General features: G+C 54.0%; 4 protein-coding genes across 15 annotated transcripts; 1 reads left to right on the forward strand and 3 right to left on the reverse strand.

The window, feature by feature from the left end:
• Nucleotides 1–5,059: 5,059 nt before the first annotated feature.
• Nucleotides 5,060–22,117, forward strand: CTCFL (CCCTC-binding factor like). 2 transcript variants are annotated; one of them, XM_036245226.1, is made up of 10 exons: nt 5,060–5,608; nt 5,919–6,141; nt 8,152–8,322; nt 8,852–8,985; nt 12,405–12,525; nt 13,321–13,470; nt 13,841–13,995; nt 17,656–17,838; nt 20,008–20,131; nt 21,483–22,117. In XM_036245226.1, exons 1-10 carry the CDS (start codon nt 5,060–5,062, stop codon nt 21,629–21,631), a joined length of 1,959 nt encoding a protein of 652 aa, XP_036101119.1. In that variant the 3' UTR covers nt 21,632–22,117. The 2 variants fall into 2 exon arrangements, with proteins under 2 accessions (XP_036101119.1, XP_036101120.1); XM_036245227.1 differs by having other exon boundaries at nt 5,934–6,141.
• Nucleotides 22,118–30,989: 8,872 nt separating this feature from the next.
• RBM38 (RNA binding motif protein 38) lies at nt 30,990–83,094 on the reverse strand. 6 transcript variants are annotated; one of them, XM_036244899.1, is made up of 5 exons: nt 82,858–83,094; nt 82,013–82,136; nt 81,524–81,578; nt 38,064–38,176; nt 30,990–31,077 (listed from the first exon to the last, which is right to left on the reverse strand). In XM_036244899.1, exons 1-5 carry the CDS (start codon nt 83,092–83,094, stop codon nt 31,022–31,024), a joined length of 585 nt encoding a protein of 194 aa, XP_036100792.1. In that variant the 3' UTR covers nt 30,990–31,021. The 6 variants fall into 6 exon arrangements, with proteins under 6 accessions (XP_036100792.1, XP_036100795.1, XP_036100793.1 ...); XM_036244902.1 differs by lacking the exon at nt 30,990–31,077 and adding an exon at nt 35,944–36,434 and having other exon boundaries at nt 38,091–38,176; XM_036244900.1 differs by lacking the exon at nt 30,990–31,077 and adding an exon at nt 35,944–36,313.
• An 11,493-nt stretch (nt 83,095–94,587) lies between these two features.
• On the reverse strand, nt 94,588–107,724 carry RAE1 (ribonucleic acid export 1). 5 transcript variants are annotated; one of them, XM_036245276.1, is made up of 12 exons: nt 107,562–107,722; nt 104,719–104,815; nt 104,110–104,214; nt 103,022–103,114; nt 101,010–101,096; nt 100,041–100,127; nt 99,859–99,930; nt 98,834–98,941; nt 96,556–96,662; nt 96,399–96,474; nt 95,669–95,863; nt 94,600–95,011 (listed from the first exon to the last, which is right to left on the reverse strand). In XM_036245276.1, exons 2-12 carry the CDS (start codon nt 104,806–104,808, stop codon nt 94,925–94,927), a joined length of 1,107 nt encoding a protein of 368 aa, XP_036101169.1. In that variant the 5' UTR covers nt 104,809–104,815; nt 107,562–107,722; the 3' UTR covers nt 94,600–94,924. The 5 variants fall into 5 exon arrangements, with proteins under 5 accessions (XP_036101173.1, XP_036101171.1, XP_036101172.1 ...); XM_036245277.1 differs by lacking the exon at nt 107,562–107,722 and adding an exon at nt 105,527–105,655; XM_036245278.1 differs by lacking the exon at nt 100,041–100,127 and having other exon boundaries at nt 94,594–95,011; nt 107,562–107,724.
• Nucleotides 107,725–113,984: 6,260 nt separating this feature from the next.
• Nucleotides 113,985–128,870, reverse strand: SPO11 (SPO11 initiator of meiotic double stranded breaks). 2 transcript variants are annotated; one of them, XM_036245692.1, is made up of 13 exons: nt 128,743–128,870; nt 125,949–126,062; nt 124,393–124,481; nt 123,932–123,998; nt 123,590–123,698; nt 122,983–123,066; nt 121,763–121,799; nt 121,325–121,434; nt 118,607–118,706; nt 118,260–118,297; nt 117,332–117,408; nt 114,567–114,678; nt 113,985–114,104 (listed from the first exon to the last, which is right to left on the reverse strand). In XM_036245692.1, exons 1-13 carry the CDS (start codon nt 128,868–128,870, stop codon nt 113,985–113,987), a joined length of 1,185 nt encoding a protein of 394 aa, XP_036101585.1. The 2 variants fall into 2 exon arrangements, with proteins under 2 accessions (XP_036101585.1, XP_036101586.1); XM_036245693.1 differs by lacking the exon at nt 125,949–126,062.
• Nucleotides 128,871–139,484: the final 10,614 nt, after the last annotated feature.

Consider the following 139,484-nt stretch of genomic DNA (forward strand, 5'->3'; position numbering starts at 1 on the left):
GGGTTCAGGGAGGGGTGCTCCGAGACACAGTCCCCCCCCCCACTGGAGCGAGTCTACTGGCCTGCTTCTTCCACAGCGATGATAATGCTGCCCCCCGCCCCACTTCTGCCCCCTCGTCCACCCCTGAAAGACCGTCTCCTCAGCAGCTCCCAAGTGACATGCCCTTCGACGGGAGGCTCCCCAGTGTGTCCAAGGTGCCCCCCAGTGACTCCCAGGAATGTCTGATTAGAGCAAAGAAAACAAATGTAATCTTCGATACAGCTTCCCGCCGGAGGAGCAAAGTTCAGTAAACTGCTGACTTGTCCTCCCTGCCGCTCCCTCCAGTCCTTCCATCCGGTCACCTTCTCTCCCCTGGGGGCCCTTCCCTCCCTCCCTCCCCTCCTCGCTGAGCCCCGCGGCTCCCCTCCGAGTCCACCCGTGCCCTCCTTCCACAGGCCTCGCGCCCCCTTTAAAAAGTGTGTTTAACTGGCAGCTGAAATTTCCGAACACGAATTCATTATCTAAACACCGGCCAAACCGTCTAGCTGCCCGCGTGTTAGAGCGACAAGGCACGGAGCACGCGGTGATTGCTCGCGCGGAGAAACTCATCTAAATGACTGGAAAGAAGTCATCCCAACGCACTCAGTCCCCGTGACCTCCCGACATCTGTCTCCTCCACAGAGTACACATACATAGCAGAAGCCCAGGCAGGGTCAAAGCAGCGAGCCGGGCCGCTGACTGACGGACACCTGACTGCTGGGACATGCCTTGCTTTGGAAAATGAATTTGGTTCCATCCGTCATGCTACCGAAAACGCAACAATATATTTCAGTCTGCACTGTGCACAGAAGTGGGAAATGAATTCGAACAGCCACCAGAAGGAGCTGTGGAGCGTGACTGGCAGACACAGAAACCCTTTCGGGGATTTGGAGAGTTCTTTCTCTATGGACCGGAGGAAATTCTTCGCTGATATGGTCCAATAGAGGCAGGCAAAGTGAAAGCCATCTCTCATGGGCTGTCCAAGACCCACCCAAAGCCTTCTTAAGACTCTGCCTCCTCCTCGCCCCAGCAGCCAACTATATTAAGAAAATGCCATTCAAGATCTCTTCAAATTATGAAAAAAATATGTTTTGTTTTCTGTTTTTGTGGTACATGCCCCTAGCAGGAACCGAACCTGGGACTCTGTGGTCCGCAGGCCGATGCGCACCGCTGAGCCAAACTGGCCAGGGCTGAAAAAATTTTTCAATGAAAACAAAATAGAATAGTTTCCTGGAATGTGGTAAAACTGTGCCTTAACAGTACACCAGAGCAACTATGCTGGACCCCTGAAACTAGTATAAAATAATATTGAATAGCACTGTCCTTGAAAACATTTAAAATGATTAAAAATACACCAGTGCACTGCAAATGCTCTGAATCCCTGGCTGGCTGAAACGCGCGTGTGGTTTGCAGCTGGTTGGAGAGAAGAATCGAGCGTCTTCTGGAGGCATCAGAATGATTCCTCTCCATTCACGAGAACGCACTGAGCCCTGGCCAGTTCGGCCGGGTTAGAGCGTCGCCCGCGGACCTAAGGGTCAGGGCTCCATTTCCCATCAAGGGCAGGTACCTGGGTTGCAGGTTCCATCCAGGCCCCAGCCCGGACCGTGCGGGAGGCAACCAATGGATGTGTCTCTCTCACGTCGATGTTTCTCTCTCCCTCCCTCCCTGTCTCCCTCCCTTCCACTCTCTCTAAAAAGTCGATAGGAAAATATCCCCGCTGAGGATTAACACCCAAAAGAGTGCTTTGCGGTGAAATTCACAGGGCAGGAGGCAACCCCAGGATGCGAACAGTCCCTCGGGGTTTGCAGATTCCTCCGTGGCACCAGCCTCTTCCCGGCTCCTCCTCCACCTTCCCTGCCCTCCCACCCGCCTTGGAGGAGACACTTTGGAAAGAATTTTATAAAAGTCTAAAGATCCGTGAAAGGCTTCAAACAGCATGGGCCTTGGGCCCCTCCGGACATCTGCACCCCCCCAATACATCTCCCCCAACCCTTTTCTGCCCTTTTTGGCCAGACAGCCCCACCGTCTTCCTCCCTGCTCCCCGGTCTCTCCTCCACAGCGCACTTTCTACCCCCAGCGTCTTTTATTCCACTGACTTCCATCCCCACACCCCGATGTCTTGGGCTCCCTCCTGTCTCCTCCCCCCACTCTCTGCCCACCTATCTCCTGCTCAGGTCTCTGGAGCCTCCTTCAAGTTCCCTCCTCCCCACCTGTTCGTTCCTCCATTGTCCACCCACCGCACCCGTCCATCCATCCAGCTGCCCTGTCCATCCACCTGCCCTGTCCGTCCATCTGCCCTGTCCGTCCACCTGCCCTGTCCGTCCATCTGCCCTGTCCATCCATCCATCTGCCCTGTCCATCCACCTGCCCTGTCCGTCCATCTGCCCTGTCCATCCATCCACCTGCCCTGTCCATCCACCTGCCCTGTCCGTCCATCTGCCCTGTCCATCCATCCACCTGCCCTGTCCATCCATCCATCTGCCCTGTCCATCCACCTGCCCTGTCCATCCATCTGCCCTGTCCATCCATCCACCTGCCCTGTCCATCCACCTGCCCTGTCCATCCATCTGCCCTGTCCATCCATCCACCTGCCCTGTCCATCCACCTGCCCTGTCCATCCACCTGCCCTATCCGCCCACCTGCCCTGTCCATCCACCTGCCCTGTCCATCCACCTGCTGCATATTTCCAAACTCCTCATTCCCCCACCAAGTCACTGGGGGCGCCCTACAGACTCCCCTCCACTTCCATCTTCATCCATCCCCCCCCAGGTCTCTCAGCGCCCCCTGCAGGCCCCCTCCACTTCCATCCTCACCCATCCCCCACCCAGGTCTCTCAGCGCCCCCTGCAGGCCCCCTCCACTTCCATCTTCATCCATCCCCCCCCAGGTCTCTCAGTGACCCCTGCAGGCCCCCTCCACTTCCATCTTCACCCATCCCCCACCCAGGTCTCTCAGCGCCCCCTGCAGGCCCCCTCCACTTCCATCCTCACCCATCCCCCACCCAGGTCTCTCAGCGCCCCCTGCAGGCCCCCTCCACTTCCATCCTCACCCATCCCCCACCCAGGTCTTTCAGCGCCCCCTACAGACTCCCCTCCACTTCCATCTTCATCCATCCCCCCCAGGTCTCTCAGCGCCCCCTGCAGGCCCCCTCCGCTTCCATCCTCACCCATCCCCCACCCAGGTCTCTCAGTGCCTCCTGCAGGCCCCGTCCACTTCCATCCTCACCCATCCCCCACCCAGGTCTCTCAGCGCCCCCTACAGACTCCCCTCCACTTCCATCTTCATCCATCCCCCCCCAGGTCTCTCAGCGCCCCCTACAGACTCCCCTCCACTTCCATCTTCATCCATCCCCCCCCAGGTCTCTCAGCGCCCCCTGCAGGCCCCCTTCACTTCCATCCTCACCCATCCCCCACCCAGGTCTCTCAGCGCCCCCTGCAGGCCCCGTCCCCTTCCATCCTCACCCATCCCCCACCCAGGTCTCTCAGTGTCCCCTGCAGGCCCCGTCCACTTCCATCCTCACCCATCCCCCACCCAGGTCTCTCAGCGCCCCCTACAGACTCCCCTCCACTTCCATCTTCATCCATCCCCCCCCCAGGTCTCTCAGTGCCCCCTGCAGGCCCCCTCCACTTCCATCCTCACCCATCCCCCACCCAGGTCTCTCAGCGCCCCCTGCAGGCCCCGTCCACTTCCATCCTCACCCATCCCCCACCCAGGTCTCTCAGCGCCCCCTGCAGGCCCCCTCCGCTTCCATCCTCACCCATCCCCCACCCAGGTCTCTCAGCGCCCCCTACAGACTCCCCTCCACTTCCATCTTCATCCATCCCCCCCCAGGTCTCTCAGCGCCCCCTACAGACTCCCCTCCACTTCCATCTTCATCCATCCCCCCCCCAGGTCTCTCAGTGCCCCCTGCAGGCCCCCTCCACTTCCATCCTCACCCATCCACCCCCAGGTCTCTCAGCGCCCCCTGCAGGCCCCGTCCCCTTCCATCCTCACCCATCCCCCACCCAGGTCTCTCAGCGCCCCCTACAGACTCCCCTCCAGTTCCATCTTCATCCATCCCCCACCCAGGTCTCTCAGCGCCCCCTGCAGGCCCCGTCCACTTCCATCCTCATCCATCCCCCCCAGATCTGTCAGCACCTCTGCAGGTCCCCCTCTATTTCTCCTCCTCATCCATCCCCCATCCATCCCCCAACAGATCCCTGGTCCCTTCCTCCACCACCCTCATCAGTGGTGGCCCCTCCCCCTGGCTCCAGCCCTTGCACGCCACCTTTCCCCCAACCCCCACCCCACCCTCGCCTTTCCCGCTCCGCACATGCGCACAGCAGCCCTCGAGCTTTTCCATCTTTTACCCTCGAGCGCCAGGCAGCCGCAGGCGGGCAGTGGCCTGCAGCGCCCAGGAGTTGGAGCCTGCCGGTACAGGGCGGGCGGCGCCAAGGCCACGCCTCCCGGGTGTGCCACCCACCCCGGGCCAGACTCCGGCCCCTGCAGAGCATGTGCTGCTCCGCCCGCGGGCAGGCGGTGAGAAGGCGGGAAAGGCTTTCCAGACGGTGGGGGCAGGGTGGGGCCGGGCCAGGGAGGGGCCGGGCCAGGGTGGGGCTGGGAGTGGGGGTGCGGTCGCCCCAAGCGTGGACGGTGCACGTGCCGGCCTGAGGCCTGCTCCGCCAAGTGTGTGTGGGCTGAGACTCTAGGCCCAAAGCCCACGTGGCCCAGCCCGTCCTCAGTCTGGAGTTGAGCAATGGTGGATAGCTTGCTGAGGCTCCACCTTGCTGGTCCTACAGCGTGCATTTGCTGAAAGCCTGCTCAAACCCAGATCTGCTGGTTCTAGAATGTTCCGAACAAATGCCTGCCTCGGCCTACATCTTGTTGAGGCTCAGCCCCTCCTAAGCCTAGGCCGAGTCCCCTTAGCCCAGGCTCCTACGAAGTCTAAAGCCTTGTGAGGCCAGAACCTCGTCCGGCCTTGGTCAGTTCTGAAGCCTGCTAGAGCCGAGCCCTCTGTGCCCGACCCAGACCGCTTGCTTTTCTCTCAAACAGGCCAAGTCGAAATGGCAAGGACCGAGGCCTCTGACCCTTCCGAGCAATTCACCAAAATCAAAGAGCTAGAGTTGGTGCCAGAAAAAGCCCAGGAGGAGGAGGCGGTTGGAGGGTGCAGAGTGAAGGAGCCCACAAACCCTGGGAAGGCGGAGGCCCAGTGCACCTACGGGGCCCTTTTGGCCAAGGTCTCCGAGGAAGAACTGGTGCCTGTCACCACGGAGGACAGTGGGAGGCACATCCTGACCTTACAGGTGGTGTGCCCCACCTTCGAAGATGGGGAGCTGCAGGAGGTCCACTGTGTGATGCCACAGCAACAAGAGGGGGTGCAGGTGATGGTGCAGCAGACCGGTAGTGGGGTGCCGTCGCTGCTGTGGGTTGGAGAGGGGCCCCAGCAGAGCCCGCACCCGTGCATGGCCGTTGGCATCCAGGATCAGGTGTACTCACTGCAGGAAACACAGCCGATGCAGCTTCACGTTCTGCAGGATTGTCTGGCCGTGGCCGTGGCCACTGAAGACAGTCAGTGCACAGAGCCCCTGCCCGAAAGCGCTGGATTGATTAAGGTACGGCGGGTTTTAAGACGCGGACCCTTTACATGGAATTAAAAACAAACTATTTTTAGGTTGCCCTCTGTGCAGCATGATGTACAGACACGCGGTTTAAAATTAAACAGTCTAAATAGTGTCGTTTTACTACCCAAACCCCTTGATGCTTAATAATGACACTGAAGCCTTTTGGTTGCCGTGGACAATCTTACGTGCTACTTTAATTTTTTTTCTTTCCGTTATGTATTCCTTGATGTCCTCAAGGCAAAGAGCTGAGTCGGATCATAATTTACAGTATATTTGTTTGAATACTCGTGTTATTTCTTAGCTTGAGCCCAGCCAGGAGGGCAACCAGCTGCCAGCCAAAGGAGTCCTCAGGAGCACACAAGGCCAGTTCTTCTTCGTGGAAGCGAGGCCTGGAGATGAGGGAAGAAACGAAATCGTTCTGACAATTTCAAACTTACACGTGGACGAGACAGAAGCTCAACCTGTGTCTGTTCAACCGCATGTTGAAAGAACCCACTCTCCGAACGCTCACCAGGAGACCAAGGGTAGGCAGGTTCAGTTGTCGGGAGAGACCCTGCCGAAAACAGGCTGCCGTTCTGGAGGGCACGGAGGCGGTCTTTGAAGTGTTAAGTGGTTGACTTTTGGTCGCATCCAGAACATCAGGAAATGGGAGAAATTTTAAACTAATGTTCTGTGGTGTGCGTCGAATCCAAGCGTTTTGCATTTTGCACACACATGTTTTAGAAGTGTAGAAAATGCTCCTGGAAAGCACTGCATCCAGGTTTAGAATGTTGGGCTCTGATCTGCTCCCCAGTTTGCACACCGTGGCAAGGAGGGGAGGGCAAGAGAAGGGGCTTCCGGTCCAGGAGGAGTGATGTGCAGAAGGCAGCAGAGGCACCTTCCGGGGAGAAGTCTGAGTGAGGCCAGGAAAGAGGACTGGGAACCACGCAGCAGGGGCATCACTGGCCCAGGCAGCAGGAAGTGGCCTGTGGGTGTGGCTTCTTAATGAGTCTGGGTGGTCCTCAGAGAGGGAGATCAATCCAGATTAGGAAGGGCCTTGAAGTTCTCTTAAAACTGAAACTGAGCCCTGGCCGGTTTGGCTCAGCGGTTAGAGCGTCGGCCTGCGGTCTGGAGAGACCCGGGTTCAGTTCCCGCTAAGGGCACGTACTTCGGTTGCAGTTTGTCCCCGGCCCTGGTTGGTCGTGCAGGTGGCAGCCACTCGATGTGTCCCTTCATGTCCATGTTTCTCTCACTCTCTCTCTCTTCCTCTCTCTCCCTCCCACTCTATCTGTACAAAAAATGGAAAAATATCCTCGGTGAAACTGAAAAAACTGAAACTGAAACTGAAACTGAATCTGAATCTGAAACTGAATCTTGGTGGTCCACAGGATGGAATTATTTGTTTGACTTCTTTTTTTTTTTTTCTTAATCCTCACCCGAGGACATTTTTGCATTTATTTTCAGACAGACTGGGAGGGAAAGAGAGAGGAAGAGAGAGAGAGAAACATCGATGTGAGAGAAACACATTGAATGATCGCCACCCACATGAACCTAACCGGGGCCAGGAATGAACCACAACCCAGGTACATGCCCTTAGCAGGAACCAAACCTGGGATTCTCTGGTCCGAGGACCGATGCTCCAACCACTGAGCCGAACCGGCCATGGCTGTTTGGCTTCTTTAAAAAAAAAAAAAAAGTAGCCCTGGCTGATTTCGCTCAGCAGTTAGAGCGTTGGCCCGCGGACCAGAGAGTCCCGGTTTAGTTCCCACTACGGGCACGTACCTGGGTTGCAGTTGGTCCCAGGCCCCAGTCGGGGTCATGTAGGTGGCAACTACTCAAAGTGTCTCTCTCACATCGATGTTTCTCTCTCTCTCTTCCTCCCTCTTCCCCTCCTGCTCTATCTGAAGATAAATGCAAAAAAATGTCCTCGGGTGAGGATTAAAAAAAAAAAAGTAGTTTCTTAATTTCTGGCTCATTTTTAAAAAGTCATATATGGCAACATTTGGCTCTGTTTCCTCCTTCTTGCAGCAGGTGGCCGGGGCTGGGAAGTGACTTGGTTTAGAAGTCACACTGCCACCATTGCCCGTGGTCAGAGTCATTCACTGAGGGTTGTTGCCTCTGGTTACAGTCGGTGGTTGAATTTGCAACCCTGGATATAATTTCTCATAGATTTAAAACGAGAGATTGAGCTCCTCAAAGTCCCAGTTCATTTTCAGGTGTTTAATTTAGTCACACGTTGGTGCAGCATGTTCATCACCCCCCAAATGGAATCAGAACATCTAAAGAGAGATGTTGCCCAGCCCGTGTGGCTCACTGGTTGAGCATCGACCCTGCACCAAGAGGTCGCCAGTTCGATTCCCGGTCAGGGCACATGCCAGGCAGCAGGCTAAAGCCCCAGCAGGGGGCGTGCAGGAGGCGGCCGATCTGTTCTCTCTCATCGACGTTTCCATCTCTCTCTCCTCCCTTCCTCTCTCAAAACAAAGAAAAAAAATTTTTTTAATAAATAAACAAAGAGAGATGTTCACAAAGACATGAACTCTGTCTCCTTCCTGCAGGAGGAACACACACCTTCCAGTGTGACCTGTGCTCATTCACCGCGCCCAGAATTTCCAGGTTGAATCGTCACATGAAGACTCACACCAACGAGAAGCCTCACGTGTGTCACATGTGCATGAAAGCTTTCCGCACGGTCACCCTGCTGCGGAATCATGTGAACACCCACACAGGTAAAGCCGCCGAGGACCGCGCCCTGGCGTGACGCGTGCCAGAGCTGTTTCTACGTAACCCCGGATTGCCTTAGACTTGCGTCAGTGGGAATGGAATGTTACAAAGACGTCTCTGGCCTCTCGCTGGTGTCGTTATGGTTTAAAGAGCGAGCCTCGCCCTGGTTGGTTTTGCTCAGTGGTTAGAGCGTCGGCCTGTGGACCAGAGAGACCTGGGTTCGGTTCCCGCTAAGGGCACGTACCTCGGTTGCAGTTTGTCCCCGGCCCTGGTTGGGTCGTGTGGGTGGCAGCCACTCGATGTGTCTCTCTCACATCGATGTTTCTCTCTCTCTCTCCCTCCCTCTCTCCCTCCCGCTCCTTCTGAAGATAAATGCAAAATGTCCTTGGGTGAGGATAAAAAAAGAAGAAAAAAAGAGCGAGCCTCTTCTTCGTTGTTAAAGCACATTGAGACGGAGTGTGACCGAGGAGTTAGAAAGTCCTAGGGAAGACTGTGGTCACATCTTGTTGAGAAGGATAACCTGTGATTTTGCAGGAACCAGACCCCACAAGTGCGGGGATTGTGACATGGCGTTTGTCACCAGCGGAGAACTGGCCCGGCACAGACGGTACAAGCACACTCACGAGAAGCCGTTTAAATGCCCCATGTGCACGTACGCCAGCGTAGAAGTAAGTGCACGCGCGCTGCAGGCTCTGCGGCGTCTCACCGAGAGGTCGCTGTAAGTCACGTTACGTTACGGTGACAGCAGAATCCCTTACGGAAGAGGTTTGTTAGACAGACGACTCGTATAGAGTCTACGCGGGAACGAAGAGTCATTCAGTTCTCTAGACTGGAAATCGAAAACGGGATTTCTTTTGGCTTTGATTGCCCGTTAGCGAAAGCAATAGATAAAAGTGTGCTCGTGACCAATAAAACTGCGTGGAGTGCTTGGGAAATCTGCCTCCCATCACACTCCAAGTTCTACATCGTGTTTCAGGTGGGACTCAGTTCACAGACTCCGAGCGTGTTAGCTCGGAGACCCAGCCGGGGTTTGCTGAGATCCTCGGTGGCTCTCAGTCAGATACAAGGCGACTTCCTGGGAGATTTAAACACCCCGTTTCCCCTGGTTTACGGAGAAACCAGGTTTCTCGAGCTTCAGTGATGTGTCCCGGCCATGACAGCTAGATCCTTTTATTTCAACCTCCTAGCAGGTGCAGCAGCTCCCTGAGTGAAGGGACCGAGCACGACAATTGCTTTCACTGTGGCTTCCTATAATTAATGTTTTAAGGGCGCCACTGCCTGTCAGCCGCTTGCTGGCTTGCTGCTGAGCCAGCGCCGGGCGAGGACATGCACGCGGGCAGGGGACTGAGTGAAAGGGCACGAGGGACGAGGGACGTGAAAATAGGGGAGTGATGCAACCGCGGAATGTCACAGACCGGGTCAGGCTTTGACTCCCAAGAACTTTTATCTGCTATTACTATTTTTAAAAGTTCTTGCTCATTCGAGTTAAAGGTTGTAACTTTAGTTTGAAAACACAAAAATGGAAGGTTCGCCCTGGCCGGTTTGGCTCAGCGGTTAGAGCGTCGGCCTGGGGACCAATGAGTCTTGGGTTCGATTCTGGCCAAGGGCATGTACCTCGGTTGCGGTTCGCCCCCCGGTCCTGGTCAGGGTCGTGCGGGAGGCAACCAGGCAATATGTCCCTCTCATTCGATGTTTCTCTCTCCCATTCTCTCTCTCTCTCCCCCCCACACACTCTATCTGAAGATAAATAGAAAAATTAGTAAATAAATAAATAATGGAAGTTTCAAGGAGCAAAGCCGTCAGAGACGCCCGAGCCTGGAGTGGGCTTCCACCTGGTGTCCTGATGGCTCTGAGCACAAGCATCCAGGTCCCCTGAGACCTTCTTCTAGGGTCAGTGGTCTGCACACAGCCTGTGGACTGGTTGGCCTAGGCCTACGGGACCCAGTTCTGTGCAGTTTCCAAGTCCAGCCATGCTGGTCTGCGTCCCGCACCCCCATTTCTTTATGCAGACACCTGCAGAATGAATCACCCCATGGTGCCCAGAACGCAGCCTGGAGAGCCCTGTGCTCCCCTCCATCCTCCCCTCCCTGTGCTGTGCTCCCTCCACCCTCCCCTCCCTGTGCTGAGCTCCCTCCACCCTCCCTTCCCTGTGCTGAGCTCCCCTCCACCCTCCCCTCCCTGTGCTGAGCTCCCCTCCACGCTCCCCTCCCTGTGCTGAACTCCCCTCCACCCTCCCCTCCCTGTGTTGAGCTCCCCTCCACCCTCCCCTCCCTGTGCTGAGCTCCCTCCACCCTCCCCTCCCTGTGCTGTGCTCCCTCCACCCTCCCCTCCCTGTGCTGAGCTCCCCTCCACCCTCCCCTCCCTGTGCTGTGCTCCCTCCACCCTCCCCTCCCTGTGCTGAGCTCCCCTCCACCCTCCCCTCCCTGTGTTGAGCTCCCCTCCACCCTCCCCTCCCTGTGCTGAACTCCCCTCCACCCTCCCCTCCCTGTGTTGAGCTCCCCTCCACGCTCCCCTCCCTGTGCTGAGCTCCCTCCACCCTCCCCTCCCTGTGCTGTGCTCCCCTCCACCCTCCCCTCCCTGTGCTGTGCTCCCCTCCACCCTCCCCTCCCTGTGCTGAACTCCCCTCCACCCTCCCCTCCCTGTGCTGAGCTCCCTCCACCCTCCCCTCCCTGTGCTGAGCTCCCCTCCACCCTCCCCTCCCTGTGCTGTGCTCCCCTCCACCCTCCCCTCCCTGTGCTGAGCTCCCCTCCACCCTCCCCTCCCTGTGCTGAACTCCCCTCCACCCTCCCCTCCCTGTGCTGAGCTCCCTCCACCCTCCCTTCCCTGTGCTGAGCTCCCCTCCGCCCTCCCCTCCCTGGCAAAGCCATCCAGAGACAGTGGACATGCGGCCACCTTTGACCATTCGCAGCACTCATCCAATCTTTCGTGCTGTCATTTTAAAAATTCCTTTGTTTCGCGTTCCGATATACTTGAAGACATCCACTTTTCATCTGAAAAGGTCTCTATTTTTCTATTGGGATCTGAGTCTTCTTTTGTTCTTGAATGTTCTCCGGGCTTGTCACTTCCTGGGGAATCAGACCCAGAGGTCGCAGGCAGGGTGATGCGGGCTGTCTGGCACCTGCCGCCCTACCCTCTGTTCTGCCGAAGGCCGTCAAGGCCTGCAGGGACGGAATACAGATGAGGACGGTTCCGGAAGGAAACTGAACAGTCAGGCAAACATGACCAAATGGGAGGTTCTGTGTTGTTTGCCTTTAACTAGTCTCCTGGGATGTGTAATTAACCAGATTAGAATGTATGTCCTAGTGCTTCAAAGTTACTTATTATACACCCTGGCTGGTGTGGCTCAGCAGTTAGAGCCACAGCCCACAGACCAAAGAGTCTCCGGTTCAATTCCGGTCAAGGGCATGTACTTCGGTTGCAGTTCCTTCCCCAGCCCTGGTCAGGGCCGTGCGGGAGGCAGCCAGTCGATGAGTCTCTCTCACATTCCTCTCTCTCTCTCTCTCTCTCTCTCTCTCTTTCTCTCCCCCTCCCTCCCTCTTTCCCTCCCACTATATCTGAAGATAAATGAAAAGGTATCCTTGGGTGAGAATTTTTTTAAAAAGTTATTATAAGGAACTCTGGACACACGGAACCCATCTTTGATAACCACTTAGGTCCCAAGGGACCTGGACCGGAGAGGTGCCCCCAGACGGGTGTCTGCCCATCCAAGAGCTAAGGTTTCAAGATCCTTGTTTTATTTATGCAAACAAGGCCTCTGGCGTCGGCATTTCTGCGGCGTGGTCTCAACTCTGCAGCGCTGAGCCGGTGGCCGCAGGAGTGAAATAAAACCCCTGTGGGACGTGAAGTTGAACCTGAGCGTCTCTGGAAACTGCTCCTGATTATCCCTAACGGATCTTTAACACACGTCTAATGGGGGGAGGGGGAAATCGTTCACGACAGAGAATAAAAAATAACGCTTTTTCGTACTTCTCACCGTGCAAAGTATGTCCTGAGGTTAAAATGTCAGTCTCTCTCTATAGTGCCGATTGACTGGAGCTAAAATTCTCAGGTTTCTCTCGCAAACAGACACCTTCCACTTGTTTACTAGGGGAGCAAGCTGAAGCGCCACATCCGGTCGCACACAGGGGAGCGTCCCTACCAGTGCCATCTCTGCAGCTACGCCAGCAAGGACACCCACAAGCTGAAACGGCACATGAGGACCCACTCAGGTAACAGTGTCTCACGCTGGAGGCCCCGTCCATGGCCACGTCCTCGGGCCACGTCTGTAAAGCGCCATCTCGTTTGCAGAAGTGAGCTTGTAAAGATGACTCTTCGGTGGTCGGAGTGTCAGAGCGAAGGTCTCCGTGCTTTTTCGGCGTGGGGACGTCTCTGTACCTTTGCATTTGTTTATTTGGCGTGCAGGGAGCCCACGTAAGCGCCGTGCTGTCACGCCGCTGTGACCAGGAAGACCCCATCAAGTATTCGCTCCCATAGGTTGTTCAGGGTTTTTTTTTGTTGTTTGTTTTTGTTTTTTATCCTCACCCGAGGACATTTTTCCATTTTTTGTTCAGGTAGAGTGGGGGGGGGAGAGAGGAACAGAGAGAGAGAGAGAAACATCGACGTGAAAGGGACACATCGAGTGGCTGCCACCCGCACAACCCCAACCAGGGCCGGGGACAAACTGCAACCGAGGTACATGCCCTTAGCGGGAACCGAACCCGGGTCTCTCCAGGCCGCAGGCCGATGCTCTAACCGCTGAGTCAAACCGGCCAGGGCGGTTGTTCAGGGTTTAAACGTCCGCTCCTCAGTGCGTCCTTCAACCTGAACACAATGGGAACGAGAGCGCGGTCTGGGCTCGATTTAGGAAGTTTGTACTAATTGGGCGGAAACGTAGGAGAAAGGGGTTGAAGAAGGAGCCCAGGGAACAAAAGACACGCTTTCAGCTCCGGGTGTCCTTTGGGGAGGATGGGGGCCTGCGGGGTGAAGCCCCTCCGCAGAGGGTCATCTTCGTCACCGTCCCCCAGGTGAGAAGCCCTATGAATGCCACTTCTGCCACGCGCGCTTCACGCAGAGCGGCACCATGAAACTACACATTGTGCAGAAGCACAGCGACAATGTCCCCAAGTACCAGTGTCCGCACTGCGCCGCTGTCATTGCGAGGAAGAGCGACCTACGTGAGTGTTTGAGTTAATGCCCTTTTTTCTCCAGGCAGCCAGACTTCAGGAACTAGTGTGGGAAGCCTTCGGGTTTTGTTGTTGTTGTTTCTTTATTTCCAGAGGTCCTGTGGTGCCATCTGGTGGCTAGTTTTCTTAAGTGCAGTTTCATAGCGTTTTGGTTGTCACAGTGAGAAGGCGAGGATGCTAGTGGCACCCAGTGGGCAGAGGCCAGGGATGCTGCTAAACGTCCCGCACAGGACGGCCCACCCAGGAAAGCACCCGCCGGCACTCGTGCTCATTGTGCTGAGAGTGAGAAGCCCTGACTCAGGGGCAGATGAACCTCACGGAAGAGGCCCCTCCTGCACCTAATGCTCTGTGCCCGTTCTAGGCGTCCATCTGCGTAACCTGCACACTTACCAAGCCATGGAGTGCCGCTACTGCTCGGCTGTCTTCCACGACCGCTACGGCCTCCTTCAGCACCAGAAGACCCATAAGAACGAGAAGAGGTTCAAGTGTGAATACTGCAGCTATGCCTGCAAGCAGGTACCGTCTCTGCCCGTTTGGGGGAGGCGGGGGAGGCCTGGAATCTGGGAGAACGGGGGCCTGGGTGGGGTTTTCTGTCACCTTGAAAGTACTGCAAAAAGTCCTGCTTTAAAAAAAGAAAAAGGCTATTGCCTGGTCAGTGTGGCTCAGTGGTTGAGCATCGACCCTGCACCAAGAGGTCACCAGTTCGATTCCTGGTCAAGGCACATGCCCAGGTTGTGGGCCAAATCCCCAGGTGGGGGGCGTGCAGGAGGCAGCCAATTGATGTTCTCTCTCCTCAATGTTTCTCTCTCTCCCTCTCCCTTCCTCTCTCTCTAAAATCAATAAAGAAGAAAATTCTTTTTAAAAGGCTGTTAAGAATAACCAGAAGGCAGCCATGAGCCAATAAATTAAAGCAACCGTTCTTCAAGTGTGTCCATAGACCCCCTAGAGGTCCTTGAAACCAGTCAGGGCTGTAAGATGAAAATTATTGCCGTTAATTAAGGAATTAATACCAACACGTTATTTGCCCTTTGCTACATTGGCGTTGGCCCTGATGGTGCAAAAGCCGCGGAGGTGTCTTAGTACAAAGCAGAGCAGTGTGCTCTTCACCTTCGTGCACTGGCGGCAAAAATAATGGGCCGTTTTACCTAGTAACGTCCTGGGGGAAGCAGTAAACATTACTTGCTTATTCAGTCTTGACCCTGGATACTCGTTTCCATGTTCTGTGTGATGAGCTGGGAGGTTGGTAGGCAGCACCGCTCTGTGCGGAGGCAGGACGGTGTCTGGACTTCGCCTGCAGGGCTGCTGGAGTTACCAGCTCAACGGGCCACTTTTTCACGAACTGTTATTTTTACTTGAAAGGGCAGGTGGCAAACTCCACTCACTCAGTTCCTGGGTACTTGGCAAAACCCAATGCCTTCTACTCGAAGGCAAAGTAAATGAGCACGTCACTGCAGACAAGATATGTGTGGCCGAGGATACAACATCAGCTTTTAAGAGGAAATTAGAACCCTGGACGGTTTGGCTCAGCCGTTAGAGTGTTGGCCAGCGGACTGGAGAGTCCCCGGTTCGGTTCCCGCTAAGGGCATGTACCTCGGTTACAGTTGTCCCCGGCCCCGGTTGGGGTCGTGTGGCTGGCAGCCACTCGGTGTGTCTCTCTCACATCGATGTTTCTCTCTCTCTTCTTCTGTCTCTCCCTCCCGCTCTATCTGAAGATAAACACCAAGAAAATGCCCTCGGGTGAGGATTAAAAAAAAAAAAAACAGAGGAAATTAGAATACAAATTTTGGAAAACTTATATCCAAAGATGGGAGTGACTTTAAGAAAACGATTTTTGTAGATGGTATAGTGAAACCGCGTCCACATTCAGAAGCTCTCTGTAACGCAAACTGAACAACCGATCCACGGGTTTACAAAATCAGGAGTGGGGTAAAGGATCCACTCAAAGTGCAAGCCAGGCCAGTGGACTTTAACGTAACAGAGTGCAAAGGCTCATTGGTGTGGTCTCAGGTTCCCCATTTTAGCCAGTTTTTAAGAAACGACCACTTACTGCGTATTGATGCAATACCAGAAAAGAATATTTACCATTATTTGAAAAAGCGATTAAGACTCTGCTCCCGTTTCCAACTGCGTATCGGCGAGAGTGTATTTCCTTCGCGTCTCCCACAAGCACGCCTCAGCCAAGTGAAGGCGGCCGCGGCGGTGAGGACGGGGCTGCCTTCCCTGTGAGGCCGCCGGACGCAGACATAAAAGTACGCGATGGCCAGTTAAATCTGAGTATCAGATAAACAACAGATACTCTCGTATATAAGCATGTCCCGAGTCATGCGGCCTATATTTTAACTGGCAGCCTTATCTGTTAAGCCAGACATTAATTTTTTTTTTTTAATCCTCACCCGAGGACATTTTTCGATATTTTGTTCAGATAGAGTGGGAGGGAGAGAGAGAAACATTGACGTGAAAGGGACACATGGAGTGGCTGCCACCCACACAACCCAACCAGAGCCGGGGACAAACTGCAACCGAGGTACGTGCCCTTAGCGGAACCAAACCCGGGTCTCTCAGGACCGCAGGCCGACGCTCTAACCGCTGAGCCAAACTGGCCAGGGCCAGACATTAATTTTTTTTGTTTTGAAAAAGAGATACGTGTGTCTAGAAATATGTTAACACGTAGTTGGTTTATTGTTAGTTTTAATTTTTTTTTTTTTTTATCCTCACCCGAGGATATTTTTCCATTTTTTGTACAGATAGAGTGGGAGGGAGAGAGAGGAAGGGAGAGGGAGAGAGAGAAACATCGACGTGAAAGGGACACATCGAGTGGCTGCCACCCGCATGACCAACCAGGGCCGGGGACAAACTGCAACCGAAGTACGTGCCCTTAGCGGGAACCGAACCCGGGTCTCTGCGGACTGCAGGCCGACGCTCTAACCGCTGAGCCAAACTGGCCAGGGCGGTTTATTGTTATTTTTAAAAGAATTGCAGCTATCTTCCATACTTCAATGTCTCAGTTTTGATTTCTAGTACAGTCAGTATTACAAGAGATCACCCCGTGAGCAAGCTCCCTGGAGTGTTCATGACTGTTAAGAGCCCGGGCCAGTGTGTACGCGGATGTTTCTCCCGTCACCAAAGGTGGAAGTCAGCTGACTGTGTTTCAGAGTCTGGGCTCTAAATGGCAAATGCTTTGAGTAAAGAAGAGTTTGTCTAGTAGACGGAGCATTGGAATATTCTGAGCCCAGGCTCAGATTTGCTGAAATGAAGTAGGAGAATTTCCTGGAAGACTGCTGAGACGTGGGGGGGTGGGGAGACCCCGGAAAGGGTAAAGCTCCGGGTGTTCGGGGAGCAGAGAGGGGACCTGAGGCCGGGACACCGCTGGGCCCTCTAAGTGCTTTGGTCCAGGAGACCCCGGCTCCCGGGTTGGACCTTGACTCCCAGCAGGCAGACCAGGGAGCTGCCGTCCTGGAGGGAATGGGGCAGAGGGCGGTCAGGACAACTGGACAAAGACTCTCAGTTCCGTTATTAACAGGCATGCAAAGTGCCCGTGCACTTCATCGGAATAATCACAGCCTTTTAAACAAAACGTGTGCTTTGGCTTGACTATTTACATATATTTTTGTCCTGATTCCCCAAATTATCTACTCATATACATCTTGGGTAAGTTCCTAATTAATATTTTGCTGAGAACATCCTTTTCACCGTGATGCTTGTCCCTCGGTACCAAGCTTTGTTTTCACTCTGGGGAAGTAGAAGGGACACATGCACCTGTGTCCTTCCAGCCCCCAGCGTCTGTGCAGTTGAAACGCCGCGTTAGATTCTTGAGCTGGTAGGTTCTGCCTGCCCTTTGGAAGCGCAGGTGGTGGCGATAATTATAGAAGTGGGGTCGTCATACACAAGCTCTTTTGGAATGACAGCGATGATCATGTATATGATCACTCTCCCAGGTACATGCTCATGCGTCCCCGGGGCCTGCAGGACCCGCTGAGAACTAGCCGGGCGAACTCCGCAGCCTGGGCGCGGGGACCGGGTGCGGCCAGACCGTGCCACCAGCAAGGCTGCGTTGAGAATGGCCCCGCTGTGGCTTTTCCTAATACTGCACTGATCCTGGGGGAGGGGGTGGAGTGTGCAGTAGGTGACGTGGAGTGTGCCAAAGCCTCGTGGAGAGCTGAGCTGTGGTCCCCCCAGGAGCGCCACCTGACCGCGCACGTCCGCACCCACACCGGGGAGAGGCCGTTCGCCTGCGCCTCCTGCAGCCAGCGCTTCCGGCAGAAGGAGCTCCTGACCGTGCACTTCAGGAAATGCCACGATGCCCACTTCACCCCCACGGTGCACCAGTGCCCCACGTGCGGCAAAGGCTTTTCCCGCTGGGTAAGCTCCCCGCGCGCTGGGCAGGTGGAAAGATCCTCCGCCCACCGGCACAGGTCCCACTCGGGACTCTAAAGGCGACTAGAGAGACGTCCCAGGGCCTGAGACAGTATCTGCGGCGCCTCGGGACGCGGTTGTCACAAAACTCCTGGAGACCATGTAAAAGTGTGGTCCCCCCTCCTGTGGGAAAAGACAGTCCTGCAAAGGAAACCTGGCAAACAGTTCTAGGGAGTTCGCAGATCTCTGCCTCCAAATCCATGGAGAAGCCCTGGATTTGGGGTGACACCTAAAACTTGTTCCTGTGAATTCTGTGGAGGCTGCTTCCTCGAGAGAAGGCAGTTTTCGGTGTTTGCTGGGTGTTCTTAGTGCCGCTGGTGCTGGGCTGAGGTCTGGCTCAGGGAACTCCATGTGGCTGCCTCAGGGTGTTGGCCGGGGCTGTGCTGTCTGAAGGCTGGATGGGGGCTGGGGTCTCCCCCACCCCCAGGTGGCACACACAGTGGAGGTGGGCTACATGGGGGCGGGGGTATATGAGAATTCTCTATCTCCCTCACATCATCGTCTGCCTCCCACAAACACACTGACTGGGGACCGAACCCACAACCTGGGTATGTACCCTGACCGGGAATCCGACCTGCCACCCTTCTGGGTGCAGGACAGTGCTTCAGCCAACTGAGTCACACCAACCAGGGCAACAGACGTCCGATCTTTAACACACAGTGCTGCCCGGCCGGTGTGGCTCAGTGGATGGAGCGCCGTCCCGTGGACCGAGAGGTCCCGGCTCGATTCCCAGTCAGGGTACACGCCTGGGTTGCAGGCTCGATCCCCAGTGGGAGGCATGCAGGAGGCAGCCAATCGATGTTTATTTCTTACATCACTGTTTCTATCTCTGTCTCCCTCCTCTGTCTCTAAAAAAATCAATATATTAAACACACACACACACACGTGCACAGTGCTCACAGTGTACCTCCATACCAGGATGTCGCAGGCCAGCCCCCTTCCTCCCAGGAAGGACCCTGCTCTGGACTCGGAACGTTGGGTCCTCCTCTGCTCAGCAGCACTTTTCTGACACAGACGTTTGTCACATCCCTTGGCCCTCTGAGTCCTAAAGAGCCTCGGTTGGCCTCGGCTCACTCCACCTGTTCTTCAAAGGCTGGGTGTGTTTAGTTTGGTTGGTTTGTTGGTTCAAAGCTGACGTCAGACATTCTTAACCACACACTTGACGAAGTAGCGGGGAGAGGCTGAGGGTGTGAAACTATTCACACTTTCCTGGGGCAGGAACAGTGGCTTTTTACACCCGCACTGGAATCCTGGACCCCAAGAGGGTTTGATTGTCCATAAGCGTCGCACAAACCAGGGGTTGGCGACTTTCTCTGTAACGGGCCAGGCAGTGAATAGCAGCAGCTTCTCAGACCAGACCGACCGTGTCTGCCCCAACTGCTGGCGTCTGAGGTTGTAGGACAGACGCGGCCGTAGGTGGACAGCTCGCAATGGGGGGACGTGGCTAGTCCCAGAACACCTGCTTCACAAAGGCCGTAGGAAGGCCAGACCTGACCCTCGGCCACAGCTTTCCAGGCCCTGAGCCTGGGCACCAAGTGGCGTGTCAGTACCTGTAACCTCCCCCTTTACTTACGCACAGCTTCTCCCTCCTTCCCCACAAGCCTGCCAAGCCCCGGACCGAAGCCGAAGTGGAAGCCGGTGACATGTTTCATATAATCAGCACATGAGTGACGGACCACCAGGGACTTATGTTCCCGTACGGACGTTTCAGGTGGTGGACATCTCTGACGTATGTCCAGGCCTCCTCCGTCTTCTCCTTTCACGACGTGTCGCTGACAGGTGTGACCAGCACCCTGCGGCCTCCCGGTTCGCGTGGGATGCTGTTCCCCGTCCACTGTCTCTGATGTAACCGCAGGCCTCGCCTTGCAGAGTAGATGCACTGTAGGAAAGTAGATTTTGTCTTCTGGTTGACTTCTATTCTCAGGAAATATCTCCAATAGCTAGCTTCCAGCTGGACCGAAACACCACAGAAAGGGTCACCTTCCCAACGTCGTCTGTCTTGTACAAGGTTATAGGGGGTGTGCGTCACCCACGTGTCTCAGACTGTGGGCTTTTAAATGACTTCCCTTCGGTGATGTCGACGCTCGTCCTGTGTTCTTGTCGTTCCCCCGACAGACGAACATGCGCCGACACTCCGAGAAGTGTGAGGCCGGACAGGGGGAAGCGGCCACCTCAGGAACAGGAAGGAGAATGAGGACGAGGAGGGCGGCTGTCCCCAAAGAGGCGGCGAAGGAAGACGGTACCTCCTTTAACTTACTGCGTTTGAACTTGACCGCGACTTTCTCCTTGTGCATTTCCCTGGGTGCTGAGCGTTCTGTGCAGGGAGCGCACCCCGAAAGCCGGGGTGCCAGCCCCCGAAGGGTACCCTGTCCTGGGCCCGGCTCTGCGCGGTGTCCCGCCCCTCTGGCCGGATCGTGGACTTCACGTGCCTCGTGTGGTTGCGGGGGGAGCGGGCCTGGTTGCTCACCCCCTCTCAGGACTGCGGTGAGATCAGAGTAGGAAAGTGACTGGGGAGCCCACGCCCCCCACCACATGGGTTCCTGGGGACATTTTAGGGAGGCGCAATGGCAAACACGTGTCCACTGCTGTCCTGTCCCTGCAGCTCCCTCAGCCGACCCGGTGCATTGCCGGGCGCCGTGTTCGTGTCCTGGAGACGCTGCAGCCAGCGACGGGGGGGCTCAGAGCGGGGGAGTTTGTTCCCTCATGGTCAGAGGCCAGACATCCTGCATCAAGCCATGGGGGGCTCCCTCTGGACGCCCCAGAGGAGGGCCTTTCTGCCTCTCCCAACTTCAGGTGGCCCAGGGGGTCCTTAGCTGGTGGCCACAGCACCCCAATCTCTGTCTCGATCACCACATGGCCTCTCCTCTGTATCTGTCTTCACCTTTCCTGGCTCTTATAAAGACACTTGTCACGGTATTTAGGTCTAAATTTAGGTATTTAGGTATTTAGTGTCTAAAGACACTTGTCACCAGTCAGGGCTTTTGGCTTTTATTTTAAAGTTGCCAACCCTTCCCTGGCCGGTGTGGCTCAGCGGTTAGAACGTCGACCTACGGCCCTCGCCGGTTTGGCTCAGCGGTTAGAGTGTCGGCCTGCGGTCCGGAGAGACCCGGGTTCGGTTCCCGCTAAGGGCACGTACTTCGGTTGCAGTTTGTCCCCGGCCCTGGTTGGTTGTGCGGGTGGCAGCCACTCGATGTGTCCCTTTCACATCGATGTTTCTCTCTCTCTCTCCCTTCCTCTCTCTCCCTCCCACTCTATCTGTACAAAAAATGGAAAAATATCCTCGGGTGAGGATAAAAAAATAAAAAAATAAAAAATAAATAATAATAAAAAAAAAGAACGTCGGCCTGCAGACCAATGAGTCTCGGGTTCGATTCCGGCCAAGGGCATGTACCTCGGTTGTGGTTCGTCCCCGGTCCTGGTCGGGGGTGAGGGAGGCAACTGGTCGATGTGTCCCTCTTATGTCAACGTGTCTCTCTCGCTCTCCCTCCACCCCACTCCACCAGAAGATAAAATGGAAAAATATCCTCCTTGGGTGAGGATTTAAAAAAATAATAAATAAAGTTGCCAACCCTGTGTCTTTTCCCCCCAAGAAGCCGCTGCCAAGGAGACCTCCGTGGTGACAGCGGAGCAGTACCCAGGAGAGGCGGCCCCTGCCAACCACGCGAGAGCCACAGCTGGAAGCAAGGATCTGGCTGGGGACCTGACCTGTGACATGCTCCTGGACATGCTGAGCGAGTGAGGGGTGCGGGGCTCCCTCTCTCCCACAGCAAGTTAGAAACCTTTAGCGCCTTCTTGGAGGCAGTGAAGTTGGTGACACTGGATTGTCACCGTTTTTCTAGAGCAGGAGGGAGCGCCTAGCATAGTTTGCCTGTTTCTGACTTGATATTTAAAAAAAACAGAAAACATGGCAGGTATTTTATAAAAGGCCCACATCTAGAAGTGGGGAATCAAACCTCAAACCCATGAATTTATTCACTAGATATTAGCAGAAGTGGCCCACAATGAATGAGCCGCGAGTTTTGGATAAAACTCCTTTCCGTTTAGCATAGACTCCACCAAGGGCTTGGGCGGCAAAGCTGGGAGATTTGACACTGAATTGTACCTGCCTGTGACCTTTCTCATATTGTGGTTTTTAAACATAAACTATTAACTTTATATCCTTTTTTATACAAATGAATTTTCCATAAACTTTAAAGCCATCATAATACTTTTAATGAGTTCTAAATTCAACACACAAAAGAGCTTAATATTATACCAAAAAAAAAAAAAAAAAACTGCATAGAAAATGAAAAACTAAATTGAACTAGAAAACGTCGCTTAACCTGGTTCACGTTGGTATATGAGCGGAGTCTACAATTAGATGTTTGTATTCTTCCGAAAGTATATCCTAGAGCAGCTAGAAAATCCCCCCTGGTTACACCCCGTCGTTGCTTATCAGTATATGTTCAAGGTCCTCTTGTTTTGCTCCAACTACTGTATGTTTTCAAAATAATTGGCCGAGAAAAAACAAGAATGCGCTAACGGAAAACGTGTGCTTGAAAAGAATGTGTGCTTTTTTCTAACGTCCTCTCTTACCGGCTGAAGAGATTTCCCACCTCCGAGTCGCACGTATGAACTGTCTCCAGTACTTGAAATTAACCGGCACTGCTCTTTCTAACGAGTCATAGTTTTCTTCTTAGCTCAGTACTTGCTCTTCCTGTGAATTTTTCTCCCCTTATGTTAAAATCAATGATAGGTCCTACATTCAAATTCTTTTTTTTCCAGCTTAATTGAGGCGTAAGTGACAAACTCGTAAGCTATTAACGTGTACATCGTGCCCGTGTGAGGTACATCATCACACATTATGAAAGAGTTTCTCCCACCTAGTTAACTCAATTCAAATCCCTAAAATGCTGACCTGCTGTTAGAAATGTCCAACTCCGGCAGCCCTGGGTGAGGTGAGCGTGCCGAATCGATGTCCCGGCAGGAAGGGCATCTTACTCTTTTCATAACAGCCAATACTTGCATTCACAGAGTGCGACTTAATTCTATAGTCTGTTCTGTACTGTCATTGTGACCATTTGGACTGTTGTAATAGTTTCTTATTCTCTGACTGTGGTTTAAAGACGTTCTTTATAACTCAATAAAGTGACTTAAAGTTACCTTTGTTATATGGGAATGGTGGTTCTTAAAAATACCTCTTTTTTTCCTGGTGAGGGTGTGGAGAAATTGGAACCCTTGAGCACTGTTGGTGGGAATGTAAAGGGTGCAGCCACTGTGGGAAACGCTAGGGCAGTTCTTCAAGAAATGGAAAATAGAGCCACCCTGTGACCCAGGGTCTTGAAGAGAGATTTGCACGCCCGTGTTCACAGCAGTACTGTTCACAGCAGCCAAGAGGTGAAAACAACCCAAGTGTGCACGGATGAGTGGTGGATAAATACAGGTAGTCTGTCTGCACAATGGAATACATTATTCTGCCTTAAAAAGGAAGGACATTCTGACATCTGCTACCACACGGATGAACCTTGAGGACATCATGTTAAGTGAAATAAGCCAGACACCAAAAGACAAATACTGTACGATTCCACTCACATGAGGGACCGAGAGTAGTCAAATTCATAGAGACAGAAAGTACATGGCGCGGGCCAGGGTTCGAGGGATGGGATGGGAGTTCGTGTTTAATGGGTGCGGCGTTTCCGCTTGGAAAATGAGCGCTGTGGAGGTGGGCGGCAGGGATGGTTCCAGAGCAGCGTGAATATGCGTGACGCTGCCAAACTGCGCTGAAAACTGTCAGGTGGCAAAGGTCATAGCATGTATTCTACTACAATCAGACGTTTTCAGATTTAAGGAGAACAGATAACCCGGTTTAAACCGACAAGCCCGACTTCCGGTCAAGATGGCGGCGTAGGGAAACGCAGTATCGCGTCCTCCCACAACCACATCCAAGTTACAACAAAACTACAGAACAACCATCATCCAAAACCGCCTGAAATCAAGCTGAATGGAAGTCCTACAACTACGGAATTAAAAAAAAAAAGCAGCTACATCCAGACCGGTAGGAGGGGCGGAGGGGCGGAGGGGCGGAGCGGCAGCGGCGCAGCGGCGCGGCGCGACGGGCTGGTCCCACACCCAAGTGTGGCGGATAAAAATCAGGAGGCTCCCGCGGCTGGGAAGGTCCTTCCTGAGGACTGAGGGGTCCCCGTCCCACACCAGGTGCCCCGCTCAGGGTCCCAGTGCCAGGAAGAGAAGTCCCCATAACTTCTGGCTGGAAAAACCAGCGGAAACTGAGGCTCAGGGAAGCTGACCTGGCTGGAGCCCCAGGCAGCTCCTTAAAGGGCCCGCGCACGGACTGGTCGGACTCTCTCCCTCTAAGCTCGGAGGGGAGGCAGCTCGAGGGGCACCAGAGAAATACAGGGAAGAACTGAGCTGTTTGGCACTGGAGCGAGGGCTGGAGAGGGGGCTTTCTCGGGGACAAACGTGCTGTAAGAGGCCTTTGTTCCTTTGGTGAGCCCTTCCCTGGGGTGGCAGACAGCCGCCATATCTGGGACTCCAGCAACCTGGCTCACACTGGTAGCCCCGCCCTGCTGACTCCCTGAGGCCCCGCCCCGCCCCGCCCCACACAGCTTTCAAGCCCACCCAAGCTGTTGCTACTTACTTAACCATAGGATTGGCCTGTCTTGGATCCTGCTTCAGGTTTTTCCTAAATTCTTTCAAACGAGCAGCATCGGGTCTCAGCGAGCCCCATACCTCTCATTAAGTAATACACAGAAACAAACACAGGGAGGCAGCCAAAATGAGGATACAAAGAAACAGGTCCCAAATGAAAGAACAGAACAAAACCCCAAGAAAAGAACTAAGCGAAATGGAGATAAGCAACCTAACAGATGCTGAGTTCAAAATACTGCTTATAAGGATGCTCAATGAACTCAGTGAGGCCTCAAGAGCATAAAAAAGTACCAGTCAGAAATGATCGCTGCACAGTTAGAAACGAAGGAGGCTTTAACTGAAATAAAGAATAATTTACATAGCTTCAATAATAGAGTACGTAAATCCAAGGAGCAAACCATCGATTTGGAATATAAGGAAGCAAAAAACGCCCAACCAGAACAGCAAAAAGAAAAAAGAATCTAAAAAAATGAGGATAGTGTAAGGAGCCTCTGGGACAACTTCAAGCGCGCCAACATTCGCATCTTGGGGGTGCCGGAAGGAGAAGAGAGAGAACAAGAAATCGAAAACCTGTTTGAAACAATAATGGCAGAAAACTTTCCTAACTTGGTGAAGGAAACAGACATACAAGTCCAGGAAGCACAGAGAGTCCCAAACAAGATGAACCCCAAGAGGCCCACACCAAGACACATCATCATCAAAATGCAAAAGGTTCAAGACAAAGAGAGAATCCTAAAAGCAGCAAGAGAAAGGCAGCTAGTTACCTACAAGGGAGTTCCCATTAGGCTGTCAGCTGATTTCTCAAAAGAAACTTTGCAGGCCAGAAGGGAATGGCAAGAAATATTCAGAGTGATGAAAACCAAGAACCTACAACCAAAATTACTCTATCCTGCAAAGCTGTCATTTAGAATCGATGGACATATAAAAACTTTCCCAGACAAGAAAAAGTTAAAGGAGTTCATCACTACCAAACCGTTATTATATGAAATGATGAAGGGTCTTTTTAAAGAAAAAGATAAAATATATGAACAAACAAAATGGCAATGAATACATATCTATCAACAATGGAATCTACAAACAAAATGAACAGGAAGAACAGGAACATTCTCATAGATACAGAGAACATTTGGTTGGTTGCCAGTTGGGAAAGGGGTTGGGGGAATGGATGAAAAAGGTGAAGGGATTAAGAAGCACAAATTCATTGCTAGACTGACAAACCTCAAAGGGAAAGGGGTTGGGGGGGTGGGAAGAAATAAACCAAAGAACTTATATGCATAACCAATGGACACGGACAATAGTTTGGGAAAAGGTGGGAGGGGGGCGGGAGTGGGGAGGAGGGGGTCAATGGGGGAAAAATGTGGAACATCTGTAATACATTTTACATCCAACAATAAAGATGTGGAAAAAGAAAAATAAATAAATAAATAAATAAATAAATAAATAAACCGACAAGCCCCACTGATATCTAAACACCATCAATACCTCCTCATAAACAGCATTTTATAAATAATTTGCAGTGTTCGCCCTTGCCAGTGTGGTTCAGAGGTTAGAGTGTCAGCCCAAAGCGTCTCAGGTTTGATTCCCAGTCAAGGGCACGTACCTGGGTTGCAGGTTCGATCCCCGGCCCTGGTCAGAGTCGTGAGGGAGGCAACCAATCAGTGTGTCTCTCTCACATCGATGTTTCTGTCTTCCTCCCTCCCTTTCAATCTATCTGAAAATCAATGGCAAAATATCTGGTGAGGATTAACAAAATAATAATAATAATAATTGCAGAGTTTTTCATGTATAACACCTGGGTGAGATATGATGTAGAATGAAATTCAGATGATCAGCTGTGATTCAGTTATGTGTCCAGACTCCCACCAAACACCTGCCCAGAAAGAGAACCTCATTTGCCCCTCAAGTGCCTTCCATGTCTGTGACCTAAGCAATGACAGCAGTCCCCACAAGAGGGCAGTTGTTCCCCCCCCCTTCCCCAGCCGTGGAGACAAACCTCCAGCTATTGGAGGCTGCGATAAGAGTGCCAAGCTCTAACAAACTCTTGGCCGCTGGTTTGAGCGTACCACGCCGAAGGATGAATAAAAAGCGGTTCGTCGTTAATAGTAACAGGAGGATTTGTTGCACCTGGCGTTGCTATGTAAAGACGGGGGCCTTCACCAAACCTGGAGGCGAGGGCCGTTTCGTGGCTGGGAGTTTGAGATGCTTGGGGAGTGAGCTACCTTCTGGAGGCTTAAGCTTAAAATAGTTTGGAGACCCAGCAGGAAACCGTTCTGGAATGCCACCTCCCTCTTGCACAATTTAACGGCTCTGTTTCGGGGGCAGGGTGTTTAAATTACAACATTGTTTGACAACAGTTTTACTATGTCAAGGAAGCTCTTTAAACAAAGCGGAGACCTGGCTGCAGCCTGCGCGGTTGGTCGGCCACTGGCTGGGCAGCTACCAGCAGAGGGTCAGTCCCGCCGACCTGCACGGAGGCCGTGGGCGCGGCCAAGTCCGACAGCCTCCGGCCGCCACGGCAGGAGTTTCCAGGTGCCGTTTCCCGCGTGAATGGGGTGTCCTAGGCTGACGGATGGACGCTGGCGGGCACGTCCTTCATCCTTAGACACGCTCAGTGGAAGCCCCAGGACATTTGTCTTCACCAGTGCACTGCACCTGCACGTTCCCAGTCCTGCCATCGCAGTCAGAGTGCCTCCGACAAACCCGTCTCCGCGGCAGCCGCGTCTGTCCTGCCACCTCTCCAGACCGTGGCGGGCTGTGGCCTCGTGGCCTTCACAGTGTGCACACGTGAGGATCTCGGAAGACACAGGGGCTTGTGTCTTCTCCGCTGCTGGTAGCACACGGTACGGGCCGCTCTCGGGCCACGCAGGCACAGGGCAGCACGGAGACCTCGCTGAGCCCCGAGGGCTGGAAGCCGGCCTCAGGGGACGCGTGCGGAGCTCAGGGTGACAGGTTTCTCTGAGGAGCAACCGAATGAGCCGAACGGCGGGCTGCTGTCGGTTCCTGCTCGTGGAGCATGATAGTGTGCGTATCAAGCCACAGGTCGCAGATAAGACTCAGCCTGATTATCATGTAATCACAGTCCAAGGTCCAAACCCTCAGAATTGGGGTAGCGGTGACAGAGAACAGCATGCCTGACAATGAGTCCCTTCACTTTCCATCAGTCACCATCGGTCCTGCTGTCTACAGGGGACACCAATCCTCTGGGGTGACAGCAGCATCACCTGTCACTTGGTGTGCACTTGTCCCTGCGCTGGCCACTCCAGCCGGGCCAGCGGGTTCCTCCCCTGAAGCGGGGCTCTGTATACCTCCCACCACTGAACACGCTGGGCCCTGTCTGATCCGTCACCTTGGGGGCCATCTCGGCCCCATCAGGCCCTCCTCCCCAGGGTTCAGAATTCTCTCAGGGTGTCGGGACAACCTCAGGAGCTTGTGAAAAACAGCCTCATGGACCGCCCCCCCCCCAGGTCCCCAGGGCTGTGGAATTAAAATCTTGGAGGTGGCACCAGAGAATGGGCATTTTCCAGTTTCGTAGCAAAGCCACCTCGGGGGCCACCTGCTCTCCAGGCCACACCTCTTCCCTGCTTTCACCCCCAACCCCGAAAAACGGGGAGATGCGGTCAGCAGCCAGCCCTGAGCATCTCCTTCCGGGGCTTCTCCCCAGAACACTGGCTCAGCCCCTCTCCGGTGCCTGTCCACTGGTCGTCGCGCCAGCAGGAATGAAAGAAGGCAGAGCCTCCGGAAGCGACACGTGACCCGCACTGTGGAATGTGCCAGGCCTCCTCCAGGCTTGGCACCGAGAGGGCACATTCAGGGAACGGGAGCAAGTGCGACAGCTGTTTTCGTGTCAGAGCATAGCCCGTGACACGGAGGGGACAGCGAGAAGGTTCAGGATCCGCTGACTGTGAGGAGGTGCTGTTCCAGGCTGAGGGCAGACAGGTCACAGAGAGCAACAACCGTTCCAAAAGGCCTGTTGACTAGGCAAACCTGACCTGTTCAGGGTAACACTCCACTCTGGGTATGACAGACCCACTTCAGCACAGAACAGCTGGTCCTTCTTGGAAATGATTCTTACCATTTATTGTGACAGTTCAGATAATCTCAGCAGAGATGGATGGATGGATGGATGGATGGATGGATGGATGGATGGATGGATGGATGGATGGATGATGGATGGATGGATGGATGGATGGATGATGGATGGATGGATGGATGATGGATGGATGGATGGATGGATGGATGGATGGATGATGGATGGATGATGGATGGATGATGGATGGATGGATGGATGATGGATGGATGGATGGATGGATGATGGATGGATGGATTGATGGATGGATGGATGGATGGATGGATGGATGGATGATGGATGGATGGATGGATGGATGGATGATGGATGGATGATGGATGGATGGATGGATGATGGATGGATGGATGGATGGATGGATGATGGATGGATGGATGGATGGATGGATGATGGATGGATGATGGATGGATGGATGGATGATGGATGGATGGATGGATGGATGGGTGATGGATGGATGAATATAGGTAGATGCTTGCTCATACTTTTTAAATTTTGTTTTTCAAAAATTCCATGAAGAACCAGAAATTAGTCATGGGAAGGTGAGGCCTTCAAATGTTGGGCAAAGGTTGGAAATTAGTTTACTAGTCACAACTTTTTCATCTAAATGGAATGGCTAGATTCAATTCTTCTTAGTGCTTTTTCCAGCATTGCCTCTTCTCTTTCTTAAACATTTCTTAATTTTTTGAGGTGCAACTTACCTACAGTAAAATCCCCACTTTCAAACGTGTAATTCTCTGATTCCTGACAAACGGTCATGTACCCACAACCCCAGCCCTCCTCCCAGCCCCTAACAACCACCAGCATCTTTCCACCCCTTGGTTGTCATTTCCAGAGCATCATCTCGGTGGAATCGTTCCACAGCGTGAGTGTGAGATTCAGTCCTGCTGTTTCGCGGACCCCTCGTTCCGGTGACGGCAGAGTAATATTCCTCTGCACGGACAGTCTACAGCTTGTTCATCAGTGCACTGCTCAAGGGCATTTCAGCGGTTCCCGCTTGGGGAGCTGAATAAAGCCGTCATGAACACGTGTGTGCAGGTTTTGTGCAGACATATATTTTCACTCCTCTTGACATGAGATTTCTGGGTCACAAGGGGGAGGTATGTTTAACTTTATAAAATACTGTCAGAACTGTTTCCAAACTGCATGTACCCTTCTGTGTTCCCGCCAGCCCGATCTAAGTTCCAGCTGCCCCACATACCCACGTACCACTTGGCATTGCCAGGGCTTGTTTTGTTTTGTTTTTAGCCATCGTATTGGGTTTGTAATGATAACTCATTGCCGTTTAATTTCCATGTTACTAATAACAAGTAACTGAAAACCTTTCCATGGGCTTATCTGCCACCTGCATGTCTTCTTTGGTGAAATGTCTGCTCAAATCTTTTCACAGTTTAAAAAACGGGGTTGCTTGCAAGTTATTTATAGATTCTGGACACAAGTTCTTTAGGAGACATATGTTTTGCAAATATTTTTCTCCCAGTTCGTGTCTACTCTTTTCATTCTTTTAACAGTGTTTTCCAAAGAATGGATTTTTAAAACAATTTTAGTGGACTCTAATGTATCCTTTCTCCTTTGATGAATCATTTTTTAGTGTCATATTTAAGAAATCTTTGCATCACTCAAGGTCACCAAGATTTTTTTTCCCCCTACATTTACTATTAGAAGTTTTATAATTGTATGTTTTATGTTTAAGTCTGTGATCCATTTTGAATCCAATTTTGTTTGTGATGCAAGGTGTGGATCGAGGTTCATCTTTTTCACATGTGGGTGACCAACTGTTCCAGTGCCATTGATTGAAGAAACTCCTTTGTCCATCAAACTCACTCTGCAGCTGTGGACGTAAATTGGCCCCACATGCGGGGATCTATTTCTGGGCTCCTTTCTGTTGCACTGATCCAGCCCCTCATCAGTACCACACTGTCTTGATTACTGTAGCTCCATAGTCGGCATCAACATCAGAAAATATGAGTCTCCAATATTGTTTTGGTTATTCTAGATTTTGTTTTTGCCTTCCTATGTAAACTTTCAAATACACTTGTTGACTTGTACAAGAAAATGTTGCTGGTAGTTGGCAGGGGAGATGAATGTATAGATCAGTTTGAGGAAATTTAACATTTTGATGATATTACCTCTTCCAATCTGTGAATACAGTATATCTCTCCATTTATTTAGGTCTTCCTTGACATCTTTCGTCCTTACTTCTTTGCTTTATAGTTTTTAGCATTCAGGTCTTGCATAGATGTTGGATTTATATGGATGTTTTTCATGTTTTTTTGGGGGGGTTACTATTGTTAATGTTACTCTTTAAATTTTTTATTTCCTATTGTTCATTGAGTGTATAGAGTAAGACAGTTGAGTTTTGTATGATGACCCTGTGTCCTGTGACTTCGCTAACCTCTCTTATCAGTTCTGGTAGTTTGTAGACTCCTTGGTGTTTTCTGTAGAGACAATCATGACATCTGCAAATAGAGACAACATTTTTATTTTTCCCTTTGCAATCTGTCTGTGTTTTTATTTTCTTGCCATATGGCACTAGCTACGACCTCCAGTATGATGTTGAATAAGAGTGGTAAGAATAGACATCCTTTGCCTTGTTCCCAATTTAGGGGAAGAGTATTAACATTTTTGCCATGAAGTATGATTTTAGCTGTAGGTTTTTTTGTACATACCATTTACCAGATTGAGGACATTATCATAAATGAATGTTAAATTTTGTCAAATGCTTAAGATGATTATGTGCTTTTTCTCTATCTGTTGATATGATGAATTACAGCTTTTGGGCGGGGGTCCCTAACTGTAGTAGTTGCCAATCCCCCTGTTGTAAATACTCGCACCATGGCAGTTTCAAGCTACCACTGTGATTCACTGTGTGGAGATTTCCACTGTACAGAGACAATATAGGTAAATAACCCCAAGGGCATGGATAATAGTAGAGTGTAGTAAAAGAACTAGGGAGTGATAAGTTCCGAGCATTTTATTTTCTTTCTTTTTTTAAAGTATGCTTTTATTGATTTTTCTTTTTTCTTTCTTTTTTTTTTAGAGAGAGAGGAAGGGAAAGAGAGATAGAAACATCCATGTGTGAGAGAAACATCCTTTGACTGCCTCCTGCATGCCCTCCACTGGGGATCGAGCCCCCAACCTAGGCATGTGCCCTGACTGGGAATCGAACCAGGACTTCTCAGTCCCTGGGATGGCGCTCAATCCACTGAGCCACACCGGCCGTGCTATTACTTTTATTTTCAACATCATTCATTTAATTGTAAGTTTCTAGTTTAATTTTAATATTGGCTATGCTTAACAACCTATATGCAAAATTCCTGATAATTCAGCCATCGGCTTGTGTGCTGCCCCCTTTGTCTGCAAGGACCTAATCTCACTCAGACAAGCCTCAGAGGCACTGGGCCAACAGGGAATGAACTGGTTGGTGTGAAAGGTTTCACAGTGGCTCTCCAGCAGAGGGTCACGGGCTCTCCAGTTCCAACAATGTCTGCAGTTCATCTCCCTGCCGCTGGCCAGGCCCGGCCCTGAAGAATGGGCTGCAGTGTTCTGATTGGGCACCCCTAGCCACGCCCCTCCCTGGAGCTGGGGGTGGAGTCGGCCCTGTTGGCCAAAGCAGAAAGCAGTGGCAGTGTTCTGATTGGCCAGCCCTGGCTGTGCCCCTCCCTGGAGCTGGGGGTGGGACTGCAACCTGTGGACAGAGCAGGAAGTAGTGGCAGTGTTCTGATTGGCCCTGGCTGTGCCCCTCCCTGGAGCTGGGGGTGGGACCAGCAACCTGTGGACAGAGCAGGAAGTAGTGGCAGTGTTCTGATTGGCCCTGGCTGTGCCCCTCCCTGGAGCTGGGGGTGGGACCAGCAACCTGTGGACAGAGCAGGAAGTAGTGGCAGTGTTCTGATTGGCCCTGGCTGTGCCCCTCCCTGGATCTGGGGTGGAGCCAGGACCGATGGAGCAGAGTGGGGAGCCACAGCGTCCTCGGAGCTCTGAGTTGCTTTAGGGAAGAAAGAAATGGCAGGTGTCTGAGTGTCAGAAACAGTGAGAGGCCAGCACACAGCCTCAGAAACCGGTGACCTGCGGAATCCCCTCGGTGCATGTGGTTTGAGGCTTTTCAGTCTCGGGATATAACCTTTTTGATGTTCAAAGTTTTCAAATTTAAGAAGTCATGCGCACTTGTTTTAAACAGTGAATATAAAGCTTTGCAGAAAGGCAGAGTTCCTCATCTCCCCGGCCTCCAGCCCCAGCCCGGGACCGGCCCTGTTCCCGCATTCCCGTTGTTGGCAGCCCGTGAGGCCCCTCCCACGCCGCTCTCCTGGCGACGGGGTCCTGCTGCACGTGGAGGGGGTGCTTTCGCAGAAGTAGCCCCAGACCACACACGTGATTCTTGCTGTGCGACACATCTTGGGCTTCCCTACCGGTCAGTAGGCAGAGCCCTGCAAACATTAGGGTTGGCTCTGGCTGGACAGGATTGCTCATTCTTTGCTCCTACTGGGGGCCTGAAGTACAGAGACTCCTGAGGTTTCTAAACGTGGTCAGAGTGTAGGAGGCGGTGCAGAGTGCGTGGTAAAAATACCTGCCCAGGTCTGTGGTGGAAGCTGCACCCCCAGAGCAGGCAAGGTGGGCAAGCCCGTAGCAGCACATCCGGGCCCTTCACAAAGCCTGGGACAGCTGACCTCTGACCCTCAGCACTAACGCCCATGCCCAAGCCACACTGGTGGCTGCGGTGCCTGTCCCCAGGTGACCAGGGTATGATGATAGAAGCTGTCCCAAACGGAGTTACCTTCCCACTCAGTACCACATTTGGACCACATCTGAGAACAACCGCACAGATACTGGCTTACTGTCAACTCACTTTAAAAAGTCAGATATGTTTCTTTTTAAAGAAAACTTCTCAATATTATTAAGTGGAAAACCAATGTCGCATCATAAATAGCAATGATCTCGGTAAGTAGATAGTATATATCGTAACACATAATATTGTTGTTATCGCCCTGGCCGGTTTGGCTCAGCGGTTAGGCGTTGGCCTGTGGTCCAGAGAGACCCGGGTTCGGTTCCCGCTAAGGGCATGTACCTCGGTTGCAGTTTGTCCCCGGCCCTGGTTGGGTTGTGTGGGTGGCAGCCACTCGATGTGTCCCTTTCACGTTGATGTCTCTCTCTCTCTCTCTCTCTCTCTCTCTCTCTCTCTCTCCCTCCCTCCCTCCCTCCCACTCTATCTGAACAAAAAATGGAAAAATGTCCTCAGGTGAGGATAAAAAAAAAAAAAAAAAAAAAAAAAATATTGTTGTTGTCAACATTTTCGAGCATGCCCCCTGTGCCAGGCACAGACCTAACACCCTGCGACATCCTTGCCACAGCCCCAAAGGGAGGTGCAGCCTTGCCCCTTCCTACGGGTGTCTCCATTCTGCGGACGAGGGAAGAGGCTCCAAGCACCTGAAAATAGACAGACACACTAAAACCAAAGACAGGGACCAACTCAATTGTCCTGGTGCCCGTGGAGGGGGAGGGAGGGCTCAGCTCTGCTAGACTTGGAATCTGAGCTTGCTTTCTGCATTTGCTTCATTCATTCACTCATTCATTTATTCAAGAAGTCTTCGCTTAGCATCACGGTGTGCCTGGCGCTGGGGAGGGGGCCGAGGGGGATTCTGCCCTCCTTGGAAAAGCCTGGCAGTGGGGGAGGGTGCACTGAGGACAGGCATGTGGGAGGTGTTCCAGAGCTATGATGGTGAGGACAGGGGAGGGCATTCACCAGCCTGAGAGGTGGGTGGCAGGGTGGGGATGATGCCGGACCAAGTTTTAAACTTTGAAGGATAGATAGGAACTAGGTGACATAAGGGAAGAGGGGAGGGGAGGGCAATGCAGACACATTGAAAAGGTGGATTAAAGTAAGTTTCAAGGCCCAGCCAGTGTGGCTCAGTGGTTGACCGTCCACCCACGCACCAAGAGGTCGCCGGTTCAGTTCCCAGTCAGGGCATATGCCCAGGTTGTGGACCCGATCCCCAGTGGGGGGCATTCAGGAGGCAACCAATCCAAGTTCGCTCTCATCGATGTTTCTCTCTCTCTCCCCCTCTCTTCCTCTCTCTCTAAAAAACAATAAAGGAAAAAATTTTTTAAATAAATAAAGTTAAGTTTCATGTCTTCATTGGACACCCCTATTGTTAACACGCTAAAAGGAGGATTTAATCTCGGTGTCCTCAGTCTGCAAGATGGGAATCATGGTACCAGCTTCACAGAGAAACATCCCTGAAGATGAGTGTATCGCAGTCTGTCAAGCCTCCCAACAGTGCCCGCCACGGAGTAAATGCTCAAACCGTCACTAACGACAACGGTGATAATTACTACTGTTTGGGGCAAGTGACAGTGTTTTCCTGCCATAGCGGGGGTTTGTTTTTTAAAGCGAGTTTAAAAGTGGCATGCCCGGCAAGTTTAACTTCAACATGTATTATCATGTTTGTCCTCATTTGCTTCTGTCCTGGAATGTCACAAGCACAAAGAAATTAACCTGTAACTTCCACATGTCCCTTTGGGCCTCCTGAGGCCCTTCCTTAAAAAGAAGCCAGAAATCCAAGACCCTTCTTTCCAACTAATAGCAATTCATTGACTTGATGAGGGATTTAAATTCCTTACCAAATGGCACAAGCAACCTAATAAGGGGCAATATTTCTAAGTAGCACAACTCACAGCCTGGGGCTTTCTAAATCTGATTTAGACGCAAAACATCCATCCTTCGTGGCTGAAATTCCTCTCTGCTAAACAGCGCGGCTGTGCAGGGACACCTCTCTGTAACCAGCCCCTACTGGGAGGAGTTTTGTTTTTCCTCGCCTCTCCCCCTCCAAATGTGCTCAGCACAGTGGCAATGAGGAAGGTGGTATTGGGGGGGGGTGTTAAAATCTGGAAACTATTGTTTAATCCAATGACAGCAGAAACAACATAGACTCTGAGGATGACCAGCCTGGCCTCGGATTGCACCTACCGCCTCCTCGTCGTCAGGGATGTTAAACTAGTTACTGCCTCTGAGTTTCACTTTTTCATACAAGAGATGGGTTCCTGAACCTCCGAGTGCCTCAGTTTCCCTGTCTACAACACAGGCCACCTCTTGGACTGTTGAGATCGTGAAATGAGATAATGCAGGGAGACCGTTTGGCACGGACCCCGGGACTTAGGAAGGGCTAAGCAGATTGCTTCTATTATTATCGTTAGTGCTGTCTACAGACGGGATAATCCGGCCACGGCTGCAGGTGGTTTAGGTGACGCAGGATAACGCGGGACAGAGCTGTGCACAGCGTCCTGGGTGCCGAGGGGGTGAGGAATCCGAGGCAAAGCCATGTCAGGTGCACTGTAAAAGGGTCAATGTTGCTGCTTTTTAGAACTTTTGTCCACAGGAAGTGCAACCTGGGAGAAACCAGTGATCCCTTCCCCATCCCCACAACTGGTCTCACACACACACACACAGCCCAAGTGGAGCCCACCGTGTATGCAGAACACCACTGAGCCCACAGCTGCAGCCACGTTAATGACTTAAACCAACACACATCTGTCTTCTTCCGGTTCTGGCGGTCAGACGGCTAAAGTGGGTCCCAGTGACCTAAGCGCAAGGTGTCAGCCGAGCTGTGGTCCTTCGGGCGCCCTCGGGGGAAATCCACTTTCTTGCCTTTTCTGGAGTCTAGAGGCACCTGCATTCTTTGGATGGTGGCCTCCTCTCCAATCCTCAAAGTCAAGAAAAGCCGGTTTCATCTTCCTGCTCTGACATGGCCTCTGGGCTTCCCTCTTCCACATGTAAAGGGCCCCTATGGCCAGGCCAGTGTGGCTCAGTGGTTGAGCATCAACCCTGCACCGAGAGGTCGCTGGTTCAATTCCTGGTCAGGGCACAGGCCCAGGTTGTGGGCTTGATCCCCAGTGGGGGGCGTGCAGGAGGCGGCCAATCGATGTTCTCTCATCAGTGTTTCCATCTCTTTCTCCCTCTCCCTTCCTCTCTCTAAAATCAATAAAGAAAAAATAAAAGGAGCATTTCTTTAACAAAAACAGGGGCGGGGCCTTATGATGACATTGGGCTCACCTGGATGACAGAGGGTGCTCTCCCTACATGAAAATCAGCTGATCAGCAACCTTAATCACATCTGCCACCTTAATTTCCCTTGCCATGTGACAACACCCAGGTTACAGGGATTAGGATAGAAACACCTTTGGGGGGCCATTATTCTGCCTAGCACAGCAAACTGGAGTAAACCACCTCACTTCTCTGAGTCTGTGTCTTCATCTCTAAATAGAGTGAGAATGTCTAACTTCCACGAATACTGCAGTGAGGAAAAAAGATAATGGACATGAAGCCAGGACCTCAAACTGGCCACCTGCAAGCCACATCTAACCAATGGGCACAGTTGGTTCTCCCCACCCCCACCTTCTTTAATCGGCATTAGTGGCTGATGTTTTTAAACCAGATAATTTCATATTAAAATTCGGAGTTCCTGTTTCTCTGGATTTACAGATGACCTTGTGCACAGCTTCCTAGGATGGTGTTGATCAATGCCCTGAGCTGTTCGCCACAGTCCTCACCACTCCCTATTGCCTCTCACTCTGTCTGCTTCTTTTAGTCACACGGCCTGCCTGGCCCTGGAGGGAGCTCAGCCTGTGACAGTTGCTAAAAAACATCCAGGATGCAGAAGATACTTAATAAAGAATAGTTAATATTCCGATTCACAAAGATTCATGAGCGCAGGGATACTCAAGTTTGCATTAGAATTCCGTGGGGAACTGGAAACATTCCGAGGGTCCATGCTGCCCCTAGACCACTGCGGCAGGACCTCTGGGGTGGGGATGGCTCAGGGTTGCACTCTTTACTGAAGCATCACTCTGAGGGTGGAGGAAAGACTTCCCTGGCCCCATCTGCACCGGCAGGCCCTGTTGCCCCGACTCATTTGTTAAGGAAAATAGAGAGTGAGGTCAGCCCACAAATGGGAGTCCCTGTCACGGGCTCTGCAACACCTGCAAAGGCTCCAGGGTCAGAAGAGCTAAGTGGCACCCACTCCAAACCCCTACTGGGCACCTGGCCAACTGTGAGTGCCCTGGAGAGGAGGGGGATGGGTGAGACCAGAGGGGAGAGGCAGGGAGGGGAGGATTGAGGGAAATGGAGAGAAATGAGAAAGATGGGGAGAAAGGAAGGAGGGAGGGAAAGTCAGCAGAGTCTCTCCACCACCCTAGGGGATGCAAGCTCCTCCCGCTGCCCTTGATGGGGGGTCCCTACTGCAGCCCCTCCAGGGCCCCAGTGGCTGCAGCTGCCCCTTCCAGAGCAGGTGGCAGCAGCGGTGGGGGGGGGGGGGGGCCCCATGTGGCCCGGGGAGGCTGAGCTGCTCCTTTGCATATGCAAAGAAGCTCCTGGCCCAGAAGGGAGGCCAGGCTAGGGTCTGGGGTGGGGGTGGGGTTCAGGATCATCAGTCCCCACCTCTCACCCAGAGATTACCTCCCCCACTGAGCTGTTTGTCCTCACACTCAGCCTGGCCCTGAACAAGCTGCTTGACCTTGAAGCCAGACCTGCCAAAAACAGCCATGCAACGTTGTTTCCAAGAAGCGAACCTAAGGAGACAAGGGGAGAAGGGAAGGGAGGAGAGAAACGAGAGGAAGGCTGTGAGTACAGGTCTGCACTGCTCTTTGGGTGCAAAAGAATATTCAACAACCTAAACAGTGAGCAGCCGGGGTGCCCAGCTACGGGGGGACCTGGAGGGCGGGCTCATTTAACCCAGCTGTGCACTGAACCCTCCATGGGCATCTTCTGCCATCTAGGTAACGACCTGTGAGCGAGGGCACCACCCCCACTTTACCGCGGGAACTCTGAGGCGCATTAGCAGGATGTGTGTATCAGTCCCCCCACACGCCTGGTCTCCTGAGCTGAGGACCCTGGGGAACTGCTGCCGCCACGGTGGCCATCTCGGGACAGTGACAGCCGCCCGCCGGCATCTGCGTCGACAAGACCGAGTTCCTCCGGGTCCTCCCAGGCCACTCGGCGGCTGCTGTTGGACTTCGGGGAGCAGGAAGGGGATGTGCACAATGAAACACAGCTGGGCCCCTGTGGTGGGGTCACAGGCCGCCTCACCTTTGTAAGAATGTCCATAAATCTGCTGCGAACATTTTGTTAACAGAGAGACTCAGTTCATTGGAAGGGGGATCGAAACACAAGAGAACTTTTCAGCTGGGATGGGCAGGATTTTTAAAGGGACCTCAGCTGTAAACTCATTTCACACGCGACAGATTTCTGCTGAGACCCTTCCCCGTCACAGACTCTGCCTTGAGGGAATCGCGTCATCCCAGGGCCAAAGCTCAGAGGCCTTGGGGGCCTGGCAGGCAACCAAACGGGCGAGTCGAGAAAGGCAGGGACTGCGTTTTCCTGAGAACATTCCGCGTTGTTCTTACACGTTGGCCGCTCATTTCTGATTTGTAGGAATAGTCCCATTTGCTGGCAATGCCAGTCCTGCAGCGGGATTGGCTGCGGGCCTCCGCCCCCTCCGGGTGCCGCCCTGGGTTTCCTCTCGGTCCCCCTCGGAACGGAGTGTCTCCCTGAGGGTTTCCATGGCCCGGAATAGCTAGAAGAGGCTATTTTTGCAGGACTGATAGCAAAGGCCGCAGGAGCCCGGCCAGGTCAGCGCTGGGTCGGCGCCCTTATCATCCAGCCCCGAGCTGTGGGACGGGCGGGGAAGACATTCAAGAAGCCCAGGAATGTTCCTGGTGGGGACTGTCTGGGAGAGTCGGGACAGCCCTGGGGCCAGTAGTAATAGGACAAGGGGCAGGTGGGAGCCAGGAGGAAGGCAGGTCCCGCCTCTCCTGGGCCCATTTCCCTGTCATTTGCTTGGCAGCTGCCTGGGTCCTCATTCAAAACGCACGCAAATCCCAGATCTGTGCCCCCAAGTCAGTCCCTGATGGACCTTGTCCCAGGAGAGCCCTGGACCCAGGGCAGGGAGGGAGCTGGTGCCCTTTTACGCCCCAAGTGCGAACTAAGCACCTGCTCTGTGCAGGCTGGGTTCCCAGAGTGAACTGAAGTCCGGGTCAGCCAGCACGTCTAAGCCGGCTAGTGCCCGTGTCGCCCGGGGGTCTCGGTGAAGTCTGCTGCGGCAGGTCTGCGGTGGGTCCGCTGTTCAGAGTGCGTGTGCCCTGCCCCTGGCGGCCACCCGCCCCGCCTGTGCCCTTGCGGTGCTTATGGTGCGAAGCAGAGACGAAAGGGACAGGCAGGCTTTTATTGTGCTCCATTCCCTTCCCTCGTCTGCGTGCTGGAAAGTCGACATAATAAAATTGTGCAGGGGCAGGAAGCAGCGCCCCCGTGAAGCCTTCAGATGGGAACATTCAGATCCGTAAACTCAAACCGCCAGGCCGCCCGCCACCTGTTTGGGTCAATCACGTTCGTGGGCACCAGGACTGTGGGGCCCTCAGTTTCCCCCTGCGAAATGGAGCCAGGGATGCTCACACCACCATCTGGCAGGCAGTGTGGGAATTAGGGAACATATTATACGCAGAAGCTTTGGGAGGGCTGGAAAATGTTAGTTATTGCCAACTAGGCAGCAAAGCCAAGTTCAAATTCATGGCAAAGAAGATCCAGGGAAACCTGCAAGGGGCCGAGCTGGGTCATCACGGGTGACTCTCGAAATGGTCTAGTGGCCTCTAGAAGAATAAGGAGGGGCTGAGAGAATCTGGGAAGACGTGTGGGTGCAGGAACCCCCCAGGGGACAAGGCTTGGAGGAGGACTTCTCCGGGCAGGCGGGACCCCCCGGCCACGTGCGGGGCCACCGGAGAGCGCAGCAGCCCAGCTGGAGAGCTCGGTGTCTGCACCTGGGCAGCAGAGGTCGTTCTCGCCTGTCCGGGCAGGAGGGGAAGCCCCAGCCTGATGTGCACAGCAAGGGACAGCGGCAATCTCCAGACCCGGAGCGAGAAGGGAAGGAAATCCCGACTGGGGTGACCTGGACACAGGAAACCACGTTGAAAACATAAAGCAGAATATTGAGCAATGGGTGTTGGAGAAAGGAGCCAGTGATGACCAACCTCAGAAAGTTTAGCCTCTGAGGCGCTGAGTTTCCAGAACCACAGGGACGCGGCCGCTGGTGGGCAGCGGGATGGAGGTATCACCCCAAGTCTGGGTGATACCCCCATACCTCCCCAAAGGTGCTCCCAGGAAGCATCTCCTACCACTTAACAAGTATTCAGGGTTGATGATCTTAGATGCCATCCCTTGTGTCCAGAGCCGAGGTTGTACAAGGTCAGCATTATCTCCTTGACCGGCGCTGGCAACACTGTTATTACTGTTTTGCGCAAAGGCTGGGGACAGCCATCGAACTTGGTCAACAGCTAGTGTGTGGAGGAGGGGGACTCTGTCCTGTTCAAGAGTAAGTGGCTTCTTCCCCACTGGCCTGTCCCCTGAGAACTCACTTTTAGCCAAATGCCCCTCAAAAGATGCTAAATATTCTCCTACACCCTCTGGTGTCTCCTGCTGTCTTTAGCAAAGTCCCCAGGATGGAGGGTGTCTTGCAATCGGAAAAATTAGCTTCCTCCAGGACCACACATCTGAGCCTTCTGCTGTCCATCCGCTGAACCTGCTGTCTTTCCAAAGAGCCTGTGGGGGAGGTGCAGCCTCCGGGAAGTCAGGCTGCTGGGGTTCGATGTTATGAGGAGGTCTGATTTCAGCAAGGAAATTGGCCAAGTCAGATTGCAGGGTGACAGAGAAGGTGTCTCAAAAACCATGTAGCAAGGGAGGGGGGAGAGGCTGGGCCACCCTCCAGGGAGTGGCCCCGGAGTCAGGGAGAGGACGACCATAAAGTGTTGGCCTTCCGTCGCAGCTGGGGGCTGTTCGCACAACCCGGACGTGCTGCCCTCGCTTGGAGATGGGATGCGGATCCTACTGAACCACAAGGTGGAACTTATTATAATCGCCATCGATGGTCTTAGCGTCCCGTGTCTGCTGGAACGAAACAGCATGAACTCGGTGGTTTAAACAGCGGGAATTCACCTCGCACAGTTTGGGAGGCCAGAAGTCCCAAGTCAAGTTGTCGCAGGGCTCAGCTAGTTGTCTAAAGGCGCTAGGGACACAAGTTCCTGCCTCTTGCAGCTTCTGGTGGCCCCGGGCCACCTGAGTGCGTGGCTGAGGCTCCCCAGTCTCTGCCTCGATCTTCACATGACCTTCTTCTGTGTGTCCCCTCCCCTTCCCCTCTGGCCTGACACTGGTCATTGGATTTGGGGCCCACCCTAACCCAGGTGATTCACTGGGGACCCTTCATTACGTCTGCAAAGACCCTTTTCCCAATTAAGAGCTTCAGGTGGACGGTGAATGGGGTTCCATCATTCAGCCCACCGCTGCCAGGGCTGGGTGAGCAAGGGAGGGCTTTGGGGGCACAGCCTTGTGCTGTTGTGGAGATGGCAACGTGTTTCCCACGGGCCAGGGACAATGGCCGGCTGCGAAGCCACACCAGCGTTGGCCCATGTTCCCTGGGATGTCATCCATCACCAGCGAGAAGGAGCTGAGGAGGGAGAGGTGAGCATTTTCTGCGGAAGGAAAGGGGTCACACACTAACACACCTCCTGCCGGGCCATGCCCACGTGGCCCTCAGTGTCCGCTTTGTTTCCGGGAGGCTCTGGGCTGTGCTGGGTCGGACAGAGAAGTGTGGGAATGAGGTTTTAACCACTTGAATGGCGGCCACACTGTGTGGTCTGCCGGACACGGCCCCATGTGTTTCAAGGGGCCCCTCACCCTCCTGTCCACAGAGATCCGGGATGAGCCTGTCCCCAGACTGCAGCCAGGGACACGGGCAGCTGTCCTTGAACTTCTCCCACTCCAGCCCACAGGACAATGGCCTTCAGTTAGCACTGTGAGCCGACTTATCTCCCCATAGAAACCCTGGGAGGCATGGGGTCATGAACCCACACGCCGGGGCCTCCTCTGTGTCCTCCCCTGCCACCAGCGTGCGGCTAGGCAGTGTCCGTGACGAGGGGGAAGCGAGCAGCTTATGAAAATGATAATATTCCAGGTAGGGTCCCACGCCCTGTCGACCACTCCCACGCCTCGGAGATCTCCGGTGCAGAGACCCGAGGGGCTCGGAGAGGCCGCCCGCACACCTCCGGCTTGGGGTCCACGGGTGGAAATCCCACAGGATGTGCATGTAGCAGCAGCATTCCTCCAGGATGGCCTCGAAGTAAACACAGAGCCAGGTGCGGATCATGTAGCCCCTGACAGACGTGACACGAAGGTCACGTCACCTCTGCGGGCTTTTATCAAGACCCCAGAACCCTGAGAAAAACATCAGGCAGGCCCAGAGGCCCGGATGTGGGCAGCAAACACGCGCTGGCCGGGGTCCGCAGCGGCCGAGGACAGCCCGGGAGCGGAGATCCCCCGTGAAGTCCAGGGCGCAGTAACAATGTTCCAATTCTGGCTCCTTCGTTTGGCCAAGTGCTCCCTGGTCAGGAGGCTCGGATGACATTACATTCCTACTGAGCGGATCTTCGGGAACTCTCTGTACTGCCTTGGCAACTTTTTATCAGAGGTCAAGGGCACCCCGGGTGGTGCAGAGGAGCCCCCGGGAGCTGACCTGCACAGAAGTGAGCGAAGCAAAACCTGAAATTCCTTCCGCATGTTCTGCTCCGAACCCACACCCTAGCCGCTGACACGTAACATGTGGGGTTTGTCGTTTGGTGTTTGACAAGCATCTTCCCAGCCAGGTTATCCCTCCCCGTGGAGAAGTCCTAGGTTGGGGGAGGGGAGCACCCTTGGGTCATCTTTTAAATAACACAAAATCCACCTGGCGCCCTGGCCGGTGTGGCTCAGTTGGTTGGAGCGCCGTCCTGTCCACTGAAAGGTTGTGGGTTCGATTTCTAGTCAGGGCACATACCTGGGTTGTGGGTTTGATCCCCAATCAGATGTTTCTCTCTCACATCAATGTTCCTGTCTCTCTCTTCCCCTTCCCTTCCTTTCTCTCTACAAGCAATAAAAACATATCCTCGAGTGAGGCTGGAAGAAATAATAATAAAATAAAATTTGATGAATTAAAAACTTAGGGCAAAAAAGACAAACCCCCACATGGCCGGAGCTGCCCCTGGCCACCAGCGCCCCTGCTGCCCCACTGTGCTCCATGCAGCAGGAACGGCCACGGGCCCCCTGGACAGACCCTGAGTCACAGCGGGCCTGGGCCCCAGTGGCAAAGCGGTGCCAGTCACCACCACACGCCAACACCTGCTGGGGCTTCTGCACTAGGGTATATGCCCTCCTCTGTCTGTCTGTCTCTCTCGTGCCCCCACTTTCCTTTCTCCGGGACCAGCAGCAGCAGAGCCGTCGGGGAGCTGACTAGAAGTGCCTGGGCCCCCGGGCTGGCAGGGGGAACAGCTCCTGTGAGGAGCTCCGGGCACCGGTGGGCACGCAGCCTGAGAAGTCTGCTTAGGGCGTCTCCCCTGTAAGGGACTGCAGTGAGGGGTCCCCGGGCCTGGGACAGAAACGCAAGGAAACCCCGTGGGTGGCTGAGTTCAAGGACATTTGGGTCTCATGCTTCAGCCAGGCACTTAGTTGGCATCTTCCTCTTTGTAAGCCGGGAAATGGCTTTAGAAAGCTCCCTGGGAACCCGGGCACGGCCAGTCCCTCACGTCCCCGAGGAGGCCTCTCTGCCGCCCAGGTGAGCACGGAGGGGATGTATGCAGAGGCCCAGGTGCCCCCAACGAGGTGTCCTCTGGGTCACTGACCCCCTGAGGTCCTAGAAGGAACTCAGCTCACACGGGGGACGTCTGTCTGCTCTGTTTCAGGCGCAGGCGTCACAGCAGGAGTGCAGGGCCAGCCACAGACCCCAAGCGCTTCGGAGACTAAGGGCGCTGTCTCCAGTGCAGAACGGGCGCTGGGGAAGGGGGACTGCAACGGGGAGGGCACAGGACAGCTCTTCTGTCCTCCGGGCTCTGCCCTTTCGGGTCAGGGTCCGGACTCCACAGCCTGGATTCAGCCACCCGCAGCCCGGGGCCTTGGCAAGCTGCCGCCCCTGTCTCCCGGCCTCGACGTGCCCATCTGTAAAGTGGAGCTCACCATCAGTTCCATCCCCACAGGGGGTTGTGAGGACTGAGATGCTACAGTGAGAGGGGTCGGCCTCTCTCTGGCTCAGACTCGATGAGTGTTCGCTGGAGAAAGGTCGAACACCGCGGGGAAAGCTGGAGGATCAAAAGGGGGCGTGGCGGGGCCCCGAGTTTGCTGGCAGCTCTGAAGGGACCTGAACCAGAATGAATGACTTGCCCCAACAGGGCCACGTGAAGGAGCCAGTCAGGAGGGACGGACATTCCCAGAGGTCTGTGGAAAACAAGTGTCCTTCCCCTGACAGGGACAACCTCAGGCCAGGACCATCTCCTTATCCAAGAGCAGGGCCGAGTGAGAAATGAAAATTCGGGGCCCTTGTTCAAAAAGTATTGAGAATTTCAAGACGGTGACAGCAGACTCTGAGACCAAGCCTGAGGTCCTTCAGCGTCCACGGTCGTGTGACTGCGGAGTGACGCAGCCAGGACGCGAGCCCTGCTTTCAGAGAGTGAAATCAGAGGCCACTGTCAACAGACACCCTCGCCCAAGCAGCCTGGCCCTCCGCCCGCCCTCAGGGCTCCCTGCTGGTCAGAGTGCCAATGGATCTAGAGGTCAGAGTGGCCCACACCACTATCAAGAGGGGCAGAGGGAGGAGGGGAGGGGCTCTGGGAAAGTCGAGCTGTTACCATGCAGGAGATAAGCCGGCCCTTGGCCGCCAGCCGCCAGCCTGTGCCATGGTGGCTGGAATGGCACTGCCCTGGCTCCTGTGGTCCTGGAAGGAGCTCCGCTCAAACGGGCGACGTCTGTCCGCTCTGTCCCAGGCAGAGGGTGGGCATGCTGAGCCTTCTCCACTCCCCGACAGCGGACTGCAGGATCGAACTTGGCACTGGGGAGAACACCGTGTAGCATGGGGGCACCTTCCCAGGAGGCCTTGGGATGCCTGTGGCCAAGGGCACTCGGGAAAACCGGCTCTGCGCCTGCAGCCTCGGGGATACACGCTGGAGAACGTTCCTGCTGATGCTGGAGGCCTTCAGATGGGACGCGCAGGGGACGGAAGGAGGCGGGTCCTTCAGAACCAAGTGAAGGAACCCAAGCATGGGCCACACCACAGAGGCAGCCAGGGCCCTGTGGGCGGGGCGGACAAGGGGCAGGAGGCCTTAGGAGTGCGGGGCCAGGATTAACCCCTCACCTCACACAGGTGGCTGCAGGCAGAGACCACGTCCTGTTCTCAGGGTGCCCGTCCCAGCCTTTACAGAGGAACAACACCCCCACCAGGCACACCCACACCACCCGCAAGTTGTCCTAACAGGCATGGTGACCAGCCCCAGAGCCCAGCCACGTGCCCACCCCCGAGGCCGCCCCTCGTGGGCTCGACTGGCCTGGCAACAGTTCTGAGACAGGCCACTACCCACATCTCCGCTCTGGAGAGGAGGAGCCCGAGGGTCAGAGCGGAACAGCCTCCCTGTGGTCACACGGCTGATCAATGGCGAAAGCAGCATTTAATCCAGATTTGAGTCACGTCCAGGCTCTTCCGTCTCTGAAACGAGGTTCGCAGGCCTTCCCGCCGTAGCGTGGTGTACCCTCCACGTGCTCGCGGGGTGATGGCCCAGCCCCCCTCTGGACCCGGAACTCCATGGCGGGGGCCGGGGCCTGTCTGGCTACGCTGTGCACCTGGGTCCAGACCCGGCGCGGGGGAGGCCTCTGCGGACATGGGCTGAACAAATGAACGAGTGAGTGAATGAAGGAGTGAACAAGCCAGTGATGAAGAACCACCCAACTGCAATGGCTCATGAGTGCTGCCTAGTTGCAGCTCTTGTGGGGAGTAGATAAGAAGGTGGTTTTCAAGTTCCGGTTCCTCTTGAGCAGCTGAAATACTCCCGTGACCTCTGTGGCCGGGCTGCGCCGTCCCCTCTCATGGCGCCGCGAGAGGGCTCGGCCGGCCTTCTGCACCAAGCCCAGGGGTGCAGGCCTGTGGCTCAGCGCCAGCCCGGCACCGTCCCCACAGGCTGTGCGGCCCTGGGCTTGTCAACGGGCCTCTCCATGCCTCGGTCGACCACATGACTGACATGGCTCCGAGGCCGAGGATTAAACGAACTCACACGTGCCCAGGCTGGGAGGGTCGCAGCACGTGCTCAGCAAGCATGAGCTGTGATTATCATGAAACAACTCACAGCGCTGTGAAGGGCAGGCTCCGCTCAGCCCCCCGCCCCGTGCTGGGAGCATGGCCAAGCCCACGCAGGGGACGTCACAGCCGTTCCCGTGATGACATCCCAAGGCATGGGCCGAGGGGCTGTGTTAGCTCGTTTGCCATGTGGATGCTTCATCTTTGGGGGAGGTTGCCTGGGAGGCGCCATGGTCCCCCCCCTTTCCTCCCCTAAGCAGGCTCTGAGTCTCCCCACCCCCACTGCCAGCTTCACCAAGGAGGAAACAGAAAGAGACCGAGTGCCCAGGTCCCCAGACAAGGGTGAAGCCACATACCCTTTGGGGAAGGCAGAGGGATTAGAGCCAATAGGAGCGGGCCCCAGCAGCTGGCCCTGGAGAAACAGTCATCCGCCAAGCCCGCCTCTGGGCTCACGTCCCGGCAGGGCCGCCCCTCCAGGGTGAGGCATGGCCAAGGGGCCACAACCTCACACAGGGACAGAGAGAGGGGCCGCGGGCACGTCCACAAATGGTGAAATGTGTGAGCTGCAATCTTGCTGGCTTCCACCAGGCTCCCCGTGCCCCCTCCTCCTTCCTTCCTCCCTCGAGCTCGGTCCCAAAGTACAGGGCAGAGGGGAAGCGTCCTGGAAGCGATGTCACCAGCACGTTGCCCCAGACAGCCCGTGTGGCCTCTCTCTCGCCGGCTGCCAGGCCAGCACAGATGCATCTCATCACCTACCCAGACCTCGGACAATGCACTCGGGGCCCCTCGAGGGAAAATGCTCATGTAACACGCCAGCAAAGTGACTGCAGCCAAGTGCAACTTAGGACCCGGCAACCCTCAAGTGATTCCCAAGCGAGGGGCGCGAGGCCCCTCCCCTCCAGGGAGCCAGCGGTCCCTGCCCAGCCCCTGAGCCCTCCCTGCCTCTCTCGCCAGCCAGTGTGTCACTCAGGAGAGACCATTGCCACCCTCGATGGAGCAGCCCTGAGGGACAAGAGCAGCTCCCGCGCCGACAGCCAGATGTGGGCTGGTTATAAATCAGCCCTGAGGCCACGGGGGCAGCTGCCGGATGCCGGGGATGCTGGCCGGCGTGTCGGCCACAGGAAACCTGCCGCGGCCGCACAGAGTGGAGAAACGGGGCCTGGGAGGTCACCGGCAGTGCAGGGCCGTACTTACGAAAACTCAGCCCCGTGCGCTCCCTCCCTCGGGGTTGGGCAACTCTCTCGGACCCTGCCAGACGGAAGCTAGCACCTTAGCTCACCCTGGGGGTCACCTGGGGAGCCTTAAATGCGGACGCCTAGGCCCACTCCAGAGATGCTAAGGCAACTTGTCTGGGGCGTGGCCAGGCATCCGGATTTTAAAAGTCCTTTGGAGCCCTGGCCGGTTTGGCTCAGCGGTTAGAGCGTCGGTCCTCGGACCGAGGAGTCGCGGGTTCGATTCCGGTCAAGGGCACTTGTCCCTGTTGCGGTTCGGTCCCTGGCCCTGGTCGGGGAGGTTGCAGGAGACACAGTCGGTGTGTCTCTCTCACAGATGTTTCTCTCTCTCTCTGTCCCTCCCTTCTACTCTGTCTGAAGATAAATGGAGAAGAATATCCTCAGGTGAGGATTAAAAAGAAATTTTTTTTTTTTTAATGTAAGTCCTTTAGATGACTCCAAGGTCAGCGAAGGTCGAGAACACAGGCTCCAGGTTCAGGATCCAAGTCTTGGCCCATGGGCAGGAAGGCTGGGCCCCACTCAAGGAATATGATGCAAGGAATTCGATGCAAGTGGAGCCCGGGGGGGAGGGGTGCAGCCCACAACCTGTGCAGCTGGACACAGCGGGGACAGGGCGAAAACGGGGCATCCAGTCCCTTTAGTTGATAAATAGCGACTCAGAGGTGCAGGTTCAGATCCTGGTCCGCTGTTCATTCAGGAACTTATGCTCAGTCCCTGCAACCCCTAGTTGTGGAGCTGATCGTATTGGGAAGGAAACAGACAGAAAACAAAGACTCTCACAAGTGAAAGCGTGATGACAGATTTGATAAGTGCGTGTGATGGGAAATACCCTCAGAACCTGCAAAGATGTCGGGTCCTGTGGCAGAGCGGAGTCAAGGTTCCTAAACAGCTGACTTTAAAAAGACTTATTTTCTTTTACTTTTTAAAAAAAAAATTATTTATTTTATTTTTGAGGGAGAGAGAGATAGAAACATGGATGAGAGGAAACATCGATAGGCTGCTTCCGGAAGGTCCCCCGCTGGGGATCGGGCCCACAACCTGGGCATGTGCCCTGACAGGGGATCGAACCAGTGACCTCTTGCTGCAGGGTCGACGCTCAACCACTGAGCCACACCGGCCGGGCGACATATTTTTTTTCTTAATTTAAACATCGGGTACTGTTGGTGTGTGACAATTCCGTGTGTGCAGATTGGAAGGTAGCCACGGAGGCAGGAAACAGAATAAAGAAATTCCCGAAAAATTATAAACTCAGGGAAAACGTCTAGGCAAATTAGAATGAGCCACTTTGAAGGGAACGCGTTCAAGAATTTTTTGTTTTAATATCTGTCCCTTATTTTACTTTACATTTCAGTTTACATTGAGAAAAATCTTCATTTTTATCATTGCGGTGTCACATGTCTAACATTGTATGAGTTTCCGGTGTTCACCATCACGATGTGACATTTGCACGCACTTGGGAATGATCAGCGCGATGTCTAGGGGACTTCCGTCACCGTGCATCGTTACAAAAGGGTTTCTTCCGTTCTTTTCTCTTTTCTTGTGGTAGGAACTTGACGATGTAATCTCTAGACTTTTCAAATATGAGACACGCTGTTATTAACTGTAACCCCCAGGCGGTACCCGACGTCCCCAGGACTTACCAGCCTAAACAGCTGCCCTGGTCCTCCAAGGGCGTCCGTTGTCATCACAGCGGTAACGGGTATACAATGTTCCGTGTCAGTTGTCCCAGAACAAAGGTGCAAGAGAATTGCGGGAGCTGAGAACAGCACGGGCAGGATGAGAAGGTCGTGGTCTGGTTTTCTGGCTTGAAGGGGGCGGAGGGGCCACGGGCCGAGGCGCTGGATTCTGCCAACAACCCAAGTGCGCAGGAGACAGGCTCCCGGAGCCTCCGGCAAGGAGGGCCGCCGGCCAGCACCCCGAGCTCGGCTTGGTGAGACCTGAGCGGCCCGCACTCCAGACCCACGGACCCTGCGAGCTCCTAACTGGCTGTTTGAGGTCACTTCGTTGGTGGTGAGTTGCAGCAGCGAACAGAAAACCTATGTAGTGAATATCCCAGAGGAGAGGGGAGTCTAGTTCGGGGGACAGAGGAGGCTTCTGGAAGGAGTAGCATTTGAGGTGAGACCCACGGGATGAAGGGCCGTTGACCCGCAACCTGGGGGAGGAAGGACAGGTGGGGGAACAGAAGGTGCAAGGGCCCTGAGGCAGAGGAAGGAGGGCCGGGTGACTGGAGGGCAGACCCCCGGGGACGGCACTGAGTCTGTTTCCTCGCCTGCGGGTGGGATGATGACGGGGCTCCCTCGTGGTGAGGATGAGGTGGGCTGGGCAGCCGTGCAGCAAGGAGAGTGGGCTCTGCAGTCGGACAAGACCGGGGTTCGAGCCCCTGGTCTTCTGGTTACTGCCTGTGACCGTGTCAGGCTGCTTTTCCTCCCTGGGCCTGTCTCCTGTGAGTCTTCGGTAAGACATTGGCTGTCGTCCTCGTTGTTGGAGGCTGAGGCCCAGAGACGGAAAGGCACGCGCTCAGGGTCACACAGAGACCCTCGTGGGGAGGGGTCTCCTGGCCCTTGGCCCCCGCAGTCTCAGGCTGCAGGGCCACGCCGACCGAGAGCGCAACTCAGGCCAGGAGAGCCGTGTGTGCGCGTACGCGGGCCCAGGGTGGGTGCGCAGCACGGGCGTGTAAAGGCACACGTGCGGGGGTGGGAGTGGCATATCGGTGGCCCCATGGGGCAGGGACTGCATCATCCTTTGTCCACACTTCCTATGGCACTTGGTGTCATAGGTGCTTGGTGTCGGTGAATGAGAAAGCACCTGGATGGCCTGCAGGACAGACGGACAGCAGTCAGTGAGTCCTTCTGCCTTATCGGCTTCAGCTCTGCTGACCCTTTTGGGTTTCACCCCTGAAGCAATGAGGCGGAAGAAACAGGTTCCGGAAGAAAGGCTCCCGCTCCGCTGGGTCTCGGCAGCTGCAGGTTTTCACTTGAGCTGGTGCTTCTCCGCGAGCAGCCACCCTGGGGTGTTTCACGGAGATGGCGGAGGCGCTGGACGCGGTCCCTCCCCTCCAGGGACAGCCGGCTCCGGCCGCGAGCACGTGCTCCGGACAGGCACTCTGCCGGCGACTTCACAGACATCGCCTGTTTCGTTGTCACAACGCCCCTGCTATTCACATTACGAACGTGGAAACTGAGGCTCAGTCAAAACACAAGAAGAGAAGACCCCATTCCCTATCCCTCCCTGCATTCAAAGCCCTTTGCAAAGTGACTTTGCAGCTGCAGCCCTCCAAGGGCCGTGTGCATCTCCCCAGCTCCCGCGTGCGGGTCGGCTAGCTTCGGCCACAGCCTTGCTGGGAGGGGGGTCCTGTCCATTGCAGCCCAGGCCTCAAACAGCCTTGCATGCTTCTGCTCTCTCTCGGACCCCCACTTCCATCAGGAGACCAAGCCTGCCAGAGAGGGAGAGACACGTCACCCTTTGTGCCCATCACCCTGGATGATAGTCACTCCCCAGAAACTGGGCCTCTAGCTGACCCAGCGGCTGATCACAAATGCAGGGGGTACCCCAGCTCACACCAGAAGAACCAGCCAGCGGATGGACCAGGCTGTATTGTTGACTCACTGAACCATGTTGTTTTAAGCAACTAAATTTGGGGATGATTTGTTACACAGCAGTAGCTAATTGATACACCCACAACCATGCAACAGCTAAAGGCAGATTCAGGGCTGAAAAGCAGGTTTGCTTGGCTGCATAATCCATGTTCTCAACCCCTATATATTCTGCCATCTCCCAGGAGGAAATGAGTCTAACAGAGCCCGGAGCTGCTACAATTCTTACTCCTCCCTCCAGTCTTGATCGTCCATCTTCCGGGGAACATGCCTAAAGCCTCCCAACCTGGGAGCTCCTGCTGGCTCCGGCTCGGTCGCCCCTCTCTTCCCAGAGCCCAGGTGGGAACAGGGCACTGGCCGCAGCCTCGGTCCTCCCCGGGCCTCCACTTTGATCAGAACCGCCCCTGCTCAGTCGCTACGTTCCTTCCGAGTGTCGGCAGAACGAACCCACAGTTTCCACATGTACATAGCAGCAGCCATGATCAAAACCAGCTGGAAGGTTTAAAAATAGCCTCCCTGGGCTGCCAGAGGTGCCAGGTCCCTGGCTGGGGAGAGAATCCAGCCCCAAGGTGGGGGCACCAGCTCCAGGGGAGAACAGCCGTCACACACTCAGGAGACTCCTGGGCCGGGCCCAAAGGCTTGCCTGGGAGCAGATGAAGCCCGAGTCCGGGAGCAGAAGCCCCTGGAGAGGCACCGATGGAGAGGAGGAGGATGTGGGCTTCAGAAAGTCCCCCAGAGGGGCTTTTCTCCTCCCCCGGTCAGTCTCTTTCTCCTCTCCCCCTCTCCCTGTCTCTCTCCTCTCTTGTCCCCTCTATAATGAAAACAGTGGGCAGTAGCGGGCTCTACCCAGGTTCCACGCTCATGAGCTGTGTGATCGTAAGCCAGTGGCTTCACCCTGTGAGCCTCAGTTTCCTCATCTGTCAAATGGGGCCCCTGCCTCGCTGGGTGGTCCTCAGAGTCCACGAGACGGTGTAAGTAGAAAGCTGAGCAGAGTGACCGGCCACCCAGGGAGTACCTGACATCGGTCGTTTCTTCTTCAGAGAAGATGACGATGGTGACGACCCATCCTTCCTTCCTCTCCCTGGCCCTTCTTCCTCCTCTGGCCCCATCCTCTCTCTGCTCCTTTCGGGCCCCTGCCTGGTCCCCCACAGGCTGAGGACCGAAGAGGCCATCCCGGAGCTCAGGCCTGTCGCTGATCCGCCCACAGCTGGCCGCACAGGGAGGCTGCGCCAGGCACCCATCATCAAGGCCCACACAGCCTGCCGGGCCTGCCTGGTCCTAGCAGCATCCTGGAGCCTAGAGCGGCGGCGGCACATAGTAGGTGCGCAGTAAACACGTGTTCAGGAGCTGGAGGGATGAGCTGCACACGTCCTGCTCTTGTTTACGGTTGAGAGGCTCCGGGAGGCTGCCCGGCAGGCAGCAGAGCGCACCCCTTGGAATTCCCACCCAAGGTCCCAGAGTGGGATTTTAAAAAAAAATCTTGATTTTTTTCAGTATGTTTTTAAAATTGATTTTTTTTTTTTTTTTAGGGAGAGGGAGACAGAGCAACAGAAATATCAATGAGAGAGCAAAACACCAGTCGGCTGCCTCCCGCACGCCCCTGACTGGGGATTGAGCCCACAACCCGGGCATGTGCCCTAACAAGGAATCAAACTGGCGACCCTTTGGTGCAGGGTCGACACACGACCAACCGAGCCACACTGGCCAGGGCCCAGCAGCGGGATTCAAACCCAGTTGCACTGGCACCGAAGTGTGTCTTATGTGCACTCTGTGGCCTTGGGTACCTCGCACAGCCTCTCCGAGTCCCCCTTCTGCCCCCTGAAACAGAACACCAACCCTGCAGCACTCGGGCAGCGCCGGCCACGGGCTCTGGCTGGCAGGCAGTCCCGGGCCAACTAAACCTCTGCCGACTAATTCACGGAAAGGACAGTTTACCTCAGAAACTGCAGTCCACCCAGACGCTCCCTGGTTCGTTGCCTCTGGGAACACTTCTCTCTCCACGTTAAATAAGGAGAAGCTGCAAACGGCAGAACATGCACGGGACATGTGGTTTATACAAGAAAGAGGAGGGGGACCCCGGTCAGCAGGTCCCCAGAGCCCTGGAGACAGGACCTTTCCCCCACATCGTGACACAGGCGACTGGAGGTGCATGGCCAGGCTTCCCACTCGAATGGAATGTCCAGGGACTGGACCAGCCCCAGCGGGGACCCTGGCGGAACCAGCTCCTGTTCCAAGCATGGTGGCTGGGATGGGCCCAGCTTTGCTCCGCCTCCACAGGGAGCTGGACCGTCGTCCCTCTGTGCCGGCGCTGTGCCAGGTTCTGGGCGACCCCATGAACGAGCCAGGTCCTGTCCCCACCCTGAGGGAGCTCAGAGCTGTGGTTCTGAGTGGAGTCCCCAAGGTTGGAGTCTCCAAGGATCCAATGGAGACATTCAAGTGCCTGGGGGCGGGGGCGGAGATCAGACTACTCTCCGGAGAGGAGGGGAAACTCGCTTTTCCAGCAGAGTGGACCCTTCAGGCCAGTGTCAAAGGTGGCAGCCCCCAGGGGACAGCCTCCGCTTGTATCAGGACATCCCCCCCACCCACCCTGCACACCAGGACTCACTAGGGCTGCCCAGGCCACTGGTCCAGCCAGCAGAGCCATCTCGGCCACCCAGCGGCTGTCCCACCCACGGACAGCCTCTCCCACAGGGTCCCACCGACCTGGCCGAACACAAGAGCTACAGGAACTCGCTGGCCTCTGGTTCGTGGGAACAAACTCACCCTGGGCTTAAACGGAGAAGCTGGAAAAGCGCTTGTATAGGGTCTGCCTGTCCTGGCGTGCGGCTCCGGGCTGCTTCCCAGCTCGGGGTGGGGGTCACTTTGCAGACGCTCCAGACCCTTCCTGCTGGTCCTACCACCACTGCTGGGCTGGGGGGTCCAGTGGTCCTGGCCCAGGCGACACACCCCAGCTGCCAGGGAGAGGAAGGGCACAGCCCCCCAGGCCCCGAAGGTCCTCCCCTGTGGTTTAATGCTCTGCTGCTGCCATTTTAAGTCTTGACACATTTTGAACAAGGGGTGCCCTGTTTTCATTTTGCATGGGGCCCCTAATTCTGTAGCCAATCCTGGGAGGGGCTCAGGGCCCAGCAGGTGGGCCCAGCAGGAAGTCTCCAGCCCTGATTTCCCAGATTTCATGAAAAGGCTTTGTAACTGGGCAGCAGCAGAAACCACAAGTTCCCTCGCCCCACCCCCACCCCACCCCCACCCCCGCATGCTCAGGCCACAGCAGGGCCCAGACACCCATACTCCTGCACGTGTTCACACTCGCACAGCTGGGTTCAGGGGCTCACACATTCACGCGTGCTCATGCGTGTTCACAGGTGCAGTAGCTAGTCGTCCCCAGACACACGCTGCCCGCTCTGGGAGTGGCTCAGTAGACCCCAAATGCCACCCGCCACTCCTAGACTGATGAGAAAGCAGGGAGGGTATTGCAAAGCCAGGGAGGAGGAGTTGGGGACAGGGGTCTCCCAGGAAACGAGAGAGGCCCTCCGTCCCCCAGGGTCTCACTTAATCCCCCGACAGCTCCCCACACAACCCTCCACAATTTTATCCCACTGAAGTCCCAGAGGGAGGGTTTGTATTATACCCATTTTAAGGATGGCAAAACCGGGCCTCTGAGAAGCAAAGTTGCTTGCTGCAACCCCGCCAGGCAGACTCGGGAGCCCATGCCCCACGGCAGCTCCTCCACCACCCTCTCCGCCCCACAGGGCTTCCCCTCTGTCTTCCGGGCCCTGCCTGCAGGGTGCTCGCTCCCAGGCGCTGCTCCACCCTCCTCACCTCGGGTGCAGTGGGGGGGCGGTCACTGTCCAGGGGACCTCAGTTCTCTCTAGAGCCCCTGGTGCCTACCTAGCCACTTGGCCAGCCTTCCCTTTGACCCCACAGGCCAAGCCCCAGGAAGGGACAGACTGGTGTGACTGGTGACCCACAGCAATGCCGAGCAGCGGGACACCTAGGGCCTGGGAGCGGGTGTGAGGTGCGCACTGTGGGGAGGGTGGCTCATCCCTTCGGCCTAGTTGGGGCTCCCGGTGCTGGAGACCCCGGAACCCCTCTCCACACAGCCTCCTCCCAGGTTCCAAGTGGAGGCCTCTTCCCCGGGGACTCAACAGTCCTCTGGGGCTCCTCGGGGTGGACTGTCCTCAGAGCCTCGGGGACACACTGCGGGCCAGCTGGCGGGGGTGCAGGACGGCGCAGGAGCAGTTGGTGACAGGCCGGCTTGCTACCGCGCAACCTGCCCGTGATGTCTGAGCCAGCGCAGGCCCGGCTGCCCAGGCCTTATTTGGTAAGAGCCTGAGATGGCCCCGCGCTCGGGCTGCGAGCTGATGGGACACCAGCAGGCCCAGCGCAGCCGAGCACCCGCGCCTGGCAGCCTGCTCCCGCCCACCTGGCCTTCTCACCTAACCCCTGGGCCGCCGCGCTGCAGCTGGAGGGGGGAGATCCTGGGGTCAGGCCGGGGCTGCGGCGGCTCCTTTGGAGCCCAGCCCAGGGACAGGCGAGGGATTCCCCAGCTTTTGCCTATATATGGCCGAGGAGAGGCGGCAGCGCTCGGATGGGACAGAGGTATTGTTTTAAGAGGGTGTTTGGCATCGGGCAGTGATTCTTGGATTCTTGTAAAACCCTGGCAGGGACATTGTTTGACAACCCTGGCAACGTGCTGGAGTCTGCAGGGGAGCCTGCCCGCTCCTGGGGGCCGCGGGCATGTGATGCATCAGCTGCCTGCCGGCCTCTCCGGCCAGAGCACCCGGCAACCTCGCCCGGGAGCCAGCAGGGGCTCCGGGCAGCTGCGTTGGGGGACCGCGCAGGGCGGCCCTCTGGGCCCGTTTCCTGATGGGAACGCAGGGTGTGCAGGGGTATCCATCGTGCCCCTACGTGCTCTGCCCTGGCACATGTCTGTAGTCCGCCAGGGCTGCATGTTTGCTCTCATCTGAGTCCCCAGCATCCCTGTGCGGGAGGTGGGCCCTGGTCCCCATTCTAGATGAGGAAGCTGAGGCGCTGAGCGCTGAAATGACTTGCTTGAATCGTCGCTCCGGGGCCAAGCCGGGATTCTCGCTCAGGGCTGCCTGATGCCCAAGGCAGGCGGGGTACAGAGCCCACGGGCAGCAGGGCCGCGGGAGCAGCTCCGTGCCCTTGGGGGGCTGACCCTGCCCCCTTTCACCGGCTAGCCCACCGACGGCCACCCACACGGCCTCTCGCAGGGCAGGTGCCCAGTGTGCCCTGGTGTGCCCGGAACATTCCGGGTTTTAGTACTGAAAGTCCTGCTCCCAGGAAACCCCTCCGTCCCAGGCAGACCAGGACAGCTGGTCACTGGAGCTGCAGGTGGCCAGCCAGGGGCTCCAGGCACCACCGGGAGCCGAGAGAGAGGGGAGTGGACAGCCAGGCGCCCTTCCGTGCCAAGTCCTCCCGACCTGTACGTCTGGCCCCATGCCCACCTCCACCCAGGCCAGGAAGGAGCCATGGAGAGGAGGTAAATAACGACCTGTGCACGGCCACCTCGGCCTCCCCCAGGAGGGCGACGCCACCTGCCCCGACAGCACATCAAAGAGAGGCAGGGCCGCCCGCCAGGCAAGCAGCCCGGGAGCTGGCCCGTGAACGGCCTGCGGGGAGGGCTGGGCCCCCAGGCGGAGACTCAGAGCAAACAGGCCCGCCTTGGAGTCCGGGGCTCTGCGACCCGGAGCATCTCTAGGCCTCGGGCCTCATTTATAAAACAGGAGAGGACAATAGCCAGCAATAGCCAAGGGTTTGCTGCATGCCAGGCTCTGTGCTCTTAGAGACGGGGAGCGGGGACCCCAAGAACAGCAGCCACTGTTCCCTGAGAGCTGGTAGCACATTCCCACTGTGCCAGCCTCTGACGTGCCGCTGAGGTGTGTCCTGTCCCGTCCGCTCTCAGAGGGTCGCCAAACTCTGCCCCAGGCCACGAGCATCTCCAAAATGTCACGGCCTCCTCGAAGCTGCAGGTACCAGGTGCTGTCCTCTGTCCTGCAGCCACGAGGCCACCGGCCCTGCTGCCCGGCGGGAGACAGGGCTTGGGGCATCGGTTCGGCTGCACGGCGGCGTGAAGGGTGTTGGCTCTGTCCCTTGGGCATGTCTCCACAGACGGTGGCCCCCAGAGACGGTGGCCCCCACATTCCAGAACCAAAGGCCAGTTCATGTTTGCTGGACAGCGGGCTTGTATTTACCCCAGGAAGAAGCAGAAAGAAGCCCTTTTCGCCTTCAGGTGGCGTCCCAGTGACAGAATACCCCCACACGGCTGCGCGCCACCTCCTCTGCCGCCGTGCGGGGCGGTAGCGTGGACGGGGAGCCCCTAAGTGTCAGATGGGCGGCCTGGGGTCGAACCTCAGTCCTGCCGCTCACCACCTGAGGGAGGGCCGGGCTCTGCCAGCCTCCTGGTCTCCATCGGCGAGGCCGGGGCTCGTAAACCCAGTCGCAGAGTGTCCGTGAGCACTGGAGAGCTGAGGCCCGCGCAGCACCTCCAATCCCGAGCGCACTGCACAGGAGCCAGCACTGCGCCTCTGGCCTGGGTGTTTCGTTATCCATCTCCCATTTTCAAGCAGCGCCGCCGCGATGGGTGTTTCTGTCCCCGAGGGCTAGGACAGAAGGCGGGTCCGAGGGTGACTGCTGTTCACAGCTCTTGCTTCATTCAAACGGGTCGACCTTCCAAATCTAACCTGAGTTGCGGCTTCCCCCACCCTCCGGCCGGCCCTGGGCTTGGCCATTTTATGACTGTTTTTCTGTCGCGAGCGGCACGTCACAGGGCTTTTTGCGGCATCTCTTCTTGCCGACAAGGCTGGGCGTTCTTCCACGCAACCGTTAATGTCTCTAATTTCCTCGGGAACCCATGGCTTGGTCACCTCCAAATATTTCTCCAGTGGCATCTGTCACAGTCCCGCGGCTGGTCCCTGTTGGAAGCTTCTTCGGAGCAGGAGGGGAGATGGGAGAGGTCACAGCTTGGGAAGGCGACGCGAGCACCCCCGCCCCCACCTGCCTCGCACTCACCCGAGTGTCTTCGGAGCTTCCCCGCGGAGGAATCCCTTCCTGGGACCAGGCCCCGAGGCTGGGGGAGGGAGGAAAGAGGAGCCAGGGGAAGTGACCGAATTTTTGGAGCAGCGAGCGAGCAGGGAGGCCCCCATAGCCCGGCCCTGATGTCTCACTGTGGGCCCTCCGCACCCCAGTGCCAGTGGGGGGCTGCCTCCCGCCGGCTTGGCCCCCCCTCCACCGCTCTCCGTCCTTCCTGATTTCCGGTCCTCCTCGCCTGTTCTTAAATTTTTTTTTTTTATCCTCACCTGCGGACACTTTTCCATTTTTTGTTCAGACAGAGCAGGCAGGAGAGAGAGGAAGAGAGAGAGAGAGAAACATCGACGTGAAGGGACACATCGAGTGGCTGCCACATGCACAACCCAACCAGGGCCGGGGACAAACTGCAACCGAGGTACGTGCCCTTAGTGGGAACCGAACCCGGGTCTCTCTGGACCGCAGGCCGACGCTCTAACCGTTGAGCCAAACCGGCCGGGGCTCCTTGCCTGTTCTTAAATGACCCTGTTCCTGTTATTGTTTACTGATGTGTTTATTTCCTTCTCAGCTCCGTGGATCAGGGGTCTTATCGGTCCCGTCCACCCTGGCCCCCCAGAATCCAGACCAGGGCCTGGCGCACAGAAGACACTCGGGACCCCGAGTTCCACGAATGAACAAATGAGACGGTGGGCTTCTCGAGGGTCCTAAGGAGTGGATCTCGTCCACCCCCATGGCGGCAGAGGGGAGGGAGGGGCCTGCCAGGGAAGTCAGAGGAGGCCCCTTCTGTGGGCGTTGGGCCCTGGGCACCCCACACCCATGGCCCGCAGGCGCTCTGGGCCTTTGGGAAACAGTGTGGAAACCCCTCCCCAGGGCCGGAAGCAGCCAGACCCAGCTTGGAGGGAGGCCAGGGTCTAATTATAGAAGGCAGGGTGTGAGCGCAACCAGCCCTCCGGTGGGAGGAAGTGGCACTCTGGTGGGAGGGGGTGGCACTCTGGTGGGAGGGGGTGGCACCCTGGTGGGAGGGGGCGGTGCTCCTCCGAGCTCTGATCAGCACCCAGGACTTGTCCGCTCCACCTTACCACAGTCCCCACCGGGAGAGGACAGGTGGTGAATGGATCTGGCTCCAGGGGAGGTGGCCCTGACAAGACAGGGGACCCTGGTTCCAGCTGTGGGGATGGCCTGGCACCTGGCTGTGCGTCACACGCCTCGTCTGCTTTGGCCAGCCTCTGTGCCTTGGTCATAAAACACGGGGCGGCTAGTCCAGGTTCAGAGTGGGTGTCGCGGTCGTTTCGGGCAAGTCGGGAGCTCTCTGGGCCTCAGTTTCCCTCCTGACATGGGTGGAGGAGAACCGTGTGCCTCCCAGTCTTTGGGAGGGTTCGCCGAGGCCTAGGACAGCCTGGCACAGGGCGCGGGCGAGGGAGGGGTTCCGTGTCGTCAGGGGCTGTGCGAGGGGGGCGGGGAGCGGGCTGTCAAAATGAAAACGTGGGGCCCCTTGTTCAAGGGTTACTGAGAATTTCAACACACAGGCAGCCGAGCACAAACCTGGCATGGGGCCCTTCTGAGCCCCGTGTGACTGCCAGGCCGTGTGCCCATGAATGACGTGGGTGGATGCCCGGGGTGGGCATCTGAATGGGAAACACACCATCAGAGCACCACTCGCCTGGGAGGCCATCCACACACAGGCTGTGTCACCGGGGACACGCTGCAGGGAAAATCAGGGCAGGGCGGCGGCTCCCACTCTCTCTCCCACTGAGCCAGCTCCGGCGGCAAGTGCCGCAGAAGGTCGATGCGTCTGTGGCATTTTGTTTCTTAAAGGAAGAAAAAGATTCGTGACGAATGTTCATGTTTCATTCTGGGTAATGCTCCGGTCTGGGTAGTGGTGGCAGGGGTCACTGTTCCCCTGAAGTTTTCCGCAAGTATTCTTTTCTCAAGAAGTACGTCTCAGTGCCTGTAAACGCTTGAAAGCATTGCCTAAGGAAAGCGCTGTTCTCTCCTAAGCTCCTGAGAGCCAGGGGCCCTGGAAACGCAGTGTGAACTGAGCGCCTGCTCTGTGCCTGGCACAGGGCTGGGTCCCAGGGAGTTAAAAACAAGCATTTTCCCCACCAGGTGCCCAACAAGAGGGACAGTAAACAGGCCTGCACGTCCTGTGTGCTGGGACCCACACACAGGAGCCCCAACTCTGGCCTGGGCCTGCTGTTGGGCCATTTTCATGAAAAAGCAGGATCTTGGGGATCTGTTCCCTCTTGCAGAAGGACAGCTGGAGCCTTGCAGAAGTCTGCTGGCCGGACGCTGTGGGCAGGGAAACGCCTCAACTGGAGCGCTCGCCTTGCCTGCCGGGGCAACAGCAGCCTCTTTGGCAGTAATGGGAGGATGACATCAGACAGTGCTGTTCTCTCGTCATTTGTCTCCCTTGTTTCTTTAACTTTTTATTTTGAAATAATTTTAGATATACAGAAAATGTGCAAAGACGGTCTGAGTTTCCATGCCCCCTCCCCCCAGCTTCCTCTACTGTCAATATCTTACATAATACTACAGTGAGCAAAACTAAGAGACTGGTTTTGGTGCAACACCATTAACTAAACCACAGACTTTACTTGGATTTCCTCCCTGATATCGTTTTTCATGGCATTTGGTCCTCTTGTCCCCTTAGTCCCCGGCAGCCTGGGGAGGTTCCCACTCTCTCTTGGTCTTTCACGGTCTTGCCGTACGCGCTGAGTATCAGCCAGGGATTCTGTAGACTGTACGCCAATTTGGGTTTTAACATGCACATGTTTAAAGTGTACAATTCCGGGGCTTTGAGTGTAGCCGTCACCGTTCCAGACATCCCCATCACCCCAGGAGGAAGCCCTGTGCCTGTCTCCCATCGGGTTCACCCCCACGACCCTCCCCCGCGTTCCCTCCGTCTCCACCCCCACCTCTATCTGTCTGTGGCTCCGTTTCCGTTTCTCTTTCCCTTTCTCTTTGTGTCTCTGCTTCGCTCCCACACATTCTCTTTCTATTCCTGTGTCTCTGTCTCTCCCTCTCTCTCCGTCTGACTCCCCTTCTGCTGCATCTCGGTTCTGAAGGGGGCACAGGCACATCCCCAGAAAACAAACAAAAAGCAATGGCCAGGCATGCTCAGCGCTCAGACAGACGGGGTGAGGACAGAACACCTGAGGGCTCTGTGGCCAGGTGGCTCAGGGGGTCTGTTCGCCAAAAGGTGGTGGGTTCGATTCCCAGGCAGGGCACATGCCCAGGGGACGCGTATGAGGCAACCAATCAATGTTTCTTTCTCACATCAATATTTCTCTCTCCCTCTCTCTAAAATCAATACAAACATATCCTTGGATGAGGATTTAAAAAAAAACAGCACCTGAGGGCTCTGGTGATGGGGGGCGGGCAGCGTGGGACTTCACTCGTCCCCTCTAAGGAAGGGATGAGGGTGCCAAACCTCCAGGAGGGAAAGCAGCCCGCCCTAGAAGAGCCACTGGGAGATGTCCAAGCGAGAGGGCAGCAAGAGCAAAGGCCCTGGGGCAGGAAGGAATTCCCAGAAGCCGAGCCAGGGAGCCATGGGAAGCTAGACAGAGGTCTCTCTACATGCCAGACTCGCTCAGTGGGAACCCCAAATGCCTCCCCCTCCCCCGCTGGGCTCCCAGCCTCTGAGGCAGAAGCCCCAGCCAGCTCAGGACAGGGTGAGTTATGTCTGAACCTCCAGGCATTGCCAGCACCCCCACTGGGGGCCAGGCCACACGCTCAGCACGGGGACTCTGAGCTGCACCCGACCGGCCTCTGCCTGGGAAGGTCCAACAGCAGAAAGGCACAACCCAGGCTCAAAACAAAAAAAAGTGTGTGTGTTGATTTATTCAGTCAATTACTCCAGAAACGCTGAAGGAGTTGCCTGCTGCGTGCCCGAGCCTCAGACTGGCATGGGCAGTGCCCTCCCGGGCTCCGGGCCTAGCCGGAAGCAGCCCCACCCACCCCTCCCGCCCTGCAGGGGAGAAAGGCTTGCACTCAGACGGCCACTGCGCATCGGGCACGAAGCTCTTGGGCCCACTGCATGGTGGACGAATCCCCAAGGGGATGACCCGTGTTCGCAGCACGGTTTCTAGAGCACAACGACATGGGTCCAAGTCCCAGCTCAGCGGGTGTTTGCTGAGCCTCCTTAGGCACGTCCCTCCCCCTCGCCGGGCCTCAGTTTCCTCCCCTGCACCGTGGGGTGCTATGAGAGCCAAAGGAAAGAATGCTAGTGCCCAACACTCACCCACCCCCGCCCGCCAGTCCGGGAGCCCTCCTCGACCTGCGCTGAGTTTATTGGCCACGCGACTGTTCTTCCAGCCCAGGCCGGAGGGGAGGGCTGGCCAGGTCAGGAGGGTCCCAAGCAAGCTGGGGACCTACCAGGCATCCACCCCCAGGGGTGCAGCTTAGGCAGCTGGGGGAGGGACAGCTTTTGCAACAGCTGAATACTGGCTTGTGTCCTAAAGTCACCACAGGCAGCACAAGGCTGGCTCGCATGGTCCAAGGGCCTGGCTGCTGGAGCCTCATTTGTGATGCAAATGGCTGGCAGAGGGTTGCAGTCCTCACCCAGGGCCCTGAACTTTTATTCTGAGACAGCAGAACCTGGGGAGGGAAGGAGAGGGAATCCTCCAGCCGGTGCCTCTGCAACGGAGCTTCTGCCAGTTCCAGGTACAGCGTGACCCGAAGGGGAGCTCAGCGTGCAGCGGTGGGCATCCAGGTATCTGCAGGGCTGTGGTCCTCGCTGGAGGCTCTGGGGGAGAACCTGCTTCCAGACTCATTCAGATGGCCAGTGGATTCAGTTCCTTGTGATTGTAGGACTGTGGTCTCCAGTCCCTGATGCCTGACAGCAGGGGGAAGGTCTTTGCTCCTGGAAGCTGCCCACATTCCTTCTTGTCGCGGGGCCCTTCAGCAACAGCGGGTCCGGCACCCCTCACTCTCCGGAGCTCCTCACTTTCCCCTCCTGCTGCCTGTCTGCCTCCAGCTGGAAGTTCTGCTGTGTCTCCCGAACCCACCTGGGGAATCCAGCCCCCTCTCCCTGTGCCGGGTCCCAGCCCCTCTGCCCTGTGACCCGACATGCTCGCACGTTCCAGGGACCCCAGCGCGGACTTGGGTTCTGTCGCTTGCAAAGGAAAGACTTGTTTGTCCTCCTGGAAAATAGTTAGCTGGACACGGTGGCTCAGGCAGCCGAAAATCGCCGGCTTCACGGAGAATGTGTGTTGTTTTACTTTCGGGAAGTGAAGCCCTGTGCAGGGGGCCCGGGAATGTGCCTCCAGCACACCGCCCAGCCCAGCCCTCTAGGACTGTCCCCTGCTCCAGGGCCTCGTTTCCAGGCTTGTACACCCACAAACAGGGGCGCATGCTTTGCTGGGACACAGAGTAAATAAACTGGTGTTTATACCAGAGCCCCACAGGGTGGCCACTTGGCTCCGAGACAGATATGGTCAAAATTGAATTCCACGGCCCCTGGAGGAGGGCCAGGCTGCCAAGAGGAGCCCGGCGGGAGGCACCCTGCCCCACACTCCCAGGGGCGACTCTGGCGACCCCAGAAGGCTCCAGGTGGGGAGGGGGGTCACCTAGCCGCCCACTTCTGCTTGTCCCCCCCGTGTCCATTCTAGGCGGCCTCTCCTCTCTCTGGCCTCCTGTGGGCCGTCCCCAGGCCTGGGACCAGGGTGCCCATGTCCCTCCCGTGCATTCTCCCATGAAGACACCCCACGGCCTCAGACCCCTTCTCTTCAGCTTGGAAGGTCTTTTTATGTAAATTCCTTAGCACTCCTGTGATCGACAAGTATTTTTTTTTTTATCCTCACCCGAGGATATTTTTCCATTTTTTGTACAGATAGAGTGGGAGGGAGAGAGAGGAAGAGAGAGAGAGAGAAACATCAACGTGAAGGGACACATTGAGTGGCTGCCACCCGCACGACCAACCAGGGCCGGGGACAAACTGCAACCGAGGTACATGCCCTTAGCGGGAACCGAACCCGGGTCTCTCCGGACCGCAGGCCGACGCTCTAACCGCTGAGCCAAACCGGCCAGGGCTGATCGACAAGTATTATAAGTCCCCCTACATGCCCAGCACTGGGCACCGTGGCTGGGCACCATTAAGGATCAGGACGGCGAGGACACTGCTGCATGCTCCCAGCTCCTGGTCCAGGACGGGGACAGGAAAATGCACTGAGAAGTACAACACCTAGGAGGCGGGTGAGGGGAGCAGAGTGAGGGACGGCAGCAGGGGGTGGCAGAGATGGGGACACGGCACGAATATCTGCACTCCCGGCAGAGGGCGCTACGCATGTGCCTTGGGCAAGCGTGGCTCCTGGGAAGGGCACCAGAGAGGTGGCAAGGCCAGCGCACCGCAGCCGCGGAGGCCGCCGCAAGGACCTGGACTTTATTCCAGGGCAATGGGGAGCCACAGAGGCCTCTATGCTGGGCGCAGCATTCTGAGTTCCCTTTTAGAGGATGCAGTGGGTTACCGTCAACAAGAGGCAAGGCAGCAAGAATGGCCCCCGGCCCCACCCAGCTCTGGCTCATTAGACACCCAGGAGACCAACACAAACGAGGCCGGGACGAAGAAAACACCCCACCCGGCTGGTATTTGGACTGTGTCCACACAACTGATATCGAACACGCACCAAGCGTCGTCTTTCAGTTCTTGTTGCTTGGCTGTAAACAACCCAGAACTGTGTTAAGAGAAACAGTAAAACTGCTGCCACTCTCTGGGCTAGCTCCTTCCCAATGGTTTCCATACACACACAGAGATTATTTCATACAGTTCCTCTGTTTTGAAAAAATTTCCCCAAGAGTGTTAATTTTATAATTTAGAAAAATAATGCCTTTATATTTAATTTCTCTAAAAACGCCCTCGGGACCAGGGACGGGGAGCCAGCTGGAGCCCCCCCCTGGCTGAGTTGTCTCTGCTACATCCAACTCGGCTGTCTGGTGAGCCGGTCTTGGGGGGTTCGCCCCCTCGATCTCTAAGTCGTTATACACCCCAATGTGTACACAGGTTTGGGGTAGAGCAGGCGGGGGGTGGGGCTGATAAGCAGAGCCAGGCACTTATCAGCCCCTGCAGGAGGCCCAGGAGGTATCTGCAGGGCCAGGTGCCCACCTCACAGCATGCCCTGTGCAGACACCCAGCCCCAGGGCATGCTGGGCAGCTGCCTTGCTATTTTCACTGTATCCGCATGGTCCCCAACCCCAGGGGGTTCCTGGTTTGGCGTTTACGTCTCTGGGGGACAAACACAAGCGTGACTCAGCAGCTGTGGCAAGCTGGCTTTGGGGTGAGGGAGGTGGTAGAGACCTGAGTGGGGGTGGGGAGGCCTGAGCCCAGTCTCCCGCAGGGCAGCATGTGGCCTCCAGATTCAGGATGCTCTCTGCCACACACCAGCTCTCTGGACTTGGGAGGGGGCTGAATCTCCCCAGCCTTGGTTTTCCCATCTGTGAACTGGGCCCAGTAAACCTCCCACAAGTTGCTGGGAGTATTCAGGAAAAGAACAGACACAAGCCTGGCCAGTGTGGCTCAGTGCTTGAGCATCGACCCTGCACCAAGAGGTCACCGGTTCGATTCCCGGTCAGGACACATGCCCAGGTTGTGGGCCTGATCCCCAGTGGGGGGCGTGCAGGAGGCAGCCAATCGATGTTCTCTCTCATCGATGTTTCCATCTCTCTCTCCCTCTCTCTCAAAAAAAAATCAATAATAAAAAAAAAAGAATAGACACAAAGCCACAGAAAGTATTCAATAAATGTCAGTTTTCATGACTTCTGGGACTCTAAGGACAGCTTTGGCTCTGGGGTGAGCGACCACAGCAAGTGTGGGGGTGATCATCTCGTTTGACGGGAAACACGAGGTCCATCCACAGGCAAGCCCGGGGGTGGTTTCACAGGGTCAGGGGGGTTTTCTCACATCCACCCTCAGGAGCTTGGTGGGGTTCCTCTGGGCCCGCACGCCACCTCCCGCCGCCTCTGGGGCCCAGGAACGGAGGCTCCACCCCTTGGGGTCTCAGTTCCTCCATCTGTGCAATGGGACACTGTTCACCCTGTGGGTAACCAAGACCACCCCCGAGAGGTGCTGGCACAGCGCCGGCCTGGGTCGGTGCCACAGACGTTGCCCGTGTGGTCACTGTGGTGACTAGTGGCTGCCCCCGCGTGCACAGGCCAGGGTGACCTTGGAAGCTCCTGGGTTCGCCACCATCCAGAGCCCTCAATCCCGGGCCCCGGGAAGATGTGTTTTGAGGCCTCAAGGCATGTCCCAGAGGCTGCCACTGGCAGATAGCAACAGGAAGTGGGTTGGCTGAGAGTGGCCCCCCAGATAACCCTGGCAGCACCCCACAACCCCCTCCCCGCCCCCACACCCTTATCAGCTGCGGCAAATGTGTGCTCTGAGCCTGGAGCCCCAAGAGGACCTCCCTGACCCTTGCCAGGGTTTGCAAACTAAGACCCAGCCAGCGGGAGGGGCAGGCGAGGAGGGACAGGAGAGGGTCCCTGGACAGGAGAGGGAACCCCGTCTGGCAGGATCTCACCTGACTTGACCCCAGGAGCCCGGACCCTTCCCTGGGCAGAGGCCGGGGGCCCTGGACCACTGAAAGGGGGCTTTACAAACCTTAAAGTGCAAGCAACCGGAAAAGGCCCAAGAAGGCCCCTTGGAGACCCCTGGAATGATGCAGGGAGGTTCCCAGGTCCATCTGAGCCCCCTCTCCGCATCGGGGTGACCGCATCTCACTTCGAAGCCGAGGGCTGACCACGTGCAGTTGTCATGGAGTCGTCCGTCAGTGGGTCCCACCCAGTCGCCCAGCTCTGCGTGGCTGCTCCGCACTCCGGGAGTCGCTCCGCCTGTTCCATGTGGACACTGACGCTGGTCCCTGCCCCCCTTTTCATTCTAGGGCCCCAGCCTCTCCCAGCTCAGATCTGCCCAGCACACTCCAACCTGATGGATGGTCCCCAAACTCCCACTTGTGTCCTTTGCTAGAAATCTCTGATGCCCACTCGCCATCGGCGGCTGAATCAAGTTCACAATGTTTGCAGGCCTCAGTTTCCCTGCTGTGCCCAGCACAGCACTGGATGCGGGGGAACAAGGTAGAAACTCTGGGCCCTTCTCATGGAGGTGTTCCGGTGAGGTGGGACAGGGCTGGAGGAAGCTTCTGGGACAAAGAAACTTTTGAGCTGAGAGCTGAAGCAGTTCAATTGTACAAGCTACAGGCTTCACAGCAAGTGCAAAGGTCCTGGGGTGAGCTGTGCCAGGTGTGGGTGGGAGACAACAAGGCCAGGGCCTCGTCGGCCACAGTGATAGCTTTGACTTTTCCAATGAAGATGATGGGGAGCCACAGAGGGCTCTGAGCTGGGGAGACATGAGGGTGCGGAAGAGTTCAGAGCACCTTGAGTCTCTGGCTTGGCCACTGTGTGGAAGGTGAGGGAGGGAGATGGGGTCCGGCTCTGATCTGCAGGGTCAGAGGACGACAATCCTGGTGCCTGGAGAATGACTGGCCCCAAGCAGGTCATACCCAGGACCTCTGGGCCTTTGCTCAGACCGACCTTCTCAGCAGGAATGCCTACTCAATGCCTGCAGATGACCGGGAGCCCCTTGTCCTGCACATCCCAGCTGCCCTCGATGCCCCTCCCACCTGTGGCATCGGCCCTCCCACCCCCAGGTTCAGAGGACTTCCCGCTGACGGAATCGATTGCTGCAGAGCTTGCCAGGGGCATCTGCGTACCGCAGTCCCTCCCAGACCGGCTCACTGCACATTGTTCTGGGCCTAGGATGTCTCTCCAGCTCCAATCGTCACCTCCCTAAAGCGCATCTCCGACCTCCTCCCCTCAGTGCTCCTTCTCCAGCTACCCTGGCCTCCTTGGTCCATGCACCCTACCCCAGGACCTTTGCACTCGCTGTTCCTCTGCCTAGAGCCCAGCCATTCTCCAGCATCCTGCAATACTTCCTTCAGCATGATCAGTATTTGAAACTACTCCATTTGCAAGTCTGGTGTCTCTCCCCCCAGACGGTGTTTATGACTATCTCTGGTGCTCTGCATGGGACGCAGCACACGTCAGTGATAAAAATGATTGAGTTGACAGCCTCTCCAGCTAACGCCTCCTCCGAGGCCCCAGTGATTTCCCTGGTGCTGAGTGATGGCTCCAGCTGAGTTCTGGGAGAAGCTGGCTCTGTCCATGCCCAGGTTGGGGCCCCCAGACCAGGACCTCCTTTCCTAGCTGACCTCGCGCCCACGGCTGCCAGCAGCCCTGACTCAGCACCTGCCTTTCTCTCGGGGAGCGGCCCCCACCTCATGGGGCCCTGCTGGAGCTGTCAGCCACAGTACTGGTCCCCACCCCCACCACGACCCCCAGGGCCTGCTCTGAGCACAGCAGCCACACTGAGCCAGGGGGGTCTCCCCTGGGGTTCGGGCAGACTGCCGGGGTGAGGAAGCACCTGGGGGTGCGGCCAGGGGTGGTGACGGGCCGTGTCTGGCCCAGCACCCTGGATGCCTGCGGGCCGGGCCGGCACAGGGAGGCGCTCGGTGGACTGTGGTCAATTAAAACCCTGGGCAGAAGGGTCCCTCGTGAGTGACACCGTGTGGCCCTGACCTGCTCATGGTCACTGGGGGGAGGGGGGGAGATTGAAGGTGCCCATGTCGAGTGATTAATTACAAACCAACTTTTTCTTTACAGAAAACAAGTTTTATTTTTATCATCAGAACATTCTAATAAAAATATTATTATAACATTAGCTACCTGTATCTCCTGGGCCGTGCCGCGACGTCAGGCGTGTCGCCAAGCGTGTGCCTGCGTCAGTCCGCCCCAAGGCCTCCCGCTTCCCTGAGGTAGGTCTGAAGGAACACCCCCAGCGCCCCCCAACCTTCTGCCCACTCTCCAAGTCCCTCAGCCAGGCTGCCCCACCTCACCCTCCCGCTCCCCCGAAGCAGAGCGGGGCCTCTCCAGGAGCCCGTCTCTGTGCTGGGACCCCCTCCACGGGGCCCCCAGGCAGGCGGGACAGGTCAGGCGGCCTCGGCCCAGGCTGGTGCGCAGCAGGGGACACCGAGAGGGTGGGGACGCTGTGGCCCGGCCCCACCGCCAGCATCACCTAGGGCCCCCTCCCTCTGCCCTCTCGGTGGTGACGGGCGGGGACAAGCTTCTGAGACAACTTACTGCCGCTGAGAGAGACCCACTGTCTGGAGACACCCACCTTCCGAGGGGCTCCCAGCGCTCGAGCGACACTTTTCAAACAGAAACACTGTCCTGTCTCCTTGGGCAGAGCCACGGACAACAGTGAGAGCCTCAACGTCGAAAACAGGCCTGGATTCTGGTGGCAGGAGCCCCCACTGAAAAAATAAACTGAAGTTCTCGGTCATCTTAGTAGCAAAACGACGACAGTAAGAAAAAAGGCTGCAGCGCTCGGAGGGCGAGGGCGCGGCAGCGGCTGGTGGCCCTGCTGCACCGGGACCTCGGGGCCTCACAGAAGGCCCCCGCGCCCTGGCCAGGAGGGGGACTCCCGAGGGCGCCCCGCACCCGGCCGCGTTCACAGCTTGTGCGGACGGCGCCGCGGGCAGTCCATCTGGTCGCTCCGTGGGTTTCCCTGGGTAAGGCATCTCTGAGCAGGAGTTTCTAGAGCCAAAGGGCCGCTGGCTCTGCGGGGGGCCTGGCCGGAGCTGGGGCAGGGCGGGTGGAGGGAGAAGGCAGGCGGTGTGCTGGGAGGTCCGGTTATTCGTCTAGAGCATCATCCTTCTTTTCTCAAAGTCCTCCCTTGAGATATGGGGGGTCCTGGGTTTAAAGGGAAGTGGTCTCCGGGCCATCCGGGGTGCAGGCAGGGGTTCTGTGGGGTCCCCCAAGGCACGGATGCCAGTGTGCACCCCGAGCTCGGCCGGCCACTTGCCTGGTGGGTGTGTGGGTGACGGGTCGAGCCCCGGGCAGCGGCCTCATTGCATCCTGTCGGGCTGCAGCTGCGGAGCCTGGTACTGCACAAAGGTGGTGCCCGCGGGGGCTGCGGCCGAGAGGCCCGGGGGCACTGCCGCTGGGTAGCCGTAGCCCACGAAGCTGGTGACCGAGGCGGGCGAGGCGGCATACGGGTACTGGTCGTAGGTGGCCGGCGGGTACTGGGTGTAGGCCGGGCTGGCCGGCGTGTACTCAATGAAGGGTGAGGACAGTGACGGGACAGGGGCAGCCGGGATGACCACGCTGGGCTGGACGATGGCTTGCGGGTAGATGTAGTGGGGGGTCAGCCTGTGGGGTCAAAGAGAGGGGGTTGAGGGTCAGGCGACAGGCTGGCTCCGGGTGGGGCCCAGAGTGCTGGGTGCTGCTATGTCCCCGTTGTGGCCGGAACACGTCAACTGTGCAGGTAGGTCTGTGCCTCGGCTGTGCCTGCCACCCTCCCCTCCCCAGTGGGCCCTTCCCAGACCACCGACACGATCAGGGGGCCACGTCTGGAAACGAATCAGAATCTCGAGTGACGGCAGGCACCAAAGCCAGCGGCCTTCCGAGCTCGAGTCCCCATGCGACCGCCCAGGCCGCCGCCTGGCCCCATGCCGACCGCCCTGCTCATCACCCAGCACCTGCCTTCACCCAGGACACCCTGCACAGCCTGCTGGTTCAGCACATCTGCCTCCGCCCAAAGCGCCGGCTCCCCAAGGACATGCGCACCTTTCCTGGCAGCGGTCCTGGCCCCCAGAGCTCAGTGCGCACTGAGGAGGCGCACACGCACGCAATGGGACGGACACGTACGCGAGGGGATGCACACACACGCGATGGAAGGGACAAGTACGCGAGGGGATGCACACGCACGCGATGGGACGGACACGTACGCAAGGGAATGCACGCACACGCGATGGAACGGACACGTACGCGAGGAGATGCACGCACACGCGATGGAACGGACACGTACGCGAGGGGATGCACGCACATGTGATGGAACGGACACGTACACGAGGGGATGCACGCAATGGAAGGCACACGTACGCGAGGGGATGCACATGCACGCGATGGAACGCACACGCACATGCACGCGATGGAATGGACATGCATGCAATGGAAGGGACACGTAGGGAGGGGATGCCCACGCACACGATGGAAGGGACACGTACGCGAGGGGATGACATGCACCCGATGGAAGGGACACGTACGTGAGGGGATGACATGCACCCGATGGAAACACATGCAACATGACTGGGGAGGCCATCGGGCCAGGGGGAGGGTTCAGGAGGGAGCCACCAGCAGTGAGTGCTGCTGAGAACAGGGCCGGTGACTAGATCTCGCCCTCAGGCCGGCCTGCCCATCACCCCTCACATGACCCCCTTGCTTTACAACAGAGAAATGAGCTCAGTAGCTGCCCGAGGCCCGAGGGCAATGGAAAGAGGGGCTGAGACCTCTTAACCCCCAGGCTGGTCCCACCTGCAGGCTAATGTGCAAACTGTCACCAGGGCCCAGCCAATGCTCACCTGGCCCCCCAGGTACAGACCGACTCCTGTGTGCTACAGACGGGAAAGTGTCAGCATGTGCCCACTCTGCCAAACAGCCGCTGGGCTGCCCCGGGTAGGTGGCTGAGCCTCTCGGAGCCTCTCGGAGCCTCGTGGCCCACTGGGCGGAGGGAACCCATGGGGTTGACATGGTTGTAGGCATCTCCTCCTCCTACCAGCACGAGGTACAAAAAATGGGGCCACCAGGGCAGTGAGACCCCAATTTCCTTCTGCACCTGGGAGATGGGCTCAGGATCCCTGCCCTGCCCCCGCTCCAGAGAGAAGAGGGAAATGTCCCCAGGGTGCTCCATTCCCCTGCAGGGGCGGGAACAGGGCAGCAAGCAGGCCCCCGACTCGGCACCCAGGAGAAGCCCTCGCTCCAGAGTAAAGACAGAGGCGCTTAGATATCAGCAGCACCCACGGAATCGGTGGAGACCCCACGAAACCCGCGGCGAGGCTGAAGCGGGAGGCTTCCGTTCCCACGGGTGCGGGCTCACGCACTCCAGGGTGTTTACCACGTCCCACGCACAGGCGAGGGGCTCGCGAGTCCCGGGGCTTGACCGCCCTCGGCAGAACGGACCCGCGTGCGCCGTTAGGAGTAAAGAGCACGGGTCACAACAGCCCCGACACTGCCCAGGGGCCCGCCCGCTGATGCGTGGGCAGAGGATACACAGGTGGTGGGAATCCAGGCCACATCAGCCACGCAGAAGGAACACGTCCTGACACGGCTACCGTGCTGGATGGACCCTGCGGACCTTATGCTCAGAGACGTCAGCTCAACAGAAAAGGCCATACACTGTGTGACTATCGCTGTGACCGTCCACAACAGGCGAGCCCAGAGGGACACAGTGGTCAGATGGCAGGGACTCCGGGAAGGGGGAGGGGAGGGCCTGGGGTCTCCTCTGAGGGCAAGTGCTGAGTCACACAGTGGCGATGGCCACACGCCTCCAAAGGACAGACCCAGAGCCAGAAGAAGGTCACCGCAATAAGAGCACATATGCGAGGGCACCCTGAGCAGGAACGAACCACTAGTGGAAGTGGGTGCTGGCTGGACCTGGCGTGGGCAGAGCTGAGGTGGACAACGCCCCTGGGACCCTACGGCCCAAGCAGCCAACTCCCGAGAGGTGAGTCTGGGGCACACCTGGCTCCATGCCTGAGGTGCCCCCAGCTCCTCTGACCGCTGGGCCCCCTAGGCAGAGCACCCCAGCGGGTGCCATGGCAACACACCCACAGCAGATGCAGCAGCTCCTTCCTGCACCCACATGGCTGATCTCTGCAGTTTGTCAGGAGGCCCTGGCTGGGGGCCACGATGCCTGCTTCCCCCGATCCCTTTAGAAATGTCTTCTGTCCCCCCTCCCTCGTGGGAACAAGAGCCTTGAATGGAGCCGGGCCTAGGTTCAAATCCCACCCAGTCCTCCGAGCTGGGAGCCAGCCTGCACCCGTCGAGGGTACACCCTAGACCAGGACGGGGCAACGAGCAGGCTGTGCGACCCCAGCCTCCTGGGGCTTGGATTCCAGGAGGGACAGAGGTCACACACACACACGTCCACCCGGGAACCCGTCCTGGGACTCCCGGGGTGCTCAGGGGGGCTTCTCGGAGGGGGTGACTGCACAGAGCTGGAGCTGCACGGCCTGTCTCCCCACCCCTGGATCTCACGTGAGCCACTGGAGGGTGGGCTCTGCCCCGACACCCAGCAGCACAGCCCTCAGGCACACCCCTCCGAACAGAGGTGGCCTGGGGAAGGGGCAGAAACTGGACGCTGCATGCCACGGGGCAGTGCCCGCCATGCCGCCGCCGGGGCCATCGTTTGGCTTCCGGAACCTCGGAACATTCCTTAGCTTGAGGTCGTGGAAGCTTTGAGCCCAGAACAGCTCCAATCACGGGCAGGGGTGGCCCTACCTCAGACGCCCCCCCACATTTGCTAAAAGTGTGGGCCCCCATAGACACATTGGATGGAGCCGGGACCCTGCAGCTGACAGCCCCCCGAGATTCCACACACACTCAGGCTCGGGAATTGCAGCCCAGACCAAGGCCTCCCCTGTCCACGCAGCAGACGCACCTGGGCTTCCAAACGCCAGGCTCCTGGACGCTGTCAGGACGGGCTGTGCCCTGGCCCCCCAGGGCTGCCCTGCTGGGGGAGTCACACATGAGAAGGGGGAACGATGCTTAAGCTGGGGAGGAAGGGGACCCTGCTTCCTGCCTCTCGGGGACACTGTCCACACCTATGTGCCTGTTTTCCTCAGGTGCTCTACCCGCCACTCAGAATGTGAAACCCCAAGATTACAAAGCTTTTCACAGCCATGAAAAAGTGCTGCTGTTACCCCACTTCCGAGAGGTGGAAGCTGAGGCTCAGGGAGGCCCGAGTGACGTGTGCAGTACCACAGCCGGGCCACGGTAAAGCAGAGCTGCCCCCGTCCGCCCCCACCCAGCACCTGTGCCCACAAGGACTGGTTCGGGCTGGCACCTGTGAACCCGGATCCACCTCGGGGTCCACCCGGATGGAGAGCGGCCAGGTACCGAGGGCCCGTCCAAGACCTGGCACTGCCGGTGCCTCCGCCCAGAGCTGGGTCCAGAGACTGGACCCAGACAGGTGCGCGCACCTGGCCTCCGACCCCAGTGACAGGGAGGGAGGCAGGTCCTGCGGCAGAGGCCCAGCACGGCCAGCTGCGGGCGAGAGGAAGCCGCAGCGACCAGGCCGGCCTCGCCCACACTGCCCCTCCGCCGTGCCCGGGGACAGTCCCAGAGCATCCCCTGGCTGGGCACCGGAAGAGGACCTCGGGGCGCGCCGTCAGAACTGAGACCCTCCGCGAGGACAGCGGGTCTCAGCCAGGGTGACTCTGCCCCCGGGGGCGTGGCCACCTCCGGGACACGACTGGCTGTCACAATGGGTGCCGCTGGCGTCCAGTGGGTGGGGCCCGGGAAGCTGCCGGCCCTGCAGCGAATTCCCAGGTCCAGGCCGGCGGAGACCCTGCCCGCGCTACAGAGAACAGACTTCTCGCCACGCTCACAACCACAGATGCCCATGCTGGGGCTGGGGAGGCGGCCAGGTGGGGACCGGGGTGCGCATGGGCACACATGGGTGCACGCCCCCAAGCCCTCCGGTGAGAAAGGAAACGCAGCCAAACCGCAGCCCGCCCTGTCTGAGGGCAGCCCCGACGCCCCCACACGCAGCAGGCAGAAGTCCCAGTCCCCTGGCACCAAGGACACGGGCACTTGTGCCCAGTGGGTTCCTTGACGCTCCGCCTACGCCCTGGAAAGGTCAGGGTGCCGCCGGGCTCCACATGCCTGATCTTTAGGCCTCTGAAAAGGGCCGAGCCTGGAGACACTCTGGCTGCTCCCCAGGGTCTCCTCGCCCTCTCCCGCCCCTCCACCGGGTGCTCCGTGCTCCCCCACCCCCACCCCACCTCTCGGAGCAGGGCCTCCACCCGCCCACACCCCACATGGCTCCACCCGGCGCCGGAGGGTCAGCCACGGGCGGAAGCAGCTGCTGGGCTGGAAAGGCTGAACCGCCCCAGAGAACCCGCCTCGGGCTGCTCTGGGGTCCAGGGCAGTGTAGCCAGCTGTCCAGCACCCCTGCTGGAGGGGGACAGGCCGAGTCCCTGTCCAGACCCCACACACTCAGTTAGTAGCTCACGGCCATGAGCACCCCAGCGACAGCCCCCGGAGACCAAGAACTCCACGTTTGGATCCGGCTGTGCCTGTCCGGTTCCTTGGCCCTGTGGCCCGTTGCCCCTCTGTAAACCGAGGGTGCCAGGGAGCCCGACAGAGCCCGTGGGTCCCCGAGGTCCCTCAGGGCTGAGCGGCGCGGCTGCAGGCTCCTGGGCAGGCAGGCGACGGGGTGGGCGACAGCCAGGGGTGGCCAGCACCCAGGAGACAGACGACCACAGTCTCCGCGCCCTCAGGAGTAAAAATAAAAAGGCAAATGGGTTGGTTTCACTTTCCTGCTCTCTGGAGGGCTGTGCCCACCGCCCTGGAGACACATGGCCGCTGGAGGCCTGACTTCAGGCTCCCAGGCTCCCCAGGGCACCCCACAACAGGCCGAGTGGGAGGGCGGCCGGACGCAAAGCTGGGGAGAGGTCCTCCCTGGGACCGTGCCAGGCCCCGGCACAGCGCCTCCACCAGAACCTCTTCTTCCCCAAAGAGTGGGCCCCACCCAGCCTCCCCTCACCGCCAAGACCAACCCAACCTGCCATTTGCTTAGGCCCAAAGCTCTGGAATCTTCTGAGATTCCTCTTTCTCGGACACATTCCTGAAAACGTCTTCAAATCCTACCCTTCTCACCCCAGCAGATCGGAGCAGCCACCGCGGCCTTGAGCCTGGATCTGCGCTCGGTCCCCTAGTGGGGCCCCCACTCTGGCCTGACAGCGCAGCCCACCCGGCAGCCAGAGGGCACGTCGCTTATTATTATTTTTTCCTTTACTGATTTTAGAGAGAGAGGAAGGGTGAGGGAGAGATGAAAACATTGATGACAGAGAACACTGATTGGCCGCCTCCTGCACGCTCCCCACTGGGGATCGGGCCCACAACCTGGGCATGTGCCCTGACCGGGAATCGAACCGGCGACCTCTTGGTGCAGGGTTGACGCTCCACCACTGAGCCACACTGGCTGGGCAGAGGGGTACTCTAAAGTGACCCGGCCCGCCTTCCCTCAGGGCCCACCTTGGCCCCAGTCACTCAGTAAAATCCAAACCCTGGGTCCCCAGGGCCCTAGTGAGCCGAGGCCGCCCTGCCGGGCCCTGCAGGCCCACCTCCCACTTCCTCCCCGCCCGGCCGCTCCTTTCGCCACCAGGACATGCTCATTCCCTCTCGTCTGCCCCTCCCACAGCCACTCAGCCGCGGGACACTCTGAATCACGGGGGGACTGGAGGGGACAGGGAGGGCCTGGGGAGGTCGGGCCTCCAGCCCTGCACCAGCAGGCACACACCTGCTGAATGAACTGCCTGAGTGCACAGCTTCCTCCTGCACCCGTGGGAGGGGCTGGGACAATGACCGGGTGCCCCCCGCCTGGACAGCACCTGTCACGTCCACCTGGCAGACGGGGAAACTGAGGCTCAACTAGGTAAGTCACAAAAATAAGGGGGGAACACACATGCTGAAAGGGGGCCTCCAGACTAGACTCTTCACCCAGCTGGGCATGAAGGGCTGGCCCACCTAGGGGCCCACTTGCCCTGCCCTCCTCCTTGGGGACACCCCCGTGAGGGGTGAGGTGCCCGCAGCAGCCTCTGCCTGTGGTCTGGCCTCCCCGGGCCGGAGGCTCCCAGACGAGGCTCTCCAGCCAGAGAAGGGCCTCCTGGGGCCAGGAGAGGACTCATCCTTGGACAGGGACCCAAGAACCACCCGAGGCTGGCACAGGCTGGTTTCTGTTACGGCAGACGGGGACAAACAGCAGGTGTGCGCCGGCCGCCGCCTCCCCCGCCTCACTCCAGTGAGTGACAAACAGGAAGTACCAGTCACCCCAGACACCTTGAAAGTAAAAACAAGCCACGTGATGCCCCACGGGGGAGAGGGCAGGCCTCCTCCCAGCGCCCACAGCATCTGGCTCTGATCTCACTTCCTGCCGTGCCCCCAAGACACTGCCCCTCCCCTCCCCCAGCTTCACTTCACCTTATGCAACAGTGATAAGACTGCCAAGGGGTGACGGCAGCACAGAGAGGTCCCCCAGTGATGACGTCCTACAACCCAGCGTGTTCCAAAGCCAGGACCGACGACAGGCATGTGACCACAACGCACCAGGCTCCAGGCCCGGCTGGATTTCATCCGTTTTGCCGTGTCCTGGTGTGTCCGCCGTCACACACAGCTCGCCCATCCCTGCGACCATCCCAGTGCAGGCTGCCCCACCCCCACCAGGAACGCCCTGCTCAGCTGCACCCACCACCCCTCCGGCCCCGATGGCTTGGCAACAGTCCGGCTACCCGCTGGAAGGGAGCACCTGGACGGGCACTTTCTTATCCAGTGTCCCGGGCACAGGGCCTGGCATGCAGCCGGCGCTCAATGGGCAGGCAACGAATGGACGACTGTGGAAACAGCCTTGTGTGTGCTGCCCAGGTCCATGTGCACCACATCCTCCTGTCCTGCCCTGGCCCCTCTCCTGTCCTGGCGACCGGGGGCTCCACTCGGGCCCCTGGACATGCACACTCTCGGTCTGGGGACAGCGTGGGCAGCGGGGACCTTCACCCACACGGTAGGTCCCCCACTCTGCAGGCCACATGGTCTGTGCAGTGCCCGGAGAAGGGCCCCTGGTGTCGCCAGTCCCAGGGGGTCGGGGTTTGACCCAGAGCGGGCCAGAGGGAGGTGCTGGAGCCCAAACTCAGGCCCCCGCACCGGCGCGGAGAGCTCAGGCCAAGTTTCTCCTCACTGGCGACAGACAGACCCCGTCATAGGGCTGCCATGCGACTTGTCACTGACATATCCCAGGTCTTCCTGAGGCCAGGCCCCGACCGACCGGCTCCGCACACAGCTCGCCCAGCCTCGGGTCGGCCCTGGGAGGCACCCCCAGCACCCAGGTGGGGAGAAGGGGCTGGACTGGCTCACACCCAGGCAGACCCCCGGGCCCCTGCTCCAGCACTCGGTGCACCTGACACCCGGCAGCCCCAACACTCCGTCTCGTCTTCGGGGCCCGGGCCCTCGCCTGGCACAGAGCAGGGATCAGTCAACGGGTGTGCAGCCACACCACGGCCCCCTTAAGAAGGGGGTGGGTAGGCTGTGCCCAGAGAAGCAGCTGGCCCTTCAAAAATAACCCGAGCAGGGGCTCCAAGTGCAGCCAGGCCCAGGCCCAACCTCAGATCCTGGCAGGCCCAGGCCCAGGCCCGAACCAACAGCCCTGACACCAGAAAGCCCCTCCCAGGCCAGACTGCCTGGACACGGGCCCCCCCAAACTGCTGACCTTCCCTCCTGCCTGCTGCCTGCCCCCCAGCCAGCAAGGGGACGCTCTCCTCCCTCGACTGAGCCGCTTGTCACCTGCCAAGGAGTCTCCTCCACACCCAGGCCTTGGCCCGTGTGTGGTCACACGATGGAAACGCACCATCAGCCCAGTCAGGTCCTGAAAGATCGCGTCAACTTCACAAAAAGGAGAAACACTGGGGGCAGGGGGCCCAAGCGCAAAGCACCGGGTGCAAGGTTCTCCGGCAAACTCTCCAGGCCGACATTACGACCCAGCCAGGCGAGGACGCCGCGGGGACCTTGCCGAAAGTGGGGCTGTGGGGTCCTTAGAGCAAGTCTGGGGAAGACCGGCCAGGCAGCAGAGGGGTTAACCGGCTCACCGGCTCAGCTGCCCGGCTCTGGCACCCACAGTGCCCCAGCCAACGACAGGCCTGCCGTGCTGCCAGCCAGGAGCTGACAAAACTGACCGGTCAGGCCCGGCCGTGCTCCCAACCCCGATTGTTTGCAAAGACAAAAGGGACGCTGACGGCTCAACTCTCCGGCCGGCAGGCGGGCACTGGGAGGCGACAGCTGACCAGGCAGCGCACCCCAGGGCCTCACCCGAGCCTGGGCCTCAGCAAGGCCTGGCGAGAGGCAGCACAATTCCGACTGTCCCTCTAATCCGTCGTCCCCGTTTGGACCTCTACCCCCTGGCAACCAACAAGAAGCTGGAGGCCGCTTCCCCGTCACAGGTATTCAATGGCCAGCCCGTAGGTTGTTACAAAACACCGTGGCCTGCTGTGGGGACGCATGGCGGTCATCTGTGACCGACCCTCGCCTACCTTCACGTGGGCCCCATGGGGTGGAGGTCAGAGGTCCCTCCACCCACCTGGAGAGCAGCGGCTGGGAGTGTGGGTTCTGGAGCCGGCCGCCCTAGAGGGGTTGTGAACCTTCTCTTTGCCTCAATTTCCCCGTCTATGAAGTGAGGACATGTCAATCTTAACCTTGGAGGACAGACACGCAGGAGCAGGGGCACCCAGCCCCCATGCCAACAGTGTATCAGATGAGGGACCCAAAGGCTCAGGGGAGGACGTCACCGCCAAGAAGGACCCAGCCGGCGATGGCAGCATCAGGGTTGGAGCCCGGGCCTGCAGGCTCCAGAGGCCGGGCACTGACAGTCACTCGAGTCCCAGGGGCAGCGGTGACAGCTCAGAACAGAGCCCAGACTGGGGCGGGGAAGGTACTGTTACATCTGAAGCAAGAAAGGGCTGTGTGTGCTCGGGGCGCCTGCCCTGGTCTCTGTGCCCCTCAGGAACACAGCCAGGGCCACGAGAACGAGGAGCGCCCTCCTCTTGGGGCGATGGCGGGAAGACTGGGGTGCCCCCAAACTCCTTCCAAGACAGCTACAGACATTTATGAAGCAGAACCCTGATGAGAAGAACACGCAGAACCACCTGCTGCTGGCCACCCTCCAGGCTCCCCTCCCCCCCTCCAGGGCAGACGAGCTGAGCTCCCACACATGCGCAGCCCTGGCCGAAGCCCCTGTGCAGGCACCCCGGAACCGTGGCCACGGAGCAATTCCTCGGTCATCTGGCTGACCCGCCCCGTCCACCGGAGCCTGGCTTTACCCCTGCTCTGATCCTTGGTCCACACGGCCCCAGGGATCCTCTCTGCATGGCAGGGGCAGACACGACCACCCACATGCACACACGTGTTCTAAAGAGACTGCCCACTTCACAGACGCCCTCTTCACCTCCTCCAAGGAACAGCTTCCCAACCCCAACAATAAACTCCCCGCACTGGGGTGCACGGCCGACGTCACACCGGAGCACGGCAGGCTCCTTTGTGCCCTGAAGTGTGCTCGTCCCTCCCCAAGCAGCTGCCAGGCCTCATTAGATGTTCTTAAAAAAAAAGCTAGGGGAGGGGGCCTTTTTTGGACGGAGGAGGGTGGGACCACCGCTCCAAAGCATGCCAGACAAAGGCCCGCAGGCCAGCGCGTCAGCCCAGGGACATCTGGCCCACCCTGGCTCACCTGCTGCAGTTTTCATGAACGTCAGACCCCGGCAGGCAGTGACCCGCTGCCACCATCTGTCAGGCGCTGGAGCAGGTCAGAGGGGTTTCCTCAGAAGAGCCCAGCTCGCCAGTCCCTCAGAATGTGGGCAATACTTCCAGAGTGCTCACCCACCCAAGCCGCGCCCATCCCAAGGCCTGCACTGGCACAAATCAGAGGTGCTGTGCCTGTCCCCACTTCGCAGGCGAGGAGACAGAGTAAAGGTGCCTGTGGCAATGCTGGAAGTCACAGCTGGTAAGGGGGAAGCTGGGATTTGAACCCAGGCCACAGGCTCCAGGGCCCAAGCTCCCCACCTCTCTGGGGTGTGGCCTCTGCTGGGGGTGGAGAAAGGCAATCTGCCTTCTCCCAGATCTCCCAGCTTGACCCCACCCCCTCCCTTCCCCCAGACGCAATCCTGTTTCTGGAAAGTTGGAGAAAGTGACCGACGGTTCTCCGGACACAGAAAGGTGGCTGCTAATGGCACAGCCAAGGCAGTGCGGTTGGCAGTCCTGGGTGAAATGGGCACCCACCTTGGGGGCCCCAGGAAGCCCCTTACCACGCCCCCAGCCAGCCACTCCACTCACCCGTACGTTCGCTGGATGAAGGTGGGGTGCAGCTGCTGTACGCCGATGGCAAAGCCTACAATGAGAGACCAGTTAGGGGCTGGGCCTCTGCACAGCCACACAAGTCTGACCAAAAGGGGCAATCCACTTCCCCTCCCCTCTCAGGCCACCGCAACATGGACCCCAAAGCTCCCAGTTGAGCAGGCCAAGGGACCTGGGGGACAGCAGCCTCTAGGCTTTCGTCCTTCTGACCTTAGGTCCCAGAGACCAACTTCCTCCCTCCCGTGAGGACAGCTGACAACTGGGTAACGCACCCTCCTCACCCTGTCCCACCAGCCCGAAGAAGGGGTCCAGCTCCCAACCTAGGGGATGACTGCCCTGCCCTGGCTCTGCAAGCACATGACAGCCGACTGCCACTCCTGGGGCGGGTGGGGGTGGGGTTCCCCTAGACAGACACCAGTGCTGAATATAGCAGCTAAGAAGAGCCAGGGAAGGGAAACAGCCTCTCACCAGAATGGAGGCTCCTCGGCTTGGCGCCCAGATAGGCCAGGTTCACGTTGGCTTTGCGGCCGTCGATGTTGGGGTTGGGGTCTTTGCAAGCCCTCTCAGCTGCCGCCCGGTCGGCCATAGTCACCTGGGGGAGCAGCTGCATCAGCGACTTCCCTTGTAGGGAGCAGGGCAGTTGGCCCGGTGCTCTTCCCCCCACCCTTCCGACCCCAGCCTGGGGCCCTCCCACAAAGCTGCCCCCTGGATTCCAGCTCCTCCCTCCAAACGCAAGCGTTGGGAAGCTTTGCCTTCCAGAACAGAAACAATCTCTAGGGGAGAGGGGGCACCCCCTTCCCGGAAGAGGCAGGGGCCTGCGAATTTCCTCATGGGAAGGGTTTGGGGACACTGTCGGTAGAAAGAAAGAACGTGTTTTCCAGCCGCTTTTTACTTATATTGATGTTTCTTCGCGGCGGCAAGAGAGACTACTGGATACTATGGGGGGAGGGGCGCTAACTGGCCCCAAAGCGCCCGGGGTGAAGGCGCTGCTCCTGGCTCGCTAGTCGCTCCACAAAGTCCTGAGCACAGTCGTCCGACCCCAGAGCCTCTCCACAAACTTGGGAGTCCTAATTGAACACAGCGGGTCTCCCTTTCAAACCCGGCGAGTGGGGGCAGGTAGACCAGCCCGGGGCAGTGGGGGCGGAACCGGCTGGGGCGCGAACGGCCGCCCCCTGCGCCGGAGAGGGGGCAGCAGGTGCAAGCGGCGGCCGAAGGCGCCCCGGGCGGCTGGGCGTGCGCCTGCCGTTTGCTTCGGCGCCCGGGGCCAAGGTAAGTGCAGGCTGGGGTGCGCGCCCGGCCGCGGGGCCACTTACGAAGCCGTAGCCGCGAGACTTGCCCGTCTGGCGGTCGGTGATGACCACGGCCTCCTCGATGTCTCCGAAGCCCTCGAAGTACTTCCTGAGCGAGGCGTCGGTGGTGTGGTAGGGCAGGCCGCCCACGAAGATCTTGGTGAACGTGGTGTCCTTCTGCGAGCCGTGCATGGCGCCGGGGGCGGCCGGGGGCCGCGGGAAGCCCGCGCTCGGGGCGCACGGCGCGGGCTGCAGCAGCATGGGGGGCGCCCCGCGGCCTACGGACCCCGGCCACGCGGGGATGCGCTCATGGGCGGCGGCGGGGAGCGAGCTGGGCAGCAGGGGGGCCTCCGGGCCCGTCCACTCGCGGGCTGCTGCCGCCGTGCACGCCGCGCTAAGCTGCGCTGCGCTCCTGCCGGCGCTGCGGGCACTCTGCGCCCGGGCGCCTGCCCCGGGGCTTTGTAGCCGGCTCCGCCCCCAGACAGCCTCCGGCCCGCCCCTGCCCAGCCCCTGGCGCGCGGGGGCCGCCGGGAAGCGTAGTCCGGGCCCCGCCTCGCCGCGCCCAGCGCGCCGCGGGAGGCCTCGAGGGGGGGTGCGCCGCCCGAGCCTCCGCATCCGGACGTTTCCCGCGGCCCTACTGCGTGCCCGCGGCGATCCAGGCGCCGTTCTCGTGGAGCGCGGAATCTAATGAATCAGATATAAGCGATGATTAGATCACGTTTATCGGGCAATATTTATTCCAGGGCCACTAGGGTCCAGCGACGTGTATTAACGGTGAAATAACTTGCTTTATCTCTAGATGTAATTCGTTCGATGACTATTAATCAGGGTGTGGGGGCTTCGGGGGTGCACAGAACACACTCTCGCCCCCCCCCCCCAGAGCGTCTATGAATGAGACAAACAATTCAACAAGTGAGTGTACAACATGTAATCCAGAAAGAGAAATCAGGGTGCTGCCCTTCAGGACAGGCCCAAGTGGTCTCGGGAGCCCCCCAGAGGTGACCGGGCTGCGCTGGGCTGGGGAGGTAGTTCTAGCTTCGTTAAATGTCGTTCCCAAGCACTCCTGCTGTCAGGGATGCCTCCATCTGTGTGGACCGCCCTGGGAGGGGAGCCAGCAGGGCTGTCCACCTGCCCATTGTTCCGTCCCCAGCCACAGAACCAGGCCCATCTGCGGCCCTCTGAAGGTCACACCTGGCAGGAGCAGCTACAGATTTTCAGAGTTCCAAGCTATTAGGAATTTCACGTCTGAGAGGAGAGCACCGAGTGTCCAGCCACGTGACTGCCCTCAGGTGGCCTGGCACCAACTTCCCCCACCAGTGGGTCACATCATGGTCCCAGGCCGGCTCTGGGGGCCTCAGACGCTCGGCATGCCCATGCACACCACTGAGACGCCTGTGCGGTCGTGGACTCTAAGTGGGGTCCCAGTCCTATGACTCCTCTCTGTACAGGGGGACACAGGCTGGGCCTGCACACACACCAGAGGCACCAGGTGGGTGGAGAAGGACAGACAGACAGGGGAAGTGTTCACTACTCACTCAGGCTGTTTGACCCCAGGTCCAGACAAACCTGTCTGAAGCCGCTGGACTCCCTAACCCCAAGATTCACCCCGAAGCCACTGAAGTCTCATCCCTCCTTCCCCAAGCTCCCGGCCCTAGCCCCCTTACCCCAGCATGGAACCCCAAGCCTTCAAAGAACCTCAATTCATTCCCGCCTTCTCTTGTCACTCACTGTCCCTCCAGCTCAACTTGCCAGGCACAGACCTGACTACAGGCCTTAACCACGTCCCCCGGCAAAGCAGAGCCCCCGGGAAACACTCGTTGAGCGAATGCAGGATGGCATGACGGAGGTGAGCGACCCTCTGGGCACTTGGGTTAAAGTGGGACCTAGCTCTCTTCCTCCCTGGCTGCTTGAAGATTGGCCACCATCGTCAGCAACACAGTAACTATGGGGACCGGGAAGTTCAGGACCCACAGACGACTTCAGCGGACACCAAAGGTCACTGATGTCCTTCACCCAGGGAAGGCAACAGTACCTAAGACAGAAATTCGGGGCAACTAGCCAAAAGGTACAATAAGCCCATACCAGCCCCCACCTTTGTGTTTGGATTCAGAACCCATTTCGGTAGTGGCTTTGGGACTCCTTGCATTACACCAAGACAAATGAACCCAAACACAGCCTCGCCCGCAGGAGAGCAGGAAGACCTCAAGAAAACAGAGAAAGGAACCCAAGAACAGAAGGGAGACATTCAGGGGGCTGCAAGGGGCCGCTGTTGGTGCTGGCAGAGGAAAGAAAAACAAAAGGAGTAAAGATTCTTTAGCGACTTTATCTGTGAAGACTGGGCAGATTTTTCATCCGAGGGTTAATAAACTAAGAACTTTCCAAAATAGAATAAAGTAAGACCTACACGTGTTGCGCCAGGGAAGGCGGCCACTGCTCAGCCACGTGATCGTCTGCAAGCTGGGTTCTTTCGCGGGGCCTCAGTGTCCCCTTTTGTGCCACACAGGTCCTGACACCCTTGGCCAGGAGGGGCTGGGGCAGGATCGGCGGCGCCCTGGGCACACGCGGGAGGGGGCGGGGCGGGCGGCGGCGGCTCGGGAACTACAAATCCCAGCGCCGCCCGCGCGGGCCCCGCCTCCCCCTCCCCCAGCGGAGCGGCAGCGCCGGGAGATGCGCCCCCGGGTTGCGCGGCTGCAGGCGGGCGGGCGTCTGCGGAGCACGTGCAGGCGCCGGGGGGTCCGGAGGGGTCCGGAGGGGTCGGGGAGGCTCCGGGCTCCGGGTGGCCGCCCAAGGCCGGGCCACAGAGTCAGAAAAGCGGGGAGCGTGGGCTCGGGCGTGCTGCTGGTCCACCCCGGGGCGCGCGCGCGGGCGGGCTCGCCGCGTGCACCTCGCCTTTGCCCCGCCCGCAGGCAGGGGGGCGGGGGTGGGGGCAGCAGTGTCTTAAAAAACGGATGCCCAGGTATGGCTTCCCTCCCTCGTTCATCCCCTGGCCCCTTACGTTTCTGCATCGCCAATCTCCCCGACTGTAGGGGGGCCCCATGTGTCACCAACTTCTGCCCGAGAGTCATCTACCCAACTCATACTTAACGCAGGGGCCCGTCCCTGGCAGGCCAGGCGGGGTTCTGCAAGCGGGAAACACGTGCCTCCCGCTCCTCCTCGCAGCCAGCCTGCTTCTTGGGAGCAGGGAGCCGCGCAGTGAATATTATATGCGGGTGAAATTTGCAGGCGGTGGCTGAGAATGGAGTTAAGAGGGACCAAGAAGGGGACCAAGGGTGACAGGTATACATTAGCGTCAGGGAAGGCCTCTAGGAATTGGTGAGAGCCAAAGCCACGTGGGTGATGGGAACAGCCCAGGGGACAGAGAAGATGAAGGCGCGGAGGTGGAAGATGGAGCCACCAACGTTTATCGAATATTTTTTTAGTGCAGGTCATGTTTACGTGGTTAATCTTAACACGCCACTGATCAGTTGCCTTGGAGTACCTGTTTTGGACCAGGTCCTTGACTGGGTTACTTGCTTAGATTAGGTGATTTAACCACAAAACAGCCATTGTCATAGGTGGTACTGTTAGTCCAGTTTTAAGGGGGAGCGGACGGAGGCTCAGAGTGGCTTCCGCAAGGCTACGAAGAGTAGTAACGGGCTGCTCAATCCATGATCTCATTTTATCCTGCCCGTAGCCTTTAAGGAGGCCTTGTCTTCCCACTTTGAGGGCTGGGCTGGTAGGACCTCAGGTTAAGTGAAGTGAGACTTAAAAGGAAATCTGTTGGGCTTCTGGGAAAACTTCCACTTTTCTGCTAAAAGAATCAGTTGCAGCTGGTATTAGCCCTTCATCGTTCCTTCTGCTCTGAACATGGGTGGGATGTTTGGAGTTGTGGCAGCCATCTTGTGACCATGAGGCAAAGTCCAAGAGACTCAGACACCAGTCCTGATACCACTAAACCCAATGGACATTTAGCAACACCTGGAGACGTTTGTGGTTGTCAGGACTGGAGAGAAAGACTGCTTCTGACACCTGGGATGTAGAGGCCAGAGAAGCTGCTAAATATCCCACCGGGCACAGGATCTCCTCACCACAAAGAACTATCTGGCCCAAAATGTCAGCAATGCCGAGATTGAGAAACCTTATGCTAAATTAATGCCAACGACCATGCTCCTTGTTATGTAAGAAGAATAAACCCCTGATGAGTCCTCTTCCCACTCCCCTTAGTCCATGTGGCACTGTAGTTTGGGAGGTCAGCCTGGAGGTTGATCTTGGTCCCATCATGTATGACCTTGGGCTGCGGCTCCACCATCTAAAGCTCCAGCCCATTCATCACAAGGGGATGACCACGGTGCCTTCTGCCCTTGGGGGAGGGGAGGGGGTGGGAGCAGAGGGAAAGAGCACAGGTGTGGCAACTCAGGTTGAGCTGCTCTGGGTCGGTGCCCAGTGACCGCTGTTAGCGGACACACATGCTGCCTCTCGTCCGCTGACGACGGCGTCCCAAACTCCCAGCTGTGGGTGTGGCAGAGGGAACACACCCCGTTTCCCTGCCCGTTGTCCACACAGCTCACTAGGTGTCTGACACCGAGTCCCACCTCACAGGCTTTGTCACTGTCCCCACGGCGAGAGCTGGACTCAGGACCCTGCTCTGGAAGGTTGACCTTTGTCTGAGACAGTGCCTGGGGGTGTGTAAGCATTTGTCATGGGTCGAATTGTGTCTCCTAAGAGATGTGTCCAAGCCTTAACCCCTGGTACCCATGGATGTGACCTCATCTGGAAACAGTTTTTGTAATATAATCAATTTAAGAACTTATATTGGATTAGTAGGGGCCTAATCCAATGACTGTTGTCCTTATAAGGAGGCCACAGAGACACACAGGGAGAACGCTGTGTGACCACCGAGGCGGAGGTTGGAGTGATACAGCCACGGGCCAAGGAAGGCCATGCTCGGTGCACCACCAGGAGCCCGACAACGGCGGGCAGATTCTCCCTCCTCGTGTCCGCAGAGGGAGCACAGCCTTGCCGACACCTGGAGTTCGGGCTCCAGAACCGTGACAGAACCAGTTCCTGATGCCAAGCCCCCAGGCCATGGTCATTCGTTATTGGCTAACACTGTCGGAGGGAGAGCAGGACAGAGCCCTGGGCAGAGGGAGCCCTGCTCAGCTGGGAAAGGGGGGTCCAGCTAAGGATCCTTCCACTCTAAACATCCCCCACTTTACCTCCATTCCTGTCCTCCCCACCAGTCCCCACTGGGAAGAGAGCTGGAGCCCTCCTGGCTGTGTCCGGTCTCCTGCGTCAGGGCCCTTTGGCTCAGCCAGCAGCCAGGCTGGGACCCACCATCCCACCTGCATCTCTGAGCCACCATCTGGCCGCAGCCCCAGGACCAACTCAGATCTTCAGTTCTCAGCCGCCCTGTGTTTGGGTCCGCTGTCACCGCTGTCACCGTCTGGGTGCACCCAGGGCCTGACACTCAGACGCCCTCATGTCCCTGTCCGACCCCACTTCACACAGCTGTCTGCGTTTCCAGGACCTGTCTCCCCACGGGACGTCAGGACAGGGCGGGTGGGCGGCCGACGGCTTTGTTCGCGCGTGTTCCCAGTGCCTGGCCCACGGAAGCACTCAGTGGGTATGTGCTGAGTGAAGGAACAGACCCGTGAACAACACCTTCTGGAAGACGGACATTAGGGGCGCAAAGCCCACTTATCTCAACGGAGACGAGCAGTGTGGGGTTCCTGTGGCTTCAAGCCAGGACGGCCACCTCTTCATCTTACAGCCACGCTGCGGGGCGGGGCCTGTGGCCACCTGCACCCACTTCACCCACACCCCAGGCCGGAGGAGCCTCCATATCATCAGACATCAACATCGCCAACCGAAGAGGAAGCGCGAGAGACGCGGGCGGGCGGGCGGACTTGCCCACGGCAGGCAGCCGAGCCCAGGGCCGCCTCAGCTTCCTCTCTGCTCCTCGGCAGGGGGTGGAAGTCACGGTCCCCTCTGTGCAGGCAGCCCTGGGCCCGGCTGAGAGCCGCGGGCAGGCCGAGACCACACAGCCCGGAACTTGTGACCTGCACAGATCACACACGTGCTAGCGACAGCCTCTGGGGCCTCAGTTGCCCCAACTGTAAAATAGGCATAACGACAGTCACTTCCTCACAGGGCTTTGACGGGAGTGAAACTAGCGAGCACACAGAAAGTGCTGAGCGCGTCCTGTGTCGACGAGGAGCTGGGTAGTGCACAGCCCTGCGGTTTCCATGTTTCACCAGCACGTACCAGTTTCCAGCTTGCCCAGCCCGACAGCCCTCCCACACGTGCCCACACGTGCCCGGTCAGTATTCAGTGCTCCCTGCGGCCTGGGGCACAAAGCCCCAAATCCCTTTCTTCACGTTGCCCTCCTGCCTCCCCAAACCAGGGCTGAGGGTGCAGCTCTGTCACCCTTAGGAAGCAGCCAGTGCCGATACGGGACGTGAATTGTAAACGGCAGGTTCCGATCGGAAGGCTGCAGGCTCTTAGTTCTGGGTACGGCGCCGGCGCCGGGTGGCAGGTGGGCTGGGAAACCCCGTGGTGCAGCCGGAGTGCCCTCAGCCGGTACATGTGCGGCTAACACCTGGCTGAGAGAAGTCTGCAGCCCAACGCCTGTCCCTGCATCCAGGTGAGGGTGACCCCTGCTTCTCCTGCTGGGGTCTTCCCGGTGAGCGCTGGTTGGAGACGCTGGCCCAGCAGGTGCAGCCTGGTGGGTGAGTCGGATCACGTGTCCTGGGAGCCAGGGAGTATTTGTGAGGGGCCTGTGGGCACAGCGTGGACGTGCCGTCTGTCCCGAGGGCAGTGGGGTACCATGTCGTGCCTGGGGGCACTGGCTTAGCCAGCTCAGGCTGCTGTAACAAAGGGACCTAGCTGGGCAGCTTACACGACAGAAGCCAGAAGTCCGAGATTCAGGCGTCGGGAGGGTTGTTCTGGGGAGGCCTGTTCCCTTGGCTTGCGGGCGGCTGCCTTCTGTGTTCTCACGGGGTCTTGTCTCTGTGTCTGTGTCCTAAGCTTCTCCTATAAGGACACCGGTCATGTTGGTTTGGAGCCCGCCTGAGTGACCTCATTTAACTAATCGCCTATTTGAAGATCCTGTCTCCAAATACCAGCACATTCTGAGGCGCTGGGGTTCAGACAGCAACGTGTGAATTGGGGTGGGGGCACAATTCAGTCAGAACGAATTCCGATTCTGCTTTGCAGGCGGCTCTCGCTGTTGAACTGTGTCGGGCCTCCCACACTGGCCGCAGGGCCCTTATGCAAAGTCCTCTGATGTGGCCCGAGGCGTGGGTCCTGTTACAGGAAAGCCCAGCCGGTAAAGAGCCCTGACCTGGGACTCTCCGGCACCAGGAGCCACGATCTCAAGACAGTGGGAAGTACCGGTCATTAAGTAATTCTTTCTCAGAAGATACCAGCCTCCATTGCACTTTTGTTTCAGAAGCCAACCCTGGAGCCAGGAAGATCTCCGAACAAGGGAAATGATAGCAAATTTGGTGTAGAGGAGGCACCCGAGGTCAGGAGGGGCCAGGGCCGGACCTGCAGAGGAAGGCGGCCAGGCATGGCCAGAAGTCCAGGTCTGAATGAGGAAAAGCCAGCCTCTCCCAGACCCCAAGCAGCCCAGTGAAATCTGGCTGGGGCCAAGGCCCGTAACTCACCTGGCGTGACGGGGACACTGGGACAGGCCTTCGGGCCGCATCTCACACTTCTGCCTGGGGGCAGAGAAGAAAACACGGCACTGCCATGGCCGTGATGACCCCAAGGGCAGCGTGGACGTGGACCCCTGGGAGGCCGGTGATTGACAGTTTCTTCTTAGTGCTTTGTCCACTTCCTTACCCTGCCCCCTACCCTGCCCCACACCCATGGGGAGAACCTATAAGAACAAGAATGCATGCCAGTTATTTTTAAAGGGGCCTGCTTACTTCAAGCAAGTATGCGAGAGGTTTTTATTTATCTTGGAAATGGCCCTCACCTTTAAAATGAGACATTCACGCCCTGGCCGGTTTGGCTCAGCGGTTAGAGCATCGGCCTGCGGTCCGGAGAGACCCGGGTTCGGTTCCCGCTAAGGGCACGTACTTCAGTTGCAGTTTGTCCCCGACCCTGGTTGGTCGTGCGGTGGCAGCCACTCGATGTGTCCCTTTCACATCGATGTTTCTCTCTCTCTATCTCTTCCTCTCTCTCCCTCCCACTCTATCTGTACAAAAAATGGAAAAATGTCCTCGGGTGAGGATAAAAAAAAAATAAAATGAGACATTCACAACAGACTTACATACAACAGGCTATCGAATTATTTACTCTGCCTGTAACAACACCTCTTGGGATAAAGGCTCTTCAAAGCTGTAGCCACAGGGTTCTCCCGCCTTCTGCTGCCCGGTTCTGAGGCTGGGGGACCTCACTTGGCAGGAGGTCCTGTGAAGCTAGGACAGGCCGGCAGCCTCTGGCTGTCACCCCCTGGCACCCCTCCAGGACGTAGGGTGCGGGGGTTGGACTGCCTCTCTGTACACTGCGGCCAGGCCAGTTCTAGCAGGTGCTCTGGACCCGGGCCTGGGGGTACAGGGAAGGTGGCTCAAGAGCTCCGAAAACCTCGGGGGGGGGGGGAGGGACAGAGAGAGGAAATTAGCTTCAAAATATAAAAATAAGTCCAACCCCAGCGTCTTACAAGGGTCAGTGTCACTGAATGTCTGCAGATGCGACGCTGGACCTCGCTGGTATTCCATCACATTTGAAAACAATCTGTCACTTCTTCTGAGAAATCCCCTAGTATTTAAGGTGACCGTTAAGAAATCATTGCCAAGTGTCAAGATTGCCAAATAATTTCAGAAATAAAATGTAAAAAAAGGTGCCGTGAGAGAATGTGCATTTAAGGCGGGATGGGGGTGCACGTCAGTGTTTGGTGTGACGAGTGGGGGAACCTCCAAAGGTCAGGGGGGCAGGGCAGCAGAGTCCCAGGGCGGCTCCTGGTCTGGTGGTCGCCAGGAGTACAGAAGTACCGGCAGGTGAAATGAATTTGATTGTCCAAAATACAGTCGGCCCTCGTTGATCGCGGTTAATCAGACTCTACCGCGATAAATGAACGTCCGCGAGGTAGGATTCTTTATTTCATGTGCTACACTGTATTTGAAAAACCTGCGATCGAAGCGCAGAGTGGCGAGGGACGACTGTACCACCATTTCCACATGCAAGCGACATGAAAAAGGAGGTATCGATGCTTCTTTTTGTACCAAGTCTTTGAAATCTGTTGCGCACTTTACATTTATTTGCATCTCAATTCCCACTAGTAGCGGGTAGGCCTAGAGCTTCCAAGTTACTAAAACTTGGCTCAAAATAGCCCTGGGTGTCACCAATACCCATCGAGGGTGGAGATTTGGGTTTCCTTCCCAAGCCAGGGCGGGAGTCATGCTAAAGGGTGCACAGAGCCCCCTGTACCACAGGCAACCGGGCCTCAAGGTCCCATAAGGAAACCAACAGGGACATTAAATTCTTACGTAGAAAAATCAGGACTCTGGCCTCTGAAAAATTGTTGCTTCTGGCGTTCTCTGAGGAAGCCATTCATTTTTCTAAAGATGAAAGTGTTGAATATTCTTCTCACAGGACGGGTGATCCCTCGATTCCACTCTCCAGGTGTCCTGTTACAACAGCAAACGGGGAGCCACACTCATTTTCCCTAGTCCACCTCGTCTGGGGGTGAATACAGAACCGGCCCCGTCCGTGGCGTTGGGGTCGCGGGCGCCATCTGCTGGCTGCACCGAACCACAGCACGCTCCTGGGGAATCCTCTTGGGATGCGGCGCCCCCAGGGGGTCCTCACAGGGACCGCGGCCTCATGGCGGTGACCCTGGCACCCTCTCCTCCAGGGCCCTGCGGATGGGGTCAGGCAGGCAGGGTTCAGCAGGCCCCCAGTGGAGGGGCTCAGCGGCGTGCACACAGGCGCCTTGTTTCGGGCAGGGTCCAGTGTCTGCCCCCGAACACAGGGCTGGCCGTGCACCTTGCTGTGGACGCCTGAATTCCCAGACAGCCCGTTTCAGCGTCGTCCCAGCACTCGCCCACCCCGCCACTGGCGTCCACACTCAGTAACCGAGAAAGCGGTGTCACCAAGGGAGACAGCCTGGGAAAACCAGACGAACAAGCCCAGTGAAAGCCGTCTGTGAACTGCACGATCCAGGTGCTACGTGTACGTCCACTGTAAACTTTCTCGTCTCTTCTGTGTGTTTGAGAATTCGCAGAGTGGTGTGGGGGGAGGGGCAGGAATGTGGGGAACTCGACATGTCTTCGTGAGGTTTGTGACTATTTTTTAACTGGGAGCACAGTACATTTTTAATGGCAGAGTGATGACGTTTATTAAGTCAAGATCACACTTGCATCCTTTTGAACTAGATGCCATCAGATTTAGTGCAACCTCCGCCCACCGCGCCGGCAGGGACGGGAGCTTTACGCTGGAGAGTGCAAGACCCCCGTGCCTTTTAGGAAATGGAAAACAAGTACCTTAAGTTGAACAATTTCAACAAATACTTCCTGGTGCATCGGTAGCAAACACATGGCATCTTTCATGCTCCTGGTGGACAAGCAGCACCCTCATGCCTGGCTCCAGGCGGCCCCAAGTCCAGCGCTGGATTTAGGCAAATGTTCCCCATTTGCCAGTTACAAAAGCTATCCCCTTGGTCATGTGGCAAGGCCCAGGCTTGGAAAAGGGCACTCAAGAAGCTCGTGGTGCAGACGCTATCTCGTGGCCATTCTCAACCTTGGCTTGTGCTGAACATCGACGCTGTGGCTCAACTAAAGCTGTAGATCTGTTCCCACTTCCCACGAAAGCTGGTCCCTGAGCTACCCAGGCTCGGCTCCCTCACCACCGCCTTTTCGGCCTCTGTCTCCCGGTCCCTGCTCGTCATAAAGCCACAGGGCCGATTCAGAAAAGGAGAAAAAGAGATATGAGAGATTAACTTGAAAATTCAGTTTTTCTAGTGCACATGCCTTTTTCTCTCTCAAAAAATAATGTTTCAGGCTAAGACAAAGCCAGAGTTAATGGGTCTGAATTCGTTTGCGCTCCAAGTACAAAGAATTCAAACCACCAGGTGCAGGCAGTCTCGTCCAGTGGGAATTTTATTGGCATTGCTTTTCACGAGTAGGCACACACACCTTACAGACGATATCGATTCCACACTCGGCAAGTTAGTTTACACACCAGCCTCGGACAGTAAAGCATAAGAAGCATTTGGGGGTCACGGTAGAAATACAACACACTCCAAAGTCAAACAGCAAGATGAATTTCATTTGATACTTACCAATCAGGAATTATAAACGACACAAGATAAAAAGCAGCACCCCAAAGCCATCACTCCGGGGGCGAGTAAAGAGCACTTCCCATGCAGGGGCTGGGGCTCACTGGAAGGCCACACACCGCCCGCTCGGGCCTGCCCAGAGCGGCCTGTCCCTCAGCACAGGGACGTCCCCGCTGTCTCCAGGACAGCTGCCCAGCAGAGCGGAGCGGCACTGCGGATGCTAACGGCGGGCACGAAAGGACGAGAAAAGCACACGCCCACTCTGCCCGCCCATGCCTGGAGAGGCTGCCGCAGACACTCCACGTGGTAGAGTCCCCCACAGCCGGTTCCCACCTGTCCTACGCTGCAAGATCCTTGCATTTCCCAAAGGGCGTCGAAGTCACACATCAAAACCCAACGATGATGGTGAACAGAAGATCACTTCGGAGTGACTGGGCGGGCGGGCCAGGGGGGAGATGGACAAAGGGAGCTTAGTAGGCAATCTTTAAAATGTTTTATTACAAAGTACAGTACAATGTTCATAAAATGTTTCCCAGTGTTTCTAGAACACACACTGCTGAACTGAGCACTGCAGACGAGGGGCCCACATGACCCTAACTTCAACAATGACCTCGATCCCGGAGTCAGAGGACACCTGTGACAGGCAGTGGAACGGAGAGACCAACGGTCCCTGCAGCCCACGGGGCCCAACTGCGAAACATTGACATTGTTTTCCCCAGGGGCTGAAACCCACACCCATGGTTCACAGCCCACCGAAGCCGGGACCCAGATTCCTACACGCAGGCAGAGGGCAGAGAAAACGACGCCGGACAACAGAAGTCTCTGCCACTACTTCTTGTTCCTGGGTTTTAGCTCTTCGGCTGCGTTCCGCAGGAAAATGTAATTTTTCTTTTGGGGATTATAAAATTCATGGCCCTGACAGAAGGAAAAAACCACATACTCTTATTATGAGAAAGCAAAAGTTAGCATTCTGTGGGCACTGTTCACACGCCAAGTCCCGTGTTATGTGCATGAAGCACAATCTCTCTGGAGGAACAAAACAGGTAGATAGAGAGAAAAGGCTGAGGACTTGGTGGGAATCTGCCCGCCATAACCCACCGGAAGGAACCCCCTTTTACATGTTTGTTTGTTTGTTGTTGTTTTATCCTCACCCGAGGACATTTTTCCATTTTATGTTCAGGCAGAGCGGGAGGGAGAGAGAGGAACAGAGAGAAACATCGATGTGAATGGGACAATTGAGTGGCTGCCACCCGCACGACCAACCAGAGCCGGGGACAAACTGCAACCGAGATACGTGCCCTTAGCGGGAACCGAACCCAGGTCTCTCTGGACCACAGGCTGACGCTCTAACCGCTGAGCCTAACCAGCCAGGGCTGCAAGTTTGTTGTGGGTGCCAAGGCTGTTTAGCCCACAACCCTTTCATGAGCCGAGGTGACGGCCCTCTGAGAGCAAGGACACGGGGGGCAGCAATGCTGGCTCTGACCCAGGACCCCAGGGAGAGGGCAGCGGGCGTGGTGGTCGGTGTGCCTGCCGCGCAGGCGTGGACGGGTGTGGCGGCCCAGGAACGCTCACCTTGGACCAGTCGTAGCTGGAAGCGTAGGCGAATATGTTTCCGTTGTGATTGAAGCAGCAAGCTGATATGGGCTGGTCTAACTGTTCTGACGTTTTCAGTTTTGTTCTGGCATCTTTGTCCCAAAAGCTGAATCTCCCATCAGATCCCACAGTGGCAAGGGTGCCATGAACAGGGTGGAACGAGATTCCATTGACCTGCAGGGATCAACACACACAATGAGGGGCAGAGCGAGGCGGGAGGAGAAAGCTGCTTTGGCCGGCGCATGCGTCCTGCTTCAGCTAGGGACACGGCACGTGACTGCGCTGAGCCGCTGCACCCGGTCCCAGGAACAACTAGCCACGCTCCCCGGCCAACCGCCAGCCCAGAGCCGCACCGCGTCGCGCCCCAGCACGGCCAGAAGTGAGCGTGTGTGCTAGTGGCCCGGCGCGCCCGCAGGAAGATGCCCTCTTCCCAGCACCGCCCGCGGTCCTCAGTGTGAGCAGAGCGCACAAAGCACCTCCCGCACCGGAGGGGGCGCTCTCCCCAGAAAGCCCTGAGCTTGCATTCAGAAACAGGATAGCACAGTCAACATGTTCACAAAAACACGAAACTGAAACCTATAGCGTAAGCCGTCGCCTCCGCTGTGAACGCCGTGATGGCCGTCCCCGCCTCTCATCCCACAATGACTCAGCCACCCACCTCCGAGTCTGGTTTCTATGCATTCCCAGGGTTAGGTTTCTGAAAACATACCACGTAGATGTCCTGAGGAGCTGAAGTGTTGGTTCCGTTCGATCGGTGACATTTAAAAGTAAAGTTATCTTTGGCACTGAAAAACAAAGGCCCCAGTAAATTTTCCTTTAAAAAAAAGTCTTAAGCGCAAATGCACCCGCTGACTGAGCCCACTCACGGGTTAGGGGGGTTGATGTAGTGGATGGCCACTCTGCCCTCGATGCTTCCCAAGGCGAACCCTGTTGGCTTGTTCTGCTTGTCTTTGAAAATGGCCACACATCGGTGCTGCAGTTGGAAACACGAACGACAGAAACATTTCACAAGTGGGGGGCTACATCATTTCTACCCCATTTCTGGCTTAGAACCAGGAACGTGTTCCTCAAATATGGTACCGAAGGACCCCTACACCTCCAGTAAGCACATTCTCTAACCTTCTTACGCAGAAACCGCAGGCCCCGAGCTCCGATCAGCTGCTCACTCCCCCCCCTTGAAGGCCTGGCGCCCCCCAGCGGTGCTCATGAGCCCAACCCCCACCTGACCCTGCTCTGGCGCTGGCCCCTCGTGGGGAGGAAGACCATCAGCTGGATTCTTAGCCCAGCAATGACGAGGTGGGCTCACCCCGTGTTCTGTGCCTCTGCCCCCACCGGGAAAGCGAAGTAGTGTCTACCCGGCCACCACTGGGGAACAAGGATCAAGTGGACAGTGGCTGAGCAGCACTTTCTAAACCACGAATGTGCGACGTAGCAGACATTGCACTTGACCCAACCCTGAGTCTGGGGGCCCAGAGGGTCTGCTGGACTCCATAGAAAGAGCGCACAAGAGCGCACGGCCGGCCTCCGGGGCGGAGCAGCAGGGCTAGCCCCTCTGGCCCTCCCTCCCCTCCCGGTCATGGCCACCTGGCCTCACCCCGAGGACCGCACCCTGCCCGGGCTGGACACTCAGCTTCTGCGGAGGGGACAGCAGTGTGTCGCCACGACAAGGCCGAGCAGGCAGCCTTCTAGGTGCGAAGCATGTGCTGGTTCCCTGCTTGTGCCATTTGCCCTTTAAATAAAAACCAAAGAACAGCAGGCCCCCTACTTCTGAGAGTTTTACAAAATGAATGAAAACAGACAAAGGTCTGTAAGTGCTCAGAGGACAGGAGAAGCCACAGCCCCCGCTCGGCAGAGGGCCCAATGCCTGGCGCACACCAGCGACAGCCTAACTTGGGGTACAGTTTCCCAGAACACAGCGGCAGCGACCTGGGGAAGATGGCATTCCCAAACAACAGAGAGGCCAGGGCACCTGGCGTGGGGGGCAGGAGGTGAGGCCAGACCAGACTAGGTTTTATCAAGGAGTTTGGTTTACCCAAAGGGCAATGGGGTCAGCTCTGGGTTCGAAGCCGGGGCATAGCAGGGTCACACATGCCGCAGCAAGAGCCCGTGCACTCAGGGACAGAGGATGGACTGGAGGGCCTAAACTCTTCTTGTCACTACCCGGGAAGGGAGGGGTGCAGGTGGTGCGGGAAGAGGATGTGGGGTCAGAACGAGGTGTTTTCTGGGACGAACAAGACCTGAGCGCGTTTCCACGCGAGAGGAGCAGCACCCAGGAAAGAGACAGACCCGAGGGAGCTGGCTGGCTGCTGGTGGGAGCCCGACGCCGGAGGGCACGGCCCCACCCCGAAACGCCCTGGGAGAACAGCGCCCACCAAGGAGGCAGGAGGCAGGGAGGCAGGGAAAGGTGCAGGCAGGTTCCTCGAGCCGCAGGGGGGAGAGGAGGACGCTCCCACCCACCAGCTTCTGTTTTCTGAGTAGAAGCTGCTCTGAGCTGCGTGACAAAGGCGAAAGGAGGGGGCGCCGGGAGACGCAGGGGCGAAGGTCTAAGAGCCGTGGCAAACGAAGACTGAGCTGGAGACGAAGCCGAGGCGCTGTCTGGGCACCGCGAAGGCGGCTGGCGGTGAGGCCGCGAGCTCATGTGCAGCCTGCCCACTGGGCTGTGTGGTCTTACTAAGGATCGGCCGGCTGTCGGGAAGTCTGGGGAGGGCAGGAAGCTGGCTCGTCCCGGGACGAGCGTTTGCAATCACTAGACATTTGTGTTTGTATCCTTACATTCACTCCCTTTACAAATACCTGCCGGTTTTTAAAAGTACAACTTCATGACCTGGCTGGCTTGGCTCAGATGTTAAAGCATCGGCCCGTGGACCACAGAGTCTGGGTTCGATTCCTGGTCAAGGGCACATAACTGGGTTGCAGGTTCGATCCCAGGCCCTGGTTGGGGTTGTTTGGGAGACAACCAATCAATGTCTCTCTCTCGCATTGATGTCTCTCTCTTTCTTTCTCTCTCTCCCTACCTCCCTTCCACTCTATCTAAAAAAAAGTCAACAAAAATATCTCCAGGTTTAACAACAAAAAGTACTTCATTCTGTACTGGGCGCAGGACAGGTACTAAGAACCGGCCTCCTGATCTGACCGCCGACTCACCTGGTGCTTCAGCGGAGACTCTATCCTCCTGAACTCAGAGGGCTGGTTCTCCAGCTGGTACACAATCAGCCCCCTCTCCGCAGTGGCCACCACGGCCATAGGGTAGATCTAGGGGGTGGCAGAGATGAGACTCAAATATAGGACTGTACTTTTTAAAACGATTTCCATCCCCCCAGGAGTATGCTGTTCTTATATCAAAATATTAGATCAATTTTGTTAACAGTCATATAAATAAGTCTGAATCTTTTCTAAGTTTAAAAATTCAATGACATCAACATCTCATAAAAACATAAAATCATATTTGAATAAAATAACTGATTTCCATAAGACTCGTTTCTTTAAAACTGTAAAGTAAATGAATAGAGAACACACAGGAATAGAGAAGAAATAAAAACCACCTATACCATCCTTTCAAATAAGTTGTTAATACTATGGTACGTTTTCCTTCTGAGCTTTACACAGGTATACGTATGTGTGTTTCTATATAACCCGCATCAGTAACTCAAATGTGCGTTCTAAGAATCCTAGTGACCATATTCCCTCACATGCACCTACCACAGGGTCCACTTAACCATGTCTGTCTTGCTGGCCCATTAGATCACTTCCCATGTTTCATGACATTATATACAACAAAGACCATCTGCATCCTTACTGATCTCACGACAAATTTCTACATGTGGAATTACGGGGGCAGTTGGTCCAGAACTTTGAGACTGATGACTAAATAGATGAAGAAAGTTCATGATCTCGCCCCACAGACTAGTGCACAGAGTTACTGCCTGTTCTCCTAGTCATGTGATAAATGTCATATACTGATGGCATGCAGCTACCTGCATATACTCAAAATGACAAGTGGCCAGAAACCCGACCCCAGTGCTTGCTCAGTAATTCTGGAACAAACAGAGAGCACAAATCTGGTTAAGGTGACAGGCAATCTGCACTACATGCCCTCTAGCTGCAAGATGTCAGCAGGTAAGAAATGCTCTATTTCTGCAGTAAATGTATACAGGTCAGAAACCCCTTACCATGTCGGCACAGTAACACCTCTCGGGGAGCTGCAAAACCATCATGGGGTTGGATGACCGCGTGTCCCAAAACTGAAAGGAACAGAAAAGCCCGGAAGTGACCCTCAGAGCTCAGGCCCAGAGTGACAACAAATGACTGCGTGTCAACCTGGCGGGCCACGTGGCCCTCGTGGTCTGTGTACCTTCAAAGTCTTATCCCAGCTCCCGGTCATCACACAGCTGTAGTTCGGGGCTTTGATCCAATGTATGGTTTTAACAGGAGCATCGTGCTTTCAACAAGACAAAACCGAAACAGATGAAAGTAAATGTAGCTAGCACTAAGGAGTTTTGCTCTGAAAATTCAGAGAAGGAATTAATTTAAATATTGAGGTCACACCAAACAAAAACCAAAGGGTGTTTTAATTTTAACCCTTCGCCATGACCAAAGCATCTAGAGGACATAAGAGCCCCTTCCGTTCTCAGGAACTTACTTGGATTTCGCCCACAGTTAACCAGTACATGAGAGTGAGAGTAAGCTCTTCTGGGAGGTACCAGAAATCACCAGTCGGGGACCCCACCACGGCTTTATTTACTTACCGGGATGACACGAACTAGATCAGGTGCTTCTCGCACCCAGCACTGCGATCTGAGTACAGAACGCCTTCCTGAAAGTGTCCTCCCCAGCTCAGACCTGGGTGCTAGGTTCCCTCAAGACGCTGCTTCTGCCTGTCTTAGCAGACTTCACCCAAGAAGCTGCTTGGTTCGGGGGTGCGGAAGTGCCCCCTGCTGTGCCCCCCTGAGGACAATGCCTGGAGCACAGCAGGCCCTCAGTAAATACTGGTCCAGTAAACAAGTGACCAAATGTAGTTGGTAAAAGGCAAGCCACTCAGGGTGCTGGACTGTCAAGAACGTTGAGGGCCACCTGTCACATTCGTCTTTCATGGATTTCATGTCACTACCTCCTTATGCAGCCATCCTCGTCTACGGACATGGAAGACCCTGGAGAGGGCGATCTGCGGAGCACTGGCCAGGGTGAGAAGGGTCAGAACACTGGTTCTTTCGTGCTACAGTGGGGGCTTCAGGTGCTCTTAAGTCTAACGGGCTGGCCGGTCCAGCTGCACGCTCCCGGGAACAGCACTCGCCAGCCGGAGCGCGGAGGGCGGCGGCCTCACCTGAGCGACCTGGATCGCCTGGTTACTGTTCAGGTCCCACATCTTGGCGGTCTTATCACACGAAGCCGTGAAAACTTTGCTCCCGTCCTAAAATAAAACGGAGAGAACCTGTTGTGCTAAGAAGAAGAAAATCTGTCTATATGTACATTACGATGAGGCTGAACACATCCAGGCAGGCTTTGTCCTACAACTTCTATTTTTCCAATCATTGGGGGCCACTATACTATAAATGGTTTTTAAAATAGTCATGTACAGAACTCAAAGTGAGCCAGTCAAGTGTGAAGAAGCACAAGATAATTTTTAATAAAAAGATAAAGTACGAAATGGAAAGTCTAAACCAAAGACTGGCAAATTTTTTCTTAAAGGACTACTAAGCAGTAAATACTGAAATCTTCCCAGTTCTCTGTTCTAACTCCTCACCTCGGCCACTGTAGCGGGAAGCGGCCACCACGTTACGTAAGTGAATGAGCACAGCTGCTCCGCTAAAACTGTTCACACACACAGACAATGGCCACCTTCGGCCCGTGGGCCCCCGTCTGCTATTCTGTTGTCATTATTATCTTCATTTGGTAGCGAGCACCATGCTAGTCACTTTATGCAGCTAATCCGGCAGCACAAATTTCCACCGCCTGAAACTCTTCCTTTCTATACCCCTCCTAAGCGATCACGAGTCCCATGAGCACAGGACCCGCCGACCTCGGAGACTCTGATTCCATTACACCCCCAGGGCTTTCGGACTAGAGGTGCCTGGTAACTATTTGCTGAATTAAATGCTATTGTCTGTTGTAACCATTACTATTACCTTCACTTGATATGTGAGGAAACAGACACAAAGAGATTACGTAACTTGCCAAAGTCAAAAAGCTGGAGGAGACAGAGGCGAAACTCGACCCTGAGCCCAGACGAGACAATGCGGGAGAGGCTACAGGCACAGGGCTCACTTTTCCTTTACAATTCAGCTCAATTCTTGCCTCCTCGCTGACGCATTTGAGCCGTCCTTCCAAACTCGACAGGCTCCGTGTTCCCTCCAGCCTCTAGACCAGCTCCCTGGTTAGAACTCCTCACTCAAGCCTGAGTCCTCCACGCGACGAGGCAGTTTGGAGAAAGGGAACAGGCTGCATTCATTCGGTAAATGCCAAAAGCCACTCAGTAACATTCAGGCAGCAGAATTCCTGTATCAGTTACTCTACTTCTTGTCACACTTTATAAGAAAGTTTACAGTTCTGACCCATTACCAGGTCAGTAAAGAAAGACTGGCAAATTAATTTAGAAATTAAATTTCCCACGTGTACATTGAAAGGCAGTTATATCTGTAATAAGTGCATCACTTTTCAAACTGCTTGCATCTACTGGACACCTATCGGCTTCCGACGGTCAGCCAGGGCCTCTGTTCTCTCTGTACCTGCTCAGCCACCAGGCAGGGGCAGGAGCGGGAGGGGCTGGGCCGTCAGTCCGGCTCCTCCTTTTCTGGGGTGGGCCCTGGACAGCTGCAGCTCTCTGCGCCTGGCCACCCATCCTTCACCTCCTTAAATTCTCCCCAATCAACAACAAACAGCAACTTGACCATGTTTGCTCATGTAGCTGATATCTAGGAAGTTAAAGGGAATTCCAAAAAAACCAAATGTCTTCAAGTGTCTAATAACAGGAAAGGATTTCACCACTAGGATTTGTTTTCTGACATAGTACATGTCTAATTTTAAAACAACGTAAGCTCATGGAATATTTAGAAGTAGGAAAGGCTTCAAGAAAAATCCCTTGTTCAAGGTGACATGTCAATAAAATGATGGATCTTTTTTTAAGCCAGAAAAGCTTTCACAGATATTAACTAAAGCCAACGCTGATGACATCAGGAACGTTAATAAACTACGCTGTGTACACACAGACATGTAGGATTCCTTCCATGTGGATCACACCTATTATCTGTGTTTGGCGCTATAGAAAAATAAACACGCAAACATTCTGAACACACGTGCTCTACGCAGAAGGAGACGTGAGAACGGAAGGGCACGCACATCGCTCCAGCAGACCCCGAGCACGGGCCCAGCGTGCATCTGCTGGGCTTTCGGGATGGTCTGTCCACTGTCCTGGACTTCCCAGCAGCGAACCTATGGTGATAAGACAAGTTAAGCAAACATAGTAATTCATGATAAGTTACGTGCATTTAACGACTAGTAACTAGTGGAGTACAATTTAAATAAATATGGACTTCTATCAGCCTACTTATTTAACTCTACGAATAAAGCAATTGAAAAGTATATACAAGTAGCTATTTTCCTATTCCTATTTCTAAGCCATTAAAATACACATATTCTTCTGCTTCCACCTACAACCAGATGATTTTCTCATCACAGCTACGAGCTATGTCTGTCTTCTAAAGTAGAATGTCACCCATGACCATTCAGAGAACCAAACCAAAGCAGAGATGTATCTTTCTTCTCTGAATACTTTCCTTTGACCTTATATATCCTTTTCCCCTGATTACATAGCAGTCAACTAGTTGTCTGGTGGGATGAGGGTGACTTTTATTGTCTTGTCATATTTACAAAATCTCTAAGTAAAATGCATTACCTTTTGGGCTCTTTTGTTGTACACAGCAGGCAGGTATAATGCCTGTCAGACTCTGTGCCATACCTCCAACTGAAAAAGTGTTTCATGTGCCTGCAGAACACTTTCAGGGTGCCTCGGAGGGAGCGTGGGTGACCCAGCATGGACCAGGTGCACTGTCAGCGAACACTACAGCTGTGGGATTGTTTCCAGATACTCACCTAGAGGAGTTTCTGAGCCACCCATAGGACTGTGCTTTCTTAACAAAACTCAACGTGCCAAGAAGTTTCGTCTGCCTACTCAGAAGGGTGCACACCCTCTAACTGGTTCATTTATTAAAGTTTATTTATTTAGATATACTAAAATATTTCTACAGAAAATTGTCAAGATAGGAGAGTTCCCATACACCCCACATCCAGTTTCCTTCTTGTGTGTGTCACCATGGGTAAGTCTTAATTCAGCTCTACCCCTCGCGTGGGAGAGGACAGCAGAAAGGAAAGCTAACCTGCCTATTCAGAGACACGACTTACAGACCACACGCGCAAGGAGCACTTACGTCGTTAGCCCACGATCCTGCAATAAGAAAGTTCCCCGGCAAGGTTGGTGGACTAAAAGATAGACAAGCAATGCTATCATCAGGAGAAGATGTTACTTCGATGTCCTGCGTGGGGGGAAAGGGCAACGTTAAATGTATGCAGCATCCCGGTCTCATCCCAAATTGCTGTCTTTCTCACTGAACACCTCATGGTGGACTTCCCTCATGCTCAAGACCTAACTGAATCAGACCTGTCTAACTTTGCTCAGAGTGACAAGAACGCACCAGTGGTGATACACCAGCACAACCACGTTTCCAGACCAGACGAGGCCCACGGATTCATTCTCGCCCAAGTGCTGATCGCAGCCACCGCCTGCCCCCCCCCCCCGCCCCAGAGACTCAGATTCAACAGTGTGGGCCGGGCCTCGGGTGACTCTGGTGATAGGGACAGTCAGGGGAGCAGGACCCAATGCAGTGGACATACAGTCCCTGTGCGCCAATGTTTGAGAAAGCGCTCAACGTCCCGAGCTTCCCCCCCACAGGAGGCCCCCAGGCTGTTTCTCAGCTCACTGCTGTGGGGAGCCCTGGCCTGCGCTCTCTGGACAAACGCCGTGTCGCCCAGTGCAGTACCTTCATCGGGTTGTGGTTATCTGTGGTTGTGCTGCCGAACATGCTGGTCCCACTAGTTCCAAAACCCGAGGTTGTTCCAAACAGACTCATTTTGGCCCTAAAAATAATGGAAAATGTTAAGGACAAGTCCTTTCTTAGTAATAAATACCCCCAAGAGGTAATACAAAGCTAATTAAGGCACAGAAGGGAAACAGAGGCGCCAGGCTTGGTGCTGGGTCTCTCTTTTGAAAAGATCTAAATATGTGATAAGTGGAGTGCTTTTCAAAAAGAAACTTTCTGTTTTAGAATAGTTTTAGATTTACAGAAAATTGTAAAGCTAGGAGCGTTCCCACATACCCACACCCAGTTTCCTTCTCACATGTCACCACGAATAAGCCAGGACTGACACATTACAGCAGAGTACTTCTGTCACCAGCTAGGCATAAACTAGTTTATACTTTACAGTTAGACACCGAGCTGAGCATCAGGATACAACAGCCAACCAGCAGAAGGTCCCATTCCCCGGGTTCCCACTTAGTGCGAACCTTACTAGTCTCTGCATGCTGGTCTAGGTCAATGTCTCCGCAGAAGTTACTTAGAAAAGCAACCAGTCCTGGTTGCAATTCAGCAATTTCTTTTTGAAGTTTTAAAAAGTAACCCACTTTGGTCTGCTTGAGCACAGGCCTCCCATTATGTGCGGACATTTGCAACAAGAATCCCCTTATTCTAAGTCCTTAGTAAGCCCACCAGGGTTTGTACTATATTTCTGCTGGGACCCTGCTCTCAGCAGGCCTGACTTTCCTGCTCTGTAAATATAAAATAAGTCAACCTTCTTCAGGGGTGTCTGAGGGTCCTGGTAGGAAGTGCAGTGTCAAGCTCATCGTGGGCACAACAAACACCTCTCTCTGCAGGAGAAAGTCTGAGTGTCACAACTCCCTGGTGACTCGTGCAGGTTGGTGCCACATTCCAATTCTCTCTGGCCAGCAGACTTCTTTTTAAATCCTTATCTGAGGATATTTCTCCATTGATTTTCAGATAAGGAGGGAGAGAAATATTGATTGGCTGCCTCCTGCACAATCCTGAGGGCCAGGGATCGAACTGCAACCAAGGTACGTTCCCTTGACTGGAATCAAACCCATGACTCTCTGATCTGCGGACTGATGCGCTAACCACTGAACCAAACAGGCCAGGGCCCAGCTAGCAAACTTTTAAACGGAGAAGTCTACATGTCAGTCACCTCTCCCAAAGGAGCCTAGGAGCTGAGTGGCCTCCTCTCCAACAAGGGTAGCACCTCTGAAGACAACAGAATGGGGAACTGCTAGGAATTCTGGAAAGGCATTTTGAGTTTCCTGAGCTTCGTGAGAAATAAGCCGGCGCTGACGTGCTCAGAAGCAGCTGCAGCCCTGAGTACATTAGTATCTCAGGAAGCGACCGTGAGAGGTGGTGCTTGCCTCTACCCTGCTGTGAAGGCTGGCAGTGTGCTCAGAACCCCAGTTAACTGCCTGGGCGAACAAAGCTGTGGCCAGGCTTCTGCCAGCAGGGTCCGGGAACTAGCGATAGGGCTTTGGCCATGTAATTTAGCCTTAATTTTCTCATCCGTAGAAACAGAGTCACTGAAATCCACTTCACGGGGTTATGAACACCAAGTGAGCGCACACAGTGCCTGAAGTCTTACTTCTGTCCCTGCTGCGTCAACCACCAAGGTGAGAGAGGATATTTCTGCCATTGGGAAAGAGCACAGGTCAGTCAAGTATTTATCAGCCTCTGTGGACCACATGGGATGCAGGGCACTGGGAACCCTCCTTCGGAAGACACCTGTCCACCTCCCACTGACCCACTCTCCTCCCACTCTGCCCTCCAGCCATACTCTCTGCCGCTTCCTTTCCTTTCCGCCCTGAACACAGTGGCTCACCCCGGCCTCTGAGGTTCCCACTAGCTGTTCCTGGGATAACTCACCCTCCCAGACCTCCAGCTGTCAGTCTGAAGCTTCAGGTTCCAGCCCAAAAGGTGCCTCCTGAGAACTTTTGGAGGTTCTAGCAGAGATGTTCTAAAACTGCACCGTGGTGACTTCACACAACTGCTTTAAACTCCCCAAACGCATCAAAATGTACACAAGAGTGTAACTTACAATAAAGCTCTCAGATGTAGCTTTTAAAAACAAAACAAAACAAAAAAACCTGCTCAGAGGCTTCCCTGCCTTCCTAATTTAACACACCCCACCTTCCATCACCCACACCCTGTTCCCTTCCTCGCACCCGCCACGACCTGGCGTTTCTTCGCAATCAGCCTCGTCCCCAGGAGAACTGCCAGGTGCAAAGGCGCCGAGACCTGCCAGGGTTCTTCCCTGAGCCGCCCCTGGCCGCGCGCAGCACGGGGCCTGGCCCGGGGCGGCGGGTATCGACGGGCACCAGCCCGGGGCCGTGCGAGGCTACGGGATAAATCCCAGGCGGGGGAAGACACGGACCGGGAGACAGACCCGGCTTCCGGGAGTGACCAGGGCACCGGGGCCCTGGGCGGGACGACGTGGGGGGCGAAGGGTGCGGCCCGGGGCAGAACGCGCCGGCCGGGTCCGGGAGGCGGCGCGAGTCCGACGAGAAGCCCGAAGTACGCGGGAAGCGGCGGAGGCTTCAGACGCTGCCTCCGAGTCTGTGCCCCTTCCCGGTGCCTCGGTTTCCCCGCGAGAGAAACGAGGGGCGGAGACCCGAGGGGACCGTTCAGGCCCCTTCCAGCTGACGTCACTCCCAGGGACCACCAAGGGGCTTCTCAACAGGCCGGCTCGCCGAGGGCGCACTCCGCCGGGGAGGGGGACCTGGCCTCGGCGGCGCCATGGCGGCGGGTACCAAGGGGAGCGGCACGGGGGCTACCTGAGAGTCGCACTGCGGCGAGAAGCCGGCTGCGGGGACCGGAGGGACTGGAGCCTGCGACCCCGCTCCGGCGCGATGGAGGCGAGGGCGAGATGGCGCGAACAAGAAGCCTGAGAGCCCGGGACTTCCCCACGCCGGCGGAGGAAACTGCCCCGACTACCGTGGAGACATCGCGCACGCGCCCCGAGCCACTTCCGGTGTCGCCCGGAAGCCAAGGCCGAAAGAAAGAAGCTCCTCCTCCCGCGAGGCGACGGCACATGCGCACAAGCGCTACCGACGCTGAGAGGAGATTCTCGTGCCAGCGGCTTGCGGATTGGCGGGGAGTTCCCGTGGCCGACGGCAAGGGCCGCGGCGCCGGTTTTGATAAATCCGCAGCCCTGGCTGATGGTGGTTTCCTCTAGTGCGTGAAGAGTCTCGCAGAATTCTGATTGCAGCCAATTCAAGCCCAAGGCCACCCTCCGAGAAGCTGATGGGACACTGCGCCGGGTCCTGCCATGACTTCCCCGTGTGCCCGAGGGGTATCCTGAGCCGGCGGGGCTCCCTGGACCTCAGCTTCCTGCTGCAGAATGGGGGTACTGATGCCTCATTTGCAGGGCAGTTCTTAATTTGGTTCAAGTGACGTAACATACGAAAGCCTTTTGGTAAATGTAAGAGTCCATAAGAATGTCCAGGGGCCGTTAGGACACGTGCCAACTGCTAATATTCCAGCTGGTCGCTTTCCCCCGCTTTCGGGGTTGTCCGGAACCGGGAGGGAGGAAGGGGAAAGGAGCCCCGGAGTTTGTGATAGATACGTGCGCTGGATTTTCTCCTTCACTACTCTGTGGGCTGCCTACCTAGAGCCTCGACGTCTGCAGGGAGTGATGGGATCCGGGGGATCTTGTTATAAAATGTACATTTAGTAGGTCCAGGGTGGCCCCCCAGAGCCCACACTTCTAGCCTCCCAGCTCGGGTTGCAGGGATCTAGAACAAGTATTTAGAATCACTTAAGGGGGCTTTAAAACGCTCTGATGCCTGGGCCTCATCTTCAGATTCTGATTTAGGTGGAACTGAGGAAATTAATATTTTTTAAAAATCTCCCAGGTGATTCTAAGATGAGGCCAAGATTGAGAACCTGTGGTCTAGATGCTGCTGCTGCTGATGATGAAGAAAAATAGCTCTTTTGAACACTAGATGATCCCACTCCTGTAATTTCCCGACCAGCCCTATGAATGAGGTCGTTACTGTAATAATCTCCACTTTATAGAAAAGGAAAATGCGGCGGAGAGAGGTGACGTGACGTGTCAAAAATGACACAGCTGTTAGGCAGTAGAGCCAATGAAGTCTGCCCTGTGCCTAACTAACTCCTCTACCTGCAAAACCTGGGTATCTTCTACAAGTCCTGCCTCCTCAAGGACACCTGTCCTCATTCTTTCCCAATGGGATCATCTAGGACTCTCTCTCCTTTAAACTCTCAGAGCCTTCTCAGAGCTGTCTCTGCTTGTCATATTCGGCCTCATAAAACGGTGTATTTGTGCCCTGGCCAGTGTAGCTCAGTTGGTTAAGTGTCCTCCCATGCACCAAAGGGTTGCTGGTTCGATTCCTGGTCAGAGCACATGCCTGGGTTGTGGGCTTGGTCCCTGGTCGGGGGTGTGCAGGAGGCATCCAGTCAATATGTCTGTCTCACATCATCACATCAGTGTTTCTCTCTCTGTCTCTGTCCCCTCTCCCTTCCTCTCTCAAATCAATTTTTAAAAACATGTTAAAAAACAGCCCTGGCCAGTTTGGCTCGGCGGTTAAGAGCGTCGGCCTGTGGTCCGGAGAGACCTGGGTTCGGTTCCCGCTAAGGGCACGTACCTCGGTTGCAGTTTGTCCCTGGCCCTGGTTGAGTCGTGCGGGTGGCAACCACTCGATGTGTCCCTTTCGCATAGATGTTTCTCTCTCTCTCTCTCTCCCTCCCACTCTATCTGAACGAAAAATGGAAAAAATGTCCTTGGGTGAAGATAAAACACCAACCAAACAAAAAAACAGTGTATTTGCCTTGTCTAGCTTCCTAGATCTTAAACATTGTGCCTTACTCCCATGTACATCTTTTGCAGCAGCAAATACAGCATCTTATATATATTCGGAGTTAATATTTGTTGAATGATATTGTTCTATGCACAAGAAATCTTTCAGAAGCATCTATTACAATACAGATCCTTGTATAATACAGATGATTCAGCATATGTTCAAAACGCTCTCTGCTACATAGGATTCTAGTTGACAAGCTGCTTTTGCACAGACCATCAGTGGAGAACTGCAGCAGCATGGTCACTCGAAACAGTAATAACTACCTTTCCTTGACTCTTCCTACAGGGTATTACGCAAACACACACTTGCCATGAACTATCTCATTTAGTCATCACAATGACTCTTGTTATCCCATTTTATGGTTGATGAAACCAAAGCCAGGTAACTTGTCCCAGCCACAGAGGCAATGAACAGAAGTGGATTTGGGATGCAAGCTGCCTGTCCCCCAAAGCAGACTCTGCACCTCCACAGATGGCAGACTGTGGTGAGTCATTACACTTTCCCACCTTAGGAACAAGAAGGGAGAGCATTACAGTCTGCACCTATGGATATGCTTTTATTGAGCCACAGATCATAGGTGGAAAGTTATTAAAAGTAAATAATGAAAATTACATTTTGGTCATGGCTACCATTCACACGGAAACCCTTTTCACGGGGACATTGTGAATGGCTGTTGATATTCCATTGCTAGGTGAGTGTACGCTGTTTGGAATCTTCTGTCGGTTCCTTTTCATTAGAAGTGATCTTTAATTCTTAAAATTTTAAAAATGTTAACATATTGTGTAAGGTTTTGTAAATGTAGCTCAGTTGCAAAGCAGCACACGTTAAATGTAACTTTACAAGGAATTGGGGACATCCAAAATGGATCCCTGCCAAGTACTCAGTCTCACACAAATCCTCACAGTTTTTCCCAACCTCTTTTGTTGTGTCTCAGACTCTCACTCCATCCCTTAAAACAATGACTTGAAAATGTTATAAAGAAATGTCCACCCCAGATAGTGGAAGGATTTGAGAGCACAGTAGAGCTTCTGCCAGCAGAGGGCGACCTTGGCTTGTTTTTACAGGATTGTTTTCTTGGGACATACAGACTGTCAGTTTACTGGTGAACAGAAGTAACGTTTCTCAATACTTTCCTACAAAAACATTCTGTTGAAAATATTTTTTTAGTGCACATGTGCATGTGGCTTGGCTTTGAAAGCATTTTTTTTTTTCTTTTCGGCCCCACTGAACAGATATCTACATCAAACCACTCAACTAGACACTCTTGTTAAAGGATGTCAGAGACGGAAATCTCGGAGTGTTTTTGCCTGTTTTGTAGAAAGTGCAATATGCTTGCTTTCCCATGAAATCGTGACTTCTGAAATCACTTAGCTTCATCAGTGATGACAGTTACGTTTCCCAGAAACGTGAGGATATCACAGGAGCTTTTATTTTACTAGGGTGATTATGAGCCTTTAAGGAAAAAAGATTCTCCGAACATCTTTTTGTTGCACGGGTTTTTATTACTTTAATTATAAACAGATTCCAGTTCAAATGTGCTTCTTGATTAAAATTATGGAAGTATTTAAAGTAAATACAGTAGATGGTGGTAGAGGGGATGTCAGTTGCCATTTTAAATAGCTGCCTATTTTTCAATAATCCTTTTTGGAAGCAAATCTTAAGAATCCGAATTCTTGATGATTCCCAAATAGCTCCTCACGTTGATTGTTCATCTGCATCTAATAAAGATAGGTAGTGATGCCAGACTATCATGTGTTTTTCTTCCATTTTCCCTTCCCAAATAAGATTTTTAAAGTAAATTTCCAATCATAAACTTGAGATGAATTTAATAATCCAAACTGAATGTATCTGTAAGACTTTTTCAAATTTATTTTTGAATTTTAGTGACTGTAGATTTTTCATTTCTTCCCATTTTGACAGTATTATCCTGATCCAGAGATTCTGGAGCTTAATCATTTATTTCTAAGTTAGTGATCTTCTTTACAAAATTTGTCAATATTTAATGATATAATTAGATGTTAGTGGAAGATGTGTGGTATAAATTCAAAGAAAAAAATTGTGATTTGTAAAATTTTTTGCTAGAATTTTTGATAGTCTCACAAGCAAGTCAACGGTGTAGCAGAATGTTCTCAAAATGAAATATTTAGTTGCAATGTGACCAGGGAATATAACGTAATTGACGCCACAGGTTTGGCATGGGGGGACTTGATTTGACACCTAGCCAACAGGAAGAATTGCAGACCTTTCCCGAGCAGTGCACCCTCGGCCACGTGGAACACGTTACATGGACAAGTGTCATGGTTACAGCATGGGCTTTGGAGCCAGACTCTCTGGGTGAAGTCCGAGCTCTGCTGCTTAGCAATTGTGTGACCTTGATAAAGCTACTTAACCTCTCTGTACCTTTGTTGTCTCATTGGTAAAATAAGGATGGTAAGAAAGCTACCTAGCTTGTGGGGTTTCTGTGAGGATGGAATTAATGTTTGTAAAGCAGCTAGAAAAAATACCTGGCACAGAATGTGTTATATAAATTATTCCATCACCTTACTAGAGCCTCTTGAGCAGGGCCAGCTTCACAGGCATGCGACCTGTGTGGTCACACAGGCTCCATGCTAAGAAGGGCCTGTGCTTGGTTTAACTCTCTGCTGCTATCTTGAGATTCTTTTTTTTTTTATCCTCACCCGAGGACATTTTTCCATTTTTTGTACAGATAGAGTGGGAGGGAGAGAGAGGAAGAGACAGAGAGAGAGAAACATTGACGTGAAGGGACACATCGAGTGGCTGCCACCGCACGACCAACCAGGGCCGGGGACAAACTGCAACCGAAGTACGTGCCCTTAGCGGGAACCGAACCCGGGTCTCTCCGGACCGCAGGCCGATGCTCTAACCGCTGAGCCAAACCGGCCAGGGCTATCTTGAGATTCTTAATACCTTTTGAACAAGGGACCCCATGCTTACATCGTGCACTGGCCCCTGCACATTCAGTCCTGGTCCTGCTCTTGTGGTAGGAAGTGTCCCCATTCAGCCACGTTCTGTCTACGTGGCTTTGGACAAGCAACAGCCTCCGTGTTCTCACCTGTAAACTGCAGGTATAATAGGTTCCGGGAGACAAGATTCTTGAGCAAGTTAAATAAGATAATGTGTAAGCAGTGACTGGCACATACAAGTTCCCAGAAATGGTATCTATTATTATTATTAACATTTACCTTGAAAAAATAAGCAGCTTCTTAAACTTCTGTATTTCACTTCTTGAAATCACTTCTGTATTTCAATAAATACATATTCTTGCTCACAATGACAAGAAACATTTTAGTACATTAACAGTTTATTGAAAGTACAGAATAAAATCATAAACCCATCTGGAAAAATTAAAAGGTTTATGAAGGTGATAGATCACATCTTTACTGTTACAGAAGGGCCTTATTAAAATTTGAGTTGTAAATATTAAAACTGGAGAAATTCTTTGTTCTATAAACCTAGACTAGAGAAGAATTCAGCTGACTTGACTTTGGGTGAGAAATGATAAAACCCTTGATAATATTTTCAATATATGTATTTATTTTTTTATTCCTCACCCGAGGATATTTTTCTACTTGTTATCAGATAGAGTGGGAGGGAGGGAGGGAGAGAGAGGCAGAGAGAAACATTGGTGTGATAGAGCCACATCAACTGGTTGCCTCCTGCATGACCCAACCAGGGCCAGGGACGAACTGCAACCGAGGCAAGTGCCTGACGGGACCCAAACCCGCTACTCATTGGTCTGCGGGCTGACACTCTAACCGCTGAGCCAAACTGGCCGGGGCTCAAATAAGTATATTATTAATAAAAAGTATGCTTAAAAAACAAAATAAAGCATTGAAGACTACATACACCCAAGTATTTATTCACAATAAACTACTAATTTCACAAGTGAATGAATGAAGAAGGACCCCTATTCTATGAAAGCAACAGTAAATGTAACTAAGAAGAAACTGCTGGACACTAATTCATTTGCAGCCTCTCAAATTTAGGTTATTCTTTTTTGTTGCTAATAAGATACTTCTTGCTTTAACAGTTGCATTGTAGAAAGCAAATCAAATATTTTTGTCGACTTTGATGACATGTATAAAATATTTTTTAGAATAAAATGTAAAAGTTGAAATAACATATAATTGTTTTATAATTTAGAACATATAGAAATCAGTCTCTATAGAGAAGAATAAAATAAAGCCTTCTAAAGAAAATTAGAGTACAGCATTTGTTTTGACAAAAAATATAATGAAAAATTATTTTACCTCTATGAAATTGAGAATATATATATTTTTCCACAACAGTCTTCTACTACTGAAAAAGACCTGAGCATCTTCTTGAAATCACAAGATATACTCTGATATGTTCTCATATCCACCCTCCACATCTTAATTTGTTAGGCAAGTATACTCTGGGAAGATAATCTGATGACAGGGAGGTCAGAGCTTGAATCCCTGCCTTCAGCTTAGAGTCTGCCATCATCTCCACCTGTCAACAAAGGCAGACTGTCGTTATGCCAGAGCCTCTGCTACAGTTCAGTCGGCTCAACAAATTTGTAGATTCAGACTTGCTTTATACTCCAAAACCACGGGCAATAGTCTTTAGGGTCAGCGAGAATATTCTAGAGCTGCGAGAGCTAAGAATACCAGGGAACGACCCAGCGTGGATGCCTTCAGTAACCAGTCTGGGGTCTTTATAATTACTTTCTCTCCTTTTTCCTTCATAGACATAGACAACGGGTGCATACTATGATGAGGATATAGACCGGCTCCATCCAGGTGATCCTATCTATTAGCATTCATGATTCAATGTGTCAACAACCATGTACTACCAAACAACACCTGTCTTAGTTGTTGGTTACATAAATTTCAAGGATTTTTTAGTGAATAGCTGCTACTAAGGTAAAATGCAATAAAACATACAACACTCAAATTTCAACAAGAAGCATACTTCTTTTCTCCAAAATGGTTGGCAAGTAACATAAGGTCTCTTCAGAATACTGTCAAGTTTCATTTGGTCCCGTTTTGTCAATGGAATTAAAGTATCTTTAGGTATATTTAACCTGTAAAAAAATGAAAAAAATTAGTAAAACCAAAGTGTTCCTGTAACTTGAAGGTCACATATGCTTCATTCATATTTATTGTACTACTCCAAGAAACTCCGAAATCACAGATGAGAAAACGAGTCCGGTCCCACCTGTTAAGCCCAGAGTTTTGGGGATCTGGCAGGTCCTAGACCAACAAGTGATCAGGTCCCTAGTGGAAGTCTGTTCTAAGCTGTTGGTGTTTCACGTCGTGCTCACAGGACAATGACAGGAAGGCAGACGTGGGTCATGAAACACGTGACAAGAGCACTGCCAGCACTAATCTGCAGCGGGGCAGCCCCGGAGCTCCACTGTCTTGAAGCAGTGAGGCCCAACCTGTGTGGCCACAGCGCGATTCAGTGTGGGATTTTAGGTTCCACTGAGTACTTAATTCTTTGTATTCACTGAGGATTTTCTGGGCCATGGAAGTTAATCTATCAATTTTCACTTACGTGCACACACACACACACACACACACACACACACCTATCTAGTTCTAAATTTTAAACAAGTAAAATGTGCCCGGCCAGTGTGGCTCAGTGGATTGAGCATCGTCCCATAGACTGAGAGGTCCCAGTTCGATTCCCAGTCAGGACACATGCCGGGGTTATGGGCTTGATCCTCAGTGCAGAAGGCAGCCGACTGAAGTTTCGCTCTCTCATTGATGTTTCTCTCTCTCTTTCTCTAAAAAAAATCAATAAAGCCCTGGCTGGTTTGGCCCAGTGGTTAGAGTGTCGGCCCGTGGACCAGAGAGTTCCAGGTTCGGTTCCCGCTAAGGGCACTTACCTCGGTTGTAGTTTGGCCCTGGCCCTGGCTGGGGTCGTGTGAGTAGCAGCCAGTCGATGTGTCTCTCTTACATCAATATTTCTCTCTCTCTCTCTCTCTTCCCCCTCCTCTCCCTCCTGCTCTAAAAGATAAATGCAAAAAAAAAAATGTCCTCAGGTGAGGATAATATATATATTAAATCAATAAAAACATATTTAAAAAAAGTAAAATGTAATGTTATCTTGCTATGTGCTTTAAAGATAGGACATGAGAGGGCCAGGATTTATGGTGTAGACTCCTTTTCGAAGTCCCAAATCCTGGGTTTCCTGGGAGAGCTCCAGTCTCAAACAGTCTTCAGTGTCCCCATAATTACGACCACTTGCCAGCGGCAGCTCCTGGACAGGGTGACAATTTGATTGAAAGGGGGCCTAGAGGACTTCCCTTGAAGCCATGTTTGTGTAGCTACCACATTGGCTTTTTTTCTTTGATTGTACATTTATGTGGAATGGCTTTCGAGGGCACTAATGGAATTATGAGTTGCAGTGAGAGCTTCTCCCAGCCCTCCACCTTGATACTTACCAGATCGTGTGTCCTGACTGTGTGAGAAATGATATTCCTACAAACACATCACCCCTAAGGGATCTGGACCAGCCATAACACGAAACTGAACAGCACTTTAATTCATTAGAGTGTAAATATTCAAAGATCAAAAATTAAATGTTTTCTCTTGAGCCCTCATTTTGTAAGAAGTGATGACCACTCCAAACCTGTTTGTATTCCATATTTAGGAAACAGACACCAATTACCAAAGTTCATTCACTGCTTAAAGCAATCCAACATGTTTAAGTTCATTCTCCCTGGCCAAGTAAAGCAATAATAAAATATTTTTAAATGTCCCATTAGTGGAGATGAATATAAGTGATGTCCTATGCTGAGGGACAGGTGGGCTTTTACTCTCCAGGGAAAGCAAAACAATTAACCTATCCCGAGGGCAGGCAAAGTCTTGAAAGTGTGCATACCCTTTGACCCAGCTATCCTGGGAATTCATCCTATGGGACTAATTAAAGCTGCAGGCAAAGATTCAGTTACAAGAGGGTCCATCGAAGTGCGGTCTATCAGAACAGAGATTTGGAAGCTACCCAAATGTCTGACCTTGAGGGACTAGCTGAACAAACACTGGCACATCCATAATTTGAACACAGTAATATAAGACATTAAACTGAGGCTGTAGAAGAGAAATGTATTTATGGATACGGAAAAGCGATCTCATCATGTTGTGTGAGAAAAGGAGATGACAAAATAACACTAGAGTATGAACCCATTTTTGGAAAAGCTATAATCATGCACAGAAAATAATCTTCAAGGGTAAAGCTATTAATTAATCTATAGGTGATTTTTCTCATTATTTAATATATTTTTTATAATGAACATATATATTAGACTTGCCAAACTTTAGGTTCCCAAACTTTATGTAATCATAAAATGAGATGTTCGATGAAATTAAAATTTTAAATCTATGATAAAATTGATTCATATGTCAAAAGATGTTGTCAATGATTACCATTTAACTAGATCCAATGTCTTATGCTTTCTAAGTATAATAAATTTCAAAATATTTTAACAGTAAAGATAAAACAAATGTTTTCTAGCTAGCCGAAAGTTCAATAAACCAAATTCATTTAGGTATTTTAGTAGTTGAAACAGAAACGCTGATGAATTCGATCCATAACTACGTCATCCTGAGTCACAGTGAGCACTGTAAATAAAGAGCAGTAAGAGCTTTCCGCTGCGGTGACTTCTGAGCCTACTGTGACATATTACAGTGAGTCATCATCTTAAAGATCCCAGCGCTACTAACCCGTCTTACCTTCTAATATCCGAAGGGAGGAGACCCAGCCATCTAACAGCTGGGACTGTGAGGTTATGGGCTTCAAAAGACATAGACTGAAATAAAGAGCAGAAGCGCATCAGGCTGAACTGCAGAGAACTGGGACACTTGTTTTTGCAGCCAAATTGTTTACTTATTATAATAAGTGCTAAAGGCTTCACAGCCCCAGAGCCCACAGAATTAAGAAAATCTCTAAGAGCTTCAGGACTTCCAGTGAAGGTTTTCAAACTGCCCTGTAGTATTTCTGGATCCATCTTCTATAGAGTAAAACTACAAAGGGACCCCTCTGACCTGCACTTATTACTGTATTACTGTGATTCCATATTTCAACGCCTTGCTTCATTGTCCTTTTCATCTGCTCTAAATATAGACATCAGGGACACTCAGGGAGTGAATCCGTGGCTCCCAAACTTGACCATTTGTCAAAACCACTGGGAGGGGCCACCCCTAGAGAGTCAGATTCAATAGGTCTGGAGGGGGCTGGGATTTGCATTTCTAACAAGCTCCCAGGTGACACTGATGCTGCTGGTGTATGGCAGTTGCAGACTCGAGTGATGAAATTGGTCGTTAAGTAGGAGAAAAGGGAACTGGCCAAGTCAGAATTCAAGGTTACATACGATGTTCAGAGTATGTTTGGTGATCAGACACTGTTGATAACCCTGAGGTCCAAGGCCAGCAGAGTGGAAGATAGTAATGCCTCTTGCCCACAGCTAATCCCACTCTGTCATCTGTGGTCACATGGTCATGCTGGAAGCTGGAATCACAGCCACAGAAACAGAGGGGCCCCAGACTAGGACACTAGCTTCCCTGGTACCTTTTGAGGCCCTCCACTTACTAGTGCAGAAATAACCCCAATGAATAGAAAATACCTCATAGTGGAAAAATAAACATACTTTACAATACTTACCATAGATCCATACTTATAAATGCACATTATTTCTATGCCTGTTAAAAGAGTTAACTTTAAAATTAGTGTATATTATGCTTCTTGTATACACAGTTCTTATATATTATACTCTCAAATTATTTCTAACATCTGCAAATTTTATTTCTGTGGACATTAATGATGAAAGATGTATGGCTCAGTTTAATATGGCTAAAATAGCAATAAATTGCCTCAAATGATAACAGTCATCAATTTTTATCTAATAGTCTATTCTTTTAAAATATCTATGGAAGTTTCTAAGAGCAGAAAAACACAAAACGTCAAATATGATTTAATTATGATTGTTTCAAATACAAATGATAAATTACCGTGTGGATCAGCATCTACGAGAGTGAAAATGGGGATGTGAAACGTATCCCACAGCTTCTTAACGAGCAGCCTGGTGTTCAGATCAGGCACTCCCTTCCCCTAAAAGAAAGATTGAAATTATGCATTTTAATTCCCGTAGAATGAAACTGATAAAATGATATCCTTATCTCATTAATAATGTAAAAGCTAGATTCCCTCACCTTACATTTCAGGTGGTGAGAGACTGGTGTTGACTGAAAAAATGCACAAGGTGTACAACAGGGTGAAAAAGCCCACATATATATACTTATACCTTTGACTCAGTTCTGGGAAATATTTCAGCAGAAACAAGAATAAAAACGCCTACATACATAAAGATGTTCGCTGCAGTGTTATTTAAAATGACAGAAACTATAACTAACCAAAACCTCTCACAAGAGACAGAGGCAGCACCGCCTCGTGGAGACACGCCAGGCCCAGCTGGGGGCCAGGTGGTCTGGGCTGGCGGCTCGGCTCTGCACTTAGTAGCATGAACCGGAATGAGTCCTGAAGCCGGCAGTTTAGGGCTCGGTAACACCTTATGAAGTTATTACAGGAACTAAATTACTCAGTAACCATAGAGCCCTTAGAAGAGAACCTGGTTCAAATTTAGGATTTAATAAACCTAAGTGGTGGAATAATATTATGAAGTCATTAAAAACAATATGTAGAAGAGTAACTTGCTAAGCACTGAAAGAGTGTTAAGAGAGACAAGCAGAAAGCAAAGGGGGCAGAGAAGGAAGCAAGGAGAGGTTAAGGACGAGCTTCCCTCACAGCCTTGAGTGTGAATTCCCTCTCTGCCGATCATCAGCGGGGACACTGGGCCAGTTTCTTAGCCTTGTTGGGCTGTGGCTTATTTATAAACCCGGGATAGATAAGCCTGCCACACAGAGTTATGGGCCGTAGCAGTGTGGAGCGGGACTGTCCACTTGTGGGTGTTTCCTGGGAGTGAGAACCGCACTTACCAATGGACATCATGGCAGCACCAGTGCGTAGACGCAAGGACTAGCGGGCAGCAGACAAGAAGAAAGACAAGGTGGAAAAAGAGAATCGTGTGTGATTTTTCCCTCTTTAAATGTGTTCTCCGAGCACTGTTACATCTCTTCTTCACCCAGACGCGACAGAGCTGTGCTCTGCGTGCATCTCCTGAGTGGCAGAACCAGGTGTGATTCGATCACCAAGGGCTGAACGGAGATCCCGGCCACTGCAGCTTTCTCTGCAGAGGATGGGCTTCCGGTCAGCCCAGCAAGGTGTGAAAGGGGAGAGGACTGGACCCAGAGTGAGCCACAGAACACCCAAGAGATCACTCCAGGGGTTCAAATGCAACCTCTATGGCTTATGAGATCTCAGTCTGCATTTTCCATCTCTACCTCCAACAAGGTGCCACTAGGATTCCCTGCTATTGTCTCATGTTTCTAAAACAACACTCAAATGTTTCTTCCACAAAGAACTGAGCCTTCCTGCCACTTGTCCTGTAGCTGTCCACTGATAATGTGGGTACCATATATCACATCAGGGTCATTTTGAATCATCCCTCCTATCTCGTGGTCACCAAGTCCTTCTGAATTGGCCTTGGAAATGCCCTGTGTCTCCGTCCTATCTCCTTAACCATGCCGCTTCCCTCCTCACACCTGACACCTCCTGACCGGCCCCGACGCCGGCGCTCTCCCTCTCCGTCGTTGATGACGCGGCCACACCAACCCTCCTCATTTCCTTTCTCACCCATCCCAGACCCAGACCGTCTGTTTGGATGCCACTAAGTCAGGCTGCTTCCTTAGGCATGGCCAGGCCTTCCAAGACTCCCTACAGCTGCCCGTCATCCTGCTTCCTCTGCTGGGCAGCTCTCCTCGCTGCTTCCACAAACACAGCTCGAGCACATCGCAGTTACCGTTAACCTAATGAACCAGAATGACTTCAAGTGGACGAGCTTTTCCCTTTATACACCTAGGGTTTTAGAAAGACTGTAAAAGTAGAAGAAAGCCAGGACCAGGGAGGGGAACCTGGCCCACTCTGCCATTCTGTCATCATTCCACCTGCCCACACCCCAAGCTTCCTTGACTTCCGCCTCTTTCCCTCCTACTCCAGCCCGTGTCACCTGTCACTCCAGTTTCCCTCCTACTCCAGCCTGTGTCACCTGTCACTCCAGTTTCCCTCCTACTCCAGCCCGTGTCACCTGTCACTCCAGTTTTATGAACTCCTCCCACATTGCCCTGTAGCAGGAAGCATACTCCCTCTGCTAACGGATGCCAGTGTGTGTTCCCTCAATGTATTCTGTGTTCTCTGCTGTTCTGTAAACACTTATGCTTTTTCAAAGCAGGTTCCTTTTGACTGACTTGATGAAATTACCTGGTCCACAAACCTGTGAGGAAAACAAGGAATAGCTCTTGTCCATTCAACCCTGCCCCAAGCTCCGCTGTTACCACATAATAGCTGAGACAAGTAGCCCCTGCGAGGGTGGTATGAGGGTGACTCCCTGCGGTATTAGACAATTGCTGATATTTACAAATCAGGACCATCACTTGATTTCAGTCAGATTTGAGGATGTTTTAAATAGACGCCTTGGAAATTCTTGTTCCATGACCCCAAAGGATGCCTCATATTGACAAGAGAAAGCTGTGTAGATGACATCATAAACCCCTCCTACCAATCACCGAAGTACTATGTTAGTCTTGGAACTGTAGTAAAGGTGGATGATATACCGTAACCATGATGCATGGAGACATTTTGTTGCAGAAGTTGTCATCTAGCAGTCGCTGAAATGTCGCATCTTTTTCTACAATTAATAGAAATTTTGCATCTGTAATTAAATCTGTGAAGTTAAGGCAGACAAATTAAAGCAAGAGTATTTTAATTTAACCACCAACCAAATAGTGGTGCCCTATAGGTCAATTCAAAAGCAGCTATAGATATAGTGTTTTCATTTTTATCTTGAAATATGTAGCAGATATTTATTGATATATGCCATTATCTGTCTTTTCTACTAAATGGTGAACTCCTAAAAGAATCCTCCAGAAAGGACCACGAATGTTCATCTTCACCACTATAGGGTCTCGCTTGTTGGTTACTCATCAGAAAGCTTTATCAAAGCAACGAATAAATGTTCTAGAAGTTTAATAGTTTTCCCATTCAAAGGATACTCCGAATTCCTTGAATGTTAGATGGCACAGCAACAGCCTAAGTTAACAAAACAAGACAGTTTTTATTTTAGATTTAAAAATATATATAACTGTATTTTAAAACTTTTGGCAAAAATCCTGTATTTTCATTAAAAATATATATACCTGTCATCAGAGGTTTATGCCTCAGTTAATAAAATAGGGAACAGATTTATTCTTCAGTAAGAAAACAGACACATGACCCAAACTACTTCCCAGCAGGTGAGAAGTTCTTGGAAGCTTTGCAGATATGTGGCGTAAAGAGCAGAAATGGACGAATGGAAGACTTCCTTATGCAGGATCTCATAGGCATCACCTGCTTCCTGTCCAAGCTGGTAAGTGGTCCCTTTTCAAACCACTGTGCTAGCTTAGAACTGTGGGTCTTCTATGTTCCAAAGCCGAGCAAAATAGTTTAGGTTTAGACATATTAATTTCAGAACCAGAAAATTTTATGAAAATTACCTAAATAACCATGCTAAAAGGGTCAAGCCAGCCCTGGCCAGTTTGGTTCAGCAGTTAGTGTTGGCCTGCGATCCAAAGAGACCCGGGTTCGGTTCCCGCAAGGGCACATACCTTGGCTGCAGTTTGTCCCCGGCCCCATTTGGGGTCATGTGGGTGGCAATCACTGGATGTGTCTCTCTCACATCGATGTTTCTCTCTCTCTCTCTCTCCCTCCCTCCCTCCGACTCTATCTGAACAAAAACTGGGAAAATGTCCTCGGGTGAGGATAAAAATAATAATAAAATAAAAAATAAATAAAACTTTTAAAAGTGTCAAGCCACTCTCTACTTGTAAACAACAGTCCATTTTTAAAAGAAATGTGTACATTTATTTCGATGACATTTGACAAATGGCATATTTTAAAACTGTACCTATTCATCCTTCAGTTTTTTTTTCTTTAGAGAGAGAAAGAGAGATAAAATATCAATGTGAGAGTCATACATTGGTTGGTTGCCTCCTGCATGCCCCCCACCTGGAATTGAGCCTGAAACCCGGGCATGTGCCCTCACCAGGAATGGAACTGGGACCTCTCAGTCTATGGGGTGACGCTCAGTCCACTGAGCCACATTGGCTGAGCTCATCCTTCAGTTTTATTTTAAAATCTCAAGCTCTAAACTATATTATAAGCAGGAAATAAAATACATTTCTAAAACAAGGGATCTGAAAGAGTTAAAGTATGTGAAAACATGAATAATACTTACTGTTGCGCAGCTACAATTCACTTTGGTGCCGTCTTCCTCGATATACCTTAAATTGCCAGCAAGCAAACCTTTTGATGTAGATAACTAAAAAAAAAAAAATATATATATATATATATATATATATGTATGTATATATATGTGTGTGTGTGTGTACACACATATATATACATATATTTGAAAACTTTTTCATGAATATATTTTATGCTGAAAAGTCATTCCTCATGTACAACTGCTAAAATATATGTATTTTAGCTCACTGTAATTTAAGAAATGAAGGAGAAAATTTGTAGGAGTATTTAGGAATAAAAAATATTTGCTGCCCTGGCCAGTTTGGCTCAGTGGTTGAACGTCGGCCTGCGGACCAGAGAGTCCCGGGTTTGGTTCCCGCTAGGGGAGTATACTACACACAAAAAAAACATTTGCTAGTTGATCTATTTTGATTCATTCATCCAAGGGAAGATATTAAGAATTGATACTTAAATTTACAGTGAGAAAAATGTAGTATCAACATTTATCAAAAGGCACAGATCACATTTATTCATTGATTACAATTCTTATACAAACATTTTGTCTTAAAATAAGATGTTTTATATTAAATGCTACTTACTATATGTAAACACCTCCTTGGCATTTTTAACATACAGGAAATGTCATTGATAATGTTGTCCACAACAGTCTGGTTACCAAAGAGTTGGCTATCAGTGTAATAAATGTCTCTATGAAAATTAAAAAATATATATATTTTTAATTAACCATATTCTCTTTGAATATGATAACTATTGGAGTATTATTTGAAGAAAGCTTTAACTGGATGAAACAGACATATAAACAAAGTAACCTATTACCCATAGTCTTGATTGGTGTAACTTTTCAAAACATAGAATGAAAGTCAATCTAACCAAATCTCACATTGTATTTTAAAGAAAATTTACTAGAACAATATATTTACCTTTTGGTTGCATAAGTGTTGCTCTGCACTAATTTATAAATCATGGACAATATTTTAAGAATTAGAGCTGGAAAATAAGATGCAATAAACAAGTTACTCATCATTTCTCTAATTCAAAACATTTAACTGTCCCATTACTTTCTATAACATTACAAAAATTATCTTTCCAAAACAGAAGTGTTAAGTACAGAATATAACTGTCCGAGGAATCAGATAAAATTAATTGCTCAATGAACAGCAAAACTCAGAGAATACTTTTTCACTGACTCATGTACCTTGAAATTTTATTTTGGAATTACAATTTACTTCCATGGTTAATGACCATGCAAAATTCTATAAATTTATTTCAAGTACAAGCGTGATCTATTAAAGAACAAGTAAAATTACTTAATGAGGAATAATGAAAACCCAAAAGGTAACCAAATCCACTTAATCCTAAAAGCAGAAAAAGATTAATTTACCAAAATTTTTAATTGATTTTGATGAATCACTTTTGATTTTTCTTGTGGTACAATGAGATACCATCTGAAGACCCACAGAATCTTCAAACCTGTCATTTGTTTAAGGCAAGGGAATAAAACAAAAAAAAATTAATTTCTGAATACCAAACAGTATACATTTAATGGCCTCTTCTGCATATCATTTAAATCCACATTTATTTATAACGTAAGTACTAAAGCTTTAGGATAATTTCAGTTACACATTTAGATAATTCTAGGTGATAATTGGGTAATTAGTGTTATGACATATAGAGATACTAAAACAAAATGTTTAAAATAAATGAGTTATAGACCTTTTATTATTATGTGTGTGTATATCTGTGCATTTCTTTCCTGGGAAGACATTTAGTGTATGTGAACTATTTTCAAATACTTCACAATTTTTTAGCATTTTGCTCATTTTAACAATTTACTCATTTAATAACTTTACTCAATTTAATAGGTTTTGAAGTATTTAATTTCTGATTTACCTCCAAAGTTACATTAAATAAAATCATTTATATTAGGTTGTTAAACTGAACTACCAAGCCTTTCCTAAAGGGGGCAGAAGGCACCAGGCAAATAGGCCAGTTGTTAGCGGCTTCAAGACTTATCCATCTTGCAAAATGTGATGCAGAAGGTTACATTTTGTATTATTTATATTGATCATAAAATAACATTTAGTAGACTATTGTTTTATCATCTATATCAGTTTTTTTTTATTCACAGATGACATGCTCTTCAAATATATTAGTAAATCTGGCCCAATTAACATCATGATGTTCTCAGATTCTTCTTGAGAAATTTTCAACAGTGAGAAGTTCAACAAAACATAAGAAACTCAAGCCTAAATATATGTTTAAAAAAAACAAACACTAATACTTAGTGACTCTAAGACTCAAAATTACTTTTATTCTGTTTCTATAACTCTCACTGAGAACTATTTTTGTAGTGTTTGTCATTATTTAGTGGAAAGATTCCACAGGCTGAGGATCTCAGGGAAAACTAGGAACCGAGGCTCCAGGACTTTGATAAAGCAGTTTGCTGATTTCACCCTCTGAGATACATGCCTGAGCAGGGGAGGGTCTGTTAGAAGAAGGAGCCTTTGGCGTGTGCTCTATGTTCAGGACACCTTTATTTTGGTCTCCATATCAGGACTGGTTGTAGGTCCCCTGAACAAGTGATTTGCTTTCTCAGTGTAGCTGAGAATTTCCCCCTCTGAGTGTTGGAAAGCTTAGATCTAAGTCAGTAGCCTATTTTTAGTAGGACTGTAAGACTTTATCATAGGCTCTTGGAATTGTAACCTCTTTCACAGCTCCATTCTTTCTTCCTAGCATTGTTTTCCTTTTGCCTTATCTTTCACGCCTACTTCTAGTTTATATAACCTGCCTATGTATGTATTTTGTAAACTTCCTTAAATCCTTTTGGCAGGGTAAAAGCAATATAAAAATGAAATCCAACTAGAACTCTAACTTGAACAAATTCAGATAGTGACATAGATACTGCATTTAAACATTTAAAAATGCAAAACTGCCCACTTTATATTTTCCCAGCGTGTTCTGTTGTCTATTGTGAACGCAGGTGCTTCATGTCTTGCCAAGCTTGTGATTATGTCTTGGATAATATTTTCTATAGATGCAAGAACCTCAGAACTGAAACAATAAACACACTATGATTACATCTTGATTATAAATTAGGCCTTTACAATGTGTAACATTTCCCCAGAGCAACACTGCAATAACTTTTTGTTTCATTGGTTGTTTTTTAAGACTAGGTAATCCATGTCAAGAATGGTATCTCTTGCCCTGGCTGGTTGCTCAGTGGTTAGAGCACCGTCTTATGGACCAAAGAGTTGTGGGTTCAATTCCAGTCAATGGCATGTACCTGGGTGTGGTTCAGTCCCTGGCCCTGGTCAGGTTGTGTGAGAGGCAACCAATCGATGTCTCTCTCTTACATTGATGTTTCTCTTTCTCTCTCCCTCTCCCTCCCACTCCATGTGAAAATGCGAAAATATCCTTGAGTGAGAATTTAAAAAAAGAAAAAGAAAAAGAATGGTATCTCCCACTAAACTCTGACATCAGTGCTCCATTAAAACAACAACAGTATTTATCATGGTTACTTAAGAGAAATTTCATTTGCTTGTAATTTTATTTTTCAAACTATTACCCATTGAAGTAATATCTCCCTTTAGATTAATGACTAGACAATACAATTTACAAATATGATTTAATCTACTTTTCATATTAACGTACTTAAAATACAAACTCATTGGCTTGAAATACTACTGTTTCAATTAAAAATGAAGTCATACTGGCTCCGAATTTCATTTTTCCCCAAACTGCAATGCAAAAGTATTTCAAAAGAAACACTTCTTTTTGGAGCATATTTCCCTAATTGATCTCATGCCTTAAATCAGCCCTTTTGAATTTTAGTGATACAAAAAAAAAAAAAAAGAAAAGAAAAGAAAGTTTTAATCACTACCATGAAAAGACTTGGCAACTATTACACCACTTTTCAGCAAACTATTAAGACTTAGGCCAGTTTTCTGTCAGCTGACTTTTAATTTCACACGCCATCAGCTTCAAAAAATGCTGTTCAGTTATAAACACCGTTAGCATATTGCCTGGGATGGAAAAATCACATCTAGCCAATGGGCAAAATGTAGATCCCTCTCCTTTGCACAGGAACTCGCTTTCTTCAGAAAAACGTGTCAGAAAATAAATTTCAAAGCATGTCCTATTTTCCAACAACAACAACAGGTAAAATCGGGCTCCCATAGCTCATGCATTTCTCTTTTCTTTTTTTCTTTTTTCAGTTTGAAAAAATAGTTGCCGGACAATGCTGTGCCCAACTCTGAGATGCAATCAGATGACTTTACATCTGAGACCGTAGACCAGGGGCTTCCGCGCGTCCTCGTAACTTCTCCCTCAAACTAAATCTTCATGTAAAACCTGGTTGGCTTGTGGGTCTTCCTCTGAGAGTTGGTTTGGCTTCAAAATGAAAGACAGTCATTGGCTGAGGCTGCAAGACGCTGCCGATACCCCAGGAAGCAGACCCAGGAGCAGAAGGAGGGTCGGGAGCAGGGGCTGGCACCAGCCGGTCTTCTGCAGGCAGTTCCCCGCGGGGCGGCAGCAGAGTCGCCGGCAGCGAAGTCAGCGCCACCCTCGGAGCTCTGTTGACATCCCGGGAACCGTGACACTGGGGCCTGTCTTCACGTCCACGTCGAGAGATCTGTCGTCTTATCATAAACCACTGAAAACGTGCCGACTTCCTTGTTCATTTTGAGAAAACACACTTATTCAGTGAGAACTCACATTCACTTTCTCTTAAAAAAAAAAAAAATCCCGGAAACTCAAGTTAACATTTTTATATATATAAAAAATTATATGTATATACACACACACATATACTATATATATAATATGTATGTGTATATATGTATATTTATTTATCTATTTTACTTAACTCTGCCCCAGACTCCCTGACCGGGCGGCCCGCAGGCCCCGCCCCCGCCCCGCCCTGCGAGGGGGGCGCCCGGGGATTCCAGGGAGGAACGTTCTAGAAGGCACCGAGGGGCCACCAGGCGCCGTGAAGGTCAACAGGGAGTAAAAGCAGGGCCGGGAAGGAGCGCTAAGGACGGCGCCTTCTCGGGGTTCAGGGCTGGTGGGCCCACGGGGCCCGTCCAGTGGCCCCAACACCTGGGCGGAAGCCTTCGGCCCCTGACCGGTCAAGACCGGAGGGTGCAACCGGCCGTGGCCCCGCAGGACCCCCCGAGCCCCGGCCGTGGCCCCGCAGGACCCCCCGAGCCCCGGACGTGGCCCCGCAGGACCCCCCGAGCCCCGGACGTGGCCCCGCAGGACCCCCCGAGCCCCGGCCTTAGCCCCGCAGGACCCCCCGAGCCCCGGCCGTGACCCCGCAGGGTCCCCCCGAGCCCCGGCCGTGGCCCCGCAGGGTCCCCCCAGCCCCGGCCGTGGCCCCGCAGGGTCCCCCCAGCCCCGGCCGTGGCCCCGCAGGGTCCCCCCGAGCCCCGGCCGTGGCCCCGCAGGGTCCCCCCGAGCCCCGGCCGTGGCCCCGCAGGGTCCCCCCGAGCCCCGGCCGTGGCCCCGCAGGACCCCCCGAGCCCCGGCCGTGGCCCCGCAGGGTCCCCCCGAGCCCCGGCCGGGGCCCCGCAGGGTCCCCCCGAGCCCCGGCCGTGGCCCCGCAGGGTCCCCCCGAGCCCCGGCCGTGGCCCCGCAGGGTCCCCCCGAGCCCCGGCCGTGGCCCCGCAGGGCCCCCCGAGCCCCGCCAGGCGCGGGACCCCCGCTTTCCACCTGCGCCGCCCGCGGCCGGTACCTAGAGGCCGGGTGCGAGCCCCGCGCGGGCTCCCCGCCGCCTCTCCTCAGGGCGGCCAGCAGGGCGGCCCTGTGCTGGTCCAGCACCTCGAAGAACGAGGCCTCGGGCCCCATGGGCGCAAAGGCCATGACGACGGCCGGCAGCCAGGAGCCCCGGGCGCAGGACCCCAGCTCGGCCCCCCAGGCTCTCCCTGCCGTTCGTGTTCGCGGGGCGCGTGCTCGCCGGCGGCTTTTCCCGCGCTTCCCGCGCCGGGCCTCCCTCTTGCGCAGGCGCACCCCAGCCACCCCAGGGGGCCGTGCAGACGCATGCGCAGAGCATCTCCCTTGAGGGGCGTGCGCAGGCGCAGGCAGGGCCTTGTCAGACCTGGTCGCCCCTGAGGGACACAGCGCTGGGTTCTTCCTGGAGCGCGGTCTAAGCAAGGGGACCCGCAGGGTATGCTTGGGATCTTGGGCCTAGATTGCACCGAAGTGTCTTATTTATTTGTTTGTTTATCCTGGCTGTTTAGGGAAGTAGCACCAGTGATGTGTCATCAGAACAGATAGTTACGGTGACCCAGCTGTGAGCCAAGCAAACCACATTCCTGCCCTTGTTAATGTTGATGTAGGAGCGGGGGCTACACAGCCGTCGGCTCAGCCTCTCTGCCGCGTGTCGGAACCACCCCAAGGGGTCCACGCGGGCTCATCATGGCAGTTTTGCAGGGGAGGGGAAAGTGAGGTCCCCAGTTTCACGCAGGCCTGGGCTAACATTTAGCAAATTAAAATACAGGACACTCAGTATCGAATTTCAAATAAACACCGAATACTTTTTTATTTTAAAAATTTTTTAGGGTAACTGGATCCCATGCAATCTCCGGGACATACTTTTAGGAAAAATGTATGTTGTTCTGAATTGGAGTGTAGCTGACGTCGGGTATTTTATTTAGCAATCCTGCAGTTGGACCATTGTCCCCTTGCACGCTGGGTGAGCTGCCCTGACCTCCCTGCCCTCTCCAAGCCTTGTGGAGCAGAGGAGAGGGGTTCTGAAGCTCTGGGGAAGGAGTCCTGAGTCTGGGGCATGATGTCCTTGAGAGAGGACGGTGGGGAGAGACCCTGGAGCAACTTGGCTCCCAGGCTTGTGAGGGCCTGATCCCACCTGATGAGGGCCTGGGGACTTTGCCCCAGAAAAGCCACCTGACAGTAGGCCCACTCAAAACTATTTTGTTTTCTCAGTTGCTGGCTGTTGGATAGTTTTGAAACAAAACCTGCTTTCCCATCATCAGTGATAGTGGGCTTCCTCTGTCCATAATGACAGTTGCCTGCTGGTGCCAAGCACTGTGCCGAGGGCCTCTATCACTGTTATCCCAGATACCTGCTCACCATCAACCCTGTGCGAGGAAGTGTTAGGTACTGAGGACGCCACTGTGAACAGGGCAGGCTGAGTCTTTGTCATTCGGGAGGGGGAACCGGGATTAATAGGCTGACATGGGAATAATTAAATGGCAGGATGAGAAGTGGATTTAAATCCACAGTCCTAAGGGATGCCATTTTGATCCCCATTTCACAGATGAAGAAACTGAGGCGTGGAGAGGTTGAGCCATTTGGGCCTTGTGCAGGATTGCGCCATGGTAAGTGACAGAGTTGAGAGGCAAATCATGACTTCAAACTTACTAGTAGGATATGAGGTGCTGCTGATGGTCTGGCTGGGAACATGTCAGCACTTTGTGGGGGTGTCCGGTGATGGGAGTATGCCTCTGGCCTCAGTTTTCTCGTCTTTCAGAAGAGAGCATTGTGACGGGTAGGCTCTCAATGAGGAACAAATGAAGGCCTTTGAAGGGAGAGGCCAAGTCAGCGACATCCACGAAACTTGTTCGCTGAGAGGTGCCTCTCTTCTGGGACCAGAACCATCCATCCACTTGTCTCTGTCTCTCCAGGAGCCAATGGCCTCACTAGATATGACATGAAATGCAAGATCCTGACCTGAGCAGGGGCACAGGGAGGGGATTAAAACAGTGATGGGAACAAACGCAGCACGAGCCTGGCATTCCTGCAGGAGAAACCGAGAGGTGGGGACTCGAAAGGTTCTCAACGTGGCAGAGCAGAGCAGGAGGCATTAGCACATCATCCCAGGCAGCTGCGGCTCTGTCCCCAGGTGCCCAGCCCCACTCAGGTAAGTTGCACGCATGGTGTGTACACCACCTCCACATCAAAGTCAGCCGCCGCCCTGGGCTAAGAGAGGAAACCAGAAAAACCTATTCCGCCCCCAGCAACAGATTGTAGATGAAACCAGCAGATGCCACTTTGCAGGGAAGTCCCCAAAGGATGCTGAGTGTTTTCTTCCTGTGGGCCAGCTGTGCTCGGCACAGGGACCCGGCTTCAGCTGCGCTCAGTTGGGAAAGTGAGAAGCTTTCCCCAACCTCATTTTCCTCGGAACTCCACCTGGCGTCCTGAAACTCGTCCTAGGGCGAGAACCTCCGTGGGCGTGGGAAAGAGCATTGGTCAAATTAGGCATAATTCTTGGATCCAGGTCTCACTTACCAAAGCAGGGAAAGGAGGAAAGGAAGGAAGGATGGGGAGACCCTTGCAGCAAACCAGACAGGAGAGGACGTCATGCTTGTTACAGTTGAACAACGTGGCTTCTTTAGCAAATGTAAGTGAAGTTTAATGTATTATAGACGCTTGAGAGAAAAGGCCACAATAATGTCTTTACTTCTTGGGTTTTATGAGGTGTTTTTGTTTGGTGGGATTTTTTTTTTTTTTTTTAGCTTTTAAAAAAATTATAAGAGTGACACATGCTTTTCATGAAATATTTACAAAATTCAGAAGGTATGAAGTAAGTGAAAGAACCTCCCCTCCCCCCTGCAGCCACTCACTGCTCCAGCTTGATTTGTTCTCTCTGGATTTAGTGATCCTTCAGACCCTGGAATGACTCCCTTTTGCCCCAGGGCCTTTGCACTTGCTCTTACCTCAGCAGCTTGGAATGCTTTCTCCTTTTTCTCTCCTTACTCTCTGCCCTCTTTCCCCACATCCAGCCTGGCTTATTCCCCTGTATTCTTCACATCTCGACCAGGACATCTCCCTGAACTGCCCCTAAGGAAGTCTTGACCCTTGGTTTCCTGCTGTCTCGACACATCTGCTTTCCTCCATCCAGGAGAGCAGGGGCTGACTCATCCTCTGCTCCGCAGGCCTGCTGTGCCTGGCACCCGGAAGACACTCGGTAGTGTTTGTTGAATGAGTGCATGACTCCCGTGGGATTATCTTTGTTATCTATTTGTGATATTCCAGGTCTCTTTCTACAATGCCTGAAGAAGCATGATGTTGTATGTGAGCAGGACCCTACTCTACACTGTTCTGGTGTTGCTGCCACTGGTCATAAGAGTAACTGCAGTTTGCTGGTGGTCAGACACTGGCCAAGCACTGCACACATAAACTCTCATCTTACCTCCCCCCTCCCCCATTCTACTGGGGAGAAAGTTGAGGCTCCGAGAAGTAGAAATAAAATTGCTGAGTGTCGCCTGGCTGGTGTGGCTCAGTGTTTGAGCATCGACCCTGCGCCAGGAGGTCGTAGATTCCATTCCCAGTCAGGACAATGCCCAGGTTGTGGGCCAAATCCCCAGTGGGGGGCATGCAGGAGGCGGCCAGTCGATGTTCTCTCTCATCAATGTTTCTGTCTCTCTCTCTCTCCCTTCCGCTCTCTGTAAAATCAATAAAGAAAACATGTTAAAAAAAAAATTGCTGCGTGTCCTAGAGACGCAGATGAGAAAGCACTGACCTGAACAGCCTCTCTGCCCTCACTTGCCGTATGACATTACCTCAAAGTTAGGGTCATTTTGTGTTGATGAACTAATTTGCCTGTTTTCATAGCCAGTGATTATATAGCTGGGCGTTTGATGTAAATCCAATCAATAAAAGAAAGTTAAGCCCTGGTCGGTTTGGCTCAGCGGTTAGAGCGTCGGCCTGCGGTCCAGAGAGACCCGGGTTCGGTTCCTGCTAAGGGCACGTACCTCGGTTGCAGTTTGTCCCCCGGCCCTGGATGGATTGTGCGGGAGGCAGCCACTCGATGTGTCCCTTTCACGTCGATGTTTCTCTCTCTCTCTCTTCCTCTCTCCCTCCCACTCTGTCTGAACAAAAACATGGAAAAATGTCCTCGGGTAAGGATAAAATAAAGAAAAAAGAAAGAAAGAAAGTTAAGTTGAATTTTAATAAGATCACCGAAATATTTGTAAGCCTGTGTGTGGGTCATCTTACTGATGAACGTGTATTTGTCTGTGTTCATAGAGGAAGTGCTATAATGCATCACCATGGACCAAACACCAGCTCCCATGACTGTCAACTCATGGCCAAACCTTCCCACCTATACCTATCCCCTTCCCAACCCTCCCTTTAGATTATTTGGAAGCAAATCCCAGGCATCCTGTAATCTCATCCATAAGTATTCAAACATGTATCTCAAAAAAAAAAAGGACTCACCCTGGCCAGTTTGGCTCAGCAGTTAGAGCATCGGCCAGTGGACCAATGAGTTGCAGGTTCGATTTCGGTCAAGGGCACGTACCTCGTTTATAGTTTGTCTCTGGCCCTGGTTGGGGTCGTGCGGGAGGCAGCCACTCGATGTGTCCCTTTCATGTCAGTGTTTCTCTCTCTCTCCCTCCCACTCTATCTGAACAAAAATGGAAAAATGTCTTCAGGTAAGGATTAAAAAAAGGGGGGGGGGGGCTCTTTAAAAAATAACCACAATCCCATTATCATACCAAAACATATGTTTACAATCATCTTTTAATATTACCATTTCACTGTCTAGGTTGACAGTGTCCCTAATTATTTCATGAATTGATTTTATAGGTTGTTCTTGTTACAGTGCAGATAAGGTCCACCCATTCATGGGTGTTAGTTGATAAGTCTCTTAAGCCTCTTTAATTCTACAGGTTCCCCTCTTTTCTCTTCTTGCAACTTATTTGTTGAAGATGCTGAGTCATTGGTCCCAGAGAGTTTTGTGAAATTAAGAGTTTGTGGATTGCAACCCTGTGGTGTCATTTAACATGTTTTTCTGTCCCTGGTAGTGCCTGTAAACTGGTGGTTAGATTTAGGGGCTTGACTGTTTCTGGTTTGATTTTTTTCCATAGTAAAAATATTTCAGCCCTGGCCGGTTTGGCTCAGCAGTTAGAGCATCGGCCTGCGGTCCAGAGAGACCCGGGTTCGGTTCCCGCTGAGGGCACGTACCTCGGTTGCAGTTTGTCCCCGGCCCTGGTCGGTCGTGCAGGTGGCGACCACTCGATGTGTCCCTTTCACATCGATGTTTCTCTCTCTCTCTCTGTTTCTCTCTCTCCCCCTCCCACTCTACCTGAACAAAAAATGGAAAAATGTCCTCGGGTGAGGATAAAAAAAAAAAAAAATTTCATAGGTGGTTTGGAATATTTGTGACCTTCAGTAGAGCCTTCCAGGACCTCTGTGGCTGGGGCCTCTAGGTCGAGAAGTTCTGAGGGAGCCTGAGGCTCTCGATACACGGAGAAGCCAAGCCCAAAGGTTTAGTCGGGCTCAACAAAATCCCTGTGCAGAAGACCAGCCCAGAGGGAATCTGGGGAGAGTTTTAGGGCTGCCCTGGGGATTTGCAGGGAAGCTCCCCTCTGACTGCTAGCACGCTGGGTGGCTTCTTGCCACCAGCCTGACTCACCCTCTCTGCTTTTTATTTCTCTCTTCCTCACACCCCAACTGGGCTGCTAATTGCCCCCCTCAACACCCCGCCTTGATTGGAATTGCTAAAGCCATGACCTGGAGACACCCCACCACAACTTTTCCAGGCCAGCTCCAACATCTAGTCTCTGCTGTATTTGAAGAATCAGTCGGCACTAAATAGGGACTCCCTTTCACTGAAGGAGATTTTAAAATATGCAGGTCATTCTCGTCCTCCCCTCTGCGGCTGCTTTTTCTTCTTTTATCGTTTGTCTTCCATTTTCAAGACTTCCTGGCAACTGGCTTTGATAGAAAGAGACCTTTTACAAAAGACCAGAAGAAGTGTCGGTGCCCAAAGCCAAGGTGATAAAACCTCCTGAGGTGTCCCCCTCCACTTCCCTGTCCTTCCTGGGAGCAGGCACACACCAGAGGGCTTTCCGATGTACACAGTGACAGACTCGTGATTCAGCCAGCCCACAGAGACAAGCCCATCCTGGTGCCCAGGGCTCTTCTTGGCACTGGAGAGTCAGCAGAGAACAAGATCACCAAATGCCCACACAGGCATTGCTGGCATTTTAATGGAGAAGTCAGATTATAAAGAAAAAATGAAAGACACCACACGAATTCAATGAATTTAAGAATGTGTTGCAGGAAAAACCAGTTGGGTGTTAGGAGAGCGAGTGAGTGGACGGGAAACAGCAAAGAAGGTGGACAGACTCATGAGGAAGAGCCAGCGTGGGATGGGGTGAAGAGCATGTGCAAAGGTCCTAAGGAGGATGTGCTTGGCGAGTTGAGAGATCAGAGAGCAGGCCAGTGCCGCAGAGGGTGTCAGCACAAGGTGGTCAGACAGGAGGAGGGCAAGGGCCACCCCACAGCCTATCAGCCAGGATGAGGAATTGGGACTAAGGCAGTGATTCCAACTGGGGCAGTTTTGTCCCCACAGGACATTTGGCAATGTTTGGAGACATATTTTGGCTGTCACAACTTGGGGGCAGGGAGAACTACTGACATCTAGCAGATAGGGGCCATGGCTGTTCAACATCCTATGGTGCACAGGGCCGCCCCACAGCAGAGAGGGAGCCAGTCCCAAACGTTCCCAGTGCGGAGGCTGGGAGAGCCTGGTCTGAAGGCAGTAGGAGGCCGCCAGAGAGCTTGAAGCAAGGGAAGGGTGAAATCTGTGCTGAGAAAGGAGAACGGATCCCAGGGAATGAGGGTGGCGATGGTGACACTGGGGACTGCACTTGTCCCCGTGACAGTGGACCAGGGCACTGTCCTCAAAGCTGGAGAGAGGGCAAATGTTTGGGGATTCTTTTTATTAAAGTAAGCCATGGTCAAACATGTTCTGGAAATGCTGTACACTACATCAAGATATGCATCTAGCATGAATCCCAGAGCAAGGATGGTGGGGCTCAAATCTTGGCTTTGCCATTTTCTAGTTGCATTACCTTGGGCAAGATTCTCAACCTCTTGGTGCCTCAGTTTCTTCATTTGCGAAGTGGGGATACTTCATACACTGTGAGGAATAAATGAGTTAATATACTCCTGGGCATATTGTGAATACTCAATAAGCATTATCTGTTGTTAAAACATGTTCCTCTTAGGAGTGTTACCATGCATTGCTACAAATTGAAGGTTCTGAGAAGTCCTGCAGCAAAATAGTACTGGTTTACTTATTGATTTGAACTTACTTAACCTGCATTTGCCAAACTTATTTTTTCATAAATACTCCTCATAAACACTCAGAAAACCAGAGTCCCTTGGAACACATTTGAAAACAGCTTTATTGAGATATAACGCACATATCATAAAATTCAGCTATTTAAATTATACAATTCAGTGGTTTTTAGTATATTCACAGAATTGTGCAGCCATCATCACAGTCCAAATTTAGAACATTTTTGTCCCCACAAAAGGAACCTTGTACCTATTAGCAGTCACGTCTCATTTTCTCCTTCCTGTAGCCCATGTCAACCACTGATCTGCTTCTGTCTTTATAGATTTGCCTATTGTGGACAGTTCATATGAATTAAATCATGTGACATGTGACCTTCTGTGACTGACTTCTTTCAATTAGCATCATGTTTTCAAGGTTTACCCACAGTGTAGCATGTATCCATGCTTCATTCCTTTTAATGGCCAAGTAATAGTCCACTGTATGGATATACCATATTTTATCTGTCCGTTCATTAGTTGATGGATACTTCCACTGTTATGCATGATGCTGCTGTGAACATTCATGCACCGATTTTTGCATGGATTGTGTTTATATTTCTCTCGAGTGTGTACCTGGGAGTGAATTCTGGGTCATGTGTGGTAGCTCTGTGTTTAGTATTTTGCAGGAGAGAATACTTGAGATGTGTTGATGTTGTCGTTTCATCTGTTCTGTTATTTTCCTTTTTCCTCCTTCCTTTCCCCCAACCTTCCTTACCCTATCCTCCACCCAGGGAGCTGGTCAGAACTTTGCCACTTCCCAGCTCTGTGATATTGAGCAAGTAATTGGCATGTTGCTGACCCTCCATTCTCACGCCTAAAGTGAGGAGAATGATGAAATGAAATGATTTGTGTAAAGCGCTTACTTTGGTGTCTGGCAGTCAATCAGTTGATGCATCATTGCTGGCCGTGTCTGGGATGTCAGCACTGTATATTGGTAGATGTCGTAGATCAGTTGCACCCAGTGTTGTGACGAGGATTCCTTGCGTGTCTCCTTGGCAGGACAGAGGACAGGCACCTCATCACCTCACTGGTTTTGCCAAAGGAATCTCTCAAGTGACTGCAGCGATGCACACTCCCAGGGCCGGCCCTCACACTCATCCTGGCCGGCCCTTGATAATGTCGGTGTTGTTCCCTTTTTGCCTGTCTGAGGGTATGAAACAGTGTCATCTTATGGTTCTGATCTGGATGCCAGGCACTTTACCTGGACTGTTTCATTTAGCCCCTGCAGACACCCTTTGAGATAGGTCCCCGCAGTCTCTGCTGCAGGTGAAGCGCCAGCTGTGAGAGGTGAAGGGGCGGCCCGCAGGACGCGAATGCCGGCCGTCTGGCTCCACGCCTGGGCTCGGTCCCGGCCGTATTCCGCCTCCCGTGGAGCCCAGGGCTGGCACACAAACACGAGAAAGACCCCAGGGTGACTGTTTAAGACCATTAAGACATTTAAGAAACATGTTCATCCTTTCATTCAACAAATATTTATTGAGCATCTACTCTGTGCCAGGCTCTGCAAACAAAATAAAGTCCCTGACCCCGGGGCTTACAGTCAGTGGGGGAGACAGGGCTGTCTTTATTTAATCTGTGACAGCACATAACTCTGTGAAGAAAAACAAAGCAGGGTTAAGGGACTGGACAGAGATGGGGGCGATGTTTCGGCGGGTGGTCAGTGGGGGCTACGCAAGGACAGGGCATTTGTACGGAGACCTGAGTGGTGTGGGGGGTGACTCGGGAGGCTGCCTGCAGCCAGAGCTTTCTTAGGGGTGGAACAGAAATACAAGGCTTTGAGGGGGAGCACGACTGGAATGTTCGAGGAACAAGGAAGCCGCTGGGGCAGAATTCTAAAGCTGGCCCCCAAAGAGCCTCATCTTTTGGTTATTCCCAAACACGAAGCCAGGTGCTGCTGTGGAGACTCTGCCTTTGCAGTTCTAGTCCCCGGTCAGTGGACCTTAAGGTGCAGCGAGGAGCCAGGTACGCCTGACCTGGTCAGGTGAGTCCTTCAAGAGCAGAGACTTTCCTCTGCCGGAAGCAGGAGAAACATCTGATGTGCTCTTGCTGGTTGAAGCCAGGGAGCCATGTGACAAGGTGGCTTCGAGGAGCTGAGAGCTGCCCCCTCGTTGTGCTGAAAGCCATCAAGGAAATGGGGTTACAGTCCTACAACCACAAGGAACCGAATTCTGCCCAGGACAGGAATGAGCTCCGAAGAGAGCCCTGAGCTCCAGGTAAAGACAGCTGGCTAACACCGTACCTTCAGCCTGAGCGGGGAAGCAGGCACGCTGCGCTGGGCTTCCACTGCAGAACCGCGAGCTAGCCAGCAGGTGCCGTTTTAAGCTGCTAAATTGGGCACTTTATCACACAGCATAGACTATGGATATAGAGGCTGTGTGGCTGGAACCAAGGATGCAAGAGGGAGAAAGCAGGTTAGGCCTATGAGGTAATGGGCCAGATCCCATAGGGCCATGTAGGCTGGGGGGAAGACTTGAGCTTTGCTACAGAGGGGCCCAAACCCACCGTACGCACGTGACTCACAGACCTCCGTGCCCTCTGCTCAGTCTTGTCTTCTCTCATTCCCAATTCTGCCGCCGCAGCCCGCTTCCTTATATTGACCTACCGATGTGTGTGTGTGAATAGGTTGGGGCGCTATTGATTGTGAGGGATAGGAAACCACGAAAACTACTTGACCCCCAAAACCAGAGACTTCGAGTTTGGCTGGATCGAGGCGCCCAGCTTTTACTCTCAGAAATCTGTGTCTTTCTCTCCACCCACTTTGCTTTCTTCTGTGTTGTCTTCATTCTCAGGCAGGCTCCCCCACCTGGTGGCTGCGACGGTCACCAGCAGCTGTAAGCTCACATCCTGCCGTCTCAGCAGTCGGAACAGAGAGACCCCGCTTTTTCTGCATCGTTCCCCTAAAAGTCTTGGGATGACCGACACTGGTCCACCTTTGGTCACATGACTGCTGCAGAGCCAATCGTAGAGGCCTGAGGAGGTAGAAGAAACTCAGTGGTCAGGGCTCAGCATGTACCTGTTCCTGGATGTGGGTGCAGAGGTGGGGGCTGGGGAGCTGGGGCTTCAGGCCTACCTTGAAACTTCCTGGACTGAGAAAGGGGAGGCATGGTCCTTTGGGGCCCACTAGGGGGTTACTAGGGGGCTGTGAGCCTCAAAAGAGGAAAGAGAGACTGGAGGGGCAAAACCAGCAGATGTCCACTGGAGTGGCCGGCTCTGTCCACGCCTCCGGTGCCGTGGGTGCCGTGGTGCCTGCAGCCAAGATGCAGCTTCTGCCTGGAGATTCCAGAGCCTGACACTGTTCCGCTCAGACCGTGGGGCCCCGGTTTTGCCCTCGTCATCTCTGCATCCTATTAGATCTTGGCACTGGCAGTGGGAGCTGTGGAAATACCA

This window comes from Molossus molossus, unplaced genomic scaffold, assembly GCF_014108415.1.
Source record: "Molossus molossus isolate mMolMol1 unplaced genomic scaffold, mMolMol1.p scaffold_m16_p_6, whole genome shotgun sequence".
Lineage (NCBI taxonomy): Eukaryota > Metazoa > Chordata > Mammalia > Chiroptera > Molossidae > Molossus > Molossus molossus.

What these genes read in the sequence shown, in the direction of transcription:
- CTCFL (XM_036245226.1), top strand. Translation starts at nt 5,060, where the DNA reads ATGGCAAGGACCGAGGCCTCTGACCCTTCCGAGCAATTCACCAAAATC. An exon ending in CGCTCACCAGGAGACCAAGG is followed by an intron (nt 6,142 to 8,151) that starts GTAGGCAGGTTC and finishes TCCTTCCTGCAG; the next exon opens with GAGGAACACACACCTTCCAG. An exon ending in AGAGGCGGCGAAGGAAGACG is followed by an intron (nt 20,132 to 21,482) that starts GTACCTCCTTTA and finishes TTTCCCCCCAAG; the next exon opens with AAGCCGCTGCCAAGGAGACC.
- RBM38 (XM_036244898.1), bottom strand. Translation starts at nt 83,094, where the DNA reads ATGCTGCTGCAGCCCGCGCCGTGCGCCCCGAGCGCGGGCTTCCCGCGG. An exon ending in AGTCTCGCGGCTACGGCTTC is followed by an intron (nt 82,137 to 82,857) that starts GTAAGTGGCCCC and finishes CTGCTCCCCCAG; the next exon opens with GTGACTATGGCCGACCGGGC. An exon ending in GCCGAGGAGCCTCCATTCTG is followed by an intron (nt 81,579 to 82,012) that starts GTGAGAGGCTGT and finishes CTCTCATTGTAG; the next exon opens with GCTTTGCCATCGGCGTACAG.
- RAE1 (XM_036245276.1), bottom strand. Translation starts at nt 104,808, where the DNA reads ATGAGTCTGTTTGGAACAACCTCGGGTTTTGGAACTAGTGGGACCAGC. An exon ending in TCGGGGTCTGCTGGAGCGAT is followed by an intron (nt 101,097 to 103,021) that starts GTGCGTGCCCTT and finishes GTTTTATTTTAG; the next exon opens with GACGGGAGCAAAGTTTTCAC. An exon ending in AGTCTCCGCTGAAGCACCAG is followed by an intron (nt 96,663 to 98,833) that starts GTGAGTCGGCGG and finishes TTCCAACTGCAG; the next exon opens with CACCGATGTGTGGCCATTTT.
- SPO11 (XM_036245692.1), bottom strand. Translation starts at nt 128,870, where the DNA reads ATGGCCTTTGCGCCCATGGGGCCCGAGGCCTCGTTCTTCGAGGTGCTG. An exon ending in GGCTCGCACCCGGCCTCTAG is followed by an intron (nt 126,063 to 128,742) that starts GTACCGGCCGCG and finishes TTATTGTTTCAG; the next exon opens with TTCTGAGGTTCTTGCATCTA. An exon ending in CGTAGATGCTGATCCACACG is followed by an intron (nt 118,298 to 118,606) that starts GTAATTTATCAT and finishes CTCTTTTAACAG; the next exon opens with GCATAGAAATAATGTGCATT.